We start from the raw sequence: 144,179 nt of genomic DNA on the forward strand, positions 1-144,179 counted from the left end.
TCTTTGTGACATGGAGCCACAGTACATGATAGTCAGACAGTGGTCATGGAACAAGCTGAATATGAGATGTTCTTTGTGACATGGAGCCACAGTAGATGATTGTCAGACAGTGGTCATGGAACAAGCTGAATATTATCTAATGCGACTCCATGTCACAAAGAACATCTCATATTCAGCTTGTTCCATGACCACTGCCTGACTATCATCTAATGCGGCTCCATGTCCCAAAGAACATGTCATATTCAGCTTGTTCCATAACGACGTCTGACTATCATCTAATGCGGCTCCATGTCACAAAGAACATGTCATATTCAGCTTGTTCCATGACCACTGCCTGACTATCATCTAATGCGGCTCCATGTCACAAAGAACATGTCATATTCAGCTTGTTCCATAACGACGTCTGACTATCATCTAATGCGGCTCCAGGTCACAAAGAACATCTCATATTCAGCTTGTTCCATGACCACTGCCTGACTATCATCTAATGCGGCTCCATGTCACAAAGAACATGTCATATTCAGCTTGTTCCATAACGACGTCTGACTACCATCTAATGTGGCTCCAGGTCACAAAGAACATGTCATATTCAGCTTGTTCCATGACCACTGTCTGACTATCATCTAATGCGGCTCCATGTCACAAAGAACGTCTCATATTCAGCTTGTTCCATGACTATGAGTTCAGCGTATTAAAAATTCTGCCACAGTCCTCAGATCTTAACCCTACAGAGCACTATGGGGATGTGGTGAGCCGGCAGCTGACTGTAACTGCGTGTTATTATGTCATCGTAGACTACAAATAATTCCGGCAGCTGTGGGGGCAAAACAGAGACATTCCCAGTAACAGAAAGGTGACATATTTTTTATATTTATATATATATATTATGAAAAAAAAGTTTGTGTGCTAACCAGTCCTTGCAGATGATATCACAGCCGATCTAATGTACATACAGCCTCTTAAATCAAGTCAGCATCTTTCCCTTTACACCCGAATTCATGTGTCAGGTAAGGCTATTACTAATAAATAGAAGACCAGAGTGTGCTAGAAGCACCATAGCAGAGAGTGGCACCCCAGGCAGGAAAGAGAAACTGCACGGGTTGTGACAGAGGCAGGGTGCTAGAATGAAGATAGATAGATATATATATATATATATATATGAGAGAGAGAGAGACAGATTGAGAGATGGACACTGCTGCTTTCATTCTTGTCTGTTACCAAAGTCGCGGCTGTGCTACTATGCAAATGCTAATATCAGACTTCCCCTGTGTGTGTGTGTGTGTACAAGCCCTGAGACTCTCATTGTCTCTGACTTGCAAAGAGTCAATATTTTCAGTGTTGACCCTTCTTTTTCAAGACCTCTGCAATTTGCCCTGACATGCTGTCATCAACTTCTGGGCCACATACTGACTTACGGCTGCCCATTCTTGCCTAATCAATGCTTGGAGTTTGTCAGAATTTGTGGGTTTTGTTTGTTCACCCGCCTCTTGAGGATTGAGCACAAGTTCTCAAAAGGAAAGGTGAGTGCTACCATCAGTCCTGTGTCATGCCAACAGTAAAGCATTCTGAGGCCATGTGTGGGGTTGATTGTCAGCTAAGGGAGTGGGATCACTCACAATTTTGCCGAAGAACACAGCCATGAATAAAGAATGGTACCAAATATCCTCTAAGAGCAACTTCTCCCAACCATCCAAGAACAGTTTGGTGATGAGCAATGCCTTTTCCAGCATGATGGAGCACCTTGCCGTAAGGCAAAAGTGATAACTAAGCTCTGGAAACAAAACATCGAAATTTTGGGTCCATGGCCAGGAAACTCCCCAGACCTTAATCCCATTGAGAACCCACAAATTCTGACAAACTCCAAGCATTGATTAGGCAAGAATGGGCGGCCATCAGTCAGTATGTGGCCCAGAAGTTGATTGACAGCATGTCAGGGCGAATTGCAAAGGTCTTGAAAAAGAAGGGTCAACACTGCAAATATTGACTCTTTGCATAAACTTAATGTAATTGACAATAAAAGCCTTTGACACTTATGAAATGCTTGTAATGTTACTTCAGTATACCATAGTAACAACTGACAAATAGGTCTAAAAACACTGAAGCAGCAAACTTTGTGAAAACCAAGACTTGTGTCATTCTCAAAACTTTTGCCCATGGCTGTACATAGTGTACAACTGACTCCAAGCTATTACTCACAGTTATCAGCCATGTTCTACAAAAGGTAGCTAAAAGAGACAGACTGCTGTGATCTCCATGGAGATTACTGACATGATGTTTGGGCATACATTCCATTATGTTCCCCACCCAAAAAATGTAAACTTTATCTCTTTTTTTTCCGCTAAGTTACTGTTATATGTAAATAAATGATTATTATTTTATATTAGCCAACATGTGTGTTAGGTTTAGTGGTCCTTGAAAAACAAAATCAGAGTAAACCTAAATGATCACATCATTTATATAAATGTTCAGTCAGCATTCACTGTATGTCAGAATCGCAGTATTTGCTGTGAATCCCTCTGTATACCGCAGCATAAGAAGAATGGATATGTACTGTGGGATAATGTATGTGGTGGATGCTCTGCACCAGGTCTGGATAACCTGTCTCCAGGTGGTGTGATACTACAAGATGCAGCATGCTTTGCCATATAGCTGGGTATGCTGGAACTTGTAGTTTCACACTACCTGGAGATTACAGATTGTCCAGGCCAGGTCTTCACAGATAAATATTAATGGCTGACTGCCACACATTAAAATTGCACCTTTCAGCTATGTTAGTAAGTAACCATCACAATAAAAACCCAAAAATACATAATTCAAGGGTTCTGAAGCTTCCTACCCCAAAATTATATATACAGTATAGTATGTGCCATTAATTATGTGTATTAAGTACCTGTAAGTAGAGAACCTTTAAGACACATGAAACATTTTTTATAAAATAATAACTTAAGACAGCATGGAAACTTGTGTCTATGGGGGCGATTCAATTGTTTTTTAGGCGTGATAATTAATGAGCGCCCGCCCAGTGTTGCAATTCATTTGTTCTGGGCACTCATTAATTATCGTCCTCTTCGCCGCGGGTTTAGCCATGTAAAAAGACTAAACCCGTCTAATGTTCTTGTTAGCACGCCATAACCAGGGGGTTTCTCGCACATTTCTGCTCGCACCCTCCTGAGGGTGCGAGCAGTAGTGCCGGCTCCGCCAGCTATCGCGCCCTGACGGAGCAACAATTGAATTGCTCCGTTGGGCGTCTTAAAAAAAAAAAGTCGCCGGCACAACATTTCAATAACCCCCTATGAGTTCTGACGCTATTGGCCAATTCAACTGATTGCATCGTACAATAGGAAAGTTCATAAGGCGGCACATCGCGGGCACAGCTATAAAGATCCCTTTGCCGTGCACCACCACAGGGGTGCGCAGTACAATGCACAATATTGCTCTCCCATAATTACCTGCAATGTGACCCCCATGGAACTTTACCACCTTATATCATGAGGTCTTAAAACAGAAATGAACAAGCAAGCACTCCATTACCTGTGCCCATCTTTCCCCCTGCCATGATACTATGAATTAGACATAATCCTAAGCAACATTTTGCAGCTATGACAGTGACAACTAAGAAACACACACAACAAATCAAAATAAAAAAAGGTCTGGTTTTCGGTAATTAAATACTGCGCAATTTCCACAGAGTGTCCATAGGGAAGATGTCGGTTTTCTCCTGAATTTACAGTTTAGTGGTTTCATCCTGATTCTGCTTAGACTATTTACAAATGTAAACTATACAAGATACCCTAAATAAATATGTATAAGTATCTAAGTATTTACTACGCGGCCGTGCATGAGGTATGATGATCTTATTGTACAGTAACATCTCAGGCAGGTGGTGCTCTCGTTAAACCTTTCCCTTGTTTCAATGAGGGTACTTTTCCAGGAATTCCTTAAGTCGGATGGGATAATCCGTCATTACACCGGTGGCGCCCAAATCGAAGGCTCGTTTGTATTCTTCTTCGTTGTTCAACACCCAAATATATACCTAGAAATAAAGAGAAATGTACTGATGATCTACTTTGCTGTAAGGAAAGAAATGCTATTATTTATTTTACGTTGAAAAAACGAGAACAAGTTTTAGTACGGATTATTAATGGGCATCTACTGACCATGGGCTTGATTCAGCAAGAATCCCAGTTGCTAATACGCACGCAATAGGCCGATTGTTGTGTTCTGCATCGCAGTAGGCATGCGCAAACTAGCTATTGCGATCAGGACTACGCACACCCCTCGCAGAGTGATTGACAGGAAGCACAGGTTGTGGGTGGTGACAGGGGGATGGTTAGGGAAACGCAAGCTTGCCAGTGAGTTCGCCACTGCGATGCCCTACGCACCCTGAGGCCTGATAGCGTGCGTTGTTAGCAAATTCTGAGTAAGGTCTGACCTTGTGCAAATGTGCGTGAGGCTGCGATGGTACTCGATTGTACTGATGGTTTCACAGTCTTGATAAACATTACGGATGTGTGTAAGGTAAAGTGGGCGTCCTTATGTTATGCTGCGAGGGAATAGCGATCACAATGGATTAGCATACTATCGCAGTTGAATTGCGTGTGTAATCGCTGTTGCAATTGCAGTTGTGTTCCGTAGTGAATCAGGCCCAATGACCATTTTGAATAAGTAAAATATATCACTACTGAACATTTCCGTTAACTTACTGCACAGTTTGACCACATTTAGTATTAAGATATGATGCACCTCATTTCCAGCATGTTGTGAACACAGAGGCATTTTAATGAACACTGTGGGCCTTATTCAGACCCGGTCGCAAGCGCTGAGCTCCCGCAACCGGGTCGATGTTTGCCCACTGGGCATGCGCATGTCGTAGCCGGCTCCGACGGGCGCTCAGTCGCTACGGGTCTCGCACCAAAGGGGGCAAGCTGCCGATGGTGATTGACAGCTCGCCCCGTTTGGGAGGCGGGCAGGGGGGGTGGCAGGCCAAACGGAGGCGTTCCCGACGGAACGCTTGCCGTTTGGGGGCGGCCGCACTGACATCAGCAATGATGTCAGTGGGGAGCTTCCTGCTCGATCAGAGCAGGAAGCTCCCTGGGGCTTGTGCTTGCCGAGACCCAACCTTAGGGTCTCGTCGCAAGCCCCGATGGTCGCGATGGTCTTGACCATCGCGACCATCACCCTGGTCGTTCGTTAAGCTGTGGGTGGTAACCCACAGCTTAGCTAGCGACCAGGAGGCTGCAGCACCTCCCACCTATCTGATGGCGGTAGAGACAGCGTTCTGCCAATGCACAGAAGGCGCAAAAGACTCCTGCACAGTGCCAGGGTAATTGTCATTTCCTGCCGCCATCTTTTAGAAGATGTCTCCAGCAGCGACATCATTCTGGTGATAAGTATAGGGGGAGTGCTGCATGGCACAGTGTAAGTCTGTTCTGTTTTCAGACATCGCGACCACAAGATAAGATATCTTAACATAACAGCAGTGAATATATGGATTTATGTTGCAGACACCCAAACACAAGCCACTGTCACCAGAGCATTTTCTTGTATGTTTCCTGGGACTTTTTTGAAGTTTGATTTATTGAACCAGTAACAGAACCATTAATGCATCTATCCATTTTTGAGGGATAAACCAATATTCATGAGAAAGCAGACCACTAATTCACTCAGAATAACTGACAAGCCACTGTCTTATGGTAAGTTGATAGGTGATATTCTCCAGTGAAGCACAGAATGTGTGCACGAGCGTAGGAGACTGGTGCACCAAACTCATTGGTCATATGTGGTCATATTAATCTTTAATTAGACTCATTTACCCTGGTAGTGACCTCAGAGTTTATTACATTTTAGACTTGTTGAGTCGCAAGTAATGTGGTTGCAATTCCAAGCGCCTCCAGAGACTCAAAGTCCTATGCGAATATCTACCAGTATTCTAAGTCGGGCATATCTAGGCGACCGCTCAGCCAGCAGCCCTCTGGCCGTGAGAGCAGCCATCATTAGTAACGGCACTTATACCCTACGCATACTTCCCTACTCTCCCGGAACCTGCAGCAGACTTCTGATTTTTCGGTAGCCCCGGAAGAGTAGGCACTTTTCCCGCATCCTGCCCACTTTCTAGTGAAGCAGCACTTCCTAGTGAAGTGGGCAGCATGAGAAGAATTTTACCATGGTTCCGCAATCCGTCGGGAGGGGGAGGGGCTTAATGATGCAATTCTATGCTAATCACGTCATTTGGCTCTGCCCCTATTCAAATATTTGCGATTCTCAACATTTTGTCACGACCTAATGACGCGATAGTCTGGCCCCGCCCCCATCACTGCCCAATTCTCCCAGGAACAAGACTTCAAATGTTGGCAAGTATGATGTTACGCCACTCTTGGTACAGAAGATGCGACTGAAAATGGCGTGCACTGTACATACGCAGAATACGTCGCTACTCTGACTATATGCAATACAGTTGTCTTACGTGCGAACCATGTAACGCCTATTCCCCCATTTGTGAGAAGCGACAGAGATGGGCCTGACAAAGAATCGCTTGTAGCTGCTTTAAGTTGCGTATATCGGATGTGATGTTTGCGCAATTTGCTAAAAATTGGGAGATGCGGCCACATTAAGACTGTGGGTCTGATTCAGACCCGGTCGCAAGTGCTGAGCGCTCACAACCGGGTCGATGGTGGCCCACAGCGCATGCACATGACGGAGCCGGCTCCGTCATGCGCATGCGCAAGACCTGGCTAGCGACGGGCACTCCGTTGCTCCAGGTCTCGCAAATAAGGGGGCGAGCTGTTGATGTTGAGTGACAGCTCGCCCCCTTTGGTGGGCGGGCCGGGGGGGTGGCTGCCCAAACGCCTGTTGTTTGGGGGAGGCCCCACTGACATCACGAGTGATGTCAGTGGAGAGATTCCGGCTCTGTTAGAGCCGAAATCTCTCTGGGCCTTGCGGCCACGATGGTCTTGACCATCGCGACCATCATCATGGCCACTTGCTGTAGCTGTGGGTGGTCACCCACTGCTATGCGAGCGGCCAGGAGGCCGTTCTAAAAATAAAACAAAACCCGGCCCTGATTCAGAGCGAGCGCTCTGTCAGAGTGACCGGGTCTGAATCAGGCCCTGTGTGCAAATGTGTGTTTCCTACATTCAATGAGGAATCTGTATGCTTTGTCTTTTCCTGACAGACTCATCATTCTCAGAATGTCAAACCAGTCACCATATACGTACAGAAGTGTCCACATACATCTATCCTCTATGCGCTACATGTTGTGCCACATAACGCGAGAGCTCTGTGTGCCTTGGTAGCGCCGAGTGTCTTTCGAGCAACTTTTTACCTTCTAATGGGGTAGATGTATGAAGCTCTGGGAAGTGATAAACGACAAACCAATCAGCTCCCAACTGTCATTTGTCAAACACAGCCTATAACATAAGAGTTGGAAGCTGAGTGGCTGGTGGTTTATCACTTTCTACTTTATCACTTACCAGAGCTTCATACATCTGCCCCAATGTGTCTTATTCACACAGTGATGTGAATAGCAAGCACAAGCAGCTTCTGCTGCTTAAAATGATATGCAGCATGTTCTGTGTGCACCAGTGGGTGTATCTGCATGTGAAATGCTACGTTACAGTGTCAGCGGCTGTAACACTGTAACGTAACATTTCGCATGCAGATACACCTGCAAACGCACAGACAACATAGGAATGCTGCATATCATTGTAATCAGCAGAAGCTGCTTGTGCTATCTATTAGCATCACTGTGTGAATAAGACACATTTTAAGGTAAAACTCGCACTAAAAGATGCTCGGCACTACTGAGTCACCCCTCGGCATGGAGCGATTAGAAGGGCTGTTTAACGTGCCAGGAGGCTAGATGTCTGAGGTCACATCTGTATTTGGAATTATAATGCTTAATACCTTTTATTTGTGTTAGGTTGTAACTGCATATGATGTATCCAGAACACACTTGAAACGACAGATGACTATTAATGTACCTCTTCCATACTTCATAAACAAATAATGTCAAGTGAATAATCCATACATATCTGTATAAAGCGGTTATATAATGTTGTGATCACTGAAGACCGTTGTAGGATCTTTAACTGAAAGGTTCAGGGAAAAATATACTGCACTTTTCTATAATAATAATAATAATAATAATTTTATTTTGCATTCTATTAACTGTAAAATAAAGTGTGGTACACATTAGGCGATATATTGGACACTATTGCTCAGTATGTACCCTCAATTGCGCGTTCACATGCATCTTTAGTGATGTCATCCTGTCTGATGTGCTGCACGTCAGATGGGAAGATGTCAATGACGGTGGCATGCAGGACGGAAGGGTATACTGCGCGGTCGTACACTGGATCGTGCAGTGTGTACGGCTGCCCGATATATCCATACATTGGGCGTCGGATCGGCTGGGATAGACATCGTTCTCATGTGTACACCCAGCCTAAGGCTGATGCCTGCTACATTGTAATTAAAGATTGCAGTAGCCCCCACCTTTGTGACGTTCTGATTTTATGGTATGTATGTAGATTCATCACACTGTACCTGAATTCCTCGTGCTTTCAGATGCTGAAATAGAGCCTTTCTCATTATTAATCTGAAACAAAAATAGTAACATTAATATCAGCTCCTGTGACATTTTAGAGCCTTTAGTCTGAACATTCCTGAGAGATCTTTGTTGAACAGAAAGCCCTATATAGTAAAAACATACTGTAAATATTATACTATGCAGGGATTGTATATGTGGGAGTGCGTAAGGTGTCTGACATATCCAGTAAGCAATTTCATCCCTGTATATGTTTGTTTGCACCATTGTTTTATTTCTCACTTGTCTACCATGGATACTACCATATATATACTTTTTAATAAATAAAATGATATATTCACTAAACGGCAGATTTTCTGGCATGGGAATTAAGAGTGTGATAGTATTACATGTGACACCAGGAGGGTTTTGCATTTAAACTTACTGCTGCCACCAGGCTGCGACTGTGAAAATATCACTTTATGGTAGATGCCTCATATGTAAAATAACGTATCTTGTATAGTACACTGGAGACATTCTGTTTTATTCTCTATATCCTGTATCTCAATTTTCTCAGTACCATTACTTTCATTTAAAATCCTAAATGCCGTGCGGTGGAAGGAGCTCTTAGTATGCTCTTATCCTATATGCACATATTGTATGCAGGGCCGCAACTAGGGGGGGGCTAGAGGTGCACGTGCACTAGGTGCCGGAATGCAGGGGGTGAAAAAGTGCTGACTCGCGGTGGCTTGGGGGCTGCAGATTCAGAAAATGACCATCCGAAAATGGCCGCCGCCAAGTAGGAGACAGATGCTAGAGGTCCTTACTGGACCTCTAGTGTCTGTCTCCTCCTTGGCGGCGGCCATTTTTGATTGGCTGTTTTCAGCAGATTCCATGCCGACTAGCCTTCTGTTAGGCCAGCGCAATGCACACAGCGTTCCCGGTAGTGCCGGGAGAAGATGCTGAAAGCTGCAACGAGCATAAAACCCCGTGGAAACGAGCATGAAACCCCCTGGCAACGAGCATGAAACCCCATGGCAATAAGTATGAAACTCCCTGGCAAGGAGCATGAAAACCCCAGGCGAGCATAAACCCCATGGCAACGAGAGTGTAAGCCCTGGCAATGAGCATAAACCCCATGGCAACAAGCATTAAACCCCCTGCCAAAGAGCATGTAACCCCTGGCAACAAGCATGGAACCCCTGGTAATGAGCAAAACTCCCTGACAACGGGCAAAAACCCCTGACAACGAGCAGGTAATTTTAAAGTAAGAAGCCTTACTGTGGGGCATAAAATGGTGTCGGGGAAATATGTAAGTGGCACTTTGGTATTAGGCATTACAGTGTGTGGCATAATGTGTAATGGGCATTATGGTGTGTGGAATAATGTAAGTCACTATACCAGGGACGTCTCAGTAGTGTACTGCCTTATGGAGGAGCAAGGACAAAATCCAGGTATGGGAAGGGAGGGGGCGCAAAATTACTGCCTTGCACCGGGTGACAGATATCCTAGTTTCGGCCCTGCTGTATGGTGCCTGCTTCTCCCTAGTCCTGGGTGCAGCTGTCCAAGTACTTAGAACCTATTTTGTTGTTCTACTACCCTCTGCTGCATGTGACTCCTGGGTCTGTTACCAGCTCACATTCACGTATATCTGCAGCTGACCTCACTGTGTATTTGTGGTCATCTTGGAAGAAAAAATAAGAGACATGAAGGACATTGTTCCCTACGGTAATGCCAAACTTCAGTGTGCTGGGTACGGTTTTATTTCAGCACCTGGAAGTCTGGAACATTAGAGTGCAGGAGAGTTTTACATATGAACCTACAGCGGCTCGTACTGCACAGGTTTTACCTCTGACCTTGCAAGTTACGTGTATTGCATGATGTGTATGTATTTATGTATGTATGAGTGTGTCTGTGTGTCTTGATGCTACTGAATGAAGTTGGACATCACTACATTAGATTGCACATCTGGTATGTGATAGAAACAATGGAAGCACAGCTTACGCATCTGCCAACCACACAACAAACTTGTGACTTCTGCTCATTTTCGAGGCGTCCTTAAGTCTGCAGAAAAGAAAAACATAATTTGAAAATGACCATTTGCCGACCACTCCGTCTATCTGTAAGTAATTATCTCACAGTATCATTATTTGTTTCAGTCTACATTGTATCTGATGCTACACCTGTATTATAGTACATGGGCATCTATGTCACTCAGTCAGTATTCTGCTTACTGCTAGTGAATGATTTCCAAATTAATAACTATATTTTACTACAACTGAAATGCCCAATTTATGTTTTGATACATGCAATCTACAATATAAATATGCCATTCTGCTAAAGTAGTATATATTACATATGTACAGATGTGTCCATATACATCTTACCTCCGTGCACTACAAGGCGCGTTAAACATAACGCGTGAGCGCTGCGTGACTCGGTAGTGCAGAGTATCATTTTGTGCAGCTTTTTGGCGTCAAATGCGTCTTATTCGCAAAGTGATGTGAATATGACACATACGCGGCATGCCTATATTCTGTGCGCGATTGCCGGTGTACCTGCATTACACTGTCACAGCCGCTGACACTGTAACGTAGCGTTTTGCATGCAGATACAGCCACACTTACACACAGAATATAGGAATGCCGCATATCATCTTAATCAGCAGAAGATGCTTATGCGGTCCATTTGCATCACTTTGCGAATAAGACGCATTTCACAGTAAGTCACACCAAAAGACGCTCGGCGCCACAGAGTTGCACAGTGCTTGCACGTTATGTTTAACACGACTTGTAGCGCACAGAGGTAAGAAGTATGTCGACACATCTGTGTGTGTGTGTGTGTGTGTGTGTGTGTGTGTGTGTGTGTGTGTGTGTGTGTGTGTGTATATATATAGTACCAGTCAAAAGTTTGGACACACCTTCTCATTCAATGGTTTTTGTTTATTTAAATTATTTTCAACATAGTAGATTAATACTGAAGACATCAAAACTATGAAAGAACACATATGGAATTATGTTGTAAACAAAAAAGTGTTGAATCAAAATATGTTTTACATTTTAGATTCCTCAAAGTAGCCCCCTTTTGCTTTGATGCCAGCTTTGCACACTCTTGGCATTCTCTCTATCAGCTTCATGAGGTAGTCTCCTGGAATGGTTTTGAATTAACAGGTGTGCCTTGTCAAGAGTCAATCTGTGGAATTACATGCCTTCTTAATGTGTTTGAGACCATCAGTTGTGTTGTGCAGTAGGGTTAGTACACAGTGGACATCACTATTTGACTACTGTTGTAATCCATATTATGGCACCAACCACTCAACTCAGTAAAGAGAAACGACAGTCCATCATTACTTTAAGACATGAAGGTCAGTCAATATGGAAATTTTCAAGAACTTTAAATGTACCCTCAAGTGCAGTTGCAAAAACCATCAAACGCTATTATGAAACTGGCTCTCATGAGGACCGCCCCAGGAAAGGAAGACCAAGAGTTACCTCTGCTGCAGAGGATAAGTTCATTAGAGTTACCAGCCTCAGAAACCGCAACTTAACAGCACCTCAGATTAGAGACCACATAAAGTCTTCACAGAGTTCAAGTAGCAGACAAATCTCAACATCAACTGTTCAGAGGAGACTGCGTGAATCAGGCCGTCATGGTCGTATTGCTGCGAAGAAGCCACTACTGAGGATGAACAACAAGAAGAAGAGAATTGTTTGGGCCAAGAAACACAAGGAATGGACATTAGACCAGTGGAAATCTGTACTTTGGTCTGATGAGTCCAAATTTGAGATTTTTTGTTCCAACCGCCGTGTCTTTGTGAGACGCAGAGAAGGTGAGTGGATAGTTTCTGCATGTGTTGTTCCCACTGTGAAGCATGGAGGAGGAGGTGTGATGGTGTGGGGGTGCTTTGCCGGTGACACTGTCGGTGATTTATTCAAAATTCAAGGCACACTTAACCAGCATGGCTACCACAGCATTCTGCAGCGCCATGCCATCCGATCTGGTTTGCGTTTACTGGGGCCATCACTTGTTTTTCAACAAGACAATGACCCCAAACACACCTCAAGGCTATGTAAGGGCTACTTGACCAAGAAGGAAAGTGATGGAGTGCTGCGTCAGATGACCTGGCCTCCACAATCACCCGACCTAAACCCAATTGAGCTGGTTTGGGATGATTTGGACCGCAGAGTGAAGCAAAAGCAGCCAACAAGTGCTCAGCACCTCTGGGAACTCCTTCAAGACTGTTGGAAATCCATTCCAGGAGACTACCTCATGAAGCTGATTGAGAGAAAGCCAAGAGTGTGCAAAGTGGTCATCCAAGCAAAAGTGGGTTACTTTGAGGAATCTAAAATATAAAACATATTTTGATTTGTTTAACACTTTTTCGTTTACAACGATTCCATATGTGTTCTTTCATAGTTTTTATGTCTTCAGTATTAATCTACTATGTTGAAAATAATTGAAATACACAAAAACCATTGAATGAGAAGGTGTGTCCAAACTTGACTGGTACTGTATATAAACCCACTTAGTGGCACACCTAATATTAAGTACACCTTTCCAAAACTGGGCAGGACTGCTCTTTCCCCCCAGAACAGCCTGAATGTTTTGAGACATGGATACAACAAGGTGCTGGAGATTCTGGTCCATGGTGACACGATAGCGTCACACACTTGCTGCACATTCATGCTGCCGATCTCCCATTGTGGGAACAGTGGAGGCCAATGGACGACACTGAACTCATTGCCAGATTTGCGGTTCAATTGTGAAATCACGCGGGCTTTGTGATATGGCACATTACCTCGTTGGAAAGGGATGTAGTCGGAATCCAGGCGTGTGGAATGCTGACGGTCTTAATACCGGCGTCGGGATCCCGGCACCAGTATACCGACCGTCGGCATCCTGAAGGTAAGTATCGGGGTGTTAGGGGGAGGGTAGTCTTAGCTAGTGGGGTTAGTTACTAGAGGGAGGGTTAAGATTAGGGTGCAGGGATGGAGAGGTAAGGTTTAAGCACCAGGGTGGGGGTCTTAGGTTTAGGCACTAGGAAGGGGGGGGTTACGTATAGGCACAGGGGAGGGAGGTTTAGGGTTAAAAAAGTACTTACCATAGCGTCCTATGGGTGTCGGAATGCCGCTGTTGGTATTACGACCAGTGGCATCCTGACAGCTGGGATATCATACCCAGCCCTGTTGGAAGACACCCAACCCCATTGGAAGACTGTGGCCATAAAGGGATGCACATGGTCAGCAACAATACTCAGGTAGACTGTGGCATTTAAAAGATATCCAATTCTTTTTAAGGGGCTGAATGTAATTTAACAGATCACCATCATACCACAACTAGCATGAACCAATGACACAAGGCAGGATGGATCCAAGGATTAATATTGTTTACACCAAATTCTGACCCTACCATCCTCCTGCAGCAGCAGTAAGTGAGACTCATCAGGCAATCTGCAACTGTCCAGTTTTGGAGAGCTTGTACCAACTGTAGTATCAGATTACGATGTGGTCTCCCACTAACCATGTGTTTTCGCCCACAGAACTGTCCCTCACTGTATGTTCTTTGTTTTGGGCACCATTATCTGCCACTTAGATCACATTTGATGTCTGAAGATCACTAACCATTATGCATTGAGTTGATGAGACATGATTTTATCTAATAAAGTGGTCGCTGAGTATTTGTATATATATATATCATTGTATGAGTGTGTATGATGCTTACTTGGTGATTATAGAAGGCATTGGAATCTCTAGGAATTGTTCCCGGATTGGTACGAAGGGCAGGAGTCCTGTGTAAAATAAACCAACCAGGAGTAGGACCCGTTGAAAGCAGAAGAGCAGAGGGATGTTACAGTTCTAGAAGTGCAAGAAAAACATGGATTTTACTTAGCTTAACCTGAAGCACTTACAGTATAGTAGTAATAACATTTACATTCTCACTAATACACCTCCCACATCCCGCTTGCACCATTCTACACTCACTGTAACTCCAGCTTACAGCACCACACTGTTCATCTTAATGCACAGAAGCCACTGGCCCTGATTCATGGGTGGACGCAGATCACGTGCGGCTGTGATTTCTCACGGATCCTCTAGTGCGAATATATGCGAATGGCAGTGTAAGCAACCGCCTTGTGCACTAATGTACGACGGACTGTGCAAGCCTGCGATGCCCATTTTGCATATGTGAGCAATGCTCAAGTGCACTGGTGGAGCCGATCCCTCCACCATCGATCGCAACATCGACACCTCGTGCAGCCCCCACCTGGAGTGGTTTCCTTTGTAAGTTTCTTAAGATATGGCCACTGTGGCTGCGGTGCTGCGAATGAGATAGCAGCTGCATGCTGATACCAGCCCATGACACTCCCATAACATGCCCTCTTTTTGCAAAGACTTCAGGCCACCTCCCAGTCTGACCTTGAACTGCCCATGGATCGCAGAAGCCATCTCAGGTAATAGCAATGTTGAACACAACTACGTACACCCTCGACTTCTGTTTTTCAAAATTCTTCTGGGCTGCACATGGGCAGTTTGTCATATAACCTCCTAACCTGCATCCACCGCTGACTCAGACCAATTGTCCCAACCACTGATTAATATACACTATATGGACAAAAGTATTCAGACGCCTGACCACTACACCAACATGGACTGTAATGACATTCTATTCAAATACCTATACTTTAATATGGAGTTGGTCCCCTTTTGCAGCTATAACAGCTTCCACTATTCTTGGAAGGCTTTCCACAAGAGTTGGAGTGTTTCTGTGGGAATATGTGCCCATTCATTCTGTAGAGCATTTATGAGGTCAGTCACTGATGTTGGACGAGAAGGCCTGGCTCGCAGTCTCCATTCCAGTTCATCCCAAAGGTGCTCGATGGGGTTGAGGTCAGGGCTCTGTGCGGACAAGTCAAGTTCTCTCGCACCGAACTCATCAGACCATGTCTTTATAGTCCTTGTTTTGTGCACTGGGGCACAGTCATGTTGGAATAGAAAAGGGCCTTCCCCAAACTGTTGCCACAAAGTTGGGAGCCTAGCATTGTCCAAAATCTCTTGGTATGCTGAAGCATTTATGATTGCCCTTCACTGGAGATAAGGGGCCTAGCTAAACCCAGAAAAACAGCCTCATGCCATTATCCCTCCTCCACCAAACTTCACAGTTGGCACAATGCAGTCAGACAGGTAACATTCTCCCGGCATCAACAAAACCCAGACTCGTCCATCTGACTGCCAAACAGAGGCATGATTCGTCACTCCACAGAACACGTTCCACTGCTCCACAGTTGAGTATCGGTGTGCTTTACACCACTCCATCCGACACTTGGCATTGGACTTGGTGATGTGAGGCTTGCATGCAGCTGCTCGGCCATGGAAACCTATTCCATTAAGCTCCCACCACACAGTTTTTGTGCATACATTAATGCCAGTGGAAGTTTGGAACTCTTCGGCTATGGAATCAGCAGAGCATTGGTGACTTTTACGCACTATGCGCCTTAGCAGTCGTTGACCCCGCTCTGTGGTTTTACATGGACTTCCGCGTCGAGTTGCTGTTGTTCCTAAACGCTTCCACTTTCTAATAATATTACTTACAGATGACCATGGAATATCTAGCAGTGATGAAATTTCACGAACTGTCTTATTGCAAGGGTGGCATCTTATCACAGTACCACGCTTGATGTCACTGAGCTCTTCAGAATGACCCATTTTGTATCACAAATGTTTGCAAATGGAGACTGCATGGCAAGGTGCTTGATTTTATACACCTGTGGCAACGGGGCTGATTGAAACACCACAATTCAATAATTAACAGGTGTGTAAAAATACTTTTGTCCATATAGTGTACGTCCTTGGATGACTCATGCATCACCCTGCATCCTCCAGCAGGTGGCGCTGATATGAGATTGCTGTTACAAAACTCAGCAGTTGTAAAGTGAAAGACTTGTATATGGAGTTACTTTATCAGAATTAATGTTGTCTGCAATAAAAACAGACACACAAACAATTCAAAGCAAAGAATGTAATCAGGAAATAATACAGAATTGCATTATGACTCACTTAATTCTACTGTATAAAAAAACCCTTTATTTAAAGTTGCAAAAGAAATTTGTTTTTTTAGTACGTGCACATATTCTTTGCATGAATCAGCCTAAAGTGGCCCATATACGGGGCGATTTTACACACGATATGCACGATTTCGATCGATCGCAACAATCAATCGTGCATATTGTGTGGGTTTTTGGCATGCTGTAGGACGGCGATGCGCGTCCCCGCCGTCGTACATCGGCATCGTTGATTTTATGATCTGCGATCCATCACTATGTTAAATAGGTAAACGAAGCAACTTGTAAGATGCATCGCTTACCATTCACAGCAGCATGCGATGAATCGGGCTGAATTTGAAAACATACCGAGGTGTCGTACTTTTTTGAAATCGCACCATGTATGGGCCACTTAAGATTGCACTTGTTTATAAGTAACATGTAAGCAATAATATATTTCTAAAAATGACACATCAGCTAAATATGTAATCTGGGAAAGTACATTCAGAGAAGTGAAGACAAATGTGCTTGCTCCACTACATTGATAAATATCGTATTAAGTGTTAGATTGTCAAGTACATTTTCATAATTTAATGAGGTATTTGTATTAACTGCTGTTCTGTAATGCAGTCAATAGGTGGCAGCAGACTCTCAGTAGCAATAAGAAAAACTGAAAATATATTCTAAGTAGCTCTTGCACGAGGCTTTACCCACAATGAAATCGCTTCTGGCAACATTTGATTTATTTGAGGTGTTCTAATTGTATTGCTTTGCATAAGGATCCTGCCGTGGGAGTGGACCACATGACCAGCAGCGCTGTACAGACTGGAGGCAGAAGCACCTTCACCCACCACTCACACCAATCTCACTGTGTGCCCTGTCCACAGACTGCTATGTAGCCTATACAAGAGATTCTCAAACTCGATCCTCAGGACCCCCACACAGGTCACATTTTCCAGGTCACCCAGCAGGAGCACATGTGTGGTCATTACTCACTGACACATTTTAAAAGATCCACAGGTTGAGTTAATTATTTCACTTGCGATTCTGTGAGGAGACCTGGAAAACATGCACTGTTTGGGGTCCTAAGCACTCTCCCCCCACCCCTTAGCATCCGCACGCATTGTGCCACACCTATCTCTTGCATTGTTGATGTCAATACATTTTGTGTTTGTCATTGCTCAGCTGTAACTTGACAGATCGAGATGAAACAAAGTGCAGGTTATTTGTAGGCGTTTCCATGACAAAGTGATGCAGTTTTCATGAAAATCAGTACAGTGGTTCTTACGCCAATTTGGACCAAACAGACAAACACAACGTTCTTATTATATTAGTATAGATACATCTTGAAGAAATTAAATTAAAGCTACTCCAAGTGGTGACAGTTTCACCGCTCTCTGTAGAAGAGAATCCTTTTGGATATTTGAAACAATATATAATATTCTATTCCTGTAGGTATTTAGGGCCTGATTCAGCAAGGATCGCATCTGAGATTACGCATGCAATCGGCTGATTGTTGCATTCTGTGCATGTATCGCAGTGTGTGTGTGCGAACACTCCACTGCGATCGGGACTATGATCGCAGGGACTACGCAGACCCATCGCAGAGTGATTGACAGGAAGTACCGTTTGGGGGTGGTGACGTGGGGGTGGTATGCGAATCGAAGGTGTGCCAGTGCATTTGAACACCGTGGCAGGGGCGTGCATAAATTATCCACTGCGATGCCGTACTCAGATTGTGTACTCACTGTGTGCGCTGAGGTTAGCAATTCCTGAGTAAGGTCAGAGCTTGTGCAAGTGTGTGTGAGGCTGCGATTGTACTCAATGTTACCGATGGTTTTGCAGTCTTGCTAAGTATTACGGATGTGTGTAAGGTAAGGTGGGCGTCCTTATTTAGTGCTGTGACAGCATAGCGATCACAGAGGATTAGCATATCTTCAGAGCAATCACAGTTGCAATCCGTACTGAATCGGGGCCTTAGTGTGCAGATATGGGATATCCTGTTTGCGGGATATGGGCACATGCTAACCGGCACGGCACACGCACAGTGGCCCTATTCCCGGATTAAGTCATGTAATTCCCCCCTTGAACATGTCCAAATTTCTCCCCCTGCATGTACATAGGGGTATATATGCAGGTGTTATATATTCTTATCTTATACAGTGCCTTGCAAAAGTATTCACCCCCTTGGCTTTTTACCTGTAATTTATTTATTTTTTTTAATCTGAATTTTATATAATGGATCTGCACAAAATAGTCTAATTTGGTGAAGTGAAATGAGGATAATATATATAAAAAAGAATCTTTATAAATAAAATTCTGAAAATTGGCATGTGCACCCCCTTTGCTATGAAGTCCTTCAAAGTTCTGGTGCAACCAATTACCTTCAGAAGTCACATAATTAGTGAAATGAAGTTCACCTGTGTGAAATCTAAGTGTCACATGATCTGTCAGTATAAACACACCTTTTCTTAAAGGCCCCAGAGGCTGCAACACCACTAAGCAAGAGGCATCACACCATGAAGACCAAGGAGCTCTCCAAACAAGTCAGGAACAAAGTTGTTGAGAAGTACATTCTGGGTTGGGTTATAAAAAAAATATCCAAATCTTTGATGATCCCCCGGAGCACCATCAAATCCATCATCATCAAATGGAAACAACATGGTATCACAACAAACCTGCCAAGAGAGGGCCACCCACCAAAACTCAGACCAGGCAAGGAGGGCATTATCAGAGAGGCAGCACAGAGACCAAAGGTAACCCTGAAGGAGCTGCAGAGTTCCACAGCAGAGACTGGTGTATCTGTGCATGTGACCACAATAAACCGTACACTCCATAGAGCTGGGCTTTATGGAAGAGTGGCCAGAAAAATAAGAAGACACAATTTGAGTTTGCCAAAAGGCATGTTGGCGACTCCCCAAATGTATGGAGGAAGGTGCTCTGGTCAGATGAGACTAAAATTGTAACTTTTCGGCAACACATGGAAAACACTATGTCTGGAGCAAACCCAACACATCCCATCACCCTAAGAACACCATCCCCACAGTGAAACATGGTGGTGGCAGCATCATGCTGTGGGGATGTTTTTCAGCAGCATGGACTGGGAAACTGATTCAAGTCGAGGGAAAGATGGATGGTGCTTAATACAGGGATATTCTTGAGCAAAACCTGGTTCCGTCTGCCTGTGATTTGAGACTGGGAAGGAGGTTCACCTTCCAGCAGGACAATGACCCGAAGCATACTGCTAAAGCAACAGTCGAGTGGTTTAAGGGGAAACCTTTAAATATGTTGGAATGGCCTAGTCAAAGCCCAGATCTCAATCCAATCGAGAATCTGTGGTCAGACTTGAAGATTGCTGTTCACAAGCGGAAACCATCCAACATGAAGGAGCTGGAGCAGTTTTGCCTTGAGGAATGGGCAAAAATCCCAGGGGCAAGCTCAAATAGACTTATCTGAAGTGACTTGCAGCTGTAATTGAAGCAAAAGGTGGCTCGACAAAGTACTGACTTTAGGGGGATGAATAGTTATGCACGCTGAAGTTTTCTGTTATGTTGTCCTACATGTTGTTTGATTCACAATATAAAAAAAACACAACTTCACAGTTGTAGACATGTTCTGTGAATGAAATGATGCACACCTTCATACAATCCATTTTAATTCCAGGTTGTGAGGCAACAAAACATGAAAAATGCAAAGGGGGTGTATACTTTTGCAAGGCACTGTAGATATATATATATTCCTATTTGAGAGTTCAATTATAGTAGGATACAGTATATTCCTCATATAGATCAACCTATCCTTTTCTCATAGGTATGTGATTGAAATAGATCTCTTGTATACTGTGTGTACCTTTGCATATACAGTCGAACCTGGGTAAGTGTGACCTGGATAAGTGGGAAACCTCTATTACTGGGACTAATTGTGAGGTCCCTGCATTTTTGCAACAAAAAACCTCTGTTAGTGAGACTGTCAAACCTCTTTAACTGAGAGTGATTTTTCTTGATTATTAGGATGAATCACCTCTATACAGGGGCGTTTTAAGAGAGGAGCGGGCCCGTGTGAAGCCTCTGTTTGGGCCCCCTCCCCTCTGACAGCTAACAGACCGTGGTAGATTCTGGCTTAATGCCAGAATCTATTGCACATGCGTGGGTCTCCAGGAAAATGGCGCCCGCGTCTTATTCCCGGAGACCTCTTTTCTGTGCATGCGCGAGTCACAGGGAAAATGGCCACCATTTTCCCTGTGATTTGTGCTGCTCTGCAGCGCCAGTCTGGCCCTGCAGAGCAGCACTCTAAATAGACGGCAGAAAGGTAATTATAAACAAATATGGGTGCAGGGTGTGCAGTGTGGACCCACCAGGATTCAGGAGCCCGTGTGCACCACACCCTGCACCCATTATAAATACGTCCCTCCCTCTATAACTGAGACGATTACTGTCAGGACCTCTTTAAGTGAGATTAGTGCAGTTTATAAATAAGACGACCGTCTTTAGAAGCTCTGTAACTGGGATTAGTACAGGTTTTGGCAAGTCTCTATGGGGTCTATTTACTAAGCCTTGGATGGAGATAAAGTGGACGAAGATAAAGTACTAGTCAACCAGCTCCTAACTGTCATTTTTCAAACACAGCCTGTGACATGGCAGTTAGGAGCTAATTGGCTGGTACTGTATCTCCATTCAAGGCTTAGTACATAGACTCCTATGTCTGTACCTGGACTTACAGGGGTGAGAACTTCTGTAAGTGAGACAAACACTTCTTGAACCTGGATAAGTGAGATACTGGATAAGTGAGATACCTCTTTAAGTGAGACTAAACGAGCCGTCCCTTGAGACCCACTTATGCAGGTTTTACTGTATATATAAATGAAGACTGTTAAAAATATTTTTCTTTAATGTAATTTTAAAGTAATAAAGGGCACTTTGGAGAATAAATTAGATAGACAAAGATTGTTTTTATTATTAATATTTTTTTATTGTATGTTCAAATATGTGAGTAATTATAGATAGGAGAGCCATAGGGAAATGGTCAATAACAACAGTATATCTCACCTGTTTTAGAAACTCCCCTAAATAATTTGATTGGCTCCTATATGAAATAAAAAAATACACTGGGGTAGAGTTTCAGCAACCTCTGATGAAACCGCTGGGAGAAGAGACGGAGAAACGCATCAGTGACTCCGACCCAGTGTAACGTGTTGTGTTGTGGAAAGCACGCCAGCGGGATCTACCATGTGGAGTACACAGCCAAGCAGTCAAGTAGCTCAGTGCAGCCTGTCCCATTCGGGACACTGGAGGCTCAGGTCCTCGCCACTCAGAGATTGTCTATGTGTAGGCTGTAGGAGAGACTAGTGCCGCAGCCCAGAGGACCGGGTCCCCTGCCGCATAGAGAGCGCTCATTGTGGTGGCTGCAGGAGATACATAGTGCCGCAGCCGTCACGGGAGAATCCACAAAACCTTTAGCGGTATAGTGAAAGGGGAAGGAGATTGACTCACTTGCAGTATAATTAAGGAAGCGTGAGGAAAGTGTTTATTACACTGGTGATGACAATAACTTCCCCATATATGACTTGGCTTCAATGGTAACCAACTAATGACGGCTTTTACAAAGCTACTAACATTATTGCTTGATGAATAATACACATATTAATTACTTCTGTCTACAAATATGCTTTTAAAACCTCCAAGGATCTTTATCATACCGTCTGCTGCTAATGGAATCGGTATGAAATGTCGGCAGTCAGGATGCCTTCTGTCATAAGCCAACAGCGGCAACCCGATGCTCCGAAGCCCGACAGGGGTCAGGTAAGTATACTAACCCTAACCCCCTTGTCCCCCTAACCCATCATTCTTGCTCGCTATCCCTCCCCGTAAGTGCCTTAACCTAACCCTCCCCCCTTGGTGCCTAAACCTAACCCTCCCCCCCCTTAGTGCCTAATCCTAACAACCCCCCCCCCACCACAGTGGTGCCTAACCCTAACCTCTCCCTCCAAAGCCTAATCCTAACCCCCCCTGTGCATAAACCTAACCACCCCCCTCCCCCCTGCAGCTAACAGCTAAGGCGCCCCGCTGTACTTACGTTTGGGATGGCAGCTGTCGGTATTCCGGTGTCGGTCTATAAACTGGCATCGGCATTTCGACACCTATGTTTAGTCCCGCGTCAGGATTTTGCATCCCATCCAGCAGTAAAATGACTGCATCCCGCTGCTACTATATCGCTGCTATATACTGCTGTTTTACACTAACTCTATGGAAAGAGGACTGTAATGTTACAGACTGTTACTCATAGGGCTATTTCACACACGCCGGTTTTCACCGGCCAGCAAAAATCGGGGAGTTTATTTGCCAGTGGATAATTTCCTTTCACACACACAATGGTTTAGTGCCGTGTGTATGTTATTTTTCCCAATCATTAACATTGAAACCGTGGACGGCAGCCGTCCATTTCAGTGGATATTTCTGGCTGTAACACGGCAACCGTGCCGTCTGAAAGGACCTATTTGTTTACAAACATAATAAAAAATAGTACACTGCAAAAAAACAACCGTTTTTTTTGCCGGCCGGTGTGAAATAGCCCTAAGTATTACCCCACTACAAGTTTATCATCTGTCGGATATTATAACATTCATACAGTTAAGCATGCATATATTAATGTTCACTCTAGCTCCAGCACCCTGCCTGCCACCAGAGCTAGAGTGAACACTAATATATGCACCTTTGTGCGCGCACCCAAAAAGGGGGCGTGGCCATTGAAAAGGGGGGGTGTCTATAAGACGCGTCACCCTTTTCGGCACTCTTGGGGGCGTGCCCGGCACTTACGGACACGCCGGGCAGCCCCCAAACGCTGCAGACAGAGAGAATAGATGCCAAGGTTTCTGTCCTCCCTGAGCTCGCCTTATGACACCTGCGTTACGGTTTGACATGTGTACCGCCCCAGTCAAACTCCCCATTTCTCCACCCGCGGAACACTGCGACCCGCGGGTGAAGAGGGCACCCGCAGGCTGTGAGGGCAGGGTGCTTTTTGCCCTCCAGAAGGAAGGCAGGGAGCCGCGCCCCGCTAAAACAGCCTAGCGGGAACACTATATATGATTAATGTCCTGTGGCCACAGGTTACTATTATAAAACATATTGACACAAGGTGAAAATTCATCATTGCTGGCTTCCACAAGAATTTCTGTATTTATTGGTTTTAAGATTGTCAATTGTAATAATACATTTTATAATTATATACAGCATCCTTTGACAGCGCACTTACTATTTTTTTGTAGTCTTATTGCTGCAGAGGAGCAGACCCTGTTGTGCTAAGTGCAGCAGTGGGTTGCTGATAAATATTTCCATTAGCGCCAAAAGAGCCCATATAAAAAATTCTCACCAAATAATAATACTTTGTATCATTATTCTAGACAAAATAGGTTAATGAATGTGGCCTCTATATCAAGTTAATCAAGGTAAACAGTTCTTTACCAATCAGTCTAACTACAGTATGTGGTGAGTCCTGTACACGGAGCATGGAGACTTGTATTACATGGGCTCCCAGAGTAACAGGTGTCAGTCAGGAGACCGGGGTGGTGTCTTTTCTCCTGCCCCACATCATCGTCAGATGACTGAGCCCGTTATTACGCTAGGCACACAATGACACAGAGTGACTGTGGGTGCAGGACATACAGTAAACACAGAGGTGCAATATAACAGGCTAACATTGCCTAGCAAAATACCCCCATAGCCAAACATGAAGATTAATGTGCTGTTTGCCAGCTAGACCTCATTGTGACTATAGCACGGTTATACATACATCTGTTAGAGAAGAATGGCAGCATCCAGCTAATGCCACAATCAGCCAACATCCTCACTGATAGTCAGCATAATGTGGTGTATATGAGGTAAGGTGCACTTTTCATTAGCTCCCTATTCATAACTCCATGTCCCGGGTGTGTCAGCGGCAATAAGGGACGCAGGCTATGACATACAGGACAGCAATGCAGATGACCGGAGTACTTAGGACTGACTCTGCCCCTCACCTCTTTGTGGCACTTCTGTACGATCTCGTAGTCTGCGTTACCCCACACTGTCAGGTGCTCCCTCTTGTGTTCTCTCACCAGCTCCGAGACCTGCGGGAATACGCACAGCTCACATTACAGGGAACATTTCCTTCCAAAGAAATATCAGTACTGGCAGAAAAATAATTCATTACCAGTGGGAAAAAACACAAACAGTACGGTAATATAATATTTAAAAAGAAAACAAATTATAAAATATACAGATCTTCAAAATGATCCATGTATGCGGGGCCGGACTGGCCATTGGGCACTCCAGGCAAATGCCAGAAGGACCGATGGCCTCAGGGCTGGCGCGAGGAGGGCGGTAGTGCTCCCGCCCTCTAACCCACACTGCCGTATACAGGTTATCAGGGGGAGGGAAGATCCGCCACGGCAGTGATGGGTCGGGAAGAGACAGGTGCATGCCGAGAGGCCAGACCCCCGTTATTCATGGCACGCTCCCTTCGCGAGCGCCTGCACCTAAGTCGCGCGCATAGGGCAGGCTACCAGGGATATACTACAGCCCCAGTCCGTCCCTGCATGTATGTATCATAAATTACATTACATTTCTATAGCATAGTAAATTCTGCCTAAGACAGCGCTGTCAGCCCCCAGATCATTTAATCAGTCAATCACAAGTTATACTGTATATGAAATACACTAAAAACAATCTTTAATACTATAAGTCTCTTTGGACACACAATGACCCTGATTCTGAGTGGCACACATTGCCAGAATTCATGGAGGGGAGTGAATTGTGGCTAATGCACCAATTGCGAATATCCCTAAAACCCGGTACAGTGCAGGCGTTACACTGCGCACGCACATAGCTGCAGCTGCGATTGAGGCACACGCTATCAGAAATGTACTGGAAATGTGCTGGGCGTTCCTGGGAGGTGGCGATTCAGACGCACAGAGATGGTCCGTCTAATTGGCGCGACACACGCCCATAACTGTTTATGCACACAGACACTTACTAGTCTTCATTCTACCATCCTGCACCTATCACAATCCATGCAGTTCCTCTTTCCTGCCTGGGGTGTCGCTCTCTGCTCTGGTGCTTCTAGCACACTCAGAGGATGCAACAAACTACTCAGGTAAAGCAATTTGTGCTAGAAGCACCAGAGCACAAAGCGACATCCCAGGCAGGAAAGAGGAACTGCACAGGCTGTGACAGGTGCAGGGTGCTAGAATGAACACTACCTAATCGCTCATATTGGCAGCCATGCTCTGATGGATGATCTGTCCCTGCCATAGCGCTGGTGCAAGTTTTGATGGTGCCTCTGATGGGAGCGGGAGTCTCAGCCCTTGCACAGTCAGACGCACGGCTGCACGCCAGGGGAAGGGCAGATACTAGCATTATCATATAGACGCCGCTGCGATTATGGATAAAGCGGTAACAGCACCACGCGATTCTAAATCAGGCCTATAGTGTGTCATCCATGTATAAGGATAGGAGGAAATTGAGCTAATTAGAAATGTTGCCAATGAGGGGTATAAAGAAATAATATTAGGAGCCACAGACTCACTGCACAATAGGTCCCTAATTACTCATACAACCAAGCAGTTCAATTAAGGCGATTGCTGAAAGGTTCCGGCGTTATGAACATTTCTCGGCACATCGCAGCCAACAACATCACAGATTTTCCCTTATTCCACATAGTTGTATGCAGGGAAAACTGCCATGTTGTTGTACTGTAATCCTCAGGTATGAGCGCCATTAAATATCGCAGCTCCTCATCTCCACACTTTACAGTCAGAGAGATTTTGTATTGTAGGGTTCATTGTAACAACATCGCAGGACAATGATATCAGCACACCACTAATAGAGCACTTAGAGAACAGGTCAGGGAGCGTCTGACCATGAACTGTGGCGGGGGAATGAACTGCGCAATGGGGATGCGCAAATGGTCTTTACTTTCTGGATTACTCCCCTACTTACTGTATATAGGTTAGTTAGAATATTAATAAATATAATACAAAGTTACCAAGCACTCCAAAGCAAATAAATAATTAGTACAGTGAAAGAGAATATATTTTTCCATTAAAGCTGTATGATACACTGGCCTATTATACAAGGCCTTGTCCTAGCGAGATAATCATCTTATATCCAGGCCTACTCACAGGAGATGTAACTAACAGGCTATTGTTTCTGCCCAATAGATTTCCTGGCTGAATTGCTGATTACTGGTGACTAACAAGATTAGTGCTGGGTGAAGAAGTGCCACAGAACAAGAGTATAGCTGGTGAGGCACTGCCACAGAAACAGTATTTGGTTTTAGTACTAGAACCTAGCATAACTGGTACATACATAAAGTCTAAGCATAAATTATACCATAATAGTCCAACACCACTGGTAGGGAACCAAACAATATGATAATAAGTACAATGATTCTAGTCCCTATTTTGGTGACAAATGAGGTGCAGACTGGTAGAGGTAAAATTAACCCCTCATCACAGGATGGGAGCATGGACACCATCCTTCCTATGGCATTTGGGAGAAACACAGAGTTCCAGAAGGAAAGACACACTTACTTTTCTGTGTATTGTGCACAACAAGCAGTGGCTGCTCTTAACTATCTCATTTACACTGCACTTTTCTAACTATGGCGGTGCCCTAGGGCGGCTTAGCTGGGCCAGTTTGGAGGTGTCCTGCGCTCTGGATTTGAACCCTAGTATGTTAAAGACCTACCCGACAGAGGTTACCCGGGTGTGGTGGGTAGGCCCATAACCTTGGACAAGATTATGCCAAAAACCTCTATTCACTGCAAAAATTTATTTATTTATATACAATCAGTTAATTTGGAGTTGAGCATCTGTATTTCTTCTTTTTGTGCGAAACCACTCAATGCAAAGAAACAACTCAGTTCCTTAATTCATAAAAACTTTGCCAAATTCCTTTTTATTATAGAATAATATCCTGGATTAACATACACCTGGATAAACCTTCACTGAGCACCTGTTGCTTTGTTCATCTGACTGCTTTTATTAAGCGCTCATGCTTACAGTACATGTAGTTCACTTCAAGCTGTACAGCAGCCGCCATCAACAGACGCCTCATTGGAGCCCTGTTCACAGTTGAACTTGAAACTGCAAGTTGAATTTATGCACTTTCAGTATCTAGTTCCTTGGGTCAGCACACTATTGGGATTTTGTGCCTTGTCTGCAGTAAAGTTCGACTACATCTACTTATAACTATTGAGCTTTAATACATCAGACACTGTGAGCTGGATTTGCTCATTACAGCAATTTGCACTGAGCTGGAATTTAATGTCCCTGGGGGTGATGCACTAAGCCTAGGAGAGTGATAAAGTACCAACCAATCAGCTCCTGTCATATTTCTAACACAGCCTGTAACATGGCATTTAGGAGCTGATTGGTTAGTACTTTGGGCCCCATTTATTAAGAATCGCATTTGCAATGCGATCTGGGCATGACATTACCTCCTATGATCGCATTGCAAGATGCAACCATAACTCCAGAATGTATTATCCGTTCGTGCTGGAAAGCTACCGGGGCTCTGTGCATTCCCGCTGACTGCACATGCATGGCCGCCATTGGTGGCGAGGAACCCTCTCCCGGCTAATTATAGCAAGCATAGCCCATGGGCTACAACAGGCTAACGCCATCTACAGATGGCGTTAGCTGTGGGGGCCAATCTCCGGGTTGCATTGCATTCCGGATGTTGGTAAATCTGGCAGCGTCGCATACCCTATAGAAACCTATGGGGGATGCAGCTGCCAGCAGGAATGGACGGATCGCAACAGGAATCAGAGATAAATGCTGCGGCCCCTCCTTCATACATCTGGAGGAAACTTAATATTTGCAGTTAACCCCCGAAAACAGTTTTTGGGAATTAAGCCTCAAATATACAATGATAAATGAGCCCCTTTATCACTCTCCAAGACTTAGTGCATCTCCTGTCTGTATACATTAGTTTTCAGCCTCCTTGAATATTTTGGACATTCATGTTTACTCAATTCAAGCTATATCAACTGTCTATGTGTATAATTACTAGTGGTACAAACCATTCATGACTCCAGGTTATATATGTGTGTGTATATATATATATATATATATATATATATATAAAACCTGGAGTCATGTATGGCGCTGGTCTCTATCATGTGGGCAGCATGTTGGTTCTCCCCTTTGGCCTTTGTTAAACATTACTGGAGATCATCTTTTGATCCTAGAACATCTACTTTTCTCAGAGCTACCACCTGGTGTGTAACAGTCAGTACACTCGCTGCTGTCATGAACAAAGCAGAAGTTTGTAGGAATCTACAATCTGCAACATAATTTGTTCTAGGTCATTATAATTGATACTGAGCACCAACAGCCTTCCCTGCCTCACCATTATGGTTACATGGCCAAAGGCTTCTTTGAGAAGAACATCTACCACTGGTCTCCTTGATACCAAGAAAGGACAGAATACATCTTCTAAATGGGGATGGATACGGGATGCCGGCGGTCAATATCCAGATGCCGGCATTCCGACAGGGTCGTAATCCTAACCCTCCCCCTCTCCTAACCCTCTCTGGCCGGGTGAGTGTAGAAATCTTTTCCATTTCTTCCTCATGACATAGCAGGTTACAAAAGGCAGCTTGCCACCTAACTGATCCCCACTGGTGTGGTGAAATATAAACTATACCCCTATCATTCATACAAATTAATCTGTCAAAAGCTAATTCCGTACAACAAATTAATGGCCTGATTCAGCAGAAACTGCAAGCAACGCAGCTGCGAAAATATACTAATGCCTGCCAACACTCAGCCAGCATAAATACCCCCACTACTACTTTCTCACATGCATCCACTGTAGCTCTTCTGCGTAAACATTGGTATCATCGACGCACATCGACCACTCATGCAGCATTTACAATAGCTCTGACCTGCCGCAGACACTACAAGTCTCCTCGCACGCAGTGGACTCTCCAGCTGTGTATGCAATCGCAGTGGCTAATTTATTTGCGCCCAAGCAACGGGATTCAAATGGACAGGCACACCTGCGTTTTACTGACCGCTCCCCCATCACCACCCCCAAACACTCACAGCCTCTCACTCACTCTGAGATGGATTCCTCTGTGCGTCTGTAATCGCAGTGCGATCGCCACACACATGCAGAGCGGATTGTACGCATGCACAATGGCAAACAATCGCTCCATCTGCGTACGTAGTTGCACTAATGATCGCTGCTGAATCAGGCCCTAAATTTGCAGATCACAGATTCCTGCAAACATCTGTTTTACATACTGTAATGATTACTGTATCTATAGGGAAACATCTGTACATGGTGACGGTACTCACCATAACATAACTAAGCATGCTACCAGGTGCACTTGTTTGTATTTTGTGTGAAGAATAATAAAAACATAGTTAAAAACCAAAAGGAAAGTTCCATTGTATTATCTTGATTTGCCATATACAGTACCCGTTTATATGAGATGGCAGTGATGTGAGGCTTCTATTGGACTGATCAGTAAGATTGTGGGGAGATTTCTGTATTATATCTTTAATCTTTAATTCAGAGAGAAATCTTGTGTTTCTCTCATTCTGCATCCACAGAATAGGACATTTAATCATTATGCTGACTCTTTAGTTACATTACATGAGCATGAACAATAACCACCAAAGCCTTTGCAGCAAGTGTTATATTCTCATGCAAAGACAATAAACAGACAGCAATGATGTTACTGTGTGAGAACAGCAAAGAGCCGCATGTACTGAGCAGCTATAACCATCATTCCCAGTTGGATGTCTCAGTGAAAGATAAAAGCACAATATTAGCAATCACAAACGGCCTCATATGCGATCCCTCTTCAGACGTGTATGGGAGGAAGCTGGGGAGAATTATTTGTTTTACTGATGGTAGTTATTTATTAAACAGTAGTTAGCTGTACAGGAAGGAAATGTAATCACACAGCTGCCCAATCTAAATATACAGAGAGCAATGCAATGACTAAACAATCATTAGAATACACCCTTATATATAAAATACACCACGTTACACAGACCCGGACAATAACATATTATAGATAATATTAGTCATTCTAATAATTATACTTTTATATAGCACTTTTCTTGCACTTGGACTTAAAGTGAATTACGTTTGCATTTAAAAACACAAGATAAAAAATAAAGTTAACAGAAAAGAGAGCTCAGCATTTGGGTGGTATTTGTTAGGAACGAAAGGGACATTAGTGAAATGAGTGAGTAAACAGGTGAGTCTTCAGCCTCTAGAACTGTGCAAGGAAGTGAGTTCCATAGAGTCAAAAGCCATATAAATGATGGGGGATTCTAGGTACTGCTAATAAGTCCTTCAACTCCAGAGTAAAGTAATCGAGCAGGGCAGTAAGGAATCAGAAGCTGCTTTAGGTACCCTGGGCCCTGGTTATGTAGGGCTTTGAATGTCAGTAAGACAATGCTGAAATATATTTGCCATCTTACAGGCCGCCAGTGAAGGGACTAGAGAATGGGTGTTATGTGGCTGGAATGGGGCTGGTTTGTTAACAGACTGGAAACTGCAATATGTACCATCTGCAAGCGCTGCAATGCTTTTACTGGGAGACCCAGGTAGAGAGCACTGCAGTAGTCCAAGCTTCATGATACAAATGTATGTATAACTTTAGGCAGATCTTCTGAGGGAATTAAATGCTTGATACTAGCTATGTTCCTCAGATGATAGGATGACGATATGAAGTGTGAAGCCACAATCCAGCGAGTGGTCTGATGACCAGGAAGTGATCAGATTATTGATCACTTTGCTTCTTAATTAACATATATGCCCCTAAAAGTGAATTTGATCTCAAGCAAGCCTGATTATAAAATAAAGTAATAATTTGTAAAAATTTTAAAAAAGTTATGTTCCTTTATTATCTGGTGTCAGTGTCCAGCTATTATCATGGAAAAATAATTGACCAGTTATGCTTGGGGTGTATAAACCCATCACAATGGTTTATGAAAGATGACAATTATCATTATATGTTGTGAGGGAAAGAAGCTGATAGGTGAAATATGTAAGCATGTAAGTTTTAGATTTCTCTATCTTGCATCCTTAATGAGGAGAAGTCTTTAGAAATGTGATTCTGAAAGGGGACATATACAATTGTAGTTTTGAACTTTACAGCTTTTACTAAAAACGTATAATCAGATTTCTTTCCTTCCCCTTGATACAGAAGAATCTGGAATTATTGGTCATGTACAGGATTTATCTCCTTTTCCAATTTTATTTTGTAATCTTCTGCATAGTTTGATGTTTTTTTTTATAATAGCGATCACTGTACGTTTTATAGTATATACAATGTTAAAATATTAATACTGCTGCCTCCTGGATGTTTTAATCAGATTAAAGGTGGGTACACACTAGATGATATGTCGTCCATTCCGACGGACCAGGCCGTCATATCATCCACATCGGGCAGTGTGTACCCGCTATCAGCGACCATGCGCGCTCCTGCGGGGTTGTTCATCACATCGAGCCTACATGCTGCTCACCTACATGCTGCTCATTCTGTCAACTGATGAACGACCCCATGCACTGGTAACATATCGTGCGGTCGTTTACCAGATTGTGTGGTGTGTACGGGGCGCACAGTATGCCGCGCGTCGTATCGTGTATCGGCTGGGTACACAGATCGCCTATTGTGTACCCAGCTTTACATACGCTTCCTAGAAAATAACCTGACCATCTGACTACTGGGGTGTATTGTTTTATCCCTTGTCTGCTGCATTGCTGGGCACTAGAATGTACATGTGTATTAAGCCAGGTACACACTAGACGATATGTCATCCGATCCGGCAGATAAGACGACTTATCATCCACATCGGGCAGTGTGTACCCGCTATATTGCCAACGATGCGTGCTCCCGCGTGTCGTCAGTGACATCACCCGTTGGACCTGCTTGCAAGTCCGACAGACGCTGTCAACTGCAACATGGCCCCCATTGTTGTTCCGTCACTGCCGGCATCAGCAAATGCCGATGCCGGCACCCCTGCTGGGACCAACATTGTGCGGGTTACACATCGTTTAGTGTGTACCCAGAATTACAGTTTATGGGGTGGTCCTATACACATCAGATATTGTGGTGGCACCACTGTATAGTCTGTGTAAGCAGTTGGTTGCAAGCTCTAACAATTTCTAGCCTGCATGTAAAGAGATGTATTGTGGGGGAAATGTTTCAAACCTTGGAGAGAGATAAAGTACCAACCAATCAGCTTCTGACATTTTACAGACTGTGGGGTCTATGTACTACTAAGCCTTGGAGAGAGATTACATTTAGCTTCTAAATGTCATTTTTCAAACACAGCCTGTAAAGTGACAGGAGCTGATTGGTTAGTACTTTATCTCCGTCCACTTTATCTCTCTCCAAGGCTTAGTACATAGACCCCTGTGTTTGAAAAATTACAGAAGCTGATTAGTTAGTACTTTATCTCTCTCCACTTTCTCTCTCTCCAAGGTTTGATACATCTCCCCCCGAGTGGTGTAATCATTAACCTCTTAGCTGCATCCAAGTCATATGTTTAAAGTTAAACATATACGACTGAAATAGAGGAAAATATACCTGTGCGCCACACAGACCCTTCACCAAAATCCTAATGAGTCTGAAAGACACTGGACACTATACACAAGAAGGGTAAACTTCATATTTTGTTAGACTACAGCCACCAAATCCTGCGCGCCTCTGACAATGCCAATGAGCGCTGGAGACTGCACTTTCATAAAATCGGAAAAAACTCAGGGGTTAGAAGTATAATAGTGTTTTACCCATGTTTATATTTATAGAGATACTTAATGCCTTTTATTATGTTCTTTGAACTATGGGCCTGATTCAGAGGCGCTCGCTATTTGCGAGCACTCGCTCTGAATCAGGGCGTGACGTTTTTTTTTTTTACCCGGCCTCCAGTCTGCTCGCTAAGCTGTGGGAGACTACCCACAGCTTTAGCGGGCGGCCTGGCGATGGTCGCGATGGGCTTGCGAGGAGACCCTTGTGGTAGGGTCTCAGGTCTCGCAAGCCCGAGTGGACTTCCTGCTCTAATAGAGCAGGAAGACCACTACTGACATCACGAGTGCCCACAAATGGCAGGCATTCCTTAAGGAACGCCTCCGTTTGTCCAGCCACCCCCCCGACCCGCCTACAAAACGGGGCGAGCTGTCGATCAACATCGACAGCCGCCTACGAGCGATATGCGCTCGCAAGTGGGTCTGAATCAGGCCCCATATCTTAAGCCTGTTTTGTACATTTACTTAAATCCTAATGCAGTAAAATAGAGCATGCTGCGTGCTCGCCACTGAGTACTGAGGACACATTTACCATGGAGAGCTAAGGACTGAATAATGGCAGGAAATGTAGGTGCATCCACCAGTGTGTGTGAGACCTGTGACGGTGTGGGCACATCACATACCTTCATCACAAGAATGTCGTTATTCACTTTGATGTCTATGTTGATCGGCGTTTCTGGAAATGCTTCAAACACTTCTCTCAGCAGTGGTATACGTTTGTCTTCTCCACCATTACAGCAGCAATCTGCGGAGCATGTCCCTAATCTGTTACTGACAGAGCAACGTAACACAGTACACAACAAGCACAGCTATTATATATAACAATCACACGTATATTCCAAAAATAAGTAGAAGATATTTCATATAAAGATGAGCGATGGAAGCATTTGATGCACGCAGACTTCATATCAGTAAGTATATTGAACTTGACAATAAAAAGTGTATACAGTGTTAAAAATGACAATAGTATTTTAGCCTGTAGATATAGAAAGAATAAGGAGCGGATGCACAGTGGGACGTACTCCGGTTTGCCCCCATGCTTGCACACATGTGCCTATGCAGACTTGTGCTATTCTGGCATTTACGCCTGCCTGTGCCTAGAGACAGGGGACAGGGGAGGGAATGGACAGCCTAGTGTTACTGAATACTGTAAGAGTGTTTATATGCAAAGGTGGCTCATGCAGGCTGGCAGCGACACGCGTGTTAGGTGGCTGCTACAAGGCAGATACAAACACACGCTGATGGTGATGACGTGTCATAGATCAGGCACATGTGCTGCCGATGTGGAGGTGAGTGCATGTAATGATGCGTGTAGCTCTGCACATGGCTAAAATACGCAATGTTTGCATGTTCTGTTTTAGAGTAATTTACACCCATTTTGCCAATAACTCTGTAAAAGCCCCTACAGAAGTAACCTTTACTACAGTACATTTTCAGGGCATTTGAGACTCACTTTTAAATACCTTAATTTCTGCTTAAAATATATGTACATAAGAGGTGGTAATCATTTTCTACAGAAATATTTTGACAAAATAGCAAATTGAGACATGAAATAGACAAATAAATGAAATGTAATGTAGATAGTTGAAGGGTTATGCACCTAGTCCATGGAAATTAGTGTGCTAAATAACTTAAGCCGCACACACACTTAGTGATATGCTCCATGAGCGATATCGTTAAGTGTTTTCCTTATACAGCTGGGCTCAATATTGTTAACGATATCGTTCAGTGACCTCACCCTCCCTCATCCCTGAACATGCACAACTGGACGATATCGTCAGGTTGCCCTGTATGTTCAGACAACGCCAGACATAGTTAACAATCTGCGGGAACGCGCATCATTAATGATATTGTGCCTATAGACTGGACGATATGAACGATAACGATATCGTCCATATTGTTCAATTTATCACCTAGTGCAGCGATTCCCAAAGTGTGCGCCGTGGCTCCCAGGGGTGCCGTGGCGCTGATGCAGGGTTGCCGCTGGTGGATGGTCCTTCAGAAAGTCAGCTGATCGGGCCGCGCGCTGCCTCCTTAGCTGCCCGTGGTTATTTACACAGCAGCACAGTCGCCCCATGCTGTACTGCTGTCTAGTCTCAGTGATTGACAGTCAGAGCCGTGAGGCCCCGCCCCCTCCTTCTATTCCCGGCAGTGTGTGACACCTGGGCTGAGGCTCTTCTGCTGTAGGTTATGGTGCATACACACGATCAGATTTTTTCTTCAGATATGGACGATAACGATTTAAAAATCGTTCAGTCGTTCATATCTGAAGGAAAATCGTTCATATCTGACATGCCTGAACGATGGACGATCAACGATGCGCGTTCCCGTTTGTCAGATAACGATATCTGACATCTGATGGGTTTGCAGTCAGACTTGGACGATTCCATTCATTTTAATGCAGTCAAAAATCGTTCAATCGTTCAAATCGTTCAAAACTTTGGTCAAATCGTTCAAATCGTTCAGATCGTTTAATCGTTCATCTGACAAATCTGACAAGTCTGACAAATCTGACCGTGTGTACGCTCCATTAGTGATAGACTGTATGTAACACAGGGTCTGTAATTTTTAGATAGTGTAGTTGTTATTATTAAATAATTTTAATATATGGAATATAATATTTATTTTAACCATTTTATTTACCATTAAATTTTTGATTGTTTTAAATAAGTGGCCAAATATATAATTACATGGTTATATAGATATTTTAAACAGAGATAAATTACAAAAGTTTAGTAAACTTTATTATCATGTATTTTATCTTTAGCAATAATATCATTACCATTATCCTCATCACTACCTTCCACCCCACACCAATGCTAAATATAGTCCATAACAGTGGGGGAGAGACAAGAAGAGGTGCTAAGTGCCAAGTGTGCTATAACCAGCGCTATTTGACTCTTAGGGCCTGATTCAGAGGCGCTCGCTCTGAATCGGGGCGTTCTTTTTTTTTTTTCCCCGGCTATTGTCGCGACCATTGTGGGCTTGCGGTGAGACACTGCGGTAGGGTCTCGGCTCCCGCAAGCCCGAGTGGACTTCCTGCTCTAGTAGAGCAGGAAGTCCACTACTGACATCACGAGTGACGTGAGTAGGGCCGCCCACACACGGCAGGCCCAAAGCGAACGCCTGCGTTTGTGCAGCCACCCCCCTTCCCCGCCTACAAAATGGGGCGAGCTGTCAATCAACATCGACAGCCACCCCGTCTTGTAGTGAGCCCCGAAGCGACGGAGGCGGCGTATGTGAAGTGTGGGAACATTGAATCAGGCCCTTAAAACCAACATCAGTATGTATGAAAGCAGATAATGTAGAGAAAAATCACTTTTCTCTATGTTAACTGCAAACATCTAATGAATTTGACCCCTCCATACCATAGTATGGCGAAGGAAAATCATTCAGATGTTATTACAAAAAAATTATTAAGTGCAATTTTGTGGCTTATTGTTTTTTAATATATCAGCAGGATTACCTCTTGCTTTTGTTTTTCAATTTATTAATTTATGTAATTCTTTATAGTAGCTACTTCGTTGTTAGGATCTAAAGTTGTGTTTTCTTTTGGCCTAGGGGTGCCGCAAAAAACGTATGAGACATTTATGGTGCCGTGAAGTTTGGGAATCACTGGCCTAGTGTGTATTGAAGTCGATTTAAATTGACCTTTAGTAAATATATCCCCACTTCTTGGGGTATATTTACTACTAAAGTGCGGGTTCATAGAAGTTCAGTTGTTGCTGGAGCAAAAATCAGATTCTACTTATCATCTATCTGGCACTAGATAATAGCTAGAATATGACTGGTTGCTCTGGGCAACATCTCCACTTCTATAAACACGCGCATTACTAAATATACCCTTTTGGATCAGAAAGGTCATGTGGGCACCTCTAGGAGGATATCATGGGGATGATTCATCCAGGAACATTTTACTGTGACCCCTGTGAATTGGTAGCTGTCACTCTGGCTGTGGTGTTCTGCCTACCTCTGCATCATCACAATTAGGATGTATGAAAGGTTTAACTTGATGGCCTTGTGTTATTTTTCAACCTCAGTAACTATATGTCACTATATAGCATGGCATGATGACAAAGAATGATTATGCATTCACTCTAAGCTCTTTATCACAAGACAACTTAGTTAAATATCATAGTTCATGTTTACCCTAGCAGAGATAATAGATTTATCTAATAGTATAGCAATAACAGGAAAAACGTATTTACCTTTTTCAAAGGTCACATCCAGTTGCGGTAAGTATGGAGGCAGATCCTGCAAAGGCAGAGATACATTTATGTGCTTGCACAGCAATGCCATTACTTCACTATACAAATACTATATTAAGCTGCATATTTGAACGCAAAATATAAAATAGGCAATGTCCTGTAACCAATGTCACACACATGGAATACGAATGTCATTGCTTTATCCCTCTATTTTATCTATTTGTAATCACTGGACATCATTAAAATGTAAGATGCTTTGGTTATGCCTCTGTGGGTGATCCCCCCATGACACAAGGGATAGCACGGATAGCCTCCACTCTCATGAGACACCGCCCGAGTACAGACGATTCCCTAGCTGTGCTGCCAGGGGGCATGTTGTGCTATACTGTAGCTGTCACATCACTGGCCTGCCTCTTACCAGCCCCTTCACTGACATAACCATTAGGTTGTCTCCTACTATACGGCTTCATTTAGGCTTAAATGAATCATGAAAGTAAAAGTGAGACTGCCCTTATAGGGGTAATTGTGTGACACTTTTTATTACTTTGCTCAGAGTACCCCGGAAAAATGCACTTATACACCAAAGTACAATACAAGGTATCATTGAGTCCCACTAGAAGTACATGACAAGTCATTGAAGAAGTTATTTTAAGTTATGTGGTGCAAAATCAACATTCTTTTGCCTAATGGAAATGGTTGTGTGGCTCTCCACATGGCAAGGATCTCCTTTCTATTTATTTATCTATCTATCTATCTATCTATCTATCTATCTCCTTCATATCTCTCTACCTATCTAGAAATATTACATGAGATATCTAATATCAACCAAAGACCCCAATGTTTATAATGTTGCCAACTGTATCAGAAGACGACAGTGAGACTAATGTCTGTACTCAATTACCAGCATTTGATACTTTGCAGGTCAGATCTCTTTGGAGCTCAGATATATAAATAAAGGATATTTGTGCTAATGAAATGTGGCTTAAGAAATAAATGCCAGGAGAGGAACATGGAAGGTGTCACAGTGATTGAATTAGCCCCACTGATATCTGTTACACCTGGAGCACAAATACCTCCTAAATCTAAGGCATTGTTACATATGTATAGGACGGTAATTCTATTATTGTGCATACACACGGTCAGATTTTTATTCAGATATGAACGATAATGATTTAAAAAATGGTTCATATCTGAAAGAAAAATCTGACATGTGGGCAACAATGAAGGATGAACGATGCACGTTCCCGTTTGTCAGATAACGGTATCTGACATCTGATGTGTTTGCAGTCAGCTTTGGACAATTTCCATTCATTTTAATACAGTAAAAAATCGTTCAATCGTTTGTAAATCGTTCATCTGACATATCTGACTGTGTTTATGCACCTTTAGATTCACAAACAGGAGGAATTTCTACTATGAATGTTGTTACCCAGATGTGATCCGTCCACACCAGCTTACATGGATAATTTAGCTCATACTGTTAAGGGGCTGACACACTAGGCGGTTAGGAAAGACAGTACGATTACGACATCGTAATCGTACAGTCGTTCCTCTACACTAAACTATATGTCATTTAGTGCAGGCACCCTCCATCATTCCTGAACATGGCCAATCTGTCGTTACCGGCAGATTGGCCTGCATGTTCAGGCGATGATAGATGTCGGAAACAACCAGCGGGAGTGCGCATCGCTGGTCGTTTCCGACATTATAGTGCACGATTTGTGCACGATTACTGAGCGATTGCACGATTACAATGTCGTAATCATGCAATCGCTCAGTAAAATCGCCAAGTGTGTACGCACCTTTTGTACATGGCAGGTTGTACACCTCAGAGAGCCAGTGACAGGAGAAAGTAACAACACTGAGCACAAACACTGAACGAAATCAAGAACGATGTCATTCAGTGCCGGGCTCCCTCCCTCCCTCTTTTGTCCAGGAATGATGATGTTCGTCCATGTAAGATGACATTTTGCCTCGTTCTGAGTTCCGTTTTTTTGGAGGGAAAAATCCGAACTCCACGTGCAAACTCGAACCTATCCGAGCCTGCACATCCCTAATATATATATATATATATATATATATCTGGCAGTAGAACATTATCACATATCTATCTGCTTATATTGGGGCAGGCTTAAAGCTGGGGCCCTGACATTCAAGGTTTTATCAAAATGAACAGATCACACGTTGTTGTACCTACATAAGACAGTCAGAAATTATATATTTTTTGTGAGTTCATAAATGTACGAAATGTATATTTTGGCTTATTGCTCTTTAACATGTAATAAAACACATGGACATCATTGTAATGAACATAAAAACGTATCTCTACATATTACATTGTTTATTACTGAGAAACAACTTTTGTGCAATACATTGATCAGATATCACAGAGCCCCTTGTTAGATTATCAGGTAAATGAGTAAAAGTTTCATACACCCACAGCAAATGTTACAATAAAGACTTTAGAGCAGTCTTATTCATGGTTCTTATTCTCATCCTAACTCATATGATCAGTAGCTGCTTATCCCTACAAGCCAATATCTGTAAATACTGTATATGTGATAGTCTCAGGTGTAAGGTAAATGATGCACAGTGGATTAGCACATGCTAATATCAATTCATGTTGTTTGTGTTTGTACAGGAAGTGGTTGGAGCGCTGACTATAATCAGCTTATTGCAGACTCGCGTCAATTGGGGAAACGTAATATGTATTGTGTTTGCTGTTTTACCACCATCATGTAAGCTGTACCTCCACTAATAGTGATATATACATTGCTTACCCCAAAAGCCAATAATTAAAAAATAAAGAAAAATGACTTTACCAATGGCCCAATTAGTATTCTGGCCAATTAGGGGTAAATTTACTAAAGTGAAAGTTTTTAGAAGTGGAGAAGTTGCCCATAGCAACCAATCAGATTCTAGCTATTATCTTCTAGAGGGTGCTAGTTAAATGTTAAGTAGAATCTGGTTGCTATGGACAACAACTCTAATTTTATTAAATTTACCCCAGTGGTGTAACTATAAATTTTGCAGTTTACAGTATTTTTCATTTTTCCTCCTTGTAATAATGCCCCTTGCACATTATGTCACACACCGTAATGCCCCTTGCACATTATGCCACACACCATAATGCCCATTACACATTATGCTACACACTGTAATGCCTATTACCAAAGTGCCACTTACATATTTTCCCCCTGAAACCATTTTATGCCCCACAGTAAGGCTCGCTGTCAGGGGTTTTATGCTCATTACCAGGGGTTTCATGCTAGTTGCCCGGGGTCTCTGAGTTTCATGCTTGTTGCCAGGGGTTCCATACCTGTTGCCAGGGGCTCCATGCTCGTTGCCAGGGGTTTTACGCTCGTTGCCAGGGGTATAATATACATATATTTGGGAGTGTATGTAAATGGGGGCACCGGTGCTACTTTGAATTCACAGGGCATCCCTGCTAGTCACAGGGTATCCCTTCTAATTCACAGCACATCACTGCTGGTCACAGGGGATCCAACACAGTCGTATAAAGCATCCTATACCGCCAGCATCCCTCACACTGCATTTATATGTACAGTACACCATGTATCACAGAGCACCAATCATCATCACCATAACGAGCATCCTGCACAGATTATCCCTCCCTTACACAGAGAACAACAAAAGCAGATCATTGCTCCAGTACACAGAGACAGAGCATTGCAGCTTGAACACAGCAGCATCCTGAGTGGCCTGGGTGCGGGATTTGGGTGTGGGGGGCGTCAAGTTGTGGCCACTGCAGACCCATCGGCTCCTCCCACCGATGTCTGACAGCCCAGAGGAAGAGGAGAGAGAGCCAGTATGAGTCCCTATCTGACAGCAGGAAGCGGCTGTACTCCTCCATCTCCTCGGCACAGTACAGCTTGGGGGCCCCTTGGTGACCAACATGCTAGAGGTCCAGTAGGGCCTCTAGTATATGTCTCCTCCTAGGCGGCGGCCATTTTTGGAGGGCCGTTTTCAGCAGATTTCATGCGGACTAGTCCGCATGGAATCTGCACCCCCCCAGCCACCGCGCCCCACAAGCCTCCACGCCCCCAAGCCACCGTGGGGTCTGCAGGGGCGGTAGTTACGCCACTGATTTATCCACTAGAGCGGTTTTTAATGGCTGGGGCAAATGGCACTATAAACAATTTCTCTCTACAAAAGCTTACATGAAACCATATAAAGCTATCCTGCCTGAGTGGGCGAAGCCACTATGTGCTTTGCTGATTACTGTAAGGCACTTTGCATGTATGACTGCATTTACTTGGTTACTGTCAGTCATTGAATATGAGATTCCTTTCCCCTTTACAACACTAAAAACGTGATACCAAACTTTGCTTTCACAAAGGTTTTATTCTGGTCCCTGATTATAAAATTGTAATTTTATTTTGTAGTTCACCCGACTGGAGTTCCCCATGCAGACATCATAGGTAACGTATGAGATCATGTCTGTTATATAGAATGCATTAGCCTATAGTGACTACTTAATGAATAATGTAACACAGCCAATATAAACATGATTTGTCTTTAAGACCAGGTTTAATAAATGTATGATTTTTGTTTATTTTAGAGGTAACACCCGTTGCAGATAATGAGGACACATCTAGGAATGATGCAACGGATGAATGTAAGCCACTAAAATCCCTGTCACATTGCTCACTATAACACATCATACAGTATATCAATTAGTTAATAATTTGATACATTTCTTTGATTATTTCTTAAATTTAACCATTAGAAGGATGTAGATTCAGGGCGAAATAAGAATAGTTACCAATACACGAAGCAATACTATACAAATATCCCTATGAGGAGAAACAGTGCCATAATACGGCTTTAATTCGCCCTGTGCCGGCCCTGCCTGCTTTGCGCATAACACCATGATGTCACAAATAGGGGACGAGGCCAGCCAGCACCTGGTAGCGTAGCAGTGCACGGAGCATCTAGCAGACGCTCCATACAGCTGTATACATGGGAGGGCGCCTTTCTGTATTATCCAAAGGACGATATGGGTGGCACAGATACTGGCTGCAGGGTGCTGTTACAGGAACCCAGCTAGCAGAATCAAGGACCATGGGGCAACGATGGTGTCGCCCACAGAGACCTGCACTCTGTGTGGCGGATCAATCGCACACTGCTAGTTATGGCCCCGAGGATGAAAGGGTGATCTGAGGGCAGGGTCTGTCTTTCCCATACTCCCAACCACTTTATACAAGCTTTACATTCCTACTTAGTAGAAAGCCAAGATCCAGATATTAGCATTATAATAATTTGCAATGACACAGCTCCATATTCTGCTTTGTGACTCCTGGGTGTCTGTTTCTGCTTTTATTCATCCACATGAACAGATTCTGAGAATTACAAATCAGAAGATGAAGAATGTCAGTCCCAGGAAGACCATAAGGTTACTCAGAAGTCCGTTAATCATATGATCTGGGAACGATGCTGTGTGTTTCTATGCAGATGTTTGTATTTGCAAAGCTGCCGTTTGGGCGTCTTGGTAATAAAAATTCCTGGAGGCAGCGACATTTGCATATTTTCGCACAGCAGCTGTCCTCCGCAACAATAGGAAGAGGAAGCAGGAACAGGGGACGGTAGGACAAACATGGCCGATGTCAGGGAAGGTGGGGGGGGTTACATAATAGGCACTTAAAGATTATCTGTATGTTTTATCTAGGGATGTGCAGGCTCGGATAGGTTCGAGTTTGCACGTGGAGTTCGGATTTTTCCCTCCAAAAAAACGGAACTCAGAACGAGGCAAAACGTCATCTTACATGGACGAACATCATCATTCCTGGACAAAAGACCAGGAATGATGATGTTCGTCCATGTAAGATGACGTTTTGCCTCGTTCTGAGTTCCGTTTTTTTGGAGGGAAAAATCCGAACTCCACGTGCAAACTCGAACCTATCCGAGCCTGCACATCCCTAGTTTTATCTATAGTAATATCCTCACACAAACAAATCTCCTTTTAGATAAACTTGAGGACAAACTGGAAGACACAGACCAAGAACTAAGATCACAGAACACAAATAACACAATCATCATCATAAGTGTTATGTTCATTGGTCTGATTCTGTTCACGGCAGTTGTCCTTCATGTGACCGTATTTTCCCGCTACAGATACACACAGTATGTATTGCCTTACTGCTTTTATTGTCTATTGTAACATTTTTTTAAAATCTAAGTTTTTTTTATATAATATATCATACTTTTACAGATTAGCTGGAAACAACGCAAATGGGCAGAAATGTGTCAAAGATATAAAGGGTAAGTACACCAACAATTATTTAAATGTGTTATACAACTATACATACATAAATAGAATAATATGACTTTTTTCTTTCATTTCTCTAGATATTGATATTGAGGCGGGATAGTCTGTCTTTGACACTGCCCAGAAAATGACCAAACTGTAAGATCTTTGGGGGCATGGCCACGGCGGCAAGGACATAGGACGCGGGTCTGGTGTGCCCGATTCCCCACTCCCACTTACCACTTGCGGATGGCTCCGGTGCTGGTGTTCCCTGGGGGAGCCTGTCTGAGTGTGTCCCGCTTGCTGCTGCCGTCGGAGTTGATGAGTGCGGCCGCAGCCTTCCTGCCTGGGTGACGTGACGCAGCCCCTGAGCTCTGCTCTTCCTGTTCCCGATGCCTGTCCCTTGTCTGTGGTTGCGGTGAGGAGCTGCTGGTGGCGGGTTCCCGCTGTTGTATTGCTCCCGGGCTATTTCCTGGTGCTCTCCCTGCTCAGACCCCGGTGGAGGGCATGGCTTATACTGATGGCGGACATATTATCCTCTCTCTGCCTGGCTCTTCTCTGCCTCTGTGCTTCCTGGTGACGCTGCTGCTGGATACATTGGTGTAACCATCATGGGGAAAACTACTCAAGCTGCTGCAGCAGCCAAGCTGGAAAAATATGCCCGCAATTCTGCAGCACAGGCTTCCCATCCTCCTGCCCAAAATGTTCAGCCTGTTCAGGGGGATGTGGAGTCTCCTCAAGGCTCTACCACTACAGCTCCTTCCCAGGTGTCTTTACAAGAAGTGCTGGAGGCCATTGCTGGCAGTGAGAAACGGCTTTCTGACAAAACTGAAAAAGTTCAATGTGACCTGTCATTACTGCGACAAGATGTTCAGAGGATTCGTGAGCGAGTTGGCGAGGTGGAAGCACGCATTTCTACTCTGGAGGATTCCCATGGTCCGTCTCTTCTCTAAATCAGCAAGTCGCCGCTATTCAAAATAAGCTCCTGGATATGGAGGGGCGTCTGCGCAGAAATAATGTCCGATTCGTTGGATTGCCAGAAAAGGAGGAAGGATCATCCCCTGAAGAGTTCCTGGAATCGTGGCTAATTGAATACTATAGAAGGGACTTCTTCACTCCGCAATTTGCTATAAAAAGGGCGCATCCTCTCCCACCTGGTGCCCATCTCGCACTTTTATAGCAAAATTCTTACATTACAAAGATCGGGATGCAGTGCTATGTCTGGGACGCATTAAAGGCCCTTTTGTCAAGAATGGGTTACAGTTATCCGCGTTCCCCGACTTTGCCATGGAAGTTCAAAAGAGTACGGCGCAATTCTTGCCAATTAAACGTAGACTTGAACCTTCTTATGCTATGTTATTTCCTTCCAAACTCCGGGTCGTGGCTGATGGGGAATCTAATGCTTCCTACACACAGTACAATTGAACAGGACGATATGAACGATAACGATATCGTCATATCGTTATCGTTCATATCGTCCAGTTTCTGGCCCCCTCAAACAACCAAACGGTGGTCGATGTGCGGGCACGAATGGTCTATATAGATATCGACCATTGCCCGTGCATGCAGGCCAACATGGTCGATATCGACCATGTTAGCCTGTTTACTAAAGGGACTCGCGATCGCTATAGTAGTTGGGGGGTTGCTGCATGTGCTGGATGTTTGATCCAGCACACGCAGGACGATCAGACAACGATCGTCTGATCGTTAAGTTGCTCCGTGTGTACGGAGCTTACATTTTTCACTACTCCACGTGAAGCCGCTGCCTGGCTGGATCGCTATGCTCCTGGCAGCAGACAGATGGCTCCTGATTGACTCCATTGTGTCGTCATTTACGACATAAAATCTTTCCTCTTTCATGTTATTAGTTAAGGATGAGAATTGCAATGCTGATGTATAATACTTCTAATCATTTTTCCTGGGTATTTGCCATTATGATCTGGGATGCTGTTTTACTTACTGCTATGGGAATTTATCTATGGTTCTATGTGACTGGGGAGCTCCCTTGCAATACGGGATGCAATCGGGAAACCGGCTGACGTGATCCCGACAGCCGGCTTCCCGACTGCTTTATCCCGGCGTGGGTTAAATGACAGGCGTCTATATCTAGACACCTGTCATTTTCCCAACGCCGGGAGACAGGCGCCCGGCATCGCAATCATAGTGATGCCGGGCGCCGCGGGGGGGGAGGGTTAGGTTTAGGGCACCCGGGGGGGACTTAGGGTTAGACACCCCCCCGGGAGGGTTAGGGTTAGGCACCCCCGGGGGGGGACTTAGGGTTAGGCACCCCCCGGAGGACTTAGGTTTAGGCAGCGTGGGAGGGGGGGGGGGTTAGGCACATAGGGGGGAGGTTAAGGTTAGGCACCCCTAAGGAGGGTTAGGGAGGTTAGGTTAGGTTGCGGCCGGCGGTATTTCATACCGCTTCCTTGCAATGGTGGCTTTTCTTCATTGCCTCAAGGTACTATTATTTGGGTTGATTCTCCCTTGTTTTTTTATTTTTTTAATTTCCCTCACACCTATAGTACTACGGTAGTTATCTTTCATTTGAGATTTGGGAATTAGGTATGGCAAGGTTGGGGTGGTATACGGGGAGGGGGATGTTATTGTATATTTTTTTTTTATTGATGCTATTTGGTGTGCACACTAATTTGTGCGTTTTATGTGGTGGTTTGACGAGGTGTTCTATACTGTTTCTATCATTCATTCCTGTGTATAGCCCGGATAAACCTTCTCACATTGGATGTCCGCGGAGTGAATGATAGAATAAAGTGCTCTTTGGTATTGGAACTTATTAAACAGTATAATTCTGTTGTAGTATGTACTGAAACCCACTTGGTGGGTAATAAACTTCTTTCCTTCGGAGGCCATGGGTGGGTGGGGCATGCCATGTCTCGCACACGTCATCTTCGCGGGGAGTCTCAATCCTTATTAAGAAATCAGTACAGTTTCAGTTAAAACTGATCCATATGGCAGATATGTGTTTATTGATTGTAAAAATACATTCCCAGCCTTTATTATTGCATTGTATATACCACCTTCCTTCTCCTATGATGTGCTGCAGCATGCTGCTACCTTTGTGTCCCATTCTCCTGCCACTCCTGTACTTTTTTTGGGTGATTTTAACAATTTGATGAACCCTTCCTTAGACAAATGGAGGGTGGTCTCAGATCTAAATGCTAGAGGTGGACAGACGGGACTCGCTAAATTTATTGATAGTTCGGGTTGGATAGATGTTTGGAGGATCAAGCACCCTAAGGTGCAACAATTCTCATGTTTTTCTACTGTACGTCCTTTCATTCCATTTCTAGGATTGACTTTGCTCTGTCCCCTACCTTAATTCCTATTATTAGTTATATACGATATAAGGCTAGGGGGGGTGTCGGATCATTCTCCTCTCTCCTTATCCCTAGATTTAGACTGTCAGGGAGGTCAAGTGTTTTGGAAACTTCATCCATCTTGGCTTATTCAGATGCGGGTAGGCTCTGATTTGGAGACTTTATGGGATGGTTTTCTTGCAGATAACATAGGTACAGCATACCTATGAGGCTGCACTTAATTCCTTCCCGGGAGGCAAGACTCCGGGTAATGATGGCATACCAGTCGAATTACAGTCAGGTGCATAAATATTGGGACATTGACAGAATTTTCATATTTTGGCCTCTATTCACCACCACAATGGCTTTGAAATGAAACAAACAAGATGTGCTTTAAATGCAGACTTTCAGATTTAATATGAGGGTAATTACATCCAAATCAGGTGAACAGTGTAAGAATTACAACGGCTTCTATATGTGCCTCCCACTTTTTAAAGGGCCAAAAGTAATGGGACTATCAACTCAAAAGCTATTCCCTCGTTATTTAATTATCAATTAAGCAGGTAAAAGGTCTGGAGTTGATTCTAGGTGTCACATTTGCATTTGGAATCAGTTGCTATCAACTCTCAATATGAGATCCAAAGAGCTGTCACTATCAGTGAAGCAAGCCATCATTAGGCTGAAAAATCAAAACAAACCCATCAGAGAGATAGCAAAAACATTAGGTGTGGCCAAATCAACTGTTTGGAACACTCTTAAAAAGAAAGAACGCATCGGAGAGCTCAGCAACACCAAAAGACCCGGAAGACCTCGGAAAACAACTGTGGTGGATGACAGAAAGATTATTTCCCTGGTGAAGAAAAACCCCTTCACAACAGTTGGCCAAGTCAAGAACACTCTCCAGGAGGTAGGTGTATATGTGTCAAAGTCAACAATCAAGAGAAGACTTCACAAGACTGAATATAGAGGGTTCACCACAAGATGTAAACCATTGGTGAGTCTCAAAAACAGGAAGACCAGATTAGAGTTTGCCAAACAACATCTAAAAAAGCCATTACAGTTCTGGAACAACATCCTATGGACAGATGAGACAAAGATCAACTTGTACCAGAGTGATGGGAAGAGAAGAGTATGGAGAAGGAAAGGAACTGCTCATGATCCAAAACATACCACCTCATCAGTGAAGCATGGTGGTGGTAGTGTCATGGCGTGGACATGCATGGCTGCCAATGGAACTGGTTCCCTTGTATTTATTGATGATGTGACTGCTGACAAAAGCAGCAGAATGAATTCTGAAGTGTTTCGGGCAATATTATATGCTCATATTCAGTCAAATGCTTCAGAACTCATTGGACGGCGCTTCACAGTGCAGATGGACAATGACCCGAAGCATACTGCAAAAGCAACCAAAGAGTTTTTTAAGGCTAAAAAGTGGAATGTTATGCAATGGCCAAGTCAATCCCCTGACCTGAATCCGATTGAGCATGCATTTCACTTGATGAAGACAAAACTGAAGGGAAAATGCCCCAAGAACAAGCAGGAACTGAAGACATTTGCAGTAGAGGCCTGGCAGAGCATCACCAGGGATGAAACCCAGCGTCTGGTTATGTCTATGCGTTCCAGACTTCAGGCTGTAATTGCCTGCAAAGGATTTGCAACAAAGTATTAAAAAGTGAAAGTTAGATTTAGGATTGTTTAGTTTGTCCCATTACTTTTGGCCCCTTAAAAAGTGGGAGGCACATATAGAAACCGTTGTAATTCCTACACCGTTCACCTGATTTGGATGTAATTACCCTCAAATTAAATCTGAAAGTCTGCAGTTAAAGCACATCTTGTTTGTTTCATTTCAAAGCCATTGTGGTGGTGAATAGAGGCCAAAATATGAAAATTCTGTCAATGTCCCAATATTTATGCACCTGACTGTATATAAAAAGCATGCGGGTGTGTTTGTCCCTAGATTTTTGTCCCTATTTAATGATTTGTATGAAGGTGGTATATTTCCGTCTTCTATGTCTGAGGCCATTATTATTGTTTTACCTAAACCTGGTAAGGACCCTCGGTTCCCTGATGCATATAGGCCGGTCTCATTGATTCCTACAGATGCCAAAATATTTGCAAAAATTGTTATTCGTCTCAATAAAGTTATTGCTTCGATTGTGCACCCGGATCAAACCGGCTATATGCCTGGCAAGTCCACCTGTATTAATCTTAGACGGCTCTATACCCATCTGCAGGCCTCCCATGAGAGGGAGTCTACTTCAGTCATTGTGTCATTAGACGCAGCCAAAGCGTTTGATTCGGTGGAGTGGCCCTACTTATGGGAGATCAAGCGATGCTTGGGGATGGGACCAATTTTCTTAAAGTGGGTCCAGCTTTTTTATTATAAACCCAGAGCTAGGATTTCTGTTAGTGGGCTCATATCTTCATCATTCGCTTTAGCCCGTGGCACAAGGCAGGGATGTCCTTTGTCTCCTGCCATAGCAATTGAACCATTAGCCTGTATTCTCAGGGAGCACCCAGATATTTTAGGTCTTCGGCGTGGGTCTGGGGTTGATATGGTGGCCGCATATGCAGATGACCTTCTTTTATTTCTTCGTAATTATAGGATATCTATGCCTGTTGTTTATATAGGTCATGGGTGAGTTTAGTAGATACTCGGGTCTTACTACTAATTGGGGTAAATCCTCTATTATGCCATTGCGTGGGCCTCCTCCTGTTAATCCAGACCTAGATTTACCATTATGTTGGGTTGGCCAGTTTAAATACTTAGGGGTCTTCATTTCTAACTCTCCCTCAGATTATATTGTTAAGAATTTGTTGCCTTTATTATCGTATTTACGTGATAAAATTTAAAGTATGGTGTAAACTCCCTCTTACAGTTACGGGCAGGATGAATCTTATTAAAATGATAGTCCAACCTAAAGTTTTATACATTTTGCAGCAGTCCCCGGTTTACATACCGGCCTCTTTTTTTAGGAAATTGAACAGTATTGCTCTGTTCTCTGATATGGGAAGGCAAACGGCCTCGGATCAGATTGGATGTGCTTTCAAGACCTAGGGTAGATGGTGGTTTAGAGCTTCCACACTTTCGATATTATTATTATGCCGCTCAACTGTCGCATATTCGATCATGGTTACAGGATGATTTTGTTGATGCACTGCCTGCCTTTCTAGTCTCACAAACAAATCCAGGACTCACTCCTTTGCAAGCACTGCTGGTTGGTAAGTTTTCTGCACACAGTCCTCCTTTGCTTATTGATTTGGCGCGAGGTGCATGCAATAGTCAGGTTTACTGATCTTGATCCTGGCACCCCCTTATAGCATTTCAGTAGGCTTACTGAACTGGAATATCAGTGAGAACGGTGTGGGGCACCAGTTGTATTGTTACGGTAGGACAGTTATACTGGAATGGTGTTTTAAAACCATTTCAACAATTGAAAAATTAATATGACCTGCCGCCTACTTATTTCTACAGATTTTTACAAATCTGACATGCCCTAAATGTTCAATTTGGAGATGGCCCTCCAATTATTACTTCCTCCACTGTAAAAAAAAAAATGTGATTAATTTAGGACAGGTGAAATCTGTCTCTCTTATGTACTCCTTTATATTAAACTCTTATTACATACAGCCTCTACCTGCATTGCGTAATGAATTGGAAGCTATTTTGGGACCCCTTAGTGATGAGGGATGGGATGCAGCTCGGGAATTTACCCGTAAAGCAACCACGTCTATCAGATTTCAGCAGATCCAGTTATTTGTTACACAGAACCAATTTCACTCATGTTCGTTTAATGCGATTTGGTGGCCGAATATCTGATCATTGTCCCAAGTGTGGTGGTCCCCAAGGGTCATTCGGGCATCTTATTTGGGAGTGTTCTGTGGTTCATTTATTTTGGACTCAGGTGATGTCTTCAATTTCCAATACTTCCATCCCTACTATGGTGCGTACATCAAAATTTTCCACTATAGGTGCTAGGGAGGATGATGAGCTTAATGGTTATGACGCTGAATATATTATTAATCTATTCGCGTCGGCTAAGGTTTGTTTGGCCTGTTCATGGATGGCTTAATCAGGACCTGATTTTCCCGCATGGATTGCGCTAGTTAATGTTACAGTTCAACATGAGCGATATATGTATTTCACTCGTAAGGCGACTTCTAAATTTGAGCAAATATGGTCCAGATGTACTTGGACCAGTGCTTTTTAATATCTTTATTTGTGACATTGCAAATGGTATTGAAGGGAAACTAAGCCTATTGCAGATGACACAAAGGTATGCAACAGGGTAGATACACCAGGAGGGGTAAAACAAATGATTGATGATCTAGGTAGACTAGAGGAATGGTCAAGAACGTGGCAACTAGTTTAATGCCAAAAAATGCAAGATCATGCACTTGGGTCTCAAAAATCCAAAGGCTAAATGTAGTATTAATGGCACTATACTGGAAACTACTGAAGAGGAAAGGGATCTAGGAGTTACTATTTCAGGTGAAATAAAGGTAAGCAAACATTGTAACAAAGCAATGAGGAAGGCAAGTCAGATGCTTGGTTGCATAGGGAGAGGAATCAGTAGCAGAAAGAAAGAAATTATAATACCACTGTATGGGTCATTGGTACGTCCTCATCTTGAATACTGTGTTCAGTTCTGGAGGCCATATCTCCAGAAGGATATTAATACATTGGAGACTGTACAAAGAAGGGCAACTAAAATGGTGCAAGGTCTACACCACAAAACACACTAGGAAAGTCTAAAAGATCTTAATATGTATAGTTTGGAGCAGAGAAGGGAAAGGGGGGACATGACAGAAACGTTCAAATATATAAAGGGTTTTAACAAGGTAAAGGAAGGAGACATTCTTCAAAGAAAGAGAAGTATTAGAACAAGAGGACATGTTCTGAAACTGGAGGGTGGTAGGTTCAGAGGACATTTGAGGAAAAATTACTTCACAGAAAGAGTAGTGGACAAGTGGAATAGCCTCCCATCAGAGGTAGTAGAGGCTAAGACAGTAGAGCAATTTAAACATGCATGGGGTAGACATAAGCATATCCTTCAGAAGAAGTAAGGATCAATAAGGGTTGAGGTAACAATATGTTAAAAAATGGGGCAGACTAGATGGGCCAAGTGGTTCTTATCTGCCGTCAAATTCTATGTTTCTATGTTTGAACTCTACCTGTGCCACCACCGCTTATTCTACATAATGTATTACTGATACGGTTATATCTGAATTTATTTGTAACTATTTGGTTAATGTGAATGTGGTACACCTCTATATTTATTTTTTCATTTTTGTTTTGTCTGTCAGTTTGTGTTTTGTTGTTAAGGGGTTTATATGAAATATATAAATTTGAAATTGTTTGCAAGATGTTAAAATAGTCAATTTAGTGAATAATGTTTTAATTTGGCTCAGTTTTCTCATTTTCATATTTCGTTATGTGCACTACTAATGTTTTTGGTTTTTGGTATTTGCCAGGTTGTACTCTATGGCCTTATCTTTGTACTATGTATATGTGTGCTGTTTATGTTAAGTATATTTATGTGCTTAATAAAAATTAAATAAAAAAACATCTTTGTGGTTGTGGAGCTCTGTCCTGGAGCAATTATTCTGGCTGCCATATTTTTACCAGATCCTCTCACTGCTTCGGGATCACTCCTGTCCCCGGGACTGGTGCTCCTTCTTTCGCCCATGTGGTGGTGTCCCTGTTTCAAAGTGCAGAGACCCGTGTGTTGGTTGTTTACAACCCATAGGGGCAACAATTAGATACTGTAATACACAAGAATAAAGCCAACACGAAACTATAATCTCTGTTGACCACGGTCATGATGAATACCGGGCTAATACTGTTCATCTAGAACATTAGCAGTGCAGGAACCACGGATTCCCTTATTTATGGTCCGCACAGCTGAACCTTGAAATTTTTGAGCAATGAGTGCACTCTAAAAATCCACTTTTTGTATGACATGATTTTACATTAAATATTATCCATAAATTGAGATCAACTCAGCCTAATATTAGGACTTTATGTTGTTATACATCGGACGTACAGAGCGGCCTGTTACAAACTAATAAACGTTTAAGTTCCAAAGCTACAAAGTGGGAACAGCTACATTTGTATGTCTCTACTAAATGACTTGCAATTTGGAGTAGTTGTTACAAACAGCTCATTTTAAATGACATATGTGTAAACTTCTTTTGTCTCATTTAGTGGGACCAGTGGTGTATTTTTAGTATTTACTGTCAGTAACATTTCTTTTATTATTTTAACGACAAGTGACACCGTGCAGAGCCCCGTGTGTTGGTTTTTTACAACCCGTGGGGGCTACAATTAGTTACTGTAACACAGAAGAAAAAAGCCAACACAAAGCTATAATCCCTGTTGAACACTGGCATGATGAATACCGGGGTAATACTGTTCATCTAGAACAGAATATATCATGTGTGCCGCTGGCGACCCACAACTCTCCACTAAAGAGCCTGCTGCACATCCTTGTCGGAGAGTCAAGAGCTAATAAAATATTTGAACAGCTTGATCTTGTAATGTATACAATTTTATTACTTCAACTGAACATAAACATATAACAAACAAATAGGATATGTATAACACTTGTAAAAAAATTTTTTTCAAAAGTACTGGTACTGTACCAGACTAGTAAAACTGCAAGCAACAAAATATGGTATCTTCTTTTGAAAGGTAATTAAACATACTGGATAGCCTGTAGCAACTGCTGTGAGTTAGATGCTTGTTACGGGATGTCGACGATTACAATCCCGGCATCATAAGACCAACGCCGGGCAGAATACCGGCGCCAGCATCCCGGATGCCGAAGGTAAGTAGTGAGGTGGCGGGAAGGGTTAGGTTTAGAGGATAGGGTACTAGGGGGAGGGTTAGGTTTAGGCACTAAGGTGGAGTGTTAGGTTTAGGGTGCGGGGAGGGGGTGGTTAGGTTTAGGCACTAGGGGGAGGCTAGGTGCGGCCACCATAGAGGGAGGGTTAGGATAGGGAGAGGGTTAGCATACCGACCACCAAGTGTTGGTATGTTAACCCTGTCATGATCCAGGCGTCGGGATTCTTACTGCCTGGGTCCCCGGTGTCGGTATTACATACCGATTCCACGTGTTACATATGAACTAAATAGAAAAGCATTATCATAGATACAAAAGTGCAGAGTCACAGATCTAAAAATGACTAAATGTATCCAACAGTTGTAACAGGTTAGGGACCAGCTCCAATATTAGTATAAAGGAATACATACTGGATGTCAGCGCTCGGGATTTTGCTGGACAGAGCTCATCGGGGACTGCATCCCAATTCCCTGTATTTTAAAGCAAATAATCAAATATATCTGATGGCTTGCCAAGCTTCTTTCATCTCTTTTGAAGGCTCTAATATTTACGTATTCCAGAATTTGTCACCTATCAGCTTGTCACGACAAAGAAAAATGCAAGATATTACTAAAATCTTTGGGGACCATGACATTAAATATCAGTGGGGGTCTCCTTCAGTCTCCAGGTACGCATGGATGGTAAAGTCCTCGCTGCTAGGTCTCCTAATGATGCCCTTGCCCTACTTCTCAATCTGAACTTTAGTGGCTCCCTCCCTGCCACAAAGAGCCCTTCCAAGGAATGGCACATTGTGACCTCCAAATCCATACGCCCATCACCTTCTGCAGATCACGCCTTTGCCTCACAGAAATCCCTCTACAGATAGGCTCTTTGCATCTTCCAAGACCTCACTTGCTGCAAAGACCTGACTGCTTCTTTCCTGTTAACACATACTCTCATAATTTTGTCCTAACCTAGGCTACTTTGCCACTCGACTATGTCGAGGTGTTTGGCCTCCTACCACTGGAAACCGTGATGTAGCCTCCATATCCTTAATGTGTTACTTTGATCACTGTTTTGCTATTTTTCACCCTTGCCAGTTTGTTATCTTCTTTAGTTATTTTCACTAGCTAGTTTTTTTTAGTTTGTTTTTTTCTTATTGGCTCATCACATCCTCCGGGTCTTTCCTAACCCCAAACCCGTGGCCTGACTGTTTCTTGTGTGTTAGTGTTCTTATTGTTGTTATTTATTGCTTGTTTCTTTAGTTTGTTATTTTATGCAATTTATTGTTTGCTATCTTTCATTGTTTCCATATGTTACTCGGGACCAATCCCTTTCCCCGTATCACCTGCATTCTCAGGCTTCAGTTTTGCCTGTTTCCCCCTTTAGTCTCTGTGACTGACATCAGACATCTTAAAAGGCCCCCATACATAAGCAATCTGAAAACCACAAATTAACAATTTGAAGATTTGTTGCCCGATTTTAGAATTTCTCAATCTAGCAATCTGCAGGCCATAGTGAAGCATGGTGGAGGTTCCTTGCAAGTTTGGGGTCGCATTTCAGCAAATGGAGTTGGGGATTTGGTCAGGATTAATGGTGTCCTCAATGCTGAGAAATACAGGCAGGTACTTATCCATCATGCAATACCATCAGTGAGGCATCTGATTGGCTCCAAATTTTTTATTCTGAAGCAGGACAACGACCCTAAATATAAAGCCAATGTCATTAACTATCTTCAGCGTCAAGAAGAACAGGGAGTCCTGGAAATGATGATATGGCCCCCACAAATCCCTGATCTCAACATCATCGAGTCTGTCTGAGATTACATGAAGAGATAGAAAGATATGAGCAAGCCTACATCCACAGATGATGTTTGGTTAGTTCTCCAAGATGTTTGGACCAGCCTCCCTGCCGAGTTCCTTCAAAAACTGTGCAAGTGTACCTATAAGAATTGAAGAATTGATATTGCAATGGAAGACCAAGATCAGTTAAATGCTCCTGTCACAGAGGAAGAAGTGAGGGGAATTATCCGCACTCTACCTCCATCAAGACACCAGGCCTAGATGGTCTCGGAGCAGACTATTACAAAATATTGTCTCCTCACGTAACTACCCTATATAATTCTATAATGAAGGGAGGGCTAGCACTCCCTGATTTTAACACACACGAATTATCATCTTGCCTAAACCGGGTAGAGACCCCACCTCTGTAATATCTTACCGACCTATATCACTCCTCAACCAAGACTTAAAAATCTTCTCTAAACTCATAGCCCAACGCCTGCAACCAATACTGGCCAAATTAATTCACCCAACAAAAACTGGGTTCATAAAAGGCCGACATTCCGTCATAAATATTAGAACACTTATAGTAGCAATGGAACATACTTTCCAAACAAATGAAAAACAAAATGTAGTGGTCAGTTGTGACGCCGATAAGGCATTTGATAGGGTCAGCTGAAACCATCTTCTTTGCATTTTTAATTTACAAGGTTTTGACCCTGAATTTACGCATGTCTTTCAAACATCGTATAAATCCCCAACCGCTTATTTAACTATTAACACATTAAGGAGCTTATTCAGAGCCGGTCGTTAGCTCTACGAGCTCGCACCCGGGTCGATGTTGCTCCAGTGCACATGTGCACGACGGAGCCGGCTCCGTCGTGCGCATGCGCAAGACCCGGCTAACGACGGGTGATCCGTCGTTAGGGGTCTCGTAGCAGACGGGGTGAGCTGTCAATGTTGAGTGTTGAGTTTGCTGGGCGGGCCGGGTGCGTGTCCGGCCAAACGGAGGCGTTCCTGTTGGAACGCTTGCCATTTGGGGACGGCCCCACTGACATCATCAGTGATGTCAGTGGGGAGCTTCCTGCTCAAACAGATCAGGAAGCTCCCTGGGGCTTAAGGTTGACGAGACCCTACCTTAGGGTCTCGTCGTAAGCCCCGATGGTCGCGATGGTCTTGACCATCGTGACCATCACCCTTAGCGGTCGTTAGAGCTGTGGGTGTTAACCCACAGCCTAACGACCGACATGGAGGCGACCGTTCAGGATGCAAGCGGCCGCCCTGTTTCAGAAGGACCGCTTGCATCCTACGAGATAATGTGCTGCTCTCGTCCGCTTGTAGTGCTTGGAGGCAGCTCAGATCACTCCTGGGAATATCTCCGTCTCACTCCCTTTTTCTCCCGTTAATGAATAACCCTGCTTTTTCAGGAGGCCGATCATCACAATGTATCAGAGATTGGCACCACGGGGATCTAAGATATCAACACCAACATTTACATGTCAATACCTTTAAACATTACACACTCAGCCAACTGCAAGCTAAATTCGCTCACCTTACTATTCCGATATTTCCTTGTGATGTCCTGGTTTTGTTGTGGGCCCGGGGTGGTGATAGGAGCTGACACAGAAGCAGATTTAAAACAAAACGTGGAACTTTTAATAAGTGGTTTGGCAGACAAGAACAATGGGAGAAAATAAGTCCAGGGATGACACTAAAGTGCAAATGGGAACTGAGGTGAATGCAATGAGTAAAAGTCCAGGTAGTGGCATATAGGAGCAGTCCAGTATCCGGGTCTTGTGAGGGTGGTGAAAAAAGACTTGTCCAGCAGTGTGAGGTTCTGGTTAATAGGGAAATGTCCAGTTAATGACAGGCAGGGGAAATCAGGTGTAGTGATTGAAAAGAAAAATGCAGGCTGAGGGAAAATCATCCAGCAGAGTGTCAGTGGAGGCAAGGTGCATGGTGAACAGCAGACTCAGGTTCTCAGGCAAGGGGAAGGTAATGGAGGATGCAGGGTAGTCCAGCGGGGTAGGAGAAGACAAGCAGGCAGGTAGCGTATCACAGGAAAACAGGTGGTGAGCACAGGGAACTCTCTCTCAGCTATGCTGAGAAACACATTGCACTGGCAATGAAGTGATGCTGGCCAGAGAGAGCATGTGACAAATCAGAATTGGGCGATTAGGTCATGTGAACGGAGGCAAGATGGCGGCGCTCATGCCAGAGCGGAACGGAAGCACCACCAGGCCTCACCAGCCCAAAGTGACAACATGCCCGCACAGAACCATTCACAGCCAACGCCCCTCGCCAAACAAAAATTGTGAACAACAGAAGGATGTGACGCGCTATCAGGAGAGCAGCTGGTAAAGGGAGTGTCAATCCCTAAACATAAGTAAAAATCAATAAAAAAGAAGAACCAGTGCTATAATACATATAATAATAAATAAAAATGGATGGATGGTTTCACATGTATAGGATGACAGATAAGTATTTATTATGCTAATTAGCACTTAAAAGAATACACTGTATCACAAATGTATTCATAAATAACAAAAGACAGACAACATTAAACAGACAACACATACATAAAATATTGATATAATGAGTCCACCTGGGACCAATATTGAGAATATAGATATAATGGTCTTTCTCTGAATTGTCCCGCAAATGTCAGTATTGTGGCCCCATATGAAAAATCGGGGACTAAATGGGTGAGAGAAATGTTATATATCCCACTCGTCAAACACCTGTGCCACCGCCAGACGCCCCCTGCCATAGTGACCTCACAGGTAATACCCGTCGACCACCATGCCGAGAAACTCTGGTCGTGACATTCCTCATCTACAAATATCAAGCTATCTTACGACAACACTTGATGTCTGATGAAGACAAGCAATTCCGACTGGAAAATGCGTTGTATCTAAGGCCTTTAGAACCTTTTTCGTCTTCATACATTTACACATTTATTCGCTCTGTTATTGATTTGGAGACTATTACAGGAGGTCTGGCTAAATGTACTTTAGTTTATCCCAATTAACAATAGCCATCCAGAGATTAAACAAGCAGTTGATTGCTGTGTCGTATGTAGAAATGAATTATAAGATCCTCCACCGGGCATACTTTACTCCTAAGCTAAAATTTTTAATAAGACAATCTGATAATTCCAATTGTTATAAGTGTGGTTCGCCAGGGGCAGATATGTACCATTGTCTCTGGCTATGCCCCAATGTAATAGAATTTTGGAACCAGGTTCACCATTACATTCAACAAGACCTAGCAATTAATATCCCCCTCTCGCAAAACTGGATATTCTGGGGCGAATTCCCAGAGGATCCTTCTTATAGTATAACCAGGGGTAATAAATTGCTCTTGGTTAAGATAGCAGGAGCAGCAAAGAGAACAATTTTATCACAGTGGATAGAACCCACGACACCGAGCCTTACGTTATTCCTGCCTAGAGTCTCATATCTGTTCCACATGGAATGGACAGGTATGTCTACTAACAGAGAGGGTATGGCCGATAAGCTTTTCTCTACCTGGTTACCATTTATAAAGACCCAATCCCTGGAGCTGAAACAGACACTCAAAACATGTTTCCAATTAACAACATGGTACAACATGATGGTCTTGGATGGAGGTGTTCCCTTCCGAGACTAGATATGAATATAAATGTGTATGTATATAAATATATATATAAATGTATATATGTTTTCTTTTTCTTTTCTCCTTTTTCTTCTTCTTCCTTTTCTTTTCCGAATATCTCTGGAGGGAGCTCTCAACCCACAGATCAATGAGACAGTTAATTATGATACAGTGTGTCAGTTCTTAATTGTTAGCTCCTGTATGTAAATGGAGCATTGTTAACTATTCCGTTGACATTCTATTGTAAGTGACCTTACTATTTTGTGAGTGTACTTTCAAAAGACACCATGTAATAATTGTATTTGTTCTTTAAGCCATTAAAAAATGATTAATGAAAAAAAAAATAAAAGAAGGGAAGAAGAAGCACATGAGGTAAGTGTGCCCTGCTCATGAGAGCTTACATTATAAAAGGGAGGGGGCAGACAAACAGGGTGACACAGATCGGCTGGATTGTAAGGTAGGAACATGGAGTAGTGGGTTAGGCTGAGCACTGGAAAGCTTTGAGGAAGAAAGGCGTCTTGAGAGTCCATTTGAAGATTAGGAGCCAAAAGGCAGCTACTCGAGGAAGTTGGAAGAAGCGACTGATATGAGCATTGAATGGAAATAATGAAATGGAGAGTTTAGAAGGTAAGAGTAGGTGGGAGTGACCAAACGATAGAAGCACCCCAACACTGAGGCAACCTCCAGTCCAGGGAGCGTGAAAGAATGTGAGGCCCCCCAAGGAGATAGCTGCAGGAGAGGTGGTGTCAAATGGGTAAATCCAGGATTTGGTGATGGCTAGGAGATTCAAGGAGTTGGAGATGAAACCGTCATGGATGGGGACCAGTTGATTATAGACAGAACTGGCTTTCCAGAGGAGACAGGATAGAGGGACAGGATTGGGAGGAGAGAGGAGACTGTTAGGGTTGCTGTAGTGTGGGGTTGAAATTGATTTAGTGCGGGGGGATAAGGAGAGTGTGAGTATGTGGTGGGCTTCTGAATGAGGAAGGGTGACAGCAGGTGGTGGACAAGGTGAAGGTTTAGTGTGGCGTGGGTTAAGAAGAGGTATAACTTGAAGAAAAGGGAGGGTGCAGTGCTTAGGAGTTATGGGAGATGCAGTGGAGAGTACTATATGGGATGAAGGGAGACAGAGCAGAGGAAGGAGGGAGATAAGAAGGTGGAGGAGACTATGTAAGGAGGAAAGAGATGGGAACTGGTGGTAAAGGAAAGTATTATGTAGCTTCTGAGTGATGGGGGAACAGAAGAAAAGAAAGACATAGGCCCTCATTCAGAGGCGGTCGCAAGAAGCGAGTGCTCTCTCTGAATGAGGCGGCTGCTTCACGTTTCAAGTGCGGCCTCCTGGTCGCTAGTTAAGTTGTGGGTTAACACTCACAGCTTTAGCGACCGACCAGGTTGATGGTCGCGATGGTCAAGACCATCGAGGCTTGCGACGAGACCCTAAGGATGGGTCATGGCAACCGCAAGCCCCAGGGAGCTTCCTGCTCTGATTGAGAAGATCTATCAATTATCACGGTTTTTTAAGCCGTGATAATTAATAGGTGCCCAGTGTTGCAATTCAATTGTTCTGGGCACCCATTAATTATCACGGTCTTCATGCCCTATAAGACTGGGTTTAGCCGTGTAAGACAGCTAAACCTGTTTAAAGTCCTTGTCTGGGCGCCCTAACCACGGGTTTATCACACATTTTTGCTTGCATCTGAGAGTGCAATCAGAAAGGCTGGCACAGATGGCTATCACGGCTGTACGGACAAACAATCAAATTGCTCCATCTGGCGCCTTAAAAAATAGCCGCCGGATAAACAATTGAATCGTCCCCTTAATGTTTTATGTTCTCTCTGTCCTGTAAAAGATGACTAGTATTTCTTTGTCATGTAAGGACGGCTGCTACCTTTGACATTGAGGTTGGAGTCAAGAAATTTCACAAAAGATATGGTGCCTACATTGACACTACCCTGGGATTGACACAACACAATATCCTAAAGATTTTGGTCACACTGAATGGTGCCTATTACGGCAGATTAATTGATTTGTATAAATTTGCTTATGTCTCCTCTGGTATCTAGATACTTCCCATTGTTATGTTCTATATTTGACTCCTGCTACTGAGATGTTTCCCACGGGATGAGTACGGGATGCCGGTAGTCAAAATCCCAATGCAGTCATCCTGACGGTTAGGATAACAACATCTGCTGGTCGGTATCCTAACCCTCCCCCTCTCCCTAACCTTCCCTTCCCGGCGCCTAAACCTAACCTCCCCCCTGGTGCCTAAACCTAATCTCCCCCTCCCCGGTGCTTAAACTTAACCCTGCTACTTACCTTCGGGATACCGGCTGTCGGAATTCCGGCGCCGGTATTCTAAGTGCCGACATCACCTATGTCGTGATACTGAACGTATCCTGTATTCCGCTGTATCCATTCCAAGAGTGCTCCTGCTTCCTCTGACTTCTGCCTGCCACTCTCACCTAGCTCATGGTGCTTGTTCCTACTGACAGCTTTGATCAATTGGATGAATCTGTTTTCATTTACTTTATTTTATTCTGTCTTTAATACTCTCAGAGTTGTTTCATTGAAACTAATTTTTCATTATTTCTGAAAAATATTGTACAAACTCACCATTCCTGATATTTTTTTTTTTATCAGTAGATGTGTTCGCAGGCAGCCGACAGCTGCCAAAGTATGCAAATTCCGCGATCGCACGGCAAGACATTAGCATGTCCACTATGTCTTGGCGTGCGATCGCGGTATGTATTTAGACGCCCACCAGCCTCTCATAAGACGCCCACTTTCCCTTAGTAACACACGTTATCTCCAGGAAGTGTATGCAACAATCGGTAATATCGAGTAACATCGGACCCATATGCAGCACTTGTGGTTGACCATACCCTACCACAAGCACTGCGAGGGCTGCAGTGTGTAATACAGACATGTTACGTCTACTACGACGCTACGTCTTAATTATGCACGCCCCTGAAATGGCGTTCAGAGGCAGACACGCCCGCGTTCGCACCACCACACCTGTTTCCATCGACCACAACCTGTCACCACCCACAAACGGCTCGTCCTGTCACTCAGTCTAGTGAGGTGTCTATGTACAGTGTGTGAACGCTTCCTGATCGCATTAACTAGTTCGAGCACGCACACTGCATCTTGTACGCATGCGCACATTGCAAACAACGGCAGGCTACATGTGAACGCAGCCTTGCGAACGGGTCTGAATCGGGCCCTCATTATCCTCAACCCTGAACGCAAAAATGTTCTCAAGTATTTCAAGGTAGAAATGCTGCTGAAGAACAAACCCTTTTTTTTAATTGGAAATTAAGAATTATAATATATTTAACTGCAAATCTCTCAGGTTAAAAAGCCCGGATTATACCATATAGCCCAGACAGAAAGGTTTCACTATGTAGTGATTATAATGAAATATATAGTGTCAGCACTAATGCAATAATAAATGACCTTTATCCTATTTCCCACATAAGAGAATATGAGTCTGTGTATAAATCACTGTTCACTCATTCTGCTCCCTGAGCTGCGGAATGTTAATAGTCTAAACGAATAGTTAGCATTTCCTGAAATTCAATGGTTTTATTGCATTTTCAAGCCAACAATTTTTAGTTGTCCTTCTATTAATAAAGAAAGTAATGAATGAATCAGATCCTGCTTCACTATAAACCTGTAGCCCTAGAGGATAGAGAGGACATTCTATGCAAGGGCAAATCCCCCCAGGATGTGCAGAGCATTTATCTTTGGACTAATGTGCCTTATTATTCCAGATGCACCCTTTTGCCTCTAGTATAGTGTAGGTACACTCTCATTTGTCACAAACCATATACACAATGTGGGGCACACCTCACTCCTGAGCTCCGGCTCCTGCAGTGTGTGTTCGGGAGAGACATCATGACATCTCCATGACGTCTCTCCCTCTCCCACAGTGCAGAGCGCGGAGCTGACGGGAGAGGACTATGCACTGTGTACTGTGGCACAAGGCGGCAGGCACTGGAGAGGGGCTTCACGTGAGTATGTTTTTATGTGTGCTTATGTGTAAGGGGGCTCTACTTCATGGGGCACTACTACTACTACTATTGGCACTACTTCAAGGGGCACTACTGCTACTACTATGGGCACTACTTCAAGGGGCACTTCTACTACTATTGGCACTACTTCAAGGGGCACTACTGCTACTACTATGGGCACTACTTCAAGGGGCACTACTGCTACTACTACTGTGGGCACTACCAGTACTATGGGCACTACTACAAAGGGGCACTACTACAAGGGGCACTACAAGAGGCACTATTACTCTACTTCAAGGGGCACTACTACTGTGGGCACTACTACTATATACTTTGGGCACTAATACAAGGGGCACTATTATTGTGGCCAATGTATTGGGGGCACTGTTACTCTTGTAGGCAATGAATAGGAGGCACTACTGCAAGGGGCACTACTACTGTGAGCAATGTATAGGGGCACTATTACACTATTACAAGGGGCACTACTACTGTTGGCAATGTATAGTGGACACTATTACTATTGTGGGCAATGTATAGTGGCACTACTACTGTGTACATTGTATCGAGAGCACTACTACTGTGGGGCAATGTATAAGGGTCACTACTATAAGGAGTACTACTACTGTGGGCATTGTATAAAGAGCACTACTACTGTGGGCACTGCATAGGGGGCATTGTATAAGGGCACTACAACTGTGGACATTGTATAAGGGCACAACTACTGTGGGCATTGCATAGGGGGCACTACTACTGTGGGCATTGTATAGGGGGCACTACTATTGTATGGCATAATGTGTATAAGGGGTACTACGGTGTGGCACACTATACTACTGAAAAAGAGTGCGTCGTAAAATTCCCAATTCGACCACTGGATATATATTATATATATATATATATATATATATATATATATATACATACATACATATACACAATAGAACAAACCGGCACTCCGTGTTAGCTTGCTATATACCTTGCCTGGGTGCCTTCCTCGGGGGTTGTTATCCTCCGTAACAGATAGAACAGAACACAGACGGCGGCACTCACAGGTCTTCCACTTCAATTAATGCACAAGACTCCTTAAGTCATATTCCAACGTTTCAATCTCATTTATTCGAGATTTTCCTCTTGTGTGTGTGTATATATATATATATATATATACACACACACACACACTTTCCACCCCTGTATCAGGCCCATAAAGAGATATAGATAGAACACATATTTATACATTATATATGTATAAACATATTATATACACACATATATTTATACACACACATATGTGTGTATATATATATATATATATATATATATATATACACACACATATACACATACACTTCTAGTTACAGATGGCACCTTCTTGACTTGTATTTTCTCCCGGCCTACTTACCGCTGGGTGATGTCCTCAAGGAACAGGTCTGTGCCATGGTTCGGGGGTCAGGGCAGGGGAGCACGGGATGAGAGGAGCGACGCGCGCAAGGCCCAGCAGCTGCAGAGCTTGTCTTGACGGCATTGGAGGCGGAGCTAAAGTGGGCCGGCCGGTAACATAGTGATGTCACCGGCGCCGGGCCCAGCTGCTGCAGACCCCGAATCCACCGCAGCTCCCTGTGTGAGACAGAGAGACTGTTTTATTTTTCTAGCCTTCTCTGGGGGGCGAGTGTAAACAGGTGCTGGGTGCCGTCACAGTGTGTACGGGTGCGGTCGCTGGGGTAAGGACATTTTCACCAGAAGAGGCAAGACCGACACAGCTTCAGCAGGCCACCCTACAGGTGCTTAACGCAAGCGCCGGCCCTGCCGGAGAGAGCAGGGTGCCGGCTGCAAGTCAATCCACAGCTTGCGGGCCGGCAGCCAATCAGGAGCGGGCGCTCCTGATTGGCTGCCTTTCCGTGAGCTCTAATTTTCTCGCGGCCGCTGACCTATGTTGAAGTGCGGCCAATGATATTTCCTCTGTCCGGGCCCGGTACTGGAGTCCCGGCAGTCCCCCCCTGATGGCGGCCCTGCTTGTGTGTACCGGCACACACCAGTACATACCGGCGAATACGTTATTTGTTGGCACTATATAAAACAAAGGGTTTATACATAATAAGTATGCCCATTCGTCTGACTCCTCTGCAGCAATATACAGAATACCTTGATCACTCAGCACCAGGCTATTTGCTGTTCGCCCTATGTGTGACAGCTTCTGGCTGCCATGATGACAGAGTTCATACTTACAAGCTGAAAGAATTAACATTTTACCCGCCTGCGTGACATTTTTTCACCCTCTCAATTTAGGCACTATTCTGTACAGTCTTTTTCCATGGCTGCGCATGCAAGAAACTATTTACCGTTTTTCTTAAAATCAATATTTATTAAAGGCTTCTTATTGTAAATGGCATCTTAGAGTCCGATTGAAGCATAGTGCGTATAACACATGGGAACTTCAAAAAACATATAATATCTATTTTATGTTACAGTTCTTTGAAAACCATCTTTTATATTTATTTTTATTTTGTTTCTTTCCTGGTCCCATGATCCCTGCTGAAGCTCCTAGCTACACTTCCATCTTATGGGAATATTCCTAAGCAGTTACTGATGGAAGTTAACAATGCAAATCTAAAAATAAATGAAACCGCGTCACTGCGTTATATTTACAATCCATTTATGGGTATATATTTTGAATTCACTTAAAAATAAACTGGTACCACAGCGTGTGTACTAGCTGAATGTCCTGAGACTGTAACTGTCTGCGGATACCTGCAGATGCTTGCTAACTAAACACGATGTCACCATAAGTCACACAGGTAAACAGGCAGCTAATCTGTTTATCCCATAAATGAGTGTCTGCAAGTCACAGTGAGGCTGAAAGTATAAATACATGTTGGTGCAATGTGGAAAAACCCTTATAACATTTACATGAACAATATGTACATTTCCCCATACCCAATCACATGTTATAGCCTCGTGTCTACACTTGTCTGAATGATTGTCCTCGGATACCAACAGTGCTAGACACTGATGTTTGCCTTATAATGACTTCCAGTTGTCTAATGTGCATGAAAGCCTTATATAGGGCCGGACTGGCCATCTGGCACTGTTGGCCAGAAGGGCCGATAGACTAATGTGCTGGTTTGGCCTGAAAGCCTGGCTGTGCTGCTCTGCCTTCCGGCACTCTGCTTGGCTGGCATGCAGAGTCAATTGAGAAGTGTCATGAGGCCCTCCCCTATGACTCACGATACACCCCTGTAAGGCATAGCCATGCACCCTGGGAGGCGTAGCCATGCACCCTGGGAGGCGTAGCATGCGCTGCACTGAGGGATGCTGGGGCTGAATTACTGCCTCAGTCCGTTCCAGCCCTTATATCTTTGTTACTTACCATATGAGAATATACTGAAGGTACAGGTGTGTTCTCATTCACCTATCTTTTTTTTTCCAACACATTCACCTATCTTTTTTGCGACATATGACGTGAGATGCACGGCGCTTTGCCACGGGACATTTATACTTTTTCTTTCATTTAATGTCTGTTTTTTGGTTTTGTTTAAACTGAGTATTCTTTTATTGGTTTTCATAAATAAACATACTTATAATAAAATAAAACAACAAACAAAAAATACAATTGAGCAGAAAAAAACAGCACATAATACAGAAATTTGGTACCATTAAACAAAAGAACAGCATTAAAAACGTATTCATATAGTCGTAATGTAACCATTTATACAAAAGACTATTACATATCGAAGTACTAAAACACAATATAAATCACCTTAACACCCCTATTAAGGGTAAATGAAGGATCGTTAAAAATATGACCATAATATGTCACTATGTCCTAGTCATCCATATTATCTAGTAGTCCGAATATGGGAACGTCGGACCTGTCGTCTGATTCTTTAGCATACCTGGATTTTCACCACCTCTGTTAAATACGATTAAATTTAGATTCAGCCTTGCGGGCAATATATATGTATCATTCGTGGGACACCGTGGCATTTACTAGGGACACCCATTCCCGAAATTCAGGACCTGTGGTAGCCATCCATGTATGTGCTTTGCAGACTTTGGCCAGGGAGCACAAATTAAGAATATACTGTCTGGATTAACAATCAATGGTATCCTCTTCCAGTGTACTGTACCTCGTATGCAAACTACCAGTGTGAGAACAGACTGAGAAATACTGGTAGAGGCAATCACACGAATCACCCGATTCCAAATACCCTGAACCCGTGGGCATGTCCTCAGGAGATGCCAAAAGGTACCCGGAGCGTGTCCACATTTGGGACATTTAGCATCAGTGCAATAGGATTAGTATTTTTGGTGCAAAGGAATTATTATAAAGTCGCAGATTACGTACAAAGATGCATGGCACGGTGCGTGGCGTGGCTCACTTGTATCGGTCCTCAGTCGTTTGCCTTTTTACACAGATTAGCATCTGAGACGCACACACGCCAGCTGCATGCAATGACAGCCCCAGAGTCCCGGCTACCCGTACATTGTACTTTTGTAGCATTAGTGATGCAAATAAGACAAATATTTTATAGAAAAGTGTGTCGGGATGCATGGCACAGCCTCGTCCTAAAGACTGCGATGCGCCAAACATGGCTATTTAGCGCGATTTTAGGATAGGTGAATGAAGATACATCTGCGATATGTCAACGTACGTGTAAAAATTTGCAATTCTCAATGGCTGGATGCTCTACTATTGCTAATGATTTTATTTAATCATGAGCGAGAGGGAATAAGTCACTTTTGTTAGTCAGAATACAGTGTGGCAAACTCTTTTCTAATTCTTATTAACAAATCCCGTACTGAAATGTTGTTCTCCATAGCCCTTTAAAATAAAACAAAATCCATGATACTGTGCACAGAGTGATATTGTGCAGCTATACAGCTTGCCTTAGGGTGATTTACAATTTATCCATTCTGTATAGGGGCACAGACTACATGCAGCTGAGCAGAAGAGACAGGCCCGGCTTGTGGATAGCTCGGTGACAGCTCACACTTCAGGCACGAGTCTGCAGAGACCCAAGCGTCCACTTACAGCTCTGCCTATTCCCCCTATTACTCATGTCAATGGGGCCACTCAGCCTTCATGTCATGTACATTTGCACATGGCAATAGGAACCAGCCACAAGTCTGATTAACCAGGGTCCACTTACTGTAATTTGGGAGAGGGGGGATTTTCAGGAACGTTATGGAGGGTTGACACCAGTTTACATATATACTCCACCATTGAATGTCAAGTTTTATAGGTAACATCTCTTTATAATTATTTCCTTTGCTATCATTTTATTATCTATAGTTTATTACCTGATTATTATTAGTCATTTTTTTATAGTAAATTTTATTAGCATTAATGTTCATACTTGACAAGTTGATATTAACACTTGGCACCTACTTATCAATTACAATCCATTAGTTTTTTATATTTTCTCAAGCTACTTTCTCAGTATATTACCTATATTGGAATGGTATTAAGCTGTGTACACACTGGAGTGACCGGATATTGAGCGTGCAATCTTTCCAACGGCCAAACGATATATCGTATAGTTTCTTCGTATACGATTTATCGTTGCTCCTGTACACACTACTAGAACAACCATCTTTAAGATCACTGGCCGGGAGTGGCAAGAGGTGACGTGTTCAGAGGCCAAATCGGTACAACATATCGTCTGGTCGTAAGTCTGTCGCTAACGACCTGCTGGAGCGCGCAATCATGCATACACAGACGCTTTGTCTTTACGAAATGGCAAATCCTCCCGATATCGCTCCAGTGTGTTCCCAGTTTATCCTACCAGCTCAACCCCCCTCCCCCATCCCTATTCCTCTTTCTTCATATCTCAGCAGTGGACAAAAGACAGGGTAAGAAGGGGCAGTGTCCCTGCTTACCTACATTTCCCAATGTGTTATAATAGCACAAGGTCACTACATACATACATCTTTGTTGCAACTTTTACATTCTCCGACCCCCTAGCAGCCCACAATATCGACCTCCTCACCCTTGATGGTAAATCTAGGAAGCAATGGCTCACTACACACAGGGCATTAGTGTATCTACAACTGTAACTCACCTCACCTGTCATCATTTGCTAGATCCACATATAGGAGATTATGCCATGAAAAGACAAGGCATGGTCCTACAGCTACAGTATCCAGTGATACTGGTATAAGGTCTGGAGGTGGTGGGGGGCCTGCACTGCATGGAAATTGGGGAGCAGTCAAGTATTGGTACTCACACAGTAGTTCAGTTCCGATATATTGACACTGACACCTGTGGACCGCTTCAGGTTCCCATCATGTGACACCACAACCTCTTCATCTTTTGTTAGATGACAGTCGAGTTCTAGCATGTCTGTTCCAAGGTTGATTGCACTGAAAAGGTACAATGACAAAGCAATGACAGTTTTGTCAGCAACATATAGTACACAGGTAATATGTCAATGCTCACCTTGATAAGTAGAAAGGTATACATGAAACTGCGCTATGGAGGGGAACATGAACCCTTTCCTGACCTTATTTGCAGCACTGAGCTTTTGATTTACCAATATCATCACTAGATCACATGCTCTCACCTACAGAACTGATCCCTCCTCTCGTCACACCCCTACAGAACTGACCCCTCCCTCTCATCACACCCCTACAGAACTGACCCCTCCCTCTCATCACACCCCTACAGAACTGACCCCTCCCTCTCATCACACCCTACAGAACTGACCCCTCCCTCTCATCACAACCCTACAGAACTGACCCCTCCCTCTCATCACACCCCTACAGAACTGACCCCTCCTTCTCATCACACCCCTACAGAACTGGCCCTTCCTTCTCATCACACCCCTACAGAACTGACCCCTCCCTCTCACTACAACCCTACAGAACCGACCCCTCCCTCTCATCACAGCCCTACAGAACTGTCCCCCTCCCATCACACCCTGCAGAACTGTCCCCTCCCTCATCACACCCCTACAGAACTGGCCCCTCCCTCATCACATCTCTACAGAACTGACCCCTCCCTCTCATCACACCCCTACAGAACTGACCCCTCCCTCTCACTACAACCCTACAGAACCGACCCCTCCCTCTCATCACAGCCCTACAGAACTGTCCCCTCCCATCACACCCCTGCAGAACTGCCCCCTCCCTCATCACACCCCTACAGAACTGGCCCCTCCCTCATCACATCTCTACAGAACTGACCCCTCCCTTTTATCACACCCATACAGAACTGACCCCTCCCTCTCTTCACATCCCTACAGAACTGCCCCCCCTCTCATCACTACCCTACAGAACTGACCCCTCCCTCTAATCACACCCCTACAGAACTTACCCCTCCCTCTAATTACACCCATACAGAACTGCCCCCTCCCTCATATCACACCTCTACAGAACTGACCCCTCCCTCTCATCACACATCTTCATAAGCACGATCACAATGAAACAACAATCTACGTCAGGTAGGCATACTACCCCTATAAAGTGGTATATTATTATTATTCCATTAAGCTAGTCATTCCAATAATGTGTGGATAGGTAAAATAATGGATAGTACTTATCTACATAGCAGTAGTAGTAGCGTAAAATCCATTAACAGGCAACCTGAAACACTTCAGGGTAACCCTCTAATATTCAAAAGGACACTCAGTAATAATTTAATACACTATATTTAATCAAAGAATGAGATACAGATAGGTGTCTCAGTCTTTGATTAAATGTAGTGTATAAACTTATTACTGTGTTACAAGCTATAATTATCTGACAATAAGGTCGGAAAGTTGCTGGGGGCCACAGGTATAGGCTTGGAGGCGGCTTCTGGCTTTAGGGTTCCCCGTTGCCTGTCACTCCTATATAGTCTATATGTTTGAAAATGTATTTCTTCCAATAATATGTTTGCGGCTCCTTGTGTGAAATGTGTTTGCCATGCACAATGACTATGTCAGCTCATGCGTGGACCAGGTGTTACATACTGTATATATATTAAGTCATCACGCACATTTCTGGGATGACCGAACTGTGTCTGTGGCAAATACACCCTATACCTGACGTGCACTCCGCACGCTCCAGCTCCCTCTGTGAATGCCGTACACGTTAGGTGTGATGTGCGAGTGTGCCGCAGTAGTTGATGGGGCGGAGCAGCTGAGGTGACCCGGATCTTTTACTGGCTGAAAACATGTAATATGTGGTGGGAAGGTCCATAAAAAAAATAATATAATACACTCACCCAATCCGTGAAATACAGGACCCCAAACAGTGCATGTTTTCCAGGTCCCCTCACAGAATCACAAGTGAAATACTTAGCTCCACCTGTGGATCTTTTAAAATGTGTCAGTAAATAATGACTACACATGTACCCCTGCTGGGTGACCTGGAAAACATGAACTGCGTGGGGCCCGGAGAGCCGAGTTTGAGAACCACTGATAGGCTATCATCAGAGTCGGACATTATACAACTCTATGCTGGATTAAAAGTTTCCCCTAATTCCTGTAAAATGTTCGTGGGACAAATGAAGAAATGTATTGTATGCCCTGCTATTGCTTAGTGCTGCAGTGGTTAATGCAGACATAGCACTGGAGTAACACTGGTGTAACTGGATGGCCAAACCAGCACACAGAATATGTTATTACAGCTATTGCATATTAAGTTTACATTAGAGACAGTACCATTAATTACATCTGGATGGGAGAGTCAAGTGACCAGCGCTAGTTTTTTCAGATTGATGCCATAGAGGCCGTGGGCCTTGCAGTTAGCTTCTGAGTGGTGCTGGCCTCTTGCTCATGCTACATTCAGAGAGTGACATGCTTATTTGTAATAAGATATACAAGAACAGATATTTTCTATTAAGGGATCGTGCACATCTACTTAGGAAGAAAATGTATGCTGTTAGGCACCCTGGGACTATTTTTCTTACAAAATATCTGTAATTGTATCTTTCCTAAGGCTCAGTATTCTCTTTCATTACCATAAACTTGATGAGAGAAAGAGAAATGCAATCAGTAACGCTGGGAATAAGAAAGCCTGCAGCTCTGTGCAGACGCTGCCCACTGATTGGCTGCTGTACAATAACATTAGACTCCTACTCCCTGCTAATATGCTGATGAGACAGACAAGCAGGACCACATTCTGAATCAGGGAGATATCATGCTTAACCCCAAACATGTAGAAGTGGCCTCCTCTGGACTTAGGGTTGCAATTCTCACCTGGTAAGTACCATTATTACATAACAGATTTTTTTTCTGGTTTTGGGGGTCTATTTATTAATAATCATCTCCATAGGAAATAAATGTTACTCATTCTCTCCGTGACAAATCTCTAATCTTCCAGAATTTAGTAATCCAAGGCATTGACGTGACAATCGGGGAAAGAGCCTCATCAGCAAGTTTTTTTTCTCTGGTTGCAAGAGAAATGCAGTAGCCAGGGAGACTTCTCTCCCACTCCCACTGCTATTTTGATGGAGCAAATGTGGAGATCACGCGTGGTCATTGGACTGTCCCACAAGCTATCTGTTTTGAAGTTACCAGACCACTTCCCAGAGTAACAGGACTGGAGGAAAGAAGAAAAGTCCAGTGAGTGTTGAGTACCATAGATAAAGTCGCCAATCTAGTACAGGCAAAGTGATTACCTGGGGTCCTCAATGCATACTTGCCTACTCTGACGGAAGTTGGGGGACGCTTCGGATTTTTCGAGTAGCCCCTAGCACCCGCAGAAGAGTAGGCAGATCTCCCACTTCCTAGTGAAGTTGGCAGAATATGGAGAGTATACGGAATTACACGGGTCAGGAAGGAGGTACGGGGCTAAAATGACGCAAATCCTAATGACGTCTAGAGCCCGGCCCCACACTCCGAAGCTGTCATCAGCATCTTCTCTCTGGGCTTCTCCCGGAGAGGAGTTTACTAAAGTCGGCAAGAATGCCTCAATGTCAGCGGTAGGCACGGACTGGAGACAGTGATGCGTGCTCCCGCTGGTCTTTTCCGACATCAATCACCGTCTGAACATGCCGGTCAATCTGCCGATAACGACAGATTGGCCATGTTCAGGGATGAGGGAGTGTGCCTCAGTGGTCAGTATAGGCACTACAGGGAATGAGGATCGACTGTACGATTACGATGTTGTAATCGTACAAACATTCCTCACTTAACGACCTACCCGTTTACCGATCGTAACCCGCGCGTTGCAGTCTGCCTCGAATTTACGACCCGCGCTGACTTTTTAGCGACCGTTCGGCGTCACCACCCACCCTGACTGTTTAGAAACAGGCAGCGTGCGTGGCATCTCAGAGAGATGAGAGATGTCAGAGAAGGAGAAGTCAGAGAAAAGGAGTGCAAAGAAAAGGAAGGCTATTGATCTTGACTTGAAAATGAAGATCATAAGTGATTATGAAGATGGAAAGAAAGTTAAAGAGATAGTCACCTGCTACTGTGAAATTTATGAACAAAAAAAAAAAATTACAAAGCAGCCCATACTAACAGGATTCTTCTTGAAAGCTACACCCAGTACCCCTACACCTAACCCTACAAGTCCTTCCATTCCTAGCCGTCATCTCCCTCACCCGAGCCCTCTACAGATCCTGACGCATCACATGATGAAGGTTTTATTTTTTTTATTCGAATGTCTGTTTTTTATAACTTTATTTTTTATTTAATGCCGATTGTCCTGTACATGTTCTGTAAAGGTACAGTATGCAACAGTTATAGCTTTGCAAAGTAAAAAAAAAATGATTCTAAGTAAAGTTATGCAAAATAAAACAAACACGTTCTGCAAAGTACTGTACAGTGCTGTAAAGAGTTATGCAAGGGGCGTGGCCTGGACTCGGAGCTGATCAGACGCACCTTCAGAGACCTCGTAATAAATTTTGAAAAAACCCTAATTTGAGCTGCCATTGGGCTCTTCCTCCATACCTGGTGCTGGTTCCTGATCTCGGGGTCCTGTTGTGCTGCCCGTGTGGGGGCTCTTGTCCCTGGAGGACGTCAGCTGGCTCCCGGTGGTTTGAGGTCTGGTCCGCGCCAAGAAGCCGGGACATAAATTTAGAGGACCGCCCGTCGGAACCTCCGCAATACACGGCACACTGAGGTACAACCTTCCTCCTGCGTAGTCACCCCTGGAAAACCCCAAATGCCTGCCGATCCGTGACGCACATTGGTGGGAGATAAGCAGTGCTCCGGCGGCTTGAGACAGCGCACTCGCTGCTGGTGCTCCTGACCCTCTCTGAGCACACCGCTAGACGCTGCGGGGCCCAGTAGTGATCTAGTAGGGATTACCTTCCTGCGTCAATGCTGCTGGTGCATTGGCTCCCCTCTCTCTCCCAGCCTACTGCCGGATGGTGAGGCCACTTCTACGGGAGGTGCTGCTCTGTATGTGGTGGCCCTGCTCTGCCCCCGTATATGAGGAGGCTCTGTGCTGTGCTCCCCCTGCCTGTTTGCTCCCTCATCCTGGCCACTGAGGCTCCTGCAGGAGGTTATTAAGCCCAAGATTGGGAGCTCTGAGCAGAGGCTCACTGAGGCTACATATATCAAACAGCCACTTTGGTCTCCCCCTGTGACTGGGGCCCCCATCCCTGCTTCTTTATATACAACCTGGATGCTGGCTGCGGATTTAGCTGCGGGAGCGTCGGCCTTCTCTAGGTGGATCACTATAGTGTTTCCGCCTATGCATAGGGTGCAGCTCTCTGTTTAAGCTGTGAAGAGAGAGGAGAACCTTTTTTCAATGTGAATAAAATCTCTCCGCCCGCACCCATCACCGGTTTACTAATTTTTGTTTTTCTATTTCCACTCATTGCCCTTTTCACGTATTATTCTCCCCTCCTGAACTGTTCACTATGTCCAACCGGCACAAGAAGCCTGCTGCAGGTGAGTCAGCAGACTTTTTCTGACAGAAAGATAAAACCAAAACCAATTCCACACCTGCTCCCTCCCCACATCCTGCCGAAGGAGCGCAGAGCCTTACAGATGACGTCCCTGCGATTTCTCTTTCCTCTGAAATCACTAAAATGATTCATACTACAATCCAGACGGAGTTGCGCTCCCTGATCTCCTCCCTCAAGGTAGAAATAGATTCCCTCGGGTCAAGGACGGACACGATGGAGCGTAAAGTAGATGAGATCTGTCAGTTCCAAGATGTCACAAGTCAAGAATTAGCCGACATGCGCTCGGAGATTGACCTTCTCATGGAACAGATGGAGGATGCTGAGAACAGATCCAGACGCAATAATATTCGTCTCAGGAATATCCCGGAATCCATTGACTCTGATACGCTTCCTGATTACTTGGAGGGACTATTTCTTCTGTGTCTACCAGATTCTTCCACAGAAACCCTACAACTGGATAGAGCTCACAGAGCGTTACGCGCCAAGCCTCCATCTGACCAACCTCCTCGGGATGTCCTTGTTCATTTTCATTACTACAAAACAAAAGAACAATTTCTCTCCTCAGTTCGCTTTGTCTCCACTGTCTCGTTCCGTGGTCACATCTTCAAGCACACCAAGATTTAGGTCCTTCGACCTTGAGGAAACGTAGGGACCTTGTTAATGTCACGAAAGCCCTTCGAAATCATAAAGTCAAGTACAAGTGGGGATTCCCATTCCATCTGCAGGTGTCTCATGAAAGCCATTCCTATAGAATCAAGACCCAGAAGAGGGTCTAGCTCTGCTCCGAAGCTGGGTATCGCCCTTTCTCCACCTTTGCAGCCCGGTAGCAATGATTCTCCTCGACGCTCTGCTCCAACCCTGGAGTGGTCTACTGCTTGAGCTTGAAATACCTCCAGGTTGACACCAGGTGTTTTTCCCTCACTCCTCATTAATAGACTTGATGTTTTCTATTTTTGATAATAATGTTCGCTAATGTTTTGTTTGACCCTGTGAGATGCATGATGGCCTAACTTCAATATTTTGCTATGTTTATTGTCTTTAAATAATTTGCTCCAGCTGTGGGATTTGCTCCTGGAGTTCGTGTGGGGATGGTACTGGTCCTGCCCCCTGGTGATAAATTGGGGGGGCCCTCCCCCTCTGTTTCTGGGACTAACTCTCTTGACACTCTTTGCATTTTATTCGGTAATTCTGGTCAATGTTTCAATTTACAAATATATGGCTTAAATGTAATGTTTTTGGATACCTGGTATGTCTTCCTGGACCTATCTTTTTCCCTCTTTCTCCCTTAATTTTTTTTTTGTTTTCACCGGTGTGAATGGTCGTGTGGGTTCTCCCTCGGTTGAAGATACTCACCACTTTTTTGTCTTGAGGTTCTCCTCCCTTATTTTCTTGTTTTGCTACTGTCATATTTTTTAACTTTTCTCTTTTTTCCTATATTCCTATATACAATATTGCAATTTTGTATGGATATGTTCTCTGCTCTATATCATATTTGTTTGGACCCAAGGGGTGCTGTTCCTATAGTGTACTTACTGCGGTCTGTGGATCAGACGCAGTTCTATTCTTTTTCCCTTTCCTATCCCATACTAACTATCCTGCCCCATCTTTCTCTCTTTCTCTTCCCTTTCCTGGTTGGCAACGTGTGTCTTTTGCTGTGACCATTAAATTCAGTAAGCTTTGTAAGATTCTTCCCTCATGTCTCTGAAATTAATTTCTCTTAATGTAAATGGACTTAATTCCCCTTAAGTGAACTATGACTCTTCAGTATCTCAAGCGACGTCATATTCATATAACAGTATTACAAGAGACGCACTTCTTAAAACACCATCCACATCTCACAAATAAAACCTTCCCTCACGCATATTATGCCTCCACTGACCACAAATCTAAAGGAGTTGCGATCCTCCTCCATCAGTCCTCCCCTTTCATTGTTGATACCTCACATGTGGACCCACTGGGTCGCTATCTCTTTCTTACAGGATTTATCAGAAGCGCCCCAATTACGATAGCCAATATTTATGCTCCTAATGTTTCCCAGGGTGCCTTCCTCTCCATGGTCTTTTTGAACCTGTCTAAAATAGCGAAGGGTAAGATAATTATTGGAGGGGACTTTAATCTGACCCTTTCCTCTCATATAGACCGAGTTGGCCCTTCCAGGCCCTCCCCATCTTTACTTCAGAAATCTACTAAACTGGCTTCACTTTTAAATCTATATAACCTTTACGACTCTTGGAGGGTTTTGTACCCGTCAGCTCGACAATACTCGCACTATTCCCACTCTCATAAGGTGTTTTCGCGAATAGACCTCTTTTTAGTAGACCACGCTACCACTCCCATCCTCCGTTCATCGGAGATCTCCCCTGTCTCCTGGTCAGATCATTCGGCGGTTCTGCTAGATCTGGATTTCCCCTCTATATCCCCTCACTGATTTAAATGGAGAATGGACAACTTTCTTCTTCTCCGCGAAGAGTTCGTTCTCAAATTTTACAGGCGATTTCGGACTTCCATCAACATAATGACCCGGATTACACTTCTCACGCTATTAACTGGGAAGCGTTGAAAGCCTCGCTCCGTGGACACTTTCTTCAGATTTCATCTGCTCGTAAGAGAGCAGAGAGAAAGGAGATCTCTGTTTTAGAAGATAGAGTCTTGGCTTTGACAGAGAAGTGCCAACGGTTCCCTAAGGACAAATTTTTTCGTCAACTACGCTTATGCAGAGGTCAATTGAATCAACTTCTCTCATCAAGGGCAACTCGCACTCTCAAATGGTTACAACAAAAATTTTATGAACTCTGGGATAAAGCTGGTCGTTTCCATTACGATCCAAAATCTATCGCTAACAATTTTAGGGATTTTTATTCCTCACTCTTCAGAATAGGGACCTTTCCCCTTCCTCTCTCTTAGACGCCACTCGTACCTATCTTTCCTCCTGTAACTTACCTCATCTATCACCGTCACAAGTGCCTGCTCTTAATAAAGAGATCTTACCTGAAGAGCTAGAACAAGTTGTGAAGTCTATGAAATCCTCTTCTGCCCCCGGTCCGGATGGTTTTCCTGCGGCTTTTTATAAGAGATTTTTACCATCTCTTTCCCCTCTTTTGTTGAATCTTTTCAACTCTATTTTAGCTGACCAGAAGTTTGATGAAGCCACCACCAGGGCAGAATTAGTGGTGATACATAAAGAGGGTAGAGATCCAAGTCTATGCGCCATCCCTTCTGAATGTTGATTTAAAAATCTTTGCTAAGCTTCTTGCCTCTCGTCTTGCTCTTGTAATCCCCTCCCTGGTTCATCATAATCAAGTGGGGTTTGTCCCGGGTCGTCAGGCCTCTGACAATACTCGCAAGATCATTGATCTTATTAATTTTGCCAATTCTAAATCACTCCCGGCCCTGGTGGTGGCTTTGGACGCTGAGAAGGCCTTTGATAGGGTAGATTGGTCCTTTCTGAGATCTACCCTTCATGCTTTTGGCTTCCATGGAAACTTCTTGAACGGAGCGGCCTCTTTGTATTTCAACCCCTCTGCTGTAGTCTTGGCCAATGGCTTTGCTTCCTCTTCTTTTGGTATATTCAATGGTACCCGGCAGGGCTGCCCCTTATCGCCGCTTCTTTTTGCCCTCATTATGGAGCCTCTCGCCGCTCTTAATCTCAACAACCCTGCCGTTACTGGCATTAGGTGGGGCAATCTCATCATAAAGTGGCCCTTTATGCGGACGATGTCCTTCTCACCCTAACCCATCCTTCCTCTGCTCTCCCGGCAGTCTTAGAGGAAATTCATACATAACTTTAAAATAAATGAAGATAAAAGAGGTCTTACCTATACACTTGGACCCCTCTACGATTTCCCATTTACGTGCCTCTTACACTTTTCGATGGGGCCCTCAATCAATAAAATATTTAGGAGTTCATCTCACTAATACTTATGATAAGTTATTTGCTGCAAATTTTTCGCCTCTATTAGAAAAATTCGTCGTGACCTAAATGCCTGGGGAGCCCATTATATTTCCTCTATAGGGCGTGTAAATGCAGTTAAAATGAATGTACTTCCAAGATTCTTATATTTTTTCCAAACACTCTCTGTGAAGATCCCCTCAATTTTCTTAGCTACTTTGCAACGGCTGGTCTCCAGATTTGTCTGGGCAGGTCGTAAACCAAGTGTTCGTTTACTATGACAACGTGGGAAAGAGGGAGGCTTGGGTTTACCCAACTTTCAAAAATATTATTTAGCCGTACACCTAACCCAGGCGATCCTAGCACATGCAGCGGCTCATACTAGGGGATGGGTAGACCTGGAAGCCCACATACTCGCCTTTCACTCCCATTACTCTCTCTTTTGGATGGAACACAAGCATAGGCCACCCCCTTCTACCATTCCTCCTTCTCTTTGCTTTGCCCTGTCTATATGGGACTACTGTGATAGAACCTTTGCCTTGATTCCAAATCGCATCTCCATGACTCCCTTATGGAATAATAAGGGTTTTGTTCTGGTCTGGACCCTAAGCCCTTTGCTCCCTGGCTTTCCGGTAACATCAAATTCCTGAGGGATATCGCCCCCGTATGCCCGTTCCCTGAGTTTTCTAATTTTCAAGACAGACTTGGCATTCCGACACGGTGTTTCCATCAATATCTTCAATTACGTCACCTTTTTACTACAGTAATTGGTCCCAAATCCCACCCGACATACTCCCTTCTGGAATCTTTCGGTCTTCTCCGCTCCGGAACCAAGGGACTTATCTCCTCTCTATATAATTTATTAATTGCTCATAAACGCCCTCTAAAAGAGCCGCATGAGCTGGCTTGGGAGAAAGACATAGGAGTCTCTCTGGATCCTAAAGAGTGGTCTAAGATTCGCGAGCTGACGGTGAAATCTTCAATATGTGTTAGAATCAAGGAGAATGCTTATAAGAGAATGTACAGATGGTACCTGGTGCCTACTCGCATTCGAGCTATTTACCCTCAGGCCTCGGATAGATGCTGGAGGAGTTGTGGAAGAGAGGGGACCCTGGCCCACATTTGGTGGCACTGCCCTAAGATTGATAGTTTTTGGGAGAAAGTCCATCGATTAATATCTCTGGTCACCAATGTCTCACTTCTCCCTTGCTTATCATCTCCCTCCTTCCGCGTCCTATGAGACATATTCTTAATGCCGCTAACTGTGCTATAGCTTCTCCATGGAAAAAGATAGACCCTCCATCTATGACGGCTGTTCAGAGTTCAATTTGGCACACATATAATCTTGAATGTATTACTAGTCAACTCCGTGAGGAGGCCCATAAGTTTTCTGAGACATGGGCTCCTTGGATAGCTTACGATGATGCCAAACCTGGTTCAATTTAGATCCCCTATAGACCCTTACTGTGCCAACTCTCTTTCCCCTTCCTCTTTCCTCGGCCATTGTTCCTTACTAACAATCCCCTGCTTTTCCCCTCTCATGGAATTTCTCTTTCATTTCTATTTTTTCTTACCTTAGCATTTCTATATATTCTAAAATAATATGGGTCTGTTTTGTTCTCTATAAATGAAATGCATATGTGCTAATCGTCGTTTTACATTTGTTTCACGGCTATATTTTGCCATATTACCTGGATTATTTGATAATTTTCTCAATGTGTTTGGTCTTCTGTATCCATGAAAAATACAATAAAAATCTATCTTTCAAAAAAAAAAAAAAGTTATGCAAAATGACTCTATGCAAAGTAAAAATAAAAGCAAAATAAAAAGTACAAGTTATGCAAAGTTTCCTTTTCTTTATTCATAATACAGTACAGATAAATGATTGCTGTGCATACTGTATACAGTACAGTATATTGTACTACTGTACATGTATACAATACTGTACTATGCTATAAGTATGCATATACAGAACAGTACTGTATATCCTGTTGATGCTTTCACTGACTCCTTCACTATTTTTACTGTTCAAAATTGTTGAATGTGCCAGCTTCTTTCCAGCTTCATTTTATAATTGCTCGTTTAACAACCAATTTGTTTAACGACCAAGTAGTTGTAATGGACCTCGGTCGTTAAGTGAGGAACGTCTGTACTGTCGTTACCCCATCGTCTAATGGATACACACTTTTAGAAGCTACTTGTTTGCTATTGGCAACTTCTTCACTTTAGCTCTCTCAAAAGGTTTCATCAGACCATTACAACTATCTTTAAATTTCAATAACAAAAAACAAAAAAAAAATTCAAATAAAAAATATATATATAACTAGTTAGAATGACTAGGCTTCCTATGCAGGCGCAAATAGCTCTATGTGTTCGGTATCTGACTGCAATGAGTGAGGTTGTGAATTCAAATACCATGGTTTGACTGCTGAGAAATGTGTGTTTTAAATGCAGGGATTATAACTGAAGCCAATCAGCTTAGCCTGCCTGCCCTAACCACAATACATCAGGAGAACAACATCCAATGAGACTGTGCACTGGCTCTGAACCAGTCGGGTGCATTCCACGGCACCCCGACCAATCCATCGATGCGAAATTGACAGCATGGCAAAGAAAAGCAAGAAACTGTGCTGAGTCTGAGGTAGTCGCTGGTTCTTCAGCAGGGGGGAATAGCTCCCTGTTACAGTTTTAACTCCCAGGAAAGCACTGGAGATACAGACTTTACAGCCATCAAGACAAAAAGCTTCCCCAGTTTTATATCAGAAATGGGAGATGCTAACTACTATATGGTACTGTTTGTTTTTTATCTGTTTTATGTTCACTTGGCTAAATAACTGAATGTCATACTCCAGCCCTTAAAAACACTTTCTTACCTCTCCGTTGTGTCTGTCCCGACTAGCACAGAGGTCCGCTCACGCTGTACATCGCTCCCAGCTGGTGCTGAAGTCTGTCTGTGCTGCTCCTGCCCCATCCGCTGAGGGGTTTATTTATCAAGCAGTGAAAAATGTAGTGAAGCGGACCAGTGGAGAAGTTGCCCATGGCAACCAATCAACTTTGAAGTAACATTTAAGTACAGTCTGTAAAATAATAGGCAGGAGCTGATTGGTTGCCATGGGCAACTTCTCCACTGGTCCACTTCTCTAAGTTTTTCACTGCTTGATAAATAAACCTCAGTGTTTTGTCACTGAGCATGAAAATGGCTCTCTGCAGCCTCTTGCTCACAGTGTGTCTTCCCAGCATGATTGCACACAAGCTGCACACCAGAGTTCTCTCCTAAAGCACAGTATGAGCACAGCCATGTTGGACTCCATCACCTGATGCTCTTCCTCCACTCAGAGCGCTGCTCCCAGACCAGCTGATCGCAGCATACAATCCCTGAGGATCCTCCCCTATAAATTCCATTTCCTGACTGGCCTCTGTTGCCAGTACAACGTCGCTTCTGCTGAATTACAGCTCTGTGCGGAGCTCCAAGGTACTGTGTATCTGAACGGTGCACGCATGTGCACTGCTGAACACAGATGCCCGATTATCGAGTGTGCAGAATGGGTCTTGCTTAATCGCGCGCAAGCCCTTGAATGCCTCTGCCTGACTAACAGGCAGAGGCATTTAAGGGGCAGGCCGGCGTTCCTGGAAACGGAGCGTGTCTGCCCCGTTTTCCGGTGTGTCTGAGCGTCTTAACGCCGTTTCAGAGGCGTGCATAATTAAGACACAGTGTCATAGTACACGTCACATGGCTGAATTTTACACTGAAGTGCTTGCGGTAGGGTATGGTCTGCCACAAGTGCTGCGTATGCATCCGAAGGATCTCGATGTTACCGAGTGTTGCATACACTTCCTGGAGATGACGTGTATTGTGAAGGGAAAGTGGGCGTCTAAAGACACGCTGGTAGGCATCTACATACACACCGCGATCGCACGCCAAGACATAGTGGGTGTTCTAATGCCTTGCTATGCGATCGCGGCATTTGCATACTTTGGCAGCGTGTGAACGCATCTAGCGAGCGGGTCTGAATCGGGCCCTCAAATCGATCAAGTTCTTCAATTCATCTGATCCGATTCTGCCCATCTCTTCAGTATTATATATCCAGTTCCCATTCCAACCAGCTGCTCAATAAAGACATTTTACTTTACTGTCCTCGTCTTCGGGCCCATCATCCTCAACAGTTCATATCACTCTTCTTCAGCCTCCCATGCCTATTCCGACCAACTCCTAACCTCAGACATGACACCAAACTCACCGTTATAGATATAAACACGTTCAGAACCATACATTTGTCAAGACAACAGACCTGATTTTTAGTCCATGATTTTGAACTCTGCAGGTGATTTTAGAACAATCTGATGGAAAAAAATGTCTCCTTGTTCAACAAGTTTTTCTAAATGTCACATCAGGCAATTGTTATACAAAATACTACTATGCACAGTACTACTACTGAACACAATCCTCTCATTCAGCTAGGACTCATAGCTCTAAAGTTGCTGCTTATGCCCCATGCATCAGGGTTATTGATTAGAAGTTATCTGAACATCTACAGAAAAAGGACCCTATATCATTGGGGTCTTAGAGCATCCTGAAATATATGAACCCACTTCGCAGGCTCTTTTCCTCCATCCTTCATGATATAGGGTGATTTAGGAAAAACTGTTTAATTGTGCCTTGTTCTGTACTTTTGGAGATTTATCACAGATCTAAAATCCATCATTATGATACGCACTTCTTTGTTCCAAGATCAGAATGTTTAAATTTGGCCCTGTTATACTGCAATATATACAGATGTGTCCCCATACATCTAGCCTCAATGCGCCACCTGGCGTGAGTGAGCCGCCAGGTCCTGTGCCACTCTGCTAGCGTTGGGTGTTTTTTTTCCCCTAAAATGTGTCTGTCGCAAAGCGATGTGACTAGGACGCACCAGAAGACTGTGCTGATTCATTTTATACGCGACACTTGTAATGAAAAATAAAGCACTTTGTATACAGATTCAGGGCCTCAGTCGCACCAGGGCTGCAACTAGGGGGGGGGCTGAGGGTGCACGTGCACCGGGTGCCGCCTCTGATGGGGTGACGAAATGAAAGTCTCTCCAGACAAGGAAGCAGGGCAGTGTGCACAGGACACAGAAAGAGCGTCATGACGGCCGCTGCTGTGACCGGGATGATGAGCGCTCTGAGGGCTGTTGCTGGCTCTGCCTCTGCAGCACGAAGGTGATGTGCGGGATGTGAGCGGGTGATGTGGGGCCTCGAACGCACTCTATCTAGAGTCTCTGCAGCCCCCGCGGTAGCTTGGGGGCGGTGCCGAATGAGGGCTGTGCCGGCCTCATTGAAGTGAGGGGAGAGCAGCACTAGTGACTGCGCTGCCTCCGGAGTGACTGTCAGGCGGACCACGGGAGCGTGGGAACCGTCGAATCACCGGCCGGGGGTGATACAGGGCTGGATAGCGGCTGCTCCACTCCTGGCTGTGTGAGCTAATCAGCGAGAGCTGAGCTGCCATGAGGTGAGGACTGCGTGTGGCCTGCGGGGACAGGCAGGTGGTGCTGGGCTCAGTGCAAAGTCAGTGGGCTGCAGTGCTGGCACATGAAGGGAAAGAGGCGGCTGGTAGAGAAAGATACGGGGTGGTAGGGATAAGACAGGAGAAGGGGGAGCGAGATGGCAAGAGGGCAGAAGAGAGGAGGGGAGAAAAAACTGCTGGGCACAAGCTAGTGCCCACTACCTTGGCAAGTGAAAGGTCCTCAAAACTAGTATATTAATATTTGCTAAACAAAGTGCTTATAAGGTAGAAAATAGTACGCTAAATATATAACATTAGGCTGGTCGGTGTTCCCTATAGTTTTGTCCTACACAATATGATTAGCGTTCACCTTTGTAAGTTACAATAAGTCGTTCCATTCTCAATTTCTCATGCAACCAAATGCATATCATACTGCTTAAAACTCAAACTTTAAATTTTCATGGTGGTTTCTTTCTATCTCTTGTTGATATCATATCATGTTTGAGTGTGCATTAAAACTTGCACCTGAGATGGAGGGAGGGGGGGCTCCAAATTACTGTCTTGCCCCGGGTGACAAAAATCTTAGCCCTGGTCGCACACAGGTATACAAGTTTTGCATGTCAAATTAATCAGCATAGTCTGCGACTAAGACACATTTTTGGCAAAAAAAAAAAAGACGCCTGGCACTAGCAGAGTCTCACGAGACCTGCCACGCCGAGAGGGGCTTTTTTAGTGTGACTCCAGCAAAGATGTATAAGGACACATCTGTATGTCGGTCAGCATGAGGAATTTGTCGTCTACCATCGTTTTCAAATTTAGCATTTAGTTATTTTGGAAATATCATATGACCAAGGTCACATGTGGGCTCTTTCTCATGTGACTGCACTGAGGTTTAATGTCTCTACCTTTAAACTTACTTCACTCAAGAGAGGTATAAGGGCCTGATTCAGAGCCGCTCGCTGCTAGTGAGCGCTCGCTCTGAATCAGGGCGGGGATTTTTTTTTTTCTTCAGGCCGCTCGCTAAGCTCGCCACAGCTTTTGCGAGCGGCCTGGAGATGGTCGCGATTATCGCGACCATCGGGTTTGCGAGGAGACCCTGTGGAAGGGTCTCAGCTCTCACAAGCCCGAGTGGACTTCCTCTAATAGAGCAGGCAGTCCACTACTGACATCACTAGTGATGTCAGTAGGGCCGCCCACAAAGGCCAGGCGTTCCTAAGGGAACGCCTGTGTTTGTGCAGCCACCCCCCTACCCGCCTACAAAACGGGGCGAGCTGTCACTCACCATCGACAGCCGCCCCGTCTTGTAGCGAGTCCCGGAGCGACTGAACTTCAGTCGCTCGCTGGGGCTCGCGCATGCGCACTCCGGATGCGGCGCATGTGCAGGGGGCAAATATCGACCCGCTTGCGAGCGGGTCTGAATCAGGCCCTAAGTCCCCTAGATGGAGACATGAACACAGATTGAGGAAATACTGATTAACGTATGTAAAGAGTACAGCCCCCAATATGGTCCAATGTTTGACACTTCCTACTAGAAAACTATGAAAATTAACATCGTCAAGAGCAGATTTAATATTTTGGGGGAGATGTACAGCACGTTCCTAACAGGGCAAGTGGAGACGTTGCCCAAATCAACCAATCAGCTTCTAGCTTCCATCTACTAGTACATTCTATAAAATAATAGGTAGAATCTGATTGGTTGCTATGGGTAACTTTTCCACTTGTCCTTTTTAGAAGGTTTGATATAACCCCCCGCCTTTATGTGAAATGAATATACTATACAATGTATTACTGAGCTGAATATCATATATAAAGTACCTGGAGTGTGTCCTTAAGTAAATATGATAGGTAGTGGCAGTGAGGTTTAGGCACTAGGGGGGGGGGGGGGGGGGGGGGGGGGGGGAGGAGGTTAGGTTTAGGCACCGAGGAGGGAGGGTTAGGGTTAGGAAGAGGAGAAGGGTTAGGATACTGACCAACAAGTGTCGGTATCCTAATCCTGTCGAGATGCCGGCGTCAAGATTTTGACTGTCAGGATCCCGTACCCAACCCCGTTTTTTACTGCATACGGAGACACACCTTGAAAACAAGTCTGCGTTTGAGTTACCATCTCCACCTTCCCATTGCGGCCCACAAACGGTCCCTGCCTGTCAATCACTTTGCAAATAAATCCTAACTGCAAGCGACATCGGTAATTAAACCTGACAGATGCGCACATCACCGATAATCGCTCAAACTGCATAAACATCGGCACTGAGTACATCTCTGAATCAGGCCCAGAGACTCATAAAAGGGATTATTTCATGGACTGTGTGTCGAGAGGTCACCAGCCTCACTGATATCAATAAATTCTTCACATGTAAGACTGGGTACACACTATACGATGTGTACCCAGCACGACATCGCCGGCGACAGGGCCCTGCATGCGGCAGATATATACACACTTGCAGATGCTGAGCCCGACGGGGGAGAGCTACGTATCATGCTGCATTCTGCAGCATGGCATCGATAGTGACATCCCCCGTCGCCCCTGCAGTACGGCCGACAGACGATGTCGCCAGCGACCAGCGGGAGCGCTTATCATGGGTACACACTAGACGATGCGCCAGTTATGTTGCTCCAATCCGCGGGATCGGACAACATATTGTGAAGTGTGTACCCAGCTTTAGATGTAATGTCCTCTGCTTGTCACTTGTAGGATCACAGGGTACATCTGGAGTAACAAATGGTACCCAATTGCTGCCGCGGGTCATTATTTAGGTTAGATAATGAGACATTTTGCTGGCTTGCTGCCCCGATACTAATGCAAAGGTTTAATTACATGGAACAGTCACATGAAACCTATACACATACAGTATGTCTTATAATCACTATGAGAGCAAGGAATTATATAACTAAACACTACAAATTTTTTAGACACTATACTTTTTAAAATGAATAAGGACATTTAATTTGAAGTCATCTGATTACATCTATAGATTTTCTATAAATACTATTTACTTGAATAACAGGGCTGACACAAAATGGCCGATCTACATTGCGTGTGTGACAGGGACTCTTTAAATTGACAGAAATGTTTAAATCGGCTCCATAAGTCACAGCGCAAAGATAGACAATTCCCAAAAATGTCAATTAGACATTAGGCTTAATATAAAATTGGATGTTTAATGCGCAAAAGAAGCAAGCACAGAAACAATATGTATAGCCGCTCATATGCAGAGGCGTACGCACATATAGATGGGGAGACACATTGCATATGGGTCACTACTAGTCATCATCATAAACTACATCCTATACTAGGCGCAAAGGATAAATCTCCAGAAAGGCGTACTTTCTCTCACCTACAGGTCTGCTTGGCCTGTATAGTAAGCCCTCACTGAACTCTGCCTACGGGAGAACAACCGGTTACTACCCAGTTCCGCCTCCTCGGTCGTAAGTGTAGATGCGATCAGAATACTCGTGACTCTGCATGCACCCGTTTTACTGAGCGCGCACAGTGAGAATTCACACAAAGATACACTTTGCAGATGGTCATACGTTCAACTTTGCATCACTCCCATAGGGGTATATTTACTAAAGTGCTGGTTTTAAGAAGAGGAAATGTTGCCCGTAGCAACCAATCAGATTCTACTTATCATTTATCTAGCAACATCTCCACTTCTAAAAACCTGAACTTTAGTAAATATAACCCACTAGGGGCTAATTCTGAGTCTACGTAACGTAGTTGTAATTCCGGACAGCAATCTTATACTCCTACATTTATATAGGGCACAAAACATTATAAATCCACTTCTCAGAATATATATAGTATACTCACTGTTTGAAAGCAGTCATTGTGTTTTCTAGATTCTCTCCAGCACCTTAAAAAAAGATAAATACACATGTATGTTTGGCCACAAATGCGTGTGTACTATTTGTGATGCATACAAAACACATATACTGGCATGTTCTGGTATTGCAGAAATGATGGACTAAGGACAGATAATTTGCAATAGAAAATGATTAAAAGTTTGTACATAGCAAAAAGAATCACAAATGTTTTCATTTCCATCTTGACCAGTTTGTAAAAAGATATTTTGCTGATTTTTTGAAAACTTATTTGCCTTTATCATGAGGAGCTTAAGGTGCCCACACACATACTGACTTTTCATCCAATTTGCCCGATTTCAACGAGTCCTGATGACAGATCATGTAAAAAATGGCCAAATCGTGAGTTTCTACTCTTGATCACGATGCCAATGCTGGTCCCCGCTCGTCGTACATCGCATCTTCAGATCTGCCGTGCTGTAGGGCAAATTAGCCAATCTGGGATCCAATGCACTGGCTGCAAGATAGATCGTAAGTCAGATTGGACATTTTTAACTCCAAATCGTGACCACGACTGCCTGGGGAGAGTTCAGGGGAAATCGTGTACATCGGCTGATTGGGAGCAAGTCGGTATGTGTGTGGACACCTTAAGTAACAGATGAGTGTATGGTGACGTTTTTTACAATATATTTATTAAACAGCATAAAATGTTTTACCATCAATTAGAAACAGCGAACTTCTCAAGTATGAATTTGTTAGTGAACATGACTGTGATTAGATTATTTCTGCTTTACAATAAAACACCATTAAAGGGGGATTTCAATCAGACCCATTAATTCTTTTGTGCCCTTCAATTACATTCCATTTTTCTTAGTGCGAAAAAAAACGGGATTCGCCCAAAAACACATAGAGTCTGTGATAATTTCACGGACCTAAGTGTTTTCGTGGCCACGAATGCGAAAACAGGGTCATTATCAGAGTTTTTTTTTCACCTGCCTCAGACAGGTGAAATAAAATCCTCAATAACTGCCGGCTTCAGGGCTAATTCAATTAGTAGCAGTAAATGACAGTAGGTAATTGAATTCCCCCCTCCATATGTGTGATTTCAAAACACAATTGATGCAGTAATTACATTACTGCATCAATTTAACCAAGATCGAATTGTTCAGATCATAACACAGGGCCTGATGCGATAGACACTAATGCACGCGCGGCTGTGGTTTCTTTCGGATTTTCGGCTGCAATGAAATGCAAATGCTAGTTTCAGCTTTCCCCTTGCGTAATTGCCAGCGCCGGAGATTGAAAGCCCTGAGACGCCCACGGTCAATGCCTGTAGGCAGTGTAAATCCGCCGGTGTACTCAAACACTATACCGTCAGCACGGCATTGCGACGACCAATCACACTTACGACACCCTTTGGCTGGCGCAGTGTCTTCTTCTGAACTTTCTCTAAATATGGCCTCTGTGGCTGCGAGTCTGTGCTTGAAAAGGCAACTTTTGTGAAGCTCCCATAATCACTGAGTACAGAAGAAAATGTGATGCTAATCTAATACTACTTTTACACCTAAATTCCGGGCCTGACCCGGAGTTGGAACAGGATTCCAATCCGGATCAGACACGGAATTTAGCCAGCGCCAACCCAGGACATTCCCGAGTCGGCGCCGTTCACACCGGAGTCGGGTCTCCATAGACCCAGCTTTTGACGTCATCTCCAAGCACCACTGAAGCCGGACCAATCAGCCGGCATGCGGCGCGCTCCAGGTCATCGTGACCCGGAGCATGCCGTTCACACTGCAAGGTTTCACGGGTTACTCCCGTGTTAAACCCTGCTAGTTACCTGGGTTAGATTGCCGGGTCACTCGAACCGGCGATCCAACCCTCTTCCCTTTAACACCAAGGAGCTACCCGGGTTAACGCTGCATAAAACCGGGTTTTAGCTCCGATGTAAAAGGGATATAAATGGAGTGGAAGGTATATAGTTCACATAACCGGTATATATATTAAATATAACGAACTATTAACCCTTAAAGGATGTCAACTGCCAAACTGTAAGCACCTGCTCAGGAAGTATGAAGTATAGAGGACATTTTTGCTGCCTGGGTGTTTAAAAATAGAGCATGCATTGCAAACCCAAACAATTTCAGTTTGAAATCATTAAAATGTGTGTTCGCCTGTCTTTGAATACTAGAAGACGCTACTAATGTGTGTCTTACTTTTACCTTTGACATGAGACAGAAAACGTTGCACAACACAGTAAACATGAGTCATCTGAGGATCTACACAGTCATTCTGAACGTGTTAAATTTGCAGACACGCAAGTGCTGCACTAAGGAACAATTACTAGGAAACTGCCTTGTAAGCAGAGCTGCATTACTACCTAATACATTGCAAAGTGGCCTCATAATCAGGCTTTGGAAAATTTCCTGACAGCTAGCACTTTTTTTTTTAAATTGTATCAGGCAGTATTACAATGTATCCACAACGGACAGATAAAATAAAATCTGTAACAAAAGGGGGGATCGTGGTGGCAAATCCCCAAATCGTTAGCATAACACGTCTGTGTACATTATTATGGTAGTGTTTTAAGGTCTGCAATTTGTTTTCATAAAAAATTATATTTCTTACAGATTTTTCTTTTACTGACTGTCAGTCGATTTACTGACGGTTGGCAACCCCGTTCATATCCAGATGTCATTCTACTACAATAATCTGAACTACCATGTAAAGCACATTTCAACACTTGTTTGAGAATTTAATAAAAGGTTATTAGCCTTAATATATTATCCCAAAATGCCTTACTGTGCCAATCTCTAAAATAACCATTACTGCCTATACAATGACTGCCTTTGTGTAAGGAGTGTAAGCTGCTGGTAAATGGGAGAAGAATGCAGACAACAAATGTCTAGCTTGAGGAGATCAAGGCCAAACGATTAAGCTAAACCAAAGGGGATCTACTGGAAAGATGTTTTAGCATTATAACATAACAATGTAAAGTAATGCAGTGTTGGGAGAGGGAGGTATTTTCCAGCAATCGTTTTTTTTTATTACATATACACATCTCAATATAATTCTCATTATTAGGTGGTTAGTCCAGTCATACATATAAGGTTATACAGCCGAAAATTGGAAAATACTAAGTAAAGGCAATTACAGAGTACAAAACATGGCTTCACGGTCCTGAAACATTGGTAAATTTTCATTATTTTGTATTTTGTACGCAGAGGGCTCTCTTGCTGCTTATACAATCGCAGTGGCTAATATATACGCACGCCCATGCAACGGCGTTCACATGGACAGACACGCCTGCGTTTTTCTGACCACCCCCCATCACTTTGCGATGAATTCCTCACTGCGTCTGTAATCGAAAAGTGATCACTGTGCACACCCAGTCCGGCTCATGTGCATGCGCGGTGTCAAACAATCATTCAATCTACATCCGTAATCACGTCTGTTGCTGAATCAGGCCCTAAATGTGTATATTCGCCGGTATACAGAGTTGTACGCACCTATGCGACTGGCCCTACCGATATGCTTGGTTTCATAGCCATCATCATTATCTATATAATAATCGGTAGATGTGTGTCCCGTCTCTGGCATGCGCAGTGGGAGCCAGGGCGCCCTCCCCCCTCACTGCTATTACTGCAGAGGATGGAGGACAACTCTGCACCGGGAACAATGGGGTAGGTATACAGTGGGGATTGGAGGGACAAGGTTGGGATGGAACAGGATGGGGGCCGGATAGTGTCGGGAACGGGCAGTGTGAGCATTTCCACAGTGCGACAGTATCTGACTGCAGTTACCATCTGCCTGGGTATACTTGTGCATCCTGCAGCTTATACAGTCTGCATTCATCTCAAGTAGCATTCCCGGTAGACTGTGGGCAGGGCAGGGCGCCGGGAGTGCGGGCAGGAAGCTTCGTTCCCGGCAAGGGGACGTGGCTGGCTGAGGACACGCCTCCAAATTGTTACACTTGGGGTCGTGCCCAGCACTTGCGAAGGTGCTGGGCTTCCCCCCAAACTCTTCCCTTGCTTGAACAGATGCTGTGCGCATAGTGCGCTATTCACCCGGCGGTGATCATTCACAGCAACATTTCCCACCCTCGGGACACTGCGGCCCGCGGGTGGTGAAGGCTCAGGCAAGTTGTTTTAACGAGGCGCTGCTAAAAAGGCAGAGCACATTTTGCCCTTTTAAAATCGGGCAGGGCACGGCGCCCCGCTAAAACAGCCTATTGGGAACACGGGACCTGATTCAGACCTGCTCACAAGATGCGTTAGCTCGCTCGATGCATATGCAAATTTGAGAAGGCAGGCGATCGCACAGCAAGGCATTAGCACACCCACTATTTCATGGCGTGCGATCACTTTGTGTATGCAGACGCCAACCAGCCTGTCATAAGACGCCCACTTTCGCACGTCATCTCCATTTCATCTGTCATCTCCATGACGTGTATGCAACCATCAATACATCTGGTACCATCGGATGCGATCGCAGCGCTTGTGGCAGACCATACCCTACCGCAAGCACTGCGAGCACTTCAGTGTAAAAACCAGCCAGGTGACGTGTACTATGACGCTGCCTCTTAATTATACACACCTCTGAAACGGCGTCGAGATGCTCAGCCACGCCTGCATTTGCACATCCACCCCCCTATTTTAATAGCCAGCCCGTTACCACCAACAAACGGCTTCTCCTGTCACTCACTCTGCTGGGCAGTCTATGAGCAGTGAGCGAATGCTTCCAGATCTCTTGCAATGGTACGCACACTGCGATGCGTACGCATGCTCAGAATGCGAAAATTGGCTGACTATGAGCGATGCATCCTAGCGAGCGGGTCTGAATCAGGTCCACTATCTCAAGTATCTACCTCCTGGGCTGTTTTGCTATTCGCACCTATTCCAGCAAGTGTCTCACTATACACCGATGCATTTCTACATTCTACTCTCTGCAGTGTACAGGTGCACATATCTAGATCTCCTATAGGCTATCACTGGTACTACAGGCACTTCACTGTTGTCACACCTACAGCCTGTCACTGCTGTACCACAGTTCTAGAGACTATGACCCTGATTCAGCAAGGAGTCTCAGGGAGATGATATGCTAATCCAATGCGATCGCTATGACATTGCAGCACTACATAGGGACGCCCACCTTACCATACACACATCCATAATGTTTAACAAGACTGCAAAACCATCGGTAACATAGAGTACCATCGCATCCTCACGCACACTTGCACAAGCTCTGTCCTTACTCAGAAATCGCTAACCTCATCGCACGCAGTGAGTACACAAGCTGCGTATGGCATCGCAGTGGATAATTTATGCACGCCCCTGCAACGGATTTCAAACACACTGGCACGCCTGCATTTCGTCAACCACTCCCTCGTCACCACCCCCAAATGGTTCTTCCTGTCAATCACTCTGCGTAGTGCGATGCATGCGCAGAATTCAACAATCGGCGTATTGCGTGCGTAATCGCATGTTGCTCCATTCCCAGTATTCATCAGACTGTATTCATATCTGTCCATGTATAACATCCATACAGACATTAGTAGAACTGGTCTAAATGAGAAAGAGCTTTATCAAGGACAATAAGCTTCTGCTATTGTCCTAACCATAAGGCTAATCCCAAGGGTTCCGATCCAAATCTACAAAACCCCAGTGATAGAACAGTCAGATAAAATGTGTGTCAGAGACATTTCATCTGACAGCCTGTACCCAGCACATATTGAGGCCAAACACTGTCACAGTGTACGCATACCTCCCAACTGTCCCGCATTCAGAAGGACAGTCCAGTTTTTCTGTGACTGTCCCGCTGTCCCACCCATGGGCTGCAGTGTCCCACGGTGGGGGAGCACACACTGCTGCTTTGCATAGCTTGTAAGCAGGGGGAGAATAGATGTTGTGCGGATGCGCACGGCATCTATTCACAGTATAGGGAGAGTCTGGGTGCAGACAGGTCATCGCTGATCAGTAGCTGCCAAACACTATGTGACTATAGGCACGATCTGCTGGTAATGTCCAGTGAAGTTATATCATCTAAAAGGCTAAAAAAATATAAAGACTCTATTTACCAGTATTCAGTCAGGAAAGTCTAACCTACTAAAATGCCAGGAGAAGATATATCATAGGACATAGCAACCAATCAGATCATAGCTATCATTATAGTACATTCTATATAAAGATAGCTAGAAGCTGATGGGGGTACCACACAACCAAAGTTTGTTCCCAAATAGGGGTCCCCCAATTTTTATATATATATATATATATATATATATATATATATATATATATAAAGATAACACATAGTACATCGAACTTTGACTGACCCTGCTCTCCTTGAACCCCACTGAGCATGTGCAAACAGGGAGGTAGAAAGTGCCCCTTGGTCAGCAACCCATTTAGGAGGGAAAATCCTGCCCCATTGATTGGTAGCTTGGGTGTCCAGGCAGAAATCCCTGTAGGCGGCCTGTTGCTGGGTCCCCCCTGTCCACTCATAGATGCCGGACCGACAAGAAGGAGAATATGGAAGAGTTTATAAAATACCCTCCCCAGGGCTGTCAGTGCTGAGTCTGGGAGGAATTTCTGGAAAAGGAGTCAGGGAGGATTTGTCTGTGGAGTGTCCCTGGATCTGTACAAATAGTGGTGCAGTAACCCCTCTCATTGATCCTGGATTACAAATACTGCACCTGGTGCTGTCTGTAAGGAGTTTCAGTGGAGTGCCCTTGGAGCTGTAAAAATAAGGATGTTATAACTCTTATGTTTGCCCTGGATTACAATTACCAGACTTCACATTAACCCAGAAGGCTAGCTATCCAACCTGCCAGGATAGGTGCTCTGATGCTGGATGTGAGTCCCTGGAGGAAGCTTGCCTCGGGACTTGCATAGAGGACCCTGCTTTGGAAGAAGCCCCCTCTGAATAAAGGACTGCCTTCCTAAGTGCCTGTTATCAGGAGGCGCCACATGTGGAAGTCTGCGCATGCTGGGAGAGAAGAGGAGCTGCTTGGGAAGGAGGTCTCATCGCTCCATCGTCGCGGATGAAGCCCCAGCTGAGGAAAAGGTCCCGCCAGTGACGAAAACCATGCTGCACCCACACGGGCAGAAGAAAAGACAGCCCCAGAGGAAGAGTGCTTCAGGACCCCTCCTGCTGCTGTGTTTGTTTGCCGGACAGAGCCCCTGTGGAAAGGGATTTTGCATCTGTTGCCCCCTGTAAAATACCTGCCGGAGGTCTGCAGCTGGGAGCTCCGGTGCAGTGCCAGGGGTGAGATCATACCAGAACCTCTCTATACTCAGTCCCTCCACAGCTCCTATCTTCCTTCCATTAAGGCCCTGTCCCTCTGTACACCTATCCTATCTGGGTCCCCTGGGTCTACTGCATTATCCTTTACATTGTGGCAAACCATGATTAGGCTGAGAGACTAGGTTTTGTGTAAAAGCTGGGACCGGGGGTTAGTCCCCCACATAACTGGGTGTAGAAAGGGGCTGCCAGTTAGTTAACGGTTCTGTCACTTTATTAGGAGAGGGTTGAGATAACTCAGTAGCTTATTTGTGAACATAGGGGGGAAGTAAGAGATAGGTCGCCCCCTCTCTCTCTGTACAAATCTGTGGGTAATTTGGGGTGCTGTTATTCTTCCTGTGAACCTAGAGTTCATACTGGGAGGGGACCTGACTTGTTTTACTGCATCCACTCATGTCTGATGCAGTTCTGGGTGATGTACAATATGTCCTATGTTTATTTTTAAACTAAATGTAATTCCATTGATATGTATTTTTCTCTGTTTACTTTTGGCCATTGGTGTTAATTAATTGATTAATAGTGGCCTGCCGAGGCACTTCGTCTGTTATATTGTTCTGTAATGCAATGTATAGGGATGTAATGTATTTTTCAACTATGCAGTATTATGTGAAAATATTGTGTCCATGTGCTTAAATGCTGTTTTCTGCCTAATGTAGTACTGAAATGTAATTTGCTGGTTTAGTTATACTACTGCACCTGTTTAATTATTGCATTACCTGTTTAGTATTGCTTTCTGGTAGCTGATAAACTCTTAACCCTGTGTAACCTCAGTTGGCAACACTTTCTTGATTAATGAATTGTGTCTGAGACTTAACCGTGACAGCTGGAGAACTACAAGTACCTGCCTAGCATACGTATGTGCTTTATTGTGCTTGAAGCCATTTACCCTGCATAGACTGTTAGCCATTATAGTTGTAATAATAGATACTTAACCAATTTGCATATGTTTTAACTATTGCTTTGCCAACTGAGGTCACCAGTAGACGACAGGGAGGTGTTGAGCAATCAGCTTGGTATTGAATTGCAAGATTCCATTCTGTCTATTGTATACATTTTCTATTAATTGTAATTCATTTACTTGCAATAATAAAATTGCGTTGTACCCTCCTTCCGGACTGGTCACTGTGTCTGCAAAAAGGGAAATACAGGCTTGCCTCTCTGTCATGGTGTGTCCTATCTTAGCTACAGGGAAATCGGACACCGAAGCATTCCGAACACACCTGAACCTGGTGCTAGTGGTGCAGCACTGTGCAAACCTTCAGAGCATCACATAGTAAAATGTTGGCGTCCACGAACAGGATACGGAGATTCCATGCAAGCCTACCGCTACAGATACCATGGAAACCAAACAGTCATCTCCAAGCAGCAGTTCCCAGGAGGGGACCAGCCTTACTCCTATCACTATGCCTTACTACTTTGGGGCCCCATGGCTGCCATGTTATTCCGGTGAAGTGGGAGATAAAAGGAACAGGGGAGTCTGAAAGACTTCAAAGCAAAACTGAGGTCCATGTTCAGATTATACTCACTGACTGAAGCACAGAAAGTGGAAGTCCTGATAGGACAATTAAAAGGATCAGCTTTAAGAGAAGTCACCTCCTGGCCAAATCGTGAAAAGACCACCGTCGAACAGATATTTGAAAGGCTAACTACTACATTTGAAAAGAAGACTATGTCAGAGCTGAAGATGCTGTTCTATGCCAGGACACAGCAACATGGAGAATCACTCCGTGACTATGCCCTTAGTCTTCAGGAGGCTTTGATGGCCATTCAGCAAGTGGATGAAGACGAAGTGAGAGACGCTGATAAAACCCTAATTGATCAGTTCACGGAAGGCGTGATGGGAGAACCCATGAAAATCCAGTTACGGTTATTGCAGCGGCAAGATCCAGAAGCGACCTTCTTGGACTTTAAAGAAACGTCCATCCTGGTTGTAGGTAAAAATACCAGGTCAAGAAAAGGGAGCGGGACCCAGTAACAGCATCAGCGGCCCAGAGCAATCAACAATCTAAAATTGATCCATTAGAATCCCTAAGTAAGCAAGTGGCTGAACTCGCCAGAGAAATAAGATCCCTAAACACAGGACAGCAGGAACCCCCAGTCAGGTGGGGAACTGAAAGCTGGGCCTATAGGGAAAATTGGCGAGATCCAGAACGAGCGAAGGCCATACAGGGAGAATTGGAAAAACCAGGAGAGGCAAGGTCGACGACCCACGAATCAGTTTGATCAGCAAGGGCGTCCATTCTGTCGGCAATGTCGCCAGAGCGGTCATCTGGAACGCGAAAGCCAGTCTGAGGCGTTAAACTCTGAGGCCCCGAAGCAGCGGACCAACCCATGGGAGACCCCCTCCGAGTAGGTCCAGATCAGCAGGTTTGGGGAAAACAATATGTTGGACAATGTCCCCAAATTGAAATCATTATTAGCGGAATTCCAGTCCCTGCCTTACTTCACACAGGTTCCCAGGTTTCCACCATTCAAAAGGATTGCTTTAAGCGAAATTGGCAAGGGGGTTCTAGGATTCCCCCTCCCCCAACCTGGTTACACCTGTTTGCAAATGACGGGTTACGCATTCCCTGCCATGGGTACTGGGAGTGTGATATCCAATTGGGGGACCCCTATTTGGGAACAAACTTGGGGGTACCACAGTTGCTATGGTCAATACTTTGACTTGCTCTCTTTAAAAAGGTATGATAATTCACCCTCCCCCCCGGTCTCTATGTGCCTGATTATGGGATTATAATATTGCTATGGAAATAGAGATGATAACATCAGTGGCTGAATTATTTATTATCCAGGTAAGGAGATGTTTCAGTGACATCATCAATAATTTGGATGTAAAGAGAACACTGTGTTTGCAACATGAACCTTTCATTCATCCGGACAACGAGCATCGAATGCCATGGTTAACGTGTCTCCTTAGTAAGGTACCAGATTACTTGTCCTTGACAAACTGAGGAGCTGCAAATAATTAATCAGCATCTCTAAGAAGGTCATGTCAGCTGATAAACACTAGAAAACGTCAGCAAGTCACAAATACCCTCCAAAGTATGGCAGTTAATATGCTTCAGAAAGGTCAGCTGCTGAACCAAAGCTTAAGTTCCATGTTTGAGCCTGGAAAGTTAATTAAATATGAACAGTACATTTATATGATTAGTCTAAAGCAGAGCAAATCTAACAAATTTTACAGGTATACAGATCTGACCTACACATAGAGGGGGGGGGATGTACTAAGCCTTGGAAAGAAATAAAGTTGAGAGACACAAAGTACCAACCAATCAGCTCCCAACTGTCACAGGCTGTTTGAAAAATTACAGTTAGGAGCTGATTGGTTGATACCTTATCTCTCTCCAAGGATTAGTACATCACCCCCTATGAATGAACAATCCCTAAATTAGTAACAGTGCACGCAGTATGCTCTAGCTCAGAGGTGGGGAACCATTTTTCTGGCGAGGGCCATTTTGATATATAGAACATTATTCGCGGGCCTGGTGTAGGCCACGCCCCATCGTGTGACATCAATCACCGGTGATTACAGCAATGCCCAGAGCATCCTCAGGATGCTCCAGGGGTCTGTAAGGGCAGCGGTGTGACCGCCTGAAGCAACCTAAGGACGCTCCAGGTGGCACTGCTGTATAGCTTCCAGCTGCAGTGTACCATTCTAGGCACCCTGCTAGCCAGATGAGGCTAGCAAAAAAAAGCTCAGAGGGCCAGACCAAATGATTCCGAGGGCCTTATACGGCCCCCGGGCCTGAGATTCCCCATCCCTGCTCTAGCTGCTTTATCCAAAACCCCTACCGCCATTATTTTTATCGGAAAAATCAATAGAAAAATTAAATGAAAAAGCTTAAAAAAAAAAAAAGTACTGTAAAGAAGAGCTGAGCAATTCGGTTTTGACATGGTTACGTTCGGACTTGAAAACTTCATCTTATTGGCTATCTGGCTGTCACGTGCCTTGGATAGCCAATTACATGATGCTTTCAGATCCAAACTTATGAAAAGAACAGAGTCAAAACCGAGCTGTTCATCTCTACTGTAAAGGCGTTCCTATATTGCTCCCTGAGCACTGTTACCATAGGCATGTGCCAAGTTGTCCTCTATATACAGTGATGCACACACAGGTTACAAATCAACCGAGTTGAAGAGGGATCAGCAAGACTTTTCTGTGGGTCGCAAGTCTAGGACTTCCATGGTCTTTCTTTCATTCGATGACCCCACCATGTACAGCACCACACCTGGATCTCCTACTGTTGAATGTCACTGGCAGCAGAGAGAAGAGAGAGCTGTCAAAGTTCCCGGTGTAAAAGTGCACAGTGTATATAGCTTGACTGGGCAAGAGCTATGGACAGTGCGGGGTAGATGTATCAAGCAATGAAGAGTGATAAAGTGAAGCAGTCACACATGTCAACAAATCAGCTTCTACCTGTCATTTAACTAGCACAACCTGTACAATGACAGCCAGAAGCCGTTTGTTTGGTTTGGGCAACTTATCCACCATATCTCCAAGGCCTGATACATCTCCCCTCCAATCATTGGTGCATGAACATACCCTGTAGATTCAAATTCAAAAGCTAGGATGGGTTCAGTTAATGTTCTCCTTTCTTTACTGTCATACATGAGGAGCTGGAGCTCTGAGCAGATGTCTTCAGGGCATGGGGAATACCAACCTAATAACCTATGGACAGTTGTCCACAAGTAGAAAACCCCATTTAATGTTATGTGTAAATAACTTCCAGCTAAATATGAATTTTTAACATGTAAACGCCTCCGCTTTAAAAGCTGCAAATACTGTTGTCCTCATCTGCACATCTTCCCATTCCCAGAGCCCAGAGAAAGCGGTCAAACTGGTTTTCTCAAAATGGCACAGGAGCCCTCAGAGGATGTATCTAACAAAAGCCTGGCCTACACATACAGAGGGTCTAGTATAATCATAGTAATCACCATTAGCATTCATCATTTACCACTGCAGCACAAAGATTCAGTTTTCCTTACTTATAGCTAGGCTATATATATATATATATATATATATATATATATATATATATATATATATATATATATATGTGTATATATATATATATATATATATATATATATATATATATATATATACACACACACACACACAGTATATACAAACACACTTACAGGCACGTCTGCAGAATTGCCAAGTGATAGTACATAGAGCCAGCTCTGCACACTGCAATGCAGTCATTTCACTACAGTCTCTGCAATTTGCAATGTATACAAACAGGAGGAAGTCAAGCAAGGAAAGTAAGTTTGTCTTATATAACAGCACATAGCATGTTGTAAAAATAGGAACAGATACAGCAGAAACAATAATATATAGCCCTTATTTGACAAAATGTATATCCCATCTTTGTGACTAACATCATTTTTTTTAATACTAGTGACTGTTTCATAACCCATTTTGTATCTTGATTTGACATTATTGCATCCCATTGGTCCATTTCTCAATAAACAGGCCCCGCCCATGTGTGTCACAAGACTCTCGCATTTTCTAAGTGTTACTTAACAGACTGTTTGCTGGTCATTCAAGATAAAACATACATAGATATGAGTCACCTCAAACAAGCAACACCTTATAAGTTCTTGTCCAATTTTAGGCCTTGAGGTCTCACTCTCTTCAAATTTTTAGCGTAAAAAAGGGGATACATTTACACAAACATGGACTGATGTCCAGCAAAGTACTAGATCCCCTTTGATGCATATTATTTGCACAAATGTTGTAGATTATTGGGATAGTTATGTTTTTAGTAGATGGGTGGACTTACACGCCATATTGTTGGTTGAGCATTATATGAAAAGTCAAGGGGGAGATGTACTAAGCTATGGAGAGAGATAAAAGGGGTCTATTCACTAAGCCTCGGAGAGAGATAAAATGAAGACAGATACAGTGCATCTCTCTCTCCAAGGCTTAGTGAAAAGACCCCACATTATCAACCAATCAGCTTCGAAATGCCATTTTCCAAACAAAGCCTGCAAAATGACAGTAAGGAGCTGATTAGTTGGTACTTTATCGCTCTCCACTTTATCACTCTTCAGGGCTTAATGCGCACATCCACTAGGCGATATTAATGAGCGATTGCACGATTACGACATCGTAATCATGCAATCGCTCATTAATCGTGCACTATATTGTCGAAAACAACCAGCGATGCGCGCTCCCGCTGGTCGTTTCCGACATCAATCATCACCCGAACATGCCAGTCAATCTGCCGATAACGACACATTGGCCATGTCCGGGGATGAGGGAGGGTGCCTGCACTGAAATACTAATCGTTCAGTGTAGGCACTGCAGGGGATGGGGAACGACGGTAGGATTACGATGTCGTAATCGTACTGTCTTTCCCTAGTCGCCTAGTGGATGTGCGGCTTTAGAACATCTCCCCAACAAAGAAAAGAGTCAGAAAGCCATGACAACCTAGCGCAGTATTCAGCCAGAGTAAAAAAAAAAGATTATTCGCCAGTGATATGTCATTTAAAACATATAATAAAGTATTGTCTTTAAGTAAACTGTAACAATAACAAATTATAAAGCTGAATTATACATGAATTCTCATAAATACTGCTGCACTACTAATTTGCTATGCTCCTGCAGTCTTTTCACTGATACTGTTCATTCACATGTAATACCCTGGAAAGGAACAGTCCAGTGAGCTCTTATGATGTTGTTGGGCAAACAAGCAGCTGTCCACGCATAGGTGATGTACTGTAGTACAGTTCAAAGAGGAAGTAGCAGAACAGCTGTAACCACAAAACAGGCAACTGCTAAGTATGAACACTATAATAAATATAATTTGCAGAAGGAAAAATATACAGAGCAGAATTTGCAAGTTTCAGCCCTGTAGTTGCTCTAAGTCAGTGGTGTCAAACTCGGGCCCTCCAGCTGCAGTGGAACTACACATCCCAGCATGCACTGCCACAATTTTGCTATTAGGACATGCTAAAACTGTAGCAGGGCATGCTGGGATATGTAGTCCCACAGCAGCTGGAGGGCCTGAGTTTGACATCACTGCTCTAAGTAGTGTTTGAGAGCTGTATATGATTGCACAATGTATGTAAGATAAACAAATACACATAGGATAGGTGGACCCAGGTTCAGTCACCCCTTCATTCTCAGTAACCGTGCCCAGGGGAAAAAAAACACTACTTGGTCTGTATAGCTATATAAAGACACACGTTTCAGGCTTCTCCCAAGCAATGTGTGACTGGTATCTGTAAAGTCACTGTAAGAAATTATATTTTTTATGCGCCTCATACAAAAATGATATTTATCATCATATACAGAACATGACACTCAGATGGGGCAATCCAATTAGCGAGTGAAGTGCGTTTTGCCGTTGCCACAGCATTCAAACACCAGCAACGGCACCGCATCTCGCATCCCTTGCAGCCCTCATTCAGACTGAGCCCCCTCAATTTTGTACGAAGCACCGTCAAGTGCGGCCGTTGTTTCGATGACTGGCACCCGCAAGTGCATCACGTAATATTGGATTGACCCCATTGAGTGTAGAGCACCCATTGTGGCCGAATCTGCAGTTGGGAGCAAAGCAAGAGAAAGCAGGTAACTTCGCACCTGGACAAATCGTGTTGCAATGCAAATGGTGCAAATAAAATGATTATTTTTGCAAGCGTGATAAATACTGGCTGCTGTTGCATGTAGTCCACTAATGCTGCAGAGCTTTATTTTTACACTGCAATTTAGATCTGTGATCTTTTTGCATCTCCCCCACCTGCAGTGCAACATGGTGTTACAAGATGCACAGTTCCTTGCTACTTTCTGCTTTGCTCCTATCTCGGAATCAGCCCCATAGACTTGTAGGTCATGGGAACAGATGAAACTGTGCACTATGGTACTCGCTTGTTGTACAGCAATAGTGAGTCACATGACCATGCCTGCCCCTCACACAATGGCTCTTATATGTAAGAGGCTGTCTTCGTTGATAGGTCAGGGAATTACATTCCTCGGCATGGCAGTATTTTCCATGATGCGCAGGGAAGGTCGCCCACCCCTTATGTACACACACAATACAAATATTTCTAATTTTACATTGTTGGCCACATCAATAAGTAATATACTGTTTTGACATTCATAAAATAACACCAGAATCAACATACACATTGGGCTGACATGAAATACTGCTTTACATGTAAGTACAAGCCCTGCACTGAAAGTCATTCAGGAAGCCCATGAACAAGCATATACTTCTACTGTATGCGAGGGTCGGGTATGAAATCCCAGCTGTCAGGATGCCGCTGGTCAGAATACCGAAAGCGGCATCCCGACAGCCAGAATTCCGACACCCATAGGAACGAACGGTAAAGGTGCGTACAAAACACAACGATTTTGTGAACGATTTAACTATAACGACGTCGTTATCGTTCAAAAAATCGTTCAGTGTAAAACGATAAACGATTATCGTTCATGCGCGTTCACGTTTGTCGACTGTAGTTTGTAGTTCAGTCAGACTGGCCAACTGAACGATTTTCAATAGAAGTTGCAACATTTTTCTTTCAACACACAGAAAATCATTTATTATGTAAAGTAAAACTAACTACTTTGTATAACGATTTTCGTTAAATTTTTCAAGGGAAAAACTGAACGAAAATCGTTCTACGAAAATCGTTCATTACTTACATCGTTGTATGCACCTTAAGTGTATTCCTAACCCCTACCCTAACTCTCCCTCCCGATGCCTAACCCTAACCCCCCCCAGTGCCTAAGCCTAACCTCCCCCTCTCTGCACCCTAAACCTAACCTCCCACCCTAGAGCCTAAACCTAACCTCCCAGCACCCTAATCCTAACACACCCTCCCCGATGCCTAACCCTAACTCTCCCCCTAGTGCCTAACCCTAACCCCGCACCCTAACCTCCCCTAACACCCGGATACTTACCTTCGGGATGCCGACGGTCGGGATACTCGTGCTGGGATCCCGACCTGTCTGGATTTCAGCGCTGGTATTTAGACAGTCGGCATTCCGCATGCCGGGGCGCCGACTACAACCCTGTATGCAAATAGCAACTACAAATAATGCATATAAACACTTGTCTCAGAATCGTATTCATATTTTAATATTTATTATGATGTAAAAAAAAAATATATATGAAAATTGCAATATTTAATAATATTTAATAGTTAATAATATTTAATAATATTTAGCCCAGTGTTATATGAAACCTGGAATGCAGGGCATATGCCGTCCTAACCATGGCACCCCATGCATTTCTACCACTCAGGAAACATGCGGGTGGGGTGGAGGGTATCGGTGTTATCAGTTAACGATCTCCCCCAAATGGCTTTGTATTTAAATTTGGATACCAGGGTTTAAATTTGCAAACTTGTGAAAACAGCTACTATTCCGAGGTCTGCAAACAAACCGTGTTTAAGCCCAATATTGAAAACAACAATGATATTAAAACCTATTTTGCTTTTAATATAATTGCCATTTTCAATTTTGGGCTAAAACACGCCAAGAATCGATTGCTTACAAAAGCTGCCACTTGATAAATTTTCCCTACAGATGAGGCTATGACATAATGTAACTACTACACATAAGTGGCAAATCAGAGCCAAACAATTCATCTAGTCTTGGAAAACACCTTGGAAAACTGTTGCATTTTAGACAGGGCACCTTCACTTTGTAATCTGTGGTTTGCTCAGAATTTAGAAAGTAAAAGGGGACTATCCTGGAAAAACAAGTGACACATGGGAACCTTAATTTAGGAGCAAGATGTAGTACAACAGCCAAGGACACCAATTGCATCATGCAGAAGGTACCTATAGGTGCATGAAAAATGGATATAACCTTTTTCAAAATGGGCATGGTTGTGGCAGACAAGCATATGGCTAACTGCTATATTCTGATCACAAGGAATCATATTACTCTGCTATTTACTGGTCACAAGGATTTCACACACTGTCATTCGCTGGTCACAAGGATTTCCTGCTCTGTCATTCGCTGGTATTTCCTGGTCTTCTATTTGTTGGTCACAAGGAATCCTACTCTGCTATTTGCTGGATACAATGACTTCCTACTCTATACACTGGTCACAAGGTTTCTCTACTTTGTCATTCGCTGATCACAAGGATATCCTGCTCTTCTATTTGCTGTTCACAAGTATTTCATACTCTGTAATTCGCTGGTCACAAGAATTTCCTACTCTGCCATTTGATGATCACAAGTATTTCCTGCTCTGCCATTCGCTGGTCACAAGGAGTTCATGCTCTGCCATTCGCTGGTCACAAGGAGTTCCTGCTCTGCCATTTGCTGGTTACAATGATTTCCTACTCTGTCATTCGCAGGTCAAAAGCATTTCCTACTCTGTCATTCGCTGGTCACAAGGATTTCCTGCTCTGCCATTCGCTGGTCACAAGGAGTTCCTGCTCTGCCATTCGCTGGTCACAAGGAGTTCCTGCTCTGCCATTCGCTGGTCACAAGGAGTTCCTGCTCTGCCATTCGCTGGTCACAAGGAGTTCCTGCTCTGCCATTCGCTGGTCACAAGGAGTTCCTGCTCTGCCATTCGCTGGTCACAAGGAGTTCCTGCTCTGCCATTCGCTGGTCACAAGGAGTTACTGCTCTGCCATTTGCTGGTCACAATGATTTCCTACTCTGCTATTTGCTGGTTACAGGGAATCCTACTCCATTTGCTGGTCACAAAGATTTCCCATGTGCAGATGCAGCGAATGTTTTAGAACTGGGTGTTTACAAAATGTTGAGGCCAACCAATTAGTCAATATAAGACCCTGACATCACCATATTGAAGACAAAGGGGAAGTGTATTTCATAACACATCATAGTAAAATAGTCTAATGAAGGATGAAAGTACAAAAGGACAACCTAAGGTCAATAAAAGTAAAACGAATAGCCTCATAAACCTACACACCACTCTTCCAGTGCCATTGCAGTGACATTTATCCACGCTGACCGTAGTTGGGATATACAGCTGTGACACACTGTGGATGGGAATATGCTGAATGACACAGGGAACAGCAGTGTGGTTCCTTGCACCTGTCATACACAATGCTGACAATAAACATAGCCACATTGTCCTGTATATTCCATATTTAACATTGTGTATAGTAGGTTAGACTCCTGTTTAGAATAAAGCAACCACAGTCACCTGTAATATAAACAGCCGGGCAGCCCTGTATCTCACAGTCTTCCACTGCTGACTTAACATATTGTTATTACTGTTAATCTGAAGGTCAAATATTGTTATGCTTTAAACGTTCTTCTTATGATTTGTGTCCTTTAGTTACAAATTTAGACAAAATTTGGTACTAAAATTGTGACCATACATTCATATAATCGGTGTATTTATTTATGTGTTATAAACTATCACCTATCACTCCTGACAGCCTGGAGGCTCTATCTACCAGTCTGTCTGTCCAGATGGGATGAATCATTGTCTGCAGCTGTGTCCGCTGAGTCCCTGCACTGCCTACCTGACTCCTCTGTTCCCGCTACTTTTATACTGGGGATACACTTACCTGGCCACAGGACCGTCAGCGAGAAGAAATGATTGGCTCCAGCCACCTGTCTACCTTTGTAATGGTTTCGCCTACACTATAGAGGGAGCCATTTTGTGGACTGACCAATATTCAAGAAAATTATCCCTACACAATTCACGAGGGACTAGTGATATCAATGAGGCACAAGGCACTTATGCCTCATGGTTTAGGGTCCTTACTACTGGTGTTGCATTAAACACATCAGCAACAAAGCATGCTGAGTACACACATTCCCTACTGCAATACAAACATTAGCAGCCTTTGGAATTCCTATACCCATAAATACTACAACATGTGGGTAAGGAACCACAGTGACGTCACTAGTCATAATAAATAGTTTTATTCTTGTGAATTTTGGTTCAGACCACAATACACTAAAATTCTCGGTATACAGAGACTAGGGAGTAGCAGTGGCGTAACTATAGAGGGTGCAAGCGGTGCGTTTGCTATGGGGCCCACCGGCCCGGCAAGCAACCACCTGCAGCCTGATGAGTTTTTTTTTTTACTTTTAAAACTCCCTGGGCATATGGCCAGGTGGCCGGGCAAGCGGTCAGGGAAGGGGGGTTGGTGCGTGTGTCGGAGCGGACTGTTCTTCCACCAGCTGCAACCTTTGCATTTTGCAGAGCTAGCTTTCTCGCGAGAAGATGATGTCATCATCTCACGTCTCACTCCTCTCTGGGCGGCGAGCAAGGAGGACTGTGAGGGACTTGTGTGGTGCAGGAGCAGCGTCCATCAGTTAGCAAGAGAACGGCTGCTTCAGTGAGTAGAGTCTGAGACACAGGCATTGACGTGAGTAAAAAACTGTGCTGCTGCTATCATGAAACTGATAACTTATAAATACAATATATATACATATATTTATTTATTGTGATAGAAGCACTGGAGAAGTGTGGAATGGCTTCTATATCTGTCCCAGATTCCTGTCTTATGTCTTTTGAAACCCCCAGGAGAAATCTGTTGGATAAAGCAGACTAGAAATGTCGGCTTCTGTGAAAAGCCGGAATGGGTCCTGGGGGTGTGGATGTGAGGTGAGGGAGGGCTCCATCCACAGGCCACTCCAGGTGTTGGGCCTTTCGGCCTGGTAGCAGGCTCATTAGGGCTTGCACCCGGAAATGGCTGATTTATGCTGGGTTTAGTTAGGGCTGAGTGTCTCATACCTGGGAGAGCAGGCCCGCAGGTTAGCTTGCTCTGAGACACTGTTGGCTACAAACCAGAAGGTACTGTGGACGGGGATTTATTTAGTGTTCTGTTAGTGAGGGAACTTACTGTCTAGTTAGTGCCCAGCCGGGCTAGGGTTTATTTTATGTTTTGTTTCTTTGATTATTGATATTGCACAATAAAAACTGGCGCCGACCAGCTTGTACGAAAATCCACGACTGGAGTGCTATTTCCTGGCTGCTGTGTTTAAGGTGGTGTCCATCTACCCCAGGAGAGGGACCCCCTACCCCGACCTTATCACAATATATATACACTTGTATATATATGTATACACTCTGGTTGAGACCTGAGTTGGGGGGGCCCCTTAAACATTTTGCTATGGCGCCCACAAGTTCTAGTTATGCCCCTGGGGAGTAGTTAATTCAAAAAGATTGATTATCTCTGATATACATTATTTTACGGCAATGTACACTATGTTCAGGTGCCATATATCCCTGCACACTGTAACAAAAGTTATTCAGCATTAGAATCCAGGAAGTTCCCAGAAATTATTTTTTTATCAGTGTCACATAAACACCGAAATACACAAATGACCCCTACTGTAAATAAAGAGTATTCTAGTTGATACTTAAGCGCAGGTTTTCAGTGTCATATGGTCATTTGTGTATGAGAGGCGACCGTGGATGTCACAGCCATCTGGGTCACATGAGTGTCATGGCATGCTTGGCATGTCCTGTACAATATGCAGTGCAGCTGTGCCCTCTATCACACAACTTCTTAGTTCATGGCAGGCTGCAGCTGTTCTCATTGTATTTGGGAGATCAAGTGGTTTGTACAGATATGCACCTGATGCTAGTCTCATGGTTGCTGCAGAAGAACAGGTGGGCACGTGTGGCGGTATACTTAATGGATGGCCCTACCCAGCATAACGACATGGTACATCTCGGCACCATTGCAATCAACCAAACCTCTTACGAAAAACATGGCTTTGCTTTATGTGGTAGCTGCACTACTTTATGAAAAAATGACCCCAAAATAAATATGTAAATATAATACACTCACCCAATCCATGAAATACAGTACGAAATGAAGGACCGGCATTTACTGAATAGAGGAAACATTTTAATCCAGCATAAAGATGTATAACGTCCGCCCGACGGTGTCCGTTTCTGCTTTAATCTAGGCTATCATCAGAGGCCCATGATGATAGCCTAGATCAGGCCTAGCCAACCTGTGGCTCTCCAGCTGTTGCGAGACTATATGTCCCAGCATGCCCTGCCACAGTTTTAGCATTCCCTAATAGTAAAACTGTAGCAGGGCATGCTGGGACTTGCAGTTTCACAACTGAGCCGCAAGCTGGCCAGGCCTGGACTATATTAGTGCAGAAAAGGATGCTGTCGGGCGGACGTTATACATCTTTATGCTGATTAAAAGTTTCCTCTATTTTCTTCTTCACAACAGTGAGTGCTGCAGTCCGTGCTTATACTGCGGGCTTTAATGACTACTGAGGTAACTAAAAAGACATCAATAGCTTGAGAATTTGGTGACTTATAGTTTATATTTCTATATACTGTAAGGGATTTTGATAGCGGCCTGGTGGTCTGTATAATAATAGGTTAATAATGTTACAATAAATAACTGCACTGTGGAAGAGCCTCAAGATTCCTTTTATGTTTTTTTTATAACATTCACTACAGTAAAACACTGAATGAAAATCTGTTACTCAGCATTATTAAATATGCAAACAACCTGCAGAAGGCTCCTGAGTGTAGTGAATTTAGTTTCTGCCGCACATGCTGGAGTGCAATAAATACTCACAAAAGCCAAATCAGCTACAATTGATGCTCCTGGACCATTTTTAAGGAGAGTATTTATTTCACAATTATACATAGCCAATGTGAGTCTCCCTAGGCTGCTGTGGAGATATAACTTACAGCATCACCTGGTGGGCGACCTATCAGCCAGACCAAGAGGCCGACAGACCATACTGGCATTTGTAGTTCCACATCACATGTAGCATCGCAGGCTGTCTACTATAGTGAGAATCTGATCATATTTACTTGTCATATTACAAAGGGACTAAAATCAAAAGTAGATTGTGCCAAAGGAACAGTAATGTATAGCAGAATATTGTGCTAATGTGTGCTGCAGTCATTGAGGTGTAATGAACGAATGTGATAATGCATTAAAGTAATACATAAGGTTACGTCTGTTATTTGCGATGCTGCAAAGGAAGCTCCTTCTGGTAATGAGGATTGTAACCCATGCAATGCTAGCCACCGTGCTTCCTTACCTCCCCGGTGTGATATGTGTCTGCATCGGAACTTCTGCTGTTTCCTCTTGTGCAGGAGGCTGGGGAATTTCAGGAGCAGGGCTGAGGTGACCAGGTAACCACCCAGGGTGGTCAGTAAGTAGAATACCACTGACATGCTGCTGGTGCCTTCCTCTGTGAGGTGTGCTTGCTCAGCAGGGATGCTCTGGTGTTAGGAGCTGAGTCAGGAGGTGCTGCTGGTCAGGCTGGCTGATTACTGGTATCCCATAGCTGACTGGTATCTGATCTTGCTGGTGATTGCAGAGGGATCTCCGCCCAGTGATCTGGTGCTCTGGTTACTCTGTACAGCAGCAGTGCAGGATATTCTGTCCATAGGAAAGACTGATACGCATGTATCCCTAGAAACAGACCAGGGGATAAAGCAGAGAGGACATATATTTACATGCAGGGAAAGGGGCACCTTGCACAGAAATGTGCAACTGCAGGAGAGACGTATGATTGATATCCTAGTGCCAACACGGTTGCTGCTGGGTGTGTAAGGTGGGTGCAGTGCCTGTGCCTGCTCTATGCCCGGCAGGATGGGTGCACTGCAGCAGCAGCAGCTTCCTTTCCTAGCCGGTTTTTCTACACTTGTCACTGTCAGATGACTGGCGCAGGCGCACTTCCGCCCTGTCAGCCCAGCACAACAAAGAGTCCAGGCGCGCATGCGCAATCCCAAGGTTTCCTCCAAGTTTATAGCAGAACCTCTGCGGTGGATTCATCTCTAGTAATGGGCTGCACGCAGCTAACCTCTGTACTGTGGGTGGATCGTGGACACATTACACAGGCTATGGATTATTGTCATCTGAGACGGAAAAATAAATCATTTAGTACCAGCACTTAATATGTATTTTCAATAATAATCCAATGACCCTGATCATAGTGTTTTGTTTCTTAGAAATTACACTTGCTGCAGCCCATTAGGCAGACATGGAGACAGGGTATGTAACTATGTATTGCTATTGCACAAGCTCATAAACTAGAAGAAACTCGAACATTATTTAGCTAAATACATTGTGTAACTCTGTTGTAGTAGATATCATATAATAAGTATAGACGGTGGGCTTTTTGCTATGAAACAAGTTGCAGATACTCAGAGTACTCAGCAATAGTTACTTACAAGTTGATACAAGATTTATAGTAGCTTCTACGGGATGCGGTCAATATCCTAGCCTGCGGTATTCCAGTGCTTAGATTACCGGCGCTGGCATCCCGAAGGTAAGTAGCGGGGTTAGGGGGAGGGTTAGGCACTAAGGGGGGAGGGTTAGGTGGATGCCAGTGCTTAGACTAGAATCCCAAAGGTAAGTAGGGTTAGGGGGAGGGTTAGGCACTAAGGGAGGAGGGTGCAGGGAGGGGGAGGTTATGTTTAGGCGCTAGGAAGGAAGGTTAGGTTTAGGCACCGGGGAGAGAGAGGGGGAGGGTTAGGATACTGAGTGACAGGTGTCGGTATCCTAACCCTGGGCCTGATTCATCATGGATCACAATTGCAACTGCGTACACAGATCAGTCGATGGTGTGTACTACGCATGCGTATGCCCCACAGTGCGCGTGCACGAGTTAGCATTGCGATCGCTCACGCAGTTACCATGTAATCGCAGACAGGGATTGGATGTCAGCGTCTGGGGGTGGTGATGGGGGAGTGGTCGGAGAAACGCAGGCGTGCCAGTCCATTTGAACTCCGTTACTTGGGCGTGCATAAATTTAGCCACTCCAACGGCATACGCAGCTTGTGTACTCACTGCGTGCAACGAGGTTATCAATTTCTGAGTAAGGTCAGACCTGTTGTACTTGTGTGTGAGGAGCCGATGTTACTCGATGTTCCTGATGTATACACAGGATTTCAAGGTATTACGGATGTACGAAAGCGCTAGTGGGCGTCTATGCTGGCTCTGGGCGTCTCTATAATAGTTTTGCGATTGCAGTCAATAGCGATCTGTAGTGAATCAGCCCCATGTCGGGATTCTGGCATAGGGATTTTTACTGCCGGGATCCCGAGTGCTGGCATCCTGTACCCAACCCGCCTCTACATAGTGGATACTGTGCAGATGCTTATTTTATTCATTTCTCAAATGAGTCTACTGTTTTTTGCAATGAGTGATAACACACAAGTACTTTCCAACATATGGAAGATGGGGATAAAAGGGGAATGACCTCGCATCATGCACCCGTTTTTGTCACTCCAGGGGTGTGCCAAGTGCTCCCTGAGCTTCTGGACTGCCCCCCAGGCTCTCATCATCACTGTTTATATGCAGCATTTATTCTTCCACTACTCTACTATGCAGAGTGGAGAGTGCGCGCCCAACCTTTCCCCCCCAAGGGGCACTGTAGCGCGGAGGTGGGATGGCCAGACAGTGACCAAAAAGTTGGTGTTTTACTGCGTACCCCTGAGTGCCACCACAGAAAGAGCACTGATCATTGTCAGAAATATGGGCCGGTACATAAGAGTTTTCCTTTTATTAATGTCATGGCTGCACATTGTTCAAATGGAAACTTGGGGCCGCTGGTAAAAAACCTTTCTAAGTGAGCCTTCCAGATTCACTTTCTAAGTAACTGAGAACCCACTATTAGCCCGAGTGTCAATAACTTGATAGTAAAATGATCATTAGTCATTAGGTCCAGAATTGAAAGAAATAAAGCTGGAGCCCATAACTATCAGTGTCATTAAAATAAATTGTAATCATGTATTTAAAAAAAAAAAAGTAATATAATAAAATAAAAAACTCCATGAGGCTCCAACACACACAGCATTGTTTGAAAGGTTTTCTTCTGCATTTCCAAAGCCTACAAGACAAACTTTGACATCCAAATGATATTTAAATAATGCGGACTCGTATATATTCTCACAGTGATCGCTTTTCATCAATTTCGGTGTTGCCTGTAGTGTTGAAGAATGTTAAAACTTGCTAAAATGACAGTGGTGTTATATGAGACCCTTTCCTACGTGCATAGGGCTTGATCCAATTAGGTGCGATTGTCTTGCTGTATGCCGCACTTATGGTACCAATGGACTCGCACATTTTTGTTCGCAGCCCCAGTCTAGGGTAAGATCGGGCCACAAGCAGGGAGAATTTCTGTGCCATTGCCAGAGTTTCTATGATGTTGCAACAGCAATTTGCCCCCTTCGCACCTAATTAGATTGAGCCCATAGTGCTGCAGGGGTACTGTGAGTTGTATTGTACTGAAAGCACTACCATTGTTCAAAGTAAAATATATTGTCCATACATTAACTAGCGAATGCTTCAATGTTCAGCATATTCAATGACTACATATAGTTCTAACTACAGTTTGGCTGAAACCAGGAAAATACTGTTCCTAGGGCCTTATATTCTGTGAGTTTATTCCCACTCTATCCTGCTTATTACTCTATAGCTGCTCTTCTCCCTGCTGTAAGAGATATTAGGGACATTGCTGTATTTGCTTTACTATAGTGGGCCAGGGGAATTCAGACAGCAGAGGTGATTAATGAACTACTGAGGTTACAGAGTCTGGCTGCACTTTGGTTCATTTCTGGTTGGTGCAAATCAGATAAATGAATTCAGCACATATTTTATAATTAAATTATCGTTGAGTGATCAGATTGTTGGACCGCGAATAACAAGACCCCACACATGAAACATTTTTTTATAACAAGTTGGACGAGTTTATTATTATTATTGTTTCTGCTTCAGTTAGACGGGAGCCCAGTATCACTACTGTGTGCTGATTGAGACTGCTGCTCTTTCCACTCTCAGTCTGAATTCTCTTATCTCCTGAAATACTTTGTGCTGCTGATAACATTCTGATCATCTGATTAGTCACAGGTTTTTCCCTCGGTAACATCTTGAACCTTGTCACCATAATATTCCTGAAGCAGTTTGGGAGGAGCCTTAATGAACTGTGCTGTGGTAGGAACCTGTTCCTTACACTGTTTGTGGTTTCCCACTTGCCATGATTCCCCTCCTATATAATGATACTGCCTCAGATATATACAGTACAGTACTTTGCCCCAACAATTTCCTGAACATTTCTCTACCAGTCTCACTCATTTACTCTCTTTTGATATCTCACCATCATCTTTGCTGAGTTCATTATTCCCAGTGATTATTCACATTCTTCTTCCCCCAATATACTCTCTTTAACCTCCCTCTTTCCGCCTCTCCCAGTAAGTCGACTCTTCTCATCGGGACTGACTCTTCTCATTGGGACTGACTCTTCTCATCGGGACTGACTCTTCTCATTGGGACTGACTCTTCTCGTCGCGGGACTGATTCTTCTCATCGGGACTGACTCTTCTCATCGGGACTGATTCTTCTCATTGCGGCTGAGTCTTCTCATCGGGACTGACTCTTCTCATCGGGACTGATTCTTCTCATCGGGATGGTCACTGCCTTGATCTAATTATCTCGATACAATATTCAGTTTCTGATTTATTTTACACTGCTTTCCCTTTCTCAAATCATCACCGTATCACCCGCATACGTCTTCATTAGTATAATCCCATCTGCTGTCAAACTCTACAAGGCCTCCACCTACCTGCAGAATTCGTAGTTGTATTAAGCTCTACACCTCACTGCACCAACTATTATCCTTACTGTCTACATTCTCCTGTCCTGATATCGCAGTACAACTCGTGATTGTAAAGACTTTCTCACATACTGTATATTGCTATAGACCACTCATATTGAAATGCTCTGGAGCCTACCAAACATGCATACTGCCAATCTCTACTCTCCACCGCAAACACCTTTTAATACATTTAAATCTTTTCTCTCAACACTCCCACATCAAACCCCTTGAATACCATCAATGCCCTATTTCTTTAAGGGGTAGATGTACTATGCCTTGGGAGTAAATTTACTAAGTTGGGAGTTCTATTTAAGAAGTGATGTTGCCTATAGCATTTATCTAGCACCTTCTAGAAGATAAGATTGGTTGCTATGGGCAACATCACTTCTTAATAGAACTCCCATCTTAGTAAATTTACCCCTTGGTGAGAGATAAAGTGGAGAGAGATAAAGTACCAACCAATCAGCTCCTAATTGTCCCTGTATAGGCTGTGTTTGAAAAATGACAGTTATGAGCTGATCCGTGGGAGAAGGGGGGGAGCACACTCTCCTCCCCTTTCTCTGCTGATTGGCAAGAGCGTGTTCTAGAGCAGGAGAAGAGCGGGAAAGCGTACTCTCCTCCCCTGGCTTTGCTGATTGGCCAGATCGCATCCTAGACCATGAGGGAGAGCGTGATATCTCCTTGCTCTGTTGTTTGGCTATAGTGTGTCCCACGGGACCCGGTCCTTTTTTTTGTCACCCCACTGTTATTTTGCATGACATATCAGTGACCAAGTTGTGACACACTAAAGTGTCGCAACCACAGTTTTGGAAGTGCGCTCAATGGGCCTGATTCATTGCGGATCGCAACAGCGTACGCAGTTGGCTGATTGTTGCGCACTGCAAATGCGTATGCATCTCAGTGTGCGAGGGCTACTCTGCGATCACATAGAGCACGGCAATCCAGTGCAGAATGAGTGACAGGCGGTCAGCGTTTGGGGGGTGACGGGGGAATGGTCTGAGAAACACAGGCGTGTCTGTCCGCTTGAACACCGTTGCACGTACGTGCATAAATTAGCCACTGCGACGGCATACGCAGCTTGTGTACTCACTGCGTACAACGAGGTTAGCAATTTCGTCTCTATGCTGGCTGTGCGACGGCATTACGATAGCATTCATTAGCATATTTTCGCAGCTGGGCTGCGTGCATAATCGCAGTTGCGATCACAATAGTGATCCGTAGTGAATCAGGCCCTATATCTATAATTTATTTCTTCAGTGTCTGCTACATTATATTAAAACATTATTCAAGGTCAAGGGGTTGATCATTAAAGAGAGTGCATGGATATCAGTGTCTGCAATGAAGACTGCTCCGCAGCCATCTTCCTTTTTTATAGGATCACTGATTATCACAGACACAGGGCCTGATTCACTACGGATCGCTATTGCGATCGCAGCTGTGATTACGCACGCAGTTCAACTGCGATAGTATGCTGATTAATTGCGATCGCTTTGCCGCCGCAGCACTACATAAGGACGCCCACTTTACCTTACACACATCCAGAATGTTTAGCAAGACTGCGAAACCATCGAGTACATTCGAATACCATCGCAGCCTCACGCACACTTGCACAAGGTCTGACCTTACTCAGAAATTGCTAACTTCATCGCACGCTGTGAGTCCTCTGCGTATGGCATCACAGTGGATCATTTATACATTCCCCTGCAACAGTGTTCAAACGCAATGGCACACCTGAGTTTCGCTGACCACTCCCCCGTCACCACCCACAAACGACACTTCCTGTCAATCAGTTTGCGATGGGTCTGACTAGTCACTGCGTTCATGCATGCAGGCGATTGCGTGCGTATTAGCAACTGTGATCTTTGCTGAATCAGGCCCACAGTTCTTCTAGAAGAGAATATTGTTTTTAATTCTACAGTTCTGTAAATGACATAAAGAACCTGAGCACACAATGTTACATAATTTGAAGCTGTTACATAAATTCCAGTAGCATATTACATCTTCTCAATTTGGATGAAGGAACTGGACCTGTGCAATACAATTAGCAAGTGGTCTTTGGTTATCATTAAGTAGAAGTATCATGCCCAGTGACAGGGGGGGTCAAAGGGGACACCCGTATTGGGCCCCATGGGTCAGCGATGCCCTGAAAATCGGGGTCATAAAAATGGGTCCGTAGTTCCTATTAATACTTTTTAAGTACCTGCTCCACCCGCCAATTAATTGAAAAAAAAAAAAATGTAACAGGCTGAACAGGTTACTCCATGACTCGGACTGGTCCCGGTGGTGCCGACTTTGCAATGTCATGTCGCTGAGTAGTGCTGTGCTGGCCCTTCCCTGCCAAGGAGCAGCACTGAGCCTGGCAGGAAAATAGCTTCCTGCTTGGCACACTGTCACAGACACTGTCAGATGGCATTTATAGACAGTGACAGCCACCTGCAGCCTCACCGCTGTCCCTACAGACACGAGACATCCTGGCTGTGGTGAGTCCCTCCTGAGTCCTGGCACCCTTACCCCACAGTTTAACTGGGACAGTCAGAAATGAGTAAAATATCAAAATAAATCACTTGAACTATGGGCCGGATTCAGAGCCGGACGCTCTTTGAGAGCACTCGCTCTGAATCAGGGCATCCCTGGATTTTTTTTAAAGACGGCCTCCTGGCCGCTCGCTGAGCTGTGGGTGACCAACCACAGCTTTAGCGAGCGGCCAGGTGATGGTCGCGATGTTCACGACCATCGCGACTATCGGGGCTTGCGACGAGATCCTTGTGGTAGGGTCTCGTTCCCGCAAGCCCCAGTGAGCTCAAGCCTTGTGGTAGGGTCTCGTTCCCGCAAGCCTGGAAGCTCACCCACTGACATCACTCGTGATGTCAGTCTGGCCGCCGCCAAACGGCAGGCATTCCTTCGGGAACGCCTCCGTTTGGCCGGCCACCCCCCCTGCCCGCCTCCAAAACGGGACAAGCTGTCAATCACAATCGACAGCTGCCCCGCTTTGGTGCGAGACCTGTAGCGACGGAGTGCCCGTCGCTGGCCGGGTCTCGCGCATGCGCAGTGGGGGACCATTGACCCGCTTGGAAGCGCTGTGCATTCGCGAGGGGGTCTGAATCAGGCCCTATGTGTATATAAATTGTGTGTGTGTGTGTGGAATCAGTATCCATGACCGCCGCATGGACGCCGCCGACGCCGGAAGACCGGCAGGAGTGAAGATCCAGACAGCTGATTTAGGTAAGTACTAAGGAATCTATATTAGAACCTCTATACACTCCTTCCTATACCTTCTAATATCCTGCCTATACCTTCTAATATCCTGCCTATACCTGCTAAGGATGACGCTAATTTGCGTACGCAGTCATACAGTAAATAAAGACTTCAGACCTGAAATCTGTGGTTCCAAAGCACAAGTATTATTCAAGTAAAAGTACAGTCAGTTACACGCTATTGATCCAGACACAATTCGGCGCAAAGGAATTATACAGACCCAAGTACAGTATACATACGCAGCGCTTCCAGACCAGATGTTAGGCATCAGCAAGAAACCCCTCGTCTATCAGCATTCAGCACGAAGACTAAGACCCAGTGTTGGAGCACACATATTTATACCCCGCAGAAATAGACAACACAATGGAGAAGTTTGATGCTGATGCCATTGGTTCCCAAGGGGGATACATCTGTTACAGAGCATTTAACAGGCTGATTCAAATAGACCCAACCCAGCCTCCAACAAATAAGGGTCTCTGGATTCCCGCCACATGCAACATCCTAACAGTTATTCATATCATATACATTTTGTTGCTTGAAGTCTCTGCGGTCCATAAGTCGAGAATGCATGATGCGATCTCCACACCGATAATACCGGAATTCTGTTGAAAGAGTACGCATCAGTACGAAACCAAACACGGCTTACTTAGCATGTATAAAACCTTAGTTACCAAATAATCTTTATTTCACAGCATTTATACTAAGTGAACAAACTTAAATCTTATACCTTAAAGCTTATGGAACCTTGTATGTGAATATGTAATGTGTGAGTATATGGGGTTTGATATAAAGAGGCTAGTTAACTGGGGACAGATGCGTGCGCATTTAGCTACTAAACGGCGTTTTCATATAGGATCTTATGCATTCGCTAATATGCGACTAGTTAACAGCGCAATTGTGCGCATTACTGTGTATATTGAGAAATGATGAAAGATGCAATCGCATGGTGCTAATAGTAATCTCGCCATATGTACTTAATTGTGAGTTTATCTAAAATGGCGCTTGGGCGACCATTCGCAAAATGGCGTCTTGCGATTTAATTTCCAAGATGGCGTCTTGCGGCCAGTTGCAAGATGGCGTCGCCGCGATTCAATTTTAAACTGATCTTGTCTCAGCCAATTATCCAGCTTCGACAGTCCACCCTTTGATAGCGAACAACATGCTATCACAATCTACTCTTTGAATTTAATGTAGGCTTACATTTACATATTATTTAGTGTTATTGTGGGATGGCACAAGGTGGTTCTTAATCCATCAATAATGTGTCTCTGGGTGGGGACATAAAACTACTATTATACGCACACCGCGGATCTTGGAAGATCATGGGAAAGGTGTGGGAATGCACCAGTCTTATAAAAGCAGTCTTGAATTTAGACTTTACATTATCTAAGGTGTTTTAAAAATAACATTTCAATAATACATTCTAATACATTAAATGATGGTATTTACTAGTTCAGGGTTGTAATGCAGTTCTATATTTACCTCGATATTCATATTGTCATTACTGACCACCATCATAGTTTCGTTCTTGCATTTTACTCTATTTTTACATTTTCCACACTTCAACACAATAGGAACACACCGGACGCATATGCCAATTATTATGATGACAATTAGTATAAGGATCAAGAATTTGCCTATGCTGGCGATCACTTCCTGGACCCATTCCCCTAGACCTGAGAACCATTTTACTGGGTTCAGCCACGAAACCCATCCTTCTATCTTTTCCCCTACTTCAGCCACTGAAGCGTTCTTACGAAACTCCCATTTTAGCTGCAGAATTTCATCCATCTTTCGGTCTATCACCTCCTTGGGGTCGCTAGTATCATTGGTGACGTAGGTGCAACATTTTACTCCAAACTGGGTGGCTAACGTTACGCAATACCCTCCAGTAACAGCAGTTAAATAATTCAACACTAGCCTGTGTTGCACCAATTCTTTCTTGTACGCTTGCAATTCTCTCCCTGTATACCTGAATGTGTCATCGTACATCTCGGTGATATTATCTATCAATGTAGCAAGTTCCCGAATGTACCTAAAATTTAATGTACCCCGAGCAATCCTGGTGGGATCCAATGCGACTAAAACTTGAAAGCCAGTTGTCTCACTGATTAACTGAGTGGCTTTATGCACGTCACCAGGTATCATATTTCTTTTGCCTCTGTGTTCATATTGTGTGTGAAGATATGGTGACGGTGTGTTTTTATGTATACCAAGTATTTCAACATGTGTGAGGGTCATAACTTCTGGAAGTATTCTTCCCAAATAACATAACAATTACAATACTAAGATTGGTCAGACACTCCTCTGATTTGGTATAGCACTCCTCCTCCTGACTCCACTCCATCAGCACTGCCATCAGCTCACATTTCCTTTATCATACCCCCATCACAGAAACTGGGTATCCCCAAACAGATCATCACGACAGAAACTCTGGAAGAAAGAACTAGGATGACCACAGCAGACTACTCCATTGCTGGAAGCACTGATCTACACATTTCTTTAGCTCAAGCATCTCACCATCACTATTTCAATCCTTCCGGCACAAGCTCGCAATCGACAGGTCCACGTTATCGGCCTTGTCTCCGCCTTGTATCTCCACCGGTTGGTTATCCTCCCTATAGTGAGTGGAATGGACCCACGTATCTTCCTCAGCCACCCTTTGAGGATGTGGTATCATCAGATACGGACCTCTCCACTGATCAGTCAAACAACCTGAGCTAAAAAATATTTGGACAATAACAAATTCTCCAGGTTTGACATCATGACAGTTGGCATTAGACATGTTAGTTAATAACACTTTCAATTTCGGTTATTCTCACTCATCTTCGTGAGACCCTGCACAGTAACATCATTATCATATTTTCACATGAGGCTGCCCGTTTGAACAGTATCTAAAAAGGGGGGGGCAAATAAAGGAAAAGACAGTCTGGGATAATCTTAGTGTTGCTACCCATCACCTCACACATGTTCTTGGACATGTCACCTGTAAACTAAGGGCCTGATTCAGAGCCGAACGCAAGCCCTGGAGTGATTTTGGCTCTATCAGAGCCAAAATCACTCCCACTGACATCACTAGTGATGTCAGTAGGGCCGGCCTCAGATGGTAGGCGTTCCCATGGGAACGCCTCCGTCTGGCAGGCACGCCCCTGGCACGCCCACCAAAGGGGGCGTGCTGTCAATCAACATCGACAGCACGCCCCCTTTGGTGCGAGACTTGGAACGATGGAGAGCCCATCGCTCGCCGGGTCTCGCGCATGCGCACGACGGAGCTCCCTCTGTCTTACGCATGCGCAGTGGGGGAACATCAACCCGCTTGCGAGCGTCCTGCGCTCGCGAGCGGGTCTGAATGACCCCCTAAGTCCCCCTATCATTTTTAATAATTCTAGGGATATAGTATCTGCATACAGGTTCCTGCAATTAAATCTTGTTATTAATAGCTACTGCTCTAAATAATGCCTGGGTCACTGGGTTGGATAGTATTCCGAGTATTCGACCTTAGCCTGGCATGGCTGCCGTTTATCCTTAGCAACCTTGTGTCCTGTGAGTGGAAGACAAAGCACAACAGTTTAATATAATTTAAACATGACCTAAATACAACAATAAATCGTCCACATCTTACATTAGGACACATCCATCGGCAGGTTAAAAAGATTGTAAACAGTCATATAAGGCCTGGGAGAAGATACTGGGGTTGCCTATGAACCCATGGGAAACTCGTGTTCAAGTGTGGTGTTCTTCACTTTGCAGTACTTACTTATATGTCCCACTTGGTGACAGTTAAAACATCTTTTTGAACGGGGTGGATGAAAGGATTTTTGTGGGAGTTGAGCAAAAGGAAAAGATGGTGGGTATGGGTAAGGATATGGAGGATAAGGGTATGGTGGGAGGTATGAAGTTTGTGGGTAGCATGAGACCTGTGGTTGTGTATGATATGTGGGGTAAGGATGTGTTTGCTGTGGTGTGGGATTGATGAGGACGTGTAACTGTTCAGGTGCAGGTGTGTGGGTGCAGGTGTGTCGGTTGGCTGTGATGTTATTGTCATTCCTTCCAGAGCTTTGATACTGACAGCCATTAGTTTTTCGATCTGGGTCTCTCTCTTCTTTGAGATGTTTTTATAAACATTTTCTTTATGGTTGCTTAAGAGAGGGTACAAGTTGCTTGTTACATTTTTATGGGTATTTTTGGTAACTGTACGTGCACCTCCATCCACATAAGGTGGGGGAGGTGAGCGTGAACTGCTGGCAATACTCTCCACAACACTACTTTGTCGCACGTGCGCGCCATATTGTGACTCGCCTGTATTGCAATTTAGCGTCGCGGATGTAGTCTCTGGCAATGTGCTCGTGCAGCTAGTTTGCGTTGCTTGCACATTTTTAAGCCATGCATCCCCTTCATGCTGCCACAGTTTTAAACATTCATAATATGTTAGCTTTTTACCTCGAGAGCGCATCAGACTGATGTGGTCCCGGACATTATCTAATACATTTTTATCAAAACTACCAATTCTGGGAAACGGTCTAACACTCTTCATCGTCATTTTAAACCATACGTCACAATACCTTATCGCATAAGTACCGTACTTAGTATGCATTATACGACGGGCCGATCCAATCAGCGCTTCCATTAGCAGCACATCATTGTCTAACATCTCTACTGTTTGCGCGGCTCTCATTCTGAGACAAATCCTATGCTTTTCAATAAAGATTTAAACTGGTGAAAGACAATCAAGATACTTTCACTTACCTGTGGACGATTTAAGCAGGCGGTGCCCACACACCTGGATAAGATATGAAAAAGGCAACTTCCACACCCGGATAAGATTTAGTAAGGCAACTTCCACACCTATGGAAGTTTGTATGTCGGCTACTTCCACGCACCTCTCTACAACAAAGACAACATGTACACCTGCTACTGTGTATAGAACGGTAAAGCTACTTACCGAGCGGCAAGACTAACCCTTGCACCTAGCCCTCAAGGATCATACGATACCCTTAACTGTAGGGAACAAGTTACCCCTACCAACACATACTCACTGTTACACACTTTTTCCTGCACAGAAAAATACACGTTAACCCGGATATTGATAACAATTGAAAAATGTAAACCTCAACGGCTTTATTTAAACACGTGGCAGCACTACCGGAAGTGCATATACGCTATTGTGCAACCAGTCTCATACACAATAATGCACATACCACACAACCGTATGACAACCTTTAGCTGCGTACACAAAAGTGCGTCTTTACTGTGCGCAAAACTGCGACTCAGCCGCGTACTCAATACTGCGGCACCCCTCTAAACGTTAGGTTCTATCAACAAAGGAAAACAAACTTTTTCCTCTCTTGTCCCTGGATTCTAGTCAGCTTCCTTGGCTCACACGGAAACAGATAGCGATCTTTCAGCACAAAGCGGTTGCAGGTAAACCCTGCATGTGGCCACTCCACCCTTTGCTGAGATACCGATAGCCGTATGTACCGTGTGAGTAGGTAAGTGACTTCACTACGAGCCCCCAACTAAGGAATCTATATTAGAATCTCTATACACTCCTTCCTATACCTTCTAATATCCTGCCTATAACTTCTAATATCCTGCCTATACCTTCTAAGGATGACGCTAATTTGCGTATGCAGTCATACAGTAAATAAAGACTTCAGACCTGGAATCTGTGGTTCCAAAGCACAAGTATTATTCAAGTAAAAGTACAGTCAGTTACACGCTATTGATCCAGACACAATTCGGCGCAAAGGAATTATGCAGACCCAAGTACAGTATACATACGCAGCGCTTCCGGACCAGATGTTAGGCATCAGCAAGAAACCCCTCGTCTATCAGCATTCAGCACGAAGACTAAGACCCAGTGTTGGAGCACACATATTTATACCCCCCAGAAATAGACAACACAACAGAGAAGTTAGTTGCTGATGCCATTGGTTCCCAAGGGGGGTACATCTGTTACAGAGCATTTAACAGGCTGATTCAAATAGACCCAACCCAGCCTCCAACAACTGGGGGTCTCTGGATTCCCGCCACATGCAACATCCTAACAGTTATTCATATCATATACCTTTTGTTGCTTGAAGTCTCTGCGGTCCATAAGTCGAGAATGCATGATGCGATCTCCACACCGATAATACCGGAATTCTGTTGAAAGAGTACGCATCAGTACGAAACCAAACACGGCTTACTTAGCATGTATAAAACCTTAGTTACCAAATAATCTTTATTTCACAGCATTTATACTAAGTGAACAAACTTAAATCTTATACCTTAAAGCTTATGGAATCTTGTATGTGAATATGTAATGTGTGAGTATACGGGGTTTGATATAAAGACGCTAGTTAACTGGGGAAAGATGCGTGCACATTTAGCTACTAAACTGTGTTTTCATATAGGGTCTTATGCATTTGCCAATATGCGACTAGTTAACAGCGCAATTGTGCGTATTACTGTGTATATTGAGAAATGATGAAAGATGCAATCGCATGGTGCTAATAGTAATCTCGCCATATGTACTTAATTGTGAGTTTATCTAAATTGGCACTTGGGCGACCATTCGCAAAATGGCGTCTTGCGATTTCATTTCCAAGATGGCATCTTGCGGCCAGTCACAAGATGGCGTCGCTGCGATTCAATTTTAAACTGATCTTGTCTCAGCCAATTATCCAGCTTCGACAGTACAACTAACCCTGTCCCCCCCCCAACCCTCCCTTAGGGGTGCCTAACCCTAACCTCGCCCCCTAGTGCCTAACCCCCCCATCCCCGCAGCCTAAACCTAAGTCGCCCAGTGGGGTGCCTAACCCTAAACTCCCCCCGGGGGTGCCTAACCCAAACCCCCCTAGTCTAACCCTTCAGGGGGGGTGCCTAACCCTAAGTCCCCCCTGGGAGCCTCTAACCCTCCGCCTTCGTTCGGTATGCTGGGCGTCAAGCTCCCGGAATCGGGATGATAGGCGTCGGGATTTCTACGCCTATCATTAGACCCCTGCTGGGATTAGACAGTTGGGAAGCCGGCAGTCAGTATTTCAACCGTCAGCTTCCTGACTGCATCCCGTGTGTGTGTTTGTAGAGAGAGATAGAGAGAGAAAGGAAACTAATTCTACTTCTATTATGGCATTGACCCCAAAACTGTGTGGTTTCCTTTATCTAGAAATTTTTGGTTACAAATTGCGCCTGTAGGGGAAAACAAGTTGATATGTTTTCTCCAGTCTGAAGTAGTGTAAACACAAAATATGTGGGGTGTTTGTATGATTTTTACTTAAACTAGGGGTGAGCGGGTTCGGATTTCTGAAATCCGAACCCCCCCGATCCGAGGCCGATCCGAGTCAGGCTCGACTTTTCCCGCCTGACTCGGATCTGAAAACGAGGCAAAACGACATCATCCCGCCTTCCGAGTCTCGCAGGTTTTGGATCCTATATAAGGTACCCGCGTCGGCGCCATTTTCTCACTCGGCTGTGGACAGTGAAGAGGGAGGGTGGGAGTTAGGGCTGGCTGGGCTGTGAAGTGTAGTGTAGTGTAGTGCAGAGTAGTGTTGTGCTGTGCTGTGCTGCGCTGTGCTGCTGTTGTCCACTACTTCAAAGTCCATAGGGGCTGGCTGTGTTGTGCTGTGCTGCTGTTGTTAATAGGGGCTGTGTCCACTACTTCAAAGTCCATAGGGGCTGGCTGGACTGTGTTGTGCAGTCAGTTCTCCATAGGGGCTGTGTCCACTCCAAAGTCCTGTGCAGTGTCCCAGTCCTAAAGGGGTGCTGTAGTGTTGTCCAGGGGGTGCTCTGTCCATCAGGGGTGCTCCCCCCAAGTGCTAAAAAAATAATATTTTTTGTGTGTTTGTGAATTGTGTGCGCAGTAGCCGCACGTGCATCAACAAAGTAGTGCCAAGCGTGCGCCTGTGTCATAAGTAAAGGGCCGGCTGGCTTGACCGTTAAAGGGTGCTGTAACTCCCAAAGTACACTCCAGTCCAAACAAAAAAAAAAATTATTTTCTGTGTTTGTGAATTGTGTGCGCAGTAGCCGCACGTGCATCAACAAAGTAGTGCCAAGCGTGCGCCTGTGTCATAAGTAAAGGGCCGGCTGGCTTGACCGTTAAAGGGTGCTGTAACCCCCAAAGTACACTCCAAACCAAAAAAATATATATTTTCTGTGTTTGTGAATTGTGTGCGCAGTAGCCGCACGTGCATCAACAAAGTACTGCCAAGCGTGCGCCTGTGTCATAAGTAAAGGGCCGGCTGGCTTGACCGTTAAAGGGTGCTGTAACCCCCAAAGTACACTCCAAACCAAAAAAAAAATATTTTCTGTGTTTGTGAATTGTGCGCGCAGTAGCCGCACGTGCATCAACAAAGTAGTGCCAAGCGTGCGCCTGTGTCATAAGTAAAGGGCCAGCTGGCTTGACCGTTAAAGGGTGCTGTAACCCCCAAAGTACACTCCAAACCAAAAAAAAAATATTTTCTGTGTTTGTGAATTGTGTGCGCAGTAGCCGCACGTGCATCAACAAAGTAGTGCCAAGCGTGCGCCTGTGTCATAAGTAAAGGGCCGGCTGGCTTGACCGTTAAAAAGTGCTGTAACCCCCAAAGTACACTCCAAACCAAAAAAATATATATTTTCTGTGTTTGTGAATTGTGTGCGCAGTAGCCGCACGTGCATCAACAAAGTACTGCCAAGCGTGCGCCTGTGTCATAAGTAAAGGGCCGGCTGGCTTGACCGTTAAAGGGTGCTGTAACCCCCAAAGTACACTCCAAACCAAAAAAAAAATATTTTCTGTGTTTGTGAATTGTGCGCGCAGTAGCCGCACGTGCATCAACAAAGTAGTGCCAAGCGTGCGCCTGTGTCATAAGTAAAGGGCCAGCTGGCTTGACCGTTAAAGGGTGCTGTAACCCCCAAAGTACACTCCAAACCAAATAAAAAATATTTTCTGTGTTTGTGAATTGTGTGCGCAGTAGCCGCACGTGCATCAACAAAGTAGTGCCAAGCGTGCGCCTGTGTCATAAGTAAAGGGCCGGCTGGCTTGACCGTTAAAAAGTGCTGTAACCCCCAAAGTACACTCCAAACCAAAAAAAAATTATTTTCTGTGTTTGTGAATTGTGTGCGCAGTAGCCGCACGTGCATCAACAAAGTAGTGCCAAGCGTGCGCCTGTGTCATAAGTAAAGGGCCGGCTGGCTTGACCGTTAAAGGGTGCTGTAACCCCCAAAGTACACTCCAAACCAAAAAAATATATATTTTCTGTGTTTGTGAATTGTGTGCGCAGTAGCCGCACGTGCATCAACAAAGTAGTGCCAAGCGTGCGCCTGTGTCATAAGTAAAGGGCCGGCTGGCTTGACCATTAAAGGGTGCTGTAACCCCCAAAGTACACTCCAGTCCAAACCAAAAGAAAAATTATTTTCTGCGTTTGTGAATTGTGTGCGCAGTAGCCGCACGTGCATCAACAAAGTAGTGCCAAGCGTGCGCCTGTGTCATAAGTAAAGGGCCGGCTGGCTTGACCGTTAAAGGGTGCTGTTACCCCCAAAGTACACTCCAAAGCAAAAAAATATATATTTTCTGTGTTTGTGAATTGTGTGCGCAGTAGCCGCACGTGCATCAACAAAGTAGTGCCAAGCGTGCGCCTGTGTCATAAGTAAAGGGCCGGCTGGCTTGACCGTTAAAGGGTGCTGTAACCCCCAAAGTACACTCCAGTCCAAACCAAAAAAAAAATTATTTTCTGTGTTTGTGAATTGTGTGCACTGTGGCTGCACGTGCATCAACAAAGGAGCAGCGCCAAGCGTGCGCCTGTGTCCCATAAGTAAAGAGCCGGCTGGCTCATTTCTTAAAGGGTGGTGTAACCCACAAAGTGCACTACTCTCCAGCAAAAATAAAAAAATATTTTCTGTGTTTGTGTGCGCTTTAGCCGCACGTATATATCAATATAACATAAATGGAGGACCAAACTTTCTCCGATAAAAATAAAATAGGGAAAGATCAAGAACCACTTCCTCCTAGTGCTGTTGCTGCTGCTGGGAGTTGTTCATCATCCCAGAGAGGAAGTAGGAACATCACTACTTTTACTAAACAATTGACCCTCCAACAGTCCCTAGCGATGAGGATGAAGTACGACAGCAGTCATCCTGAAGCAAAACGTATAACTGAGGCCTTGACTGCTATGTTGGTGTTAGACGTGCGTCCGGTATCCGCCATTAGTGCAGTGGGATTTAGACAATTGATGGAGGTGGTGTGTCCCCGGTTCCAAATCCCGTCTAGATTCCACCTGCATCCTCAAAGCAGCAGCGACAAGCGTGCGTCTGTCTGTTAAAGGATGGTGTAACCCTCAAAGTGCGCTCCACAAACAATAAAAATATTCTTCTTTTTTTTTCTGTCTTTGTGAAATGTGTGGGCTGTAGCCGCATCTGCATCCTTAAAGCAGCAGCGACAAGCGTGCGTCTGTCTGTTAAAGGGTGGTGACACCCTCAAAGTGTGCTACACAAACAATAAAAATATTGTTCTTTTTTTTTCTGTCTTTGTGAAATGTGTGGGCTGTAGCCGCACTTGCATCCTCAAAGCAGCAGCGACAAGCGTGCGTCTGTCTGTTAAAGGGTGGTGACACCCTCAAAGTGTGCTACACAAACAATAAAAATATTCTTCTTTTTTTTTCTATCTTTGTGAATTGTGTGGGCTGTAGCTGCACTTGCATCCTCAAAGCAGCAGCGACAAGCGTGCGTCTGTCTGTTAAAGGGTGGTGACACCCTCAAAGTGTGCTACACAAACAATAAAAATATTGTTCTTTTTTTTTCTGTCTTTGTGAATTGTGTGGGCTGTAGCCGCACTTGCATCCTCAAAGCAGCAGCGACAAGCGTGCGTCTGTCTGATAAAGGGTGGTGACACCCTCAAAGTGTGCTACACAAACAATAAAAATATTGTTCTTTTTTTTTCTGTCTTTGTGAAATGTGTGGGCTGTAGCCGCACTTGCATCCTCAAAGCAGCAGTGACAAGCGTGCGTCTGTCTGTTAAAGGGTGGTGACACCCTCAAAGTGTGCTACACAAACAATAAAAATATTCTTCTTCTTTTTTCTGTCTTTGTGAATTGTGTGGGCTGTAGCCGCACTTGCATCCTCAAAGCAGCAGCGACAAGCGTGCGTCTGTCTGTTAAAGGATTACATCGGTGACAGCATCCAAGTAGGCATGTCAGACAGTCCGTACCTGTACTGGCAGGAAAAAGAAGCAATTTGGAGGTCCCTGTACAAACTGGCTCTATTTTACCTGAGTTGCCCCCCCTCCAGTGTGTACTCCGAAAGAGTGTTTAGTGCAGCCGGGAACCTTGTCAGCGAAAGGCGTAGGAGGTTGCTTCCACAAAATGTGGAGAAGATGATGTTCATAAAATTATCAACTCTTCCAGGGAGACCAGCCTCCAGAACGTACAGAGGGACCTGTGGTTGTGGATTCCAGCAGGGACGAATTAATACTCTGTGAGGATGAGGATGTACACAACACTGAAGAGTGTGAGGAATCGGTGGATGAGGAGGATGAGGACGACATCTTGCTTCCGTAGAGCCAGTTGGTGCAGGGACAGATTAATTGCCAGCTTGTTTTGTGGGGGCCCAAACGAACCAATCATTTCAGCCACAGTCGTGTGGCAGACCCTGGCGCTGAAATGTTTGGTTTGTTAAAGTGTGCATGTCCTGTTTATACAACATAAGGGTGGGTGGGAGGGTCCAAGGACAATTCCATCTTGCACCTCTTTTTTTTCTTTGCATTATGTATAGTTTGGGGCCTAGTTTTTCAAACTGCCATCCTGTCTGCCACTGCAGTGCCACTCCTAGGTGGACCACGTGTTTGTTCCGCCCACTCGTATCTCTTAGCATAGTCATCCAGCTACCTCGGTGCAACCTTTTGGACATAAAAACACTATTGTGAGGTGTGAGGTGTTCAGAATAGACTGGAAATGAGTGGAAATTAAGGTTATTGAGGTTAATAATAGCATAGGAGCAGAAAAAACCACAAATTCTGTGATTTTAGCTGTTTTTATGCTTTTTTTCAAAAAAATACAGATCCAAAACACAAAACCCAGAACCCAAAACACGGAAGGGTGGTTTTGGCAAAACCAATCCAGATCCAAAACACGAAGAAAGATCCAGATCCAAAACCAAAACACAAAACACGAAAAGTGGCCGGTGCACACCCCTAACTTAAACAAATGTTAACACACAAACTAAACACAAATGATCAGTGTATGTATGACACTCCTTCGCTGCATTTGCGATCCCAGCATTGTGGCCAAGATCGCAGGCTGGGATCACTATCACGACCATCGATGCTCGCGATGGTGGACGGCGCCAGGCAGCTGAGTAAGCGAGGCCAGGAAACTGGTCGGTCGACACAGTCCCTAGCCTTGCAACTCTCGGAAAACCCTGGACGCCCACGCACGGCCCCTTAAATGCCTCTGTTAATCAGGCAAAGACACAGAAGGGGCATTGTGTGATTACGCAAGACCCATTCTGCACACTTGTGTGCAATGTTGAATCAGCCCCACAGGTTGGGAAAGGTAGGCAAATAGTTTTGAATGCAACAGGTGTCCAGTGCCACCTAGTGAGCAATGTGCAATTATATTCCTGGGTCTTAGAACTTGTCTCTCAGACCAGAGATTTTTTATTTCTGTGGTGCCGTCCAAATCCATCCAGTGGAAGGCCCAGAATAGGCTCCCTGTCCGACCGGGACCCCAACCACTGCATTAGCCATCTCAGATCAATTGACACCCCTCTGTGAAGTTTTCATCCAAATTCATCCAGTTGAAGGCCCAGAACAGGTTCCCAGGGTCAAACTTCTTCCCTGCATACACCAACGAGAGTTCCAACCGGGACCTCAACCCCCTAGTATGTCTTCTGGGATCCAATTTTACCACTCTGTGAAGTTTTCGTCCAAATCCATCCAGTCGAAAGCTCAGAACAGGCTCCCCAGGTTAAAGTTCTGCCCAGTGTACACAAACATTAAGTCTGACCGGGAGCCTAATTCCCTAGTATGTCTTCTGGGATCCAAAGTTATTACTCTGTGAAGTTTTCTTCCAAATGATGTGATGTCGTCCAAATCCATCCAGTGGAAGACCCAGAACAGGCTTCCTGGGACAAAGTTGTGCCCGGCGCACTCTGCCATGAGGTCCGACGAGGACTCCAACCAATCCATTAGGCATTCCAGACCAATTGCCACCCCTCTGTGAAGTTTTCATCCAAATCCATTCAGTGGAAGGCCCAGAATAGGCTCCCCGGGTCAAAGTTCTATCCAGCATCCCCGGGTCAAAGTTCTGCACAATGTACACCAATGGGAGGTCCAACCAGCACCTCAACCCCCTAGTATGTTTTCTGGGAAATAATTTTACCACTCTAAAGTTTTCGTACAAATCCATCGAGTGGAAGGCTTAGAATAGGCAATGTACACCAACAGGAGGTCCGACCAGAACCCTAAAGCCTGGTCAGGATCAAACTGGACCACCTGACATTGTTTTCATCCCAATTGGTGCATGGATGTCCGAATGCATAACCGGACAGACAGATAAACAAACAAACAGATAAATGAATATGATAGATAGATAGATAGATAGATAGATAGATAGATAGATAGATAGATAGCAACAGGTGTTATATTCTTGTCCTTTCCTCATTCTTTTGTTAAGTCGGGAGCCATGTGCTATAAAAATCATGTTTTTTAGTGAAGTTAGCCCAGCCAACACCTTTGAAATTCCTGGGGGTTCTGTTTCAGACAGGTTGTCTACAAAGTATCTACCGCTGTAGCAACAGCAAGACCGCAGTTGGAGAGTACAATGGCTCATATAGAATTCAACTACTACATGCTGCCATGTGCCAGTAGATAAGAACCAAAATGGTCTCTTTGGTAGATTCTGTTAAAAGGCGGGAGACATAAAATATCTCTAAGGTTTGATTTAGAACAAAGCTTACAATCACTTACCCCAGTTCATTGTTCTTTAGATCTTTAATCCTAAACTGTTTGTCTCAAAATTACCAGACCAGAAAGGTTCTGGACACTGCCGAATGAACAGATTTCCAATCTTTAAATTCTTACCCCTCTTACACCCAACCCACCAGTTACTATCAACACAGCAACAGATATCTTGGGGCCCAGTACACTCACCTTGGGGCCCAGTACACTGACTTATCGCCCATTGGCTCATCCCCCATGTTTATCCAGACCCATCCCAGTGTCTACAAAACCATCCCCATGTGTCTCTCCAGCCTTACCCCCCTTTTTGTCTCCCCAGTCTCATCTTCCTGTCTGTCTTGCCATCACAAGCCTCAGCCCCATCTCTGTCTCTCCATCCCCAGCCTCTTCCCCCTCTCTGTGCAGCAGCTTCCCCCCCCCACTACCACTGTGTCCCTTCGGCACCAGCAACACTATCTTGTCACTGTGGCTCTCTGGTACCAGTACCCAACCCCATCCCTCTTCCCTTGTGACTGTGGCTCTCTGGTGCCAGCACATACATCCATTTCTCTCCAACACATCATCCCACCTTCCTCAGTGTATCTCAGGGCCCAGCACAACTCTTCACCCTCGTGTCTCTCCAGCCCAGGCTCCACACTTACCTTGTGTATCTTCGGCTGCTCCTGCTTCAGCCTCGCCGATCCTCTTCCAATCAGCAGTGTGGCGTGACATAATGATGTTACGCACACAGCGCCTCAAAACAAACAAATCTTGCCCTGACCGCTGGGGCTGGACTGAGGACTTTCTCTTTATGCCTGCTCTTCACTGCAGCAGCAGAAGCAGCCAAGGCAGGCTACAGCAGTCAGGTACTGGACCGGACTCTGTGGATTCCTGAGTGGCTGGGGCCCCTCGTCTTCCCCATAGTACCCCGTGTCACAGGGCCTGACTATCAGTGCTCAAGATTTGTGCACTACTTCAAGGAAAAGATTTATAAGATCCAAAATGAAATGGCATGTTCTTTCTCAGCCAGCGACCTGCTCAATTCCTCCCCTGACTTCATTTTGATCCCACAAATGGAGATGAAAGGCAAAATTTACTAAGCGGCGGTTTGATGGCGGTTTCTATTCTATTCTAAACCCGTGGGTTTGGTGGCGGTTTCTATTCCATTCTAAACCCCGGGGGTTTGGTGGCAGTTTTGCAGTGGTTTCTAAATGACAGCCCTGTTCTACTCTATTCTAAAATGTGTTTTGACTGTGGTTTGGCGGCGGTTTTGCTTTCTGCAGATTTACTAAGGCCAAAACCGCTGCAAAACTGCCATCAAAACACATTTTAGAATAGAATAGAACGGGGCTGTCATTTAGAAACCACTGCAATACCGCCACGAAACCCCTGGGTTTTAGAATAGAATAGAAACTACCACCAAACCGCTGGGGTTTAGAATAGAATAGAAACCGCCGACAAAACGCTGCTTAGTAAATTTTGCCCGAAGTATCTACACTCTTTTCATCTTCCTACCTCTCCTCTTAGTCCTATACCCTCACAAATTAGTAGAGCTCTGTCTCCTGTGCTCATCCCAACCTTAATAAAATGAAAATCTGTAATCTATCTCTTTCTACTGGTATCTTTTTAACATTATTCAAGCATACAGTAATTACTCCCATTCTTAAAATAAAACTTATTAGACTCACTTTAGTCAGGATTTCATTCCCAACACTCCAAAGAGACAGCACTGACTAAGTAGTGAATAATTTGATCACTGCTAAAGCTGGCCACACACCAGGACGATGATAATCTGGCTGGTTGGAATGATAATCGTCTAGTGTGTGGGAGCAAACGATAATCAGCCATTTACTCCCCCATGCTGAAAATCTACAGGAAACGGTCTTTCCAACCAGCTGGGGAAAGTCAAACATGTTTGGTTTTCACAAACTAATCGTTCTAGTGTAGGTGGAACTTTCCCCCAAACTTAACGATAAGTAGACGGACACTGGCCGCTAGTGTCTGCCTACTTCACCACTGTTTGCCGGCTGTGCTGTTCTTGTAAGCCCGGGATGACGGATCCCTGTCACTGGCTGCAGTTGAGAGGGAGAAGAGGATCAGCTGCGGCACAGCCTCTCTCTCTTACACAAGTACCTGCGCCTCCCACCTGCGATCGTGCACCCCCTCACTCATTACACTATGAACCCACCGTGATCGCGCCCCCCCCTGCGATCATGGTTCCACACCTCACGATAGCAAGCCCTCCCCCCGCTACCTGTCTGCTCAATAATGTGATTGCATATATATGTATATACATATATGTGTATACATTCATACACATATATATTTGTATATATACATGTATGTGTATATGTGTATATATAGTGGGTGGCACTCACAGGTCTTAGTAGACAATAATTATAAATAAGGAGACACTACTTCAAGCGTTTGATTAACGTTTCAGTTGTTAAACTTTCGTCAGAATCAGTCATTACAGTACAAATGCGCTTACCTACATAGATACATACCCATTCTCCCTGGTCAGGGCGATGGATGATGACGTCACCAGCCGTCGATACGCGCTCACTGCGCCTCCTGATCCCGGGAGATTACCTAGCAACTGCAAACAAAAATCACCCATGTGAATAACACAGTCATGTTGGACCACATCCAGACTGCAATCATAACTATCGTGTCATAACTGAAATAGTATGACAAATGTGCAACAATGCAAGATACATATGGTACTTCAAAACAGGTGTGTTGCAATATATATACCACAATCTGTAGCAACTAAACAATAGGACATATGGCTGCAGTGTCAGGTGATAACATAACGCGGCTATGCAATCTACTGTAAGGGCTCACTCACTATAAATAATCATGAACTACTAATATTAAGAGGATTCCACAATTAGAGAAAACAATTCAGGCTCAATTGCTCATTCAGACCATTCGGGGATACAGTATTTAAACAGTGTATCCACTTCGCCTCCATCCTCAGCAACATTTTAGCCCTATCACCGCCTCTCAGGTGCTTTGGTGCCTGATCTATAATCTTATATCTAAGAGTTGATAAATTATGGCTAAATTCCCTAAAATGCCGTGCTACCGGCTGTTCCTGTTCATGGCCTCCCAGCGCTAGCCGTATTGAGGACCTATGAATCGCCATACGTTCTCTAAATTGCCTTGTGGTCTTCCCAATATAGAGAAGACCACAAGGACAACGAATGTAATAAATCACGTATGTGCTCAGACACGTAAGAACTTGCTTAATGGGGATACATTTCCCAGTTTGGGGGTGTGCAAACGAGCCTCCGCATTCCAGGTAGCCACATGTTCTACTACATGTACATATGTAGCACCCCGGCTTACGGGTAAGAAAATTAGACACTGCGAGAATAGCTTGGCAACAAACTATGGTGTTTAAACATCCTTAAATCCGGATCCGAAGTTACCAGCGGCCAAAGTTCTCTCGCCATCCGGGTGGCGAATTAACTCACTATGTTATATCTTTACACAAAAGGTATTTTTTTAATCAGTTTTTTTTTTTGGTTTAACCCTAAGGGTTTCATCCCTAGGTATTTTCAGAACCTTTTGTTTAGCCAATAATAGTTCATCATAGTCATATCCTCTTGCTCTGAATTGATCTATCATGATGTCCATTTCTCTAATGGTTTCCTCCAAATTATCAGAAATTCTGTGAGTTCGGGAGGCCCCGTATAGTCGATGGCAGATGTTGACTAGCCGCATGTAATATAGTGTTCCTGTCTGTAGGTTTTTTTAAAAGACTAGTGTGTAGTATGCCTTCTTCCAGTGATACCGTAACATCCAGATAATCTACCAAAGTTTCACTTATATGTGCTGTAAATTTAATCGTCTCATCAATAGTGTTGAGATGAGCAATCGTAGCTTCCAATTGCGCACATGTCCCTCTTCATATTAGAAATACATCATCTATATACCTTGTGTAGTATAAGATGAAAGAGGCAATGGACATGTCGACAAAAAATAAGTCCCTCTCCACCTCAAACACGTATGCGGTGGCAAACGCTGGTGCCACGTACGAGCCCATGGCACTGGCCTGTACCTGTACATACCACTTGCCATCAAAAGTAATTCCTTATCAAAGTCAAACGTAACTCTCAACCAGCCACCCACCACCCAGGGGTGGCGGGAATAGCCCCGGGCTATCAGCCTAGGACAGGGGTGCCCTGGAGAGGGGGACCCCTTTATTGGGGGGGTCTCCAACTCCCCAAGGAGCGGTCAGGGCTGATGCTGCAGCTGGGGGGGCCAGGAAAAAAGGCACCTCTGGCAGTGGCATCAGTTAGAAGGAGTCCAGAGCTGGTTTTAAATATAAGGGGAACCTCACGCAATTTTTTTCTCCCTATATTTAAAACAGATCTGGCCCTGCTGCCTGGTGCTGGTTCTTAAATTACTGTGGAACCCTACACATTTTGTTCCCTGTAAATTTAAGAACCAGGGCTGGCTGGCAAGTCTGGGGCTGGTTAGTCTTTTGGGCAGGGCCCTATGTAATTTTTTTTTTTAAACTTATAATCCGTTTTTTTTACAGCCTAGAACACAAGCAGCTTACACATATCTCACTGATATGTGCAGGCTGCTTACTCGGGAGAGTTTTGCAGAGAGAAGACACTGCAATCTCGGGTGAGGAATCTCCTGCAGAACCTGCTACTTGAGTGAGAAATCTAGTTCTGCTTCACCATCGGACATCTCACTCTCAGCTAAACTCACTTCTTGGTAAATCTGAGAGTCTGAGGAGCCTCAAATCACCCGAGTTTCGGTGAAGCTAATCGAGTTGAAAAAAAAGCAAACTCTCCCAGACTCGATTCTTAGTAAATTTACCCCCTATACTCAAAAGAGTAAAGTATATAAAATGTCAACTTCTCTGTTATTGTTTGGTGGAGGCATGGTTGACAAATAGTTGAAAATGCCAACCAGGTGAAAATATTATCTCCTTGTGGCTATAAGCAATTTAAGGTCATCAATACAATTAGCCACAAGCTTCTTCTGCACAGAAACGTTCACAAAATAATTATGTGAAATAAAGTAATAGCTAATTTGCTCTAGACTCTCAATTGTATGATCACAATAGAAAAACAGGTCAGATATTCCAGTAGTTCACCAGCAGGGTCTCTGACACAGGCGACATCCAAATTGTAGAATTTGTACCATTAACCCTTGAGAGTTGGGTTAGTTTAGACAATAATACACCTCTCTATCTGTCAGAGTAATCTCCCATTTGTTCTTATAGTGTCCAAACAACAGATATTCAAATAGTTATAGGTATCACTGTATTTAACTTTTAAGGGTTAGTGTGAATTCGTATTTTAGCAAGGAAACAGATTAATTAGCATGTATTATAACCTTCATAGCCAGGTATAGTTATGTTTCAAACAGCATATCCGGAAAGCATAAACCTGCAAGACAATTTATAGTACCATATTCTGTTAGAAAACATGTACTGCACTATAAAAAGAAAGGGGGTCCAAAGATCCAGCTGGATGGCATAACTTGTATCTTCATTCTAATCACAACTTATAACACATTGATAGTGTGGTCATAGAGAAGAACCTACACACTTTGTGTTTTTCTGTAACATATAGGTATACCAGAAAACATGCACTGCACCTCAATAGTATTTCTATTGGTACAAGTATTACATTATATCTGGTGTGTTTGTCCTTAATCACAGTGACAGAATTTATGGTACCATATTCAGTCAGAAAACATGTACTGCACAAAAGTCCTCCAATCCAGCTGGATGGCTGTTTTTCAATAACATATAGGTATATCAGAAAACATGCACTGCATTTCAAAAGTATTTATTTTAGTAAGAGTTGGACATTATATCTGGTGTGTTTGTCCTTAATTAGTGACAGAATTTATGGTGCCATATTCAGTCAGAAAACATGTACTGCACAAAAGTCCTCAAATCTAGCTGGATGGCTGTTTTTCAATAACATATAGGTATATCAGAAAACATGCACTGTATTTCAAAAGTATTTATTTTAGTAAAAGTTGGACATTATATCTGGTATGTTTGTCCTTAATCACAGTGACAGAATTTATGATACAATATTCTGTCAAAAAACATGCACTGTACTTCATACAAATCCTCAAATCCAGCTGGACAGCACAAATTGTGTGTTCATTTCTACAACATATGCCAGATTGACAATATGGTTATGGAGAGCAACCTACACTCTTTGAGTTGTCAAATAACATATAGATATATCAGAAAACATGCACTGCATTCCGAATGCATTCCTTTTAATACAAATTGGACATCATATCTGATGTGTGCAAAACCTTAATCACAATAACAGTACTACGGTATGGTGCACATAAGTGCAATGCTGAAGGCAGATTCCCAATTATCGTGAATCTGCGCGTGCGCAGGACCCATTCGGCGAATGCGCAGTATAGGTCCCGCGTGATTGACAGGCAGAGGCATTTAAGGTATAGTGCGGGTGGGTGTACGGTCGGCTTTACCGTAAATGGGGTGTGTCTGCCCCATTTTCTGGTAGTGTCAAGACCAAAGGCTTGTCCATGGACACAGTTTTCTGGCCTCGCAAGCCGGGCCTGCCTGGTAATCTGAGGTTTACCCAGCAGGCAGACGCCCCTGCGCCATCCACCATTCCAGACTGCACCTCAGTCACAGTGCTGGGATTGTAAATGCAGCAGAGGGTGTCATGCGTATGCAGGTTTGCAATTCCGTCCTAAGCTGAATCCCACCTTTATTCTCTATCTTTTTTGGGTAGTTTGCTGAATGTGTAATGGTGATGTAGGTAAATAGATACTCAATTTACGGGGATAATCATTAGAATTTATAGTTTTCTTTAAGTAGCTGCTGAGCTTCTGGAATTAAGTAATTGGTCAATATATCAATCTCAGGGCAAGATGTACTAAGCTCTGAAGAGTAATAACCCACCAGCCAATCAGGTCCTAACTGTCATTTTTCAAACACAGCCTGTAACATGACAGTTGGGAGCTGAGTGGCTGGTGGTTTTTCACTCTACACTTTATCACTTTTCAGAGCTTAGTCCATCTCCCCATTCAGCAGCGGTCACAACTGCGATTACGCACGCAATCCTCCAATTGTTGCATTCTGCGTATGCATCGCAGTGTGCATGCACAAACACTCCACTGCGATCGGGAGTGCGATTGCAGTCACTACGCAGAACCATCGCAGAGTGATTGACAGGAAGTACCGTTTGGGGTTGGTGACGGGGGGTTGGTTGGCGAAACGCAGGCATGCCAGTGTGTTTGAACGCAGTTGCAGGGGCGTGCATAAATTAGCCATTGCTATGCCATATAAAACTGGGGCTTTCACTGCGTGCGATGAGGCTAGCAATTTCTGAGTAAGGTCAGGTCGAGTACAATCGTGAGGCTGCGATTGTACTCGATGTTACCAATGTTTTCGCAGATTTGCAAAGTTTTAAGGATGTGTGTATGGTAAGGTGGGCGTCCCTATGTTGTGCTGCGACAGAATAGCGGTCGCAGACATTAGCATATCTTCGCAGTGAGACTGCACATGTAATCGCAGTTGCGTTCCATAATTAATCAGTAAAACCCTAAGTTTGGTGTTGGAGAGGGATTGGTAAAACTCTAGTTCCTTAAATACAGACAGTAGGGAAGTCTGGGGTTTGTTGACTGTTTGATGAATGTCATCTGCAGATTCTTATGCATCCTGGCCATCTTTAGGTATCGTGATACTATACGTCTAAATGGTGGCATCCTCAAATTTCTGCTGCTCAGCCTCTGAAGCAGGAGTCAGGTAGGCCTAACAAGGGAAAAAACATTCAGCGTGTCTTGCGCCAGTGGGTCACAAAGATGGAGAGGATCGGGAATGCAGCCAGATAGCAGGGAATAAGTCAATAAAAAATCCCTAAAAAGTCTGTAAGAAAAATTGGGGTTAATCCGGCACTGTCCTTAAAATGTGATTCAATTGGGGTTTCAAATCTTCTTATAATGATTAGTAATGTCCTTCCATGATTTGAAAAGAAAGAATCATATTGTACACTACCATATAAATTTACAGTATTAGTGCAATCATCACCCTCACATTTTTCAAATAATAAAAATCACATTGAGCAGTATCACACCATTGCCCATCGGTGGTGGACCCAGCCACATAGTGAGGTATTCTGGAAGGCCTTTTCCGACAGTATCTCATTAGTGCCCAAGATAAAACAAAAGAATCCATACCATAGTGTGTACCAGTATGGCTATAGTGAGACCTTAGTAAATGTAAAAAATACTCACCTTGTTAGAGGTGATAGTCGGCCTTGGCCGTTCAAAGCTTGTCGTCTGTCAGTATGTTAAAGCCAGATAAATGGAGATAATTTAGCCCAAAATATTTGGGGCTCTTTTAGAGAATTAAAACAATACCACACTTCCCAAATAAATAAGTACATTTTTCACTGGTAATACATAAATGCAAAGAGTCACAAAAAAGTAGTTACAAAGAGTTGGCAAGAACATTTGTATTAGATGTGGTATGATATGTGGACGGGAGAATGTCGACATGTTAGAATGTTGATATATTGTACCTGGTGGCCCAGCGGTGACTTACCTTCTCCTGATGGCTGCAGCGGCTCCATCGCAGCTTCCGGGTCTTGTCGGTCATGTGACTGTCACTTCCGGGTCAGAGCTGTGTTCCTCTGGTGTTCTAGTAAGTAATTCTACCCTATCCCTACTCCCTACCCTTAATGCCTAACCCTAATGTCGATATTCTAACAATGTTGACATTTCACATCTGAGAATGTCGACAGGTTGCCTAACATTTTAACAATGTTAAAATCATGACTGTTGACATTATAAATTTTCCTTTATTTTAAAGTAGAATCATACTCTCATATCTATTGTTGACTGGTCCATGGCAGTATTAGAATGTAGTGTGCTGTTAGCTTGGTCCAATTTAATGTCCTCCATAGATTACGCTGTGATAAAGGCCTTCAAGATACTGAGGGAGCACATGGTTACCAACAGACTACTGTATTATTCACAAGAACATTGTTCCATCTATACAACTTCTCCCAAGTCTGCAATGTGCCTCTTCGGAGACTCAAACTCTCAGTGCACCTCAGTTAATCCCTGGTTTGAAACTTCTAGGAATATACAAATGTCATACACCTTTTGCTTAAAGCCGTCCATAAGAATTCCAAAAGCTGAGAGCTCCTATCTAAAGTAATTTTGGTCTTTACTGTAGTTTGAACAAGTTCATGAGGTCAGATGATAACCAGCTAGACTCTATGTTTGGGTACTCCACCAGTTTCCAAAGCTTGCCATCCAGAAACTACTTGAATATGGTGTTTCCTGGAGGAGGGGTAGGGTATCGGTGTAGGCCACTTCGATTTTTTTCTGTAAGGTAGGTGCATTTTGAGGTTAGGAGCACCGATGAAGTATGCATGACTCACCAACACCATGGAGTGGCTTCCTATCTGATGATTGTGCGGACATAGACTTCCCACAATAGTCACGTGATCCATATCAAAATATTGCTTATGTAGGAGGAAGAAGACCAGGTAGTGCAAACACTTCCATGTCAGTGGTTTGTGTCGGGGAATAGCCCCAAAATGACTGTGGATTTGTTAACTTGTTAATGAAGTATGCAGGAAATCCTGCTGTTTTCTATGGCTGGTAAGCCACACACACCTCCCCCAGATGGTGCATTTTTATATGCCTGTATAGAAAAGATAATAGCACATAACTAGTTAATTATTTAAACAGTTATTTAATTGTAAAAAAATAACTTCTTGTCGTCATGGAGGCTGGACAAAAGGGACTGAAGCATTGGAAAATTGGCATTGCTCCACACAAATGCGAGTCAAACACAATATCAGTAAAGAAAATATGTTATCCTGGCAACAATAGCACTATAATCCCAATAACCAATTATAAAAATTGCCGCTGCACACCTCCTGAGAGGATTGCCAATTAGCTCAAACAAACATAGGAAAAAAGTAAAAGTGGTAGATGGTGCGGCACACAAAAGTTCAATAACAAATGAATATCAAATATCTTATTTATTAAAAAGCATATATATCAATAAAATTACATAAAATCTAAGAACACTCCCGGGAATGTGAGCACATAATAATAATTTATTTTATTTATTAACAGTTTCTTATATAGCGCAGCATATTCCATTGCGCTTTACAATTGTAAACATTAATAGAGCAAAACTGGGTAATAACAGACAGCTATGTAGGTAGGAAGGCCCTGCTCGCAAGCTTAAAATCTATAGGGAAATAGGCATTGATACACAAGGATAGGTGCTATATATTGCATTTTGGTCCAGCCAGAATGCACAGTTTCTTGGTGGGCTGCATGATCCAGTCACGCTGGAATGTCGGCCAAATGTCATGAGGATGTGAGAGAAAGACAATGGCCCTGATTCAGAGCCGGACGCTCTGACCAGAGCGCTCGCTCTGAATCAGGGCCCACCTCCATTAAAATGGAGCGTCCTCCTGGACGCTCGTATAGCTGTAGGTCACCACCCACAGCATATACGAGCGTGCAAAAAGATGGTCGCGATGGTCTTGACCATCGCGACCATCGGAACTGCGAGTGAAAGCCTGCGGTTGGGTTTCCCAACCGCAAGGCCAGGAGTGATTTTGGCTTTATCACTAGTGATGTCAGTGGGGCCGGCTTCAGACGGTAGGCGTTCCCTTGGGAACGCCTCCGTCCGGCAGGCACGCCCCCGGCACGCCCACCAAAGGGGGCGTGCTGTCAGTCACCATCGTCAGCACGCCCCCTTTGATGAGACACTCCGAGCGAAGGAAAGTCCTTCGCTCGCCGGGTCTCGCGCATGCGCACGACGGAGCTCCCTCCGTCGTGCGCATGCGCAGTGGGGAACATCGACCCACTTGCGAGCATACTGCCGCTCGCGAGTGTGTCTGAATGACCCCCAATGTGTGAGATTGTGTTTGGACTGTGAAAGGGGATGTAATTAGATATGGAAGCTATGAAGGTTATGTGGGCGGTTTTGGAATCTGATAAGCTTGCCTGAAGAGGTGAATTTTCAGGGAACGCTTGGAGGATTGGAGACTAGAGGAAAGTCTTATTGTGCATGGTAAGGCATTCCATAGAGTGGGTGCAGCCCCAAGAAAGTCCTGTAACCGTGAGTTGGAGCAAATAATGCGTGGGGATGAGAGGCGCAGATCTTGTGCTGAGCGGAGAGGTCGGGTAGGGAGATATTTTGAGATGAGTGAAGATATGTATGTTGGTGTGGTTTGTTTAATGGCCTTATGTGTAAGTAAAAGTATTTTGTATTGAATACGGTAGAAAACCGGCAACCAGTGGAGGGACTGACAGAGCGGGGCAGCATACGATGAACGTTTGGCAAGGAAGATAAGCCATGCAGCTGCATTCATAATTGATTGTAATGGCGATAGCCTGTGTTTGGGAAGACCAGTAAGGAGGCTATTGCAATAGTCAATGCTGGAAATAATAAGTGCATGGATTAGAGTTTTTCCAGTGTCTTGTGTGAGATATGTTCGAAGTTTGGATATATTTTTTAGATGTATGTAACATGATTTTGAGACAGATTGAATGTGGTGAACAAAGGACAGTTCAGGGTCAAGGATGACACCAAGGCAGCGAGCTTGTGGGGCAGGGTGAATTGTTGAGTTATCAACAGTGATAGAGAGATCAGGTTGGTAACTATTATTGGCCGGTGGAAATATAATGAATTCTGTTTTAGAAATATTAAGTTTCAGGTGGTGAGATGACATCCAAGATGAAGTTGCAGAAAGACATTCAGTG

The 144,179-nt window shown here is 44.2% G+C and overlaps 1 protein-coding gene across 2 annotated transcripts; it reads right to left on the reverse strand.

Annotated features, from left to right (window-relative positions):
- Positions 1-1,959: 1,959 nt before the first annotated feature.
- On the reverse strand, positions 1,960-111,894 carry GDPD1 (glycerophosphodiester phosphodiesterase domain containing 1). 2 transcript variants are annotated; one of them, XM_088455342.1, is made up of 11 exons: positions 111,846-111,894; positions 110,708-111,084; positions 88,439-88,481; positions 69,639-69,774; positions 37,582-37,627; positions 33,997-34,118; positions 24,574-24,663; positions 14,246-14,379; positions 10,529-10,588; positions 8,545-8,596; positions 1,960-4,033 (listed from the first exon to the last, which is right to left on the reverse strand). In XM_088455342.1, the coding sequence occupies exons 2-11, from the start codon at positions 110,841-110,843 to the stop codon at positions 3,911-3,913; spliced, it is 942 nt and encodes a 313-aa protein (XP_088311468.1). In that variant the 5' UTR covers positions 110,844-111,084; positions 111,846-111,894; the 3' UTR covers positions 1,960-3,910. The 2 variants fall into 2 exon arrangements, with proteins under 2 accessions (XP_088311468.1, XP_088311461.1); XM_088455335.1 differs by lacking the exon at positions 111,846-111,894 and having other exon boundaries at positions 110,708-111,305.
- Between the last annotated feature and the right edge of the window lie 32,285 nt (positions 111,895-144,179).

The sequence above is a fragment of the Taudactylus pleione genome, unplaced genomic scaffold (genome assembly GCF_031769625.1).
Source record: "Taudactylus pleione unplaced genomic scaffold, aTauple2 ptg000040l, whole genome shotgun sequence".
Classification (NCBI taxonomy): domain Eukaryota; kingdom Metazoa; phylum Chordata; class Amphibia; order Anura; family Myobatrachidae; genus Taudactylus; species Taudactylus pleione.

Excerpts from the sequence above, each read along its gene's own strand:
- GDPD1 (XM_088455342.1), bottom strand. The coding sequence starts at position 110,843 with ATGTCAGTGGTATTCTACTTACTGACCACCCTGGGTGGTTACCTGGTC. Across the intron at positions 10,589-14,245 it reads ATGCCTTCTATAATCACCAA|ACTTAAGGACGCCTCGAAAA; the intron begins GTAAGCATCATA and ends TCTTTTCTGCAG. Across the intron at positions 8,597-10,528 it reads GTTGTGTGGTTGGCAGATGC|ATTAATAATGAGAAAGGCTC; the intron begins GTAAGCTGTGCT and ends TTTTTGTTTCAG.